Source organism: Perissodus microlepis, chromosome 14, assembly GCF_051167445.1.
Source record: "Perissodus microlepis isolate ML-2025 ecotype Zambia chromosome 14, ASM5116744v1, whole genome shotgun sequence".
In the NCBI taxonomy this organism is placed as follows: domain Eukaryota; kingdom Metazoa; phylum Chordata; class Actinopteri; order Cichliformes; family Cichlidae; genus Perissodus; species Perissodus microlepis.
This window is the reverse complement of record NC_140474.1, coordinates 17,125,002-17,246,897: the sequence shown is the minus strand read 5'-3', so window position 1 is coordinate 17,246,897 and position 121,896 is coordinate 17,125,002. Positions and strand designations below refer to the sequence as shown.

The window sequence follows — 121,896 nt, the reverse complement described above, 5'->3', positions numbered from 1 at the left end:
TGCTAATTTTCTTTCTTGTTCCCTTTTAGGTGTCGGAGTTTCTGTCAGCAATCAAGGCTTTTATAGAGAACATGAAGCAGAAAGAATAGGTTGTCCTCACCCCTGAGGCTAAATAAAAACTTGCTACACACGTCTTCACAGCATGTTGCAAGGGATACATTTGTGCGTGCAAAGTGTGCACATGCGAAGTGAGTGTGGAGCCAGACACAATAAAGGAGAATACATGGGAGGGGGCACTTCTTTTTCTGAGGATTTGAGGGAGATAGGTTATGTAGGTCCCTTTTACTCTCTCCCTCTTTCTGTCACTCTCGCTCAGACTGAGTGAGAAACACCATCTCTCTGCCTGACTCTTCATACCAGTGTGGGCTTCTGTGTAGGCTGCAATACGACATTTGTTACTAGAGATTTAAGAGCTGTGGCAAGAAAGAAAAGGCGTGAAGCAGGGGGGGGGGGAAAGGGTAACGGTGATAGCTAGAAAATAACCTAATTTGCTCAAGTGAAGAGATACCACACAGGGATTTTCTAAGTGCCTCCAATTTGCACAGGTAAGATGCTTTATCTCTATCTACTCTCTTGTTGCATGCACTGACATTTACAAATACAGATTCACACAAGTAAAGAAACGGATAAAAACATATAGTGTTTTTTTTACTAATGTTTATAGAAATGTTTATTTTTTATTAGATTTATTTTTGATTGTTTTTAATTAAGGAGTGCGTATAAATATAAGGTGTCTTAGTCTTATTTGCTAAAAATCAGAACTTCTAATTCTAATAGTTGTTTGCTGTCATTTAAAAAAATTTTTAGATTTTATTAGCATATATATTTTATAAATATCTTCATGAAGCAGTCATCACAGAGGGAACATACTGGACAAAGTCATTGGAACTCTCTGTGAAAAGGGGCTCAAATGCTGTACTAACGTAGTCACTTAATAACGCTGTCATTAAAGTGGGTCTCTTTAGGATGATCGGCAATTAAGACCATTGGTCAGGTTTGAAAGAAGTCTGGCAAACAGTGTTTATAGGGGAGAATGAGGCAAATTGCAAGGCATAGAGGGAAGGCATCTGTGGCAAGGCGCATCAGTGCTTATTAGTCCTGAAAGCCAGCCATCAAATCTGAATCATTATTGTATAATCTGGTATATTTTTCATCACGCGCACTATTTCTGCAGGCTGTGGGGTACTTGGTGTATTTCATACTTCTGACTGCATACACATGTTAGAACAAAGTGTCTGTGCTCTATTTAGTAATCATTTAAGGGTGTTCAGGTGCAAACTAGAAATGTTTCCATTTTATAAAATACAGTAGTTTTGATGACATTTCTATGAATTTACTTATGACGTTATTTACTTATTGATTTTACATCAAGGGATTTTTACAAAACAAAGATAGAAATTATCCACATAACACAAAAACACACAGTCCAGGGTCTCATATTGAATGTACTCGTGCAAAACACCAATAAAGATTTAGAGCCAACTATAATTTTGAACTGCTATGGAATCAAACTCATTTCTCTTGGGCATGACAAATTTACAATGATGATAACTTGCAGAAATACAATTACAAACTTTCTGGATAAAACACACAAAAAATAGGTATGTGTATATCTTTAACCATAGAATACAAGATATGTCATTTATGGTCAATCAAAGTAAAAAACTGAAGGTATTAAATTAGAGATGCACCTACTTACCAAACATCGACATCTTCCAATACATGCTGATTGCTGTGCAGCAAGTGTCATCGTCGTGGGTGAAGAGGTAAAAAATGTACTGTACTGAATTTTTCAGTGATGTGACTTCATTTTTGTGTTGCTTATTTTGGGAATCCAGCTCACACTACTGAATTTGTATTCATTCAAGTTTGCATAATGCTCGTATGTATCCAGAGCAAAACAGAGGAATTAATTTTTTGCAACAAAAAAACTAAATAAATAATAAAAATTAGATGAAAAAAAACCCATCATCAGCACTGGCGTTCTCTAAACATGAGTGTAGGCACATAAATTCACAATCTGTGGAAAAAAAAATCTGGTACTCCATGGCATCTGCAGCACTTTGCATCTCTGTGCATGTCTAATTGAATAGAGATGCAGAGTGGTTGGTGCACACTGCCACAATTACCTAGCCAAATACTGAACAGTACTAGATTTTTAAGTTAAAACACACGCATGTGCGCGCAAATACACGAAGACCACAAAATCAGGAACTAAAATTCTTCTTGCGTGAATGTGGAAACAGCCAATATGAGCCTGGATAAAGAATTTCACAATGTGTGGATTTTGGAAAAATAAAAAATGCTGAGCTAAACACTACTACGTGATCGCAAACAAGACCACAAAATTGGGAAATTAAACTGATGAAAGTCCTTGCATGAATGTGGCAATAGAATAGCCAGATAGGAAGAATCTGTTTTGTTGGCTATAACATGCTCTAAATGCTTTCTTCTAAAAAGATCTTCTTAACTGGAAAGAAATGGTTACGTCTTTTAGTTTTAATTCATCTTACCATTAGGTATAAGTGTTAATTTTTCTGCCCCTTGCAATCACTGAATGTTTATGTGTGTGTGTCTGGACAAGTCTTAAGTTGTTCCTAGACAGAGCCAATACTATTAGACAGGCTCTGACCTCTCTTAATTAAAGGGTCAGAAGGTCATAAACATTTAGGAGTCAATCATTAGCCCTGCAGACTAAGAAAGACAGTAATGCTGCTGTTTATAATTCCACTGTTACTGTCTTGAGGATGTTTTAAGATAGGATCTAGCTTAGACTTTCACAACAGCACCAGTTCACACAGAACGTCTTGTGTGTAGAGACAAAAATATGCCATCCAAAGTTGTTAGTCCAGCAGTCGCTGAGGTGTCTGCACTGGAATCATCAGCAGGCAATAATGTCGTCCAGGAGCAAGCTTACATTCTCAATTCAAATAATGAGGGACACCATTAAGCTACCTCATCAGAATTTCATAGACTGAACCTTGACCTCATTTGTGTCTCATATTTGTCCAACCTCTGCCTCTTTTTCTCTCAGGATGCCTCAGCAGCCTCAGAATGACAGAAATACAAGAGTTTTATCAGTTTTGCCGGGTCAGGAAATGTCAGTAGAGTCAGAGAGGCCACAAAAAGGTCAACGTAAAGAAAAATAAGGACAAGAGAGCAGACAAACTGGGGTGCGAGAGAGTCTAAAGGAGTTGCTCTTCCTGTTTTGCATTTTGAGGGTTCTCAATTCCCATCACGCTTCACAAATTAGCTGCAGGGTCTGGATGGCTTCCACAAAGGCCATGGCAACAGTGTTACTAGGCAAGGGTAGATTTCTTTCAAGCTGTCAGATAAGGTAGATAGAGTGAGGCCAGATGGGATGAGAAAACATATTCCTGCTCTTGATTATTGGCACGTGCAGAACAAATTTGTAAATGTAACACAGAGCGGTCTGCCAGCGAGTCTAGCAAGCTCCAAAGTGGCGAATGCTGCTAAGCAAGTGATGGTACTAACAGGTTCTGAATTTAACATGGAAAATTGTCAAACATACTGAGTGAACTGACTGATTCACTAGAGTGGATCTTTCTACTAACGATTGTATCAACAGTCTGAAACATTTGTTCTCTGTGGGAAGGGACAGATAGCTCAGATGTGCTCCCACCTTTCAGAGCTCGGCCTTAATTAAAATACTGATATTTTATTGTGTTCTTTATTCTTTATACAAAAGCCTGAGAGGCAGATTCCATCTTGAGGATCTTAGCATTCTACAGCAGCTTCGCCATGGGCTTAATTTCAGCCTGACTGGGATCATGGCCCTTTGAAAAATTGTCAGACAGGATTTAATATCAGTGGCAAAAAGTGACTCATAAACTGTGATTTCTTTTGGCTGTGATGGTGAATCTTTTACTTATGGGTGTGTGTGCACTGCAGAAATAAGAATTTTTGCAAAATTTTTTAAAGCTGGTACAAGTAATACATGCTCTGGAAAGGTCACACATGTCAGCCTATAATCTTCTGCTCATATTGAATTGGTCTGACACCTATTGACTGGAAAGCATCAACCCATTCAGCTGCACAAACTGCACTGCAAGAACAAGCATTTGATATGTTTGCTTCTGGGGATGTCAGTGCTACTAGTCTGGATTGCCACGAATTTTGTACTCCAATTTTAAATTTTCCTTTTGTGTTACCATCATGTTTAGGAAGTCTCTCCAAAACTATTGGATGGGCTTCCACTGAACTTGAGATGAATGCCTTTCGGTGGATGAAGTGAATTCTATTTTTAAGTTGCTCCTGATTGCATTGCTCCATTAACTTTCTCACTCACTCATCTCGCTGTGAGTGGTCAGCAAGTCTTAAGTGTTCTTTAAGTGCAAGTCCATAACATGCCTCACAAATTTGCATTACATTATGTGTGAACACAGAGTTAGGAAAGGAGCAATAGATAAAAGTATGCTAAATGTTTTACCCCCATATATACTGTTTAAATGCAGTTGCTGCAGACTACAGTAAGAATAAAAGACTGAAAAATTCATTATTCATAGATTACTGAGTAGAATTTCAATCAGCTACCAGATGTTTAAACTTCCGTCTTGTTCAGGGAAAACCTTAAGTTTATCCAGGCACCTTCCTGGAAAACAAATAAAATGTATGACACATAAATATTTGGGTTAGTGTTCTGAATGGTAATGTGTTTCCCTGTACAAAACACAGAAGGAGGCTGATGCTTTGTTTTTGTTCCTTTGTGAAAGCTCTGTCCTGACTGGTGTGCATGGTCTCCTGGAACACTTTACACTCAGTATCCACAGCAAACAATTAAGTTGGAACTGGGCATGTTGTTTTTGTTAGTAGATGAAGACCAGTCTATTACAAGTCATGATCTGCTTAAAAAAACTTAAGGGAACAATTGACTCATATGTCACATTTTAAAGAAAGAAATAGTCAAGTTGAAAATCTTTACTGATAAAGACAATGTAATTTATTGAGAGCAATAAGATGTCACTGGAAATACAAAATCATCAACCTTTTGAGAGAAAGATTCAAAATCATTCCAAAAAGCTAAAAATGAAAATCACTGGGAATTAAATCAATGAAATGATTTGCTTCATAATGTGGCTCAGTGGGGTTTGCGGCCCCCATAAACAACAGATGGTCTATGGATGCACTGATACATCCCACAGGTTCTGAGTTGGATTCGGGGCTGGGCAACGTGAGGGCCAGTCAATGGCATCAATGCCTTCATCATCCAGTAACAGCCTACACGCTCTAGCCACAAATGGCCAGCTCATGTCCTGCCAGGGCCCACATTACCAGCACATGTTCTGACAGAGGGTCTGAGGTTACCGTTGACTAACACTTCCTACATCTAGGCTATTCCCCAAGGACATCCTACCCCATATGATCATTGACCCACTGTCAAACCTAGATTAGGCTGCATGTGATATACCACTCAGATCATGACAGCATTACATAAGTAGAAGAAATTCATTTTATTACTTCACCGAGGAGACATGCAAAACAAGCAAGCTGTCAGTAGAGCATCACTGAGCACAGACTCTTCACCAACCATGCATTTGGATTATTTGCTCTTCAGTTCAATTCAGTTTAATTCAATTGCTAAATAGACTGAGTGTCAGGGGCCTGGGTCTGTGATCCACAATTGTGAGTTTATTTTGTATGTTTGATTTCTTATAATATATTGTTATAATGTTCTTGTGTTATTTTTAGTTAAATGTTAGGGTTTTGTTGAATTTTACTTTAGTTTATGTTTCATCTATGTTTCCTTGTTTATGAGTCTGTCCTGTCCTCTGTGTTTAACTTTTAGTTATGCTTGTGCTTGCGTTGCCCTTATCTGTTCTCATGTGTCTCTCCTTGTGTTTCATGTCTCCGCAGTCTGTCTTGTGTTTCATTTTTGCATGTTCCATGTTGTCAAGCTACCTTTCTGTGTATTTAAGTCCTCTGTCTCCCTCTGTTCAGAGTTGGTGTCACAGCTAACGGAGTGAGCTGTGTGGAGGAATTAAATGGGGATCCAAGCGCAGGCACTTGCTGCGATGCGAAGGTGGTTTATTGTAAAATAAAGCACAAGGTGAAAAAATGGTAAAACGGAACTAAAGCTAATCTATACTGGGACAAACTAAACTACAGAACAGCAAACCTGAACATGAAGGTGGACAGCAGGGAAAACACACAGAAAATATACAGTAGATTCACAGACAAACCAGCAACCAGTACACGAGTAGACGCGACTTAAATACACACAGAAGAACACAGGGAGATTACAAACAGGTGGGGAGCGCAGCTGGAAGTAATTGAGAAGACAAGCCAGGGGAAGCAAAACTGAATACACTCACATGAGACATGGACCTTCACAATAAAACAGGAAACAAGAAACAATTCACAAGGACGCAGACTTGACACTGAACTAAACCTACACTAAACACGAGACACAAAACCTAAGAACTAAACCCTTAACCAGAATAAACTGAAACAGACTAAATAATAATAATCATCAAAGCCCAAGAATATAACCCAAAATACAAAATCAAACCAAAACATAAAAATTTTAAAATGCTGGGTCAAAATGACCCAGAACCGTGACAGTTGGTTCATCTGGTCATCTTGCTTCATGTCACGTCAGGTCTCAGGATGTTTCCAGCTCCTGTTCAGGTCCATGTTCTCATTTCATGTTCTAGTTTTCATGTTTAGTTTGCTTTGGTTATGTCCCTGTTCGCCTTGCCTTGTTTTGTGTTCGTGTATTCAGCCTAATAAATGGCTCCCTTTGTGTTACACTTAGTTTTCCTCTCTTCTGTGTCTGCTTTTGGGTCCGCTTTGTAAACATCCCCGCTGCCCGGCCTTAACATTGAGCCTTATATAAAAGCAGATATTTGCACATAAAAAATACACCTTACAGGTCTCAGATTGCTTTGTCAGCAAAATAAATGTCCTCAACATGAGCATTGATTTAATCCTTATATACTGTTCAGGTCAAATTTGATCAAATTTGATATAAGACAGCAGCAAAAATGCATAAATTTTATCCTTTTATCCTGAAATTTGATTACTTGTTTTTGATGAAAAAAGAAAATATTTCACAATTGCATGCCTTTGTTTTGTGTATTTCTTATTCAACGCATTTTCTACCATTGCTTTGAAAGCACACACTAGTTTGCAATTAATAGAAAACAAAAATGTTTTGTGCTCTCAGTGTTAATTAATCTTGAATTAATATTGACATTTACAGATGTCAGTTATCAGGATTTTTTGTGCTACAGAAGCAGAGGAGAGTGTTTATTGGTTATAATGTAATGATACATGGTTGGGGCTGGGCACAGTATATTGCCCATATGCTGTTGCCAGTGAGTTCACATATAGTGGGTTGGTGTGTTAATGTCTCCTAAAAACATGACTCACCGTGTGTCAGGCAGTTCTGTTTCCTGTTCACCTAGCACAGCTACAGTTTGCGTTACCTACTGGATGTCATGTCCAGTTTACTCAGGCTGGTGTGCTGTTTCCTGAATTTTAGGAGTTACTGTTGGCATATGGCTGGTGGTGAAGACACCAAACCTCTGATCCTCTGCTTAGTAATGTTTCGTTTCATCTGAGCTCGCTGGATCCTCTGGTATTTAATTTAATTTGGCATAATGTGCTTTCTTTTGCTCAACATAGTACATAGTACTCTGTAATTGTTCCTCAAAAGCTCATGTTGCAATGGAGGACTCAGATTCTCTCTCTACTATGTTAAGCCTTTACTGCACATTTTCTCCCATTCGCAAGATCACAATATGCATTAGATCTCCCCAGTACAAGTGCCTTTTTGCCAAACCCACAATGCTCTGACATGAGGACTATGTCAAAAGGTGAAAGAACTGTACTCTAGCTCCTTTCATCACAGTATGAAAGTTTTACTCTTGCTGTAGACCTTTGGATATTTTTGGATGCAATGTCATAATCTGCTTTCATTTGTTGTTGCCACTTTTGAGGATATTGCAGTTGAGAGTTACACTCTTCCGCATCATTAATCGCAAAAAATAAGATCAACTGGCAGATGGTGATTTGTATCATAAAGCAAATAAAAGGGAGAGTACTCAGGCGCTTCACTGGTTGTGCAGTTATGGGTGTGTACAACTTTGTTTACATAGCCACTGTAATTTCCCTTTTTTCCTTATACAAAGTCCACGGCATTGATAGCATGATCCAATTAAATCTTTCTGTTGCGTTCCACTCTGAGTGACAAGAAGTTGTTTGTTAATTTGCAATGCTTTAATCTTTCTGCACCTGCCCGAATAGCTGGTTCTCAAATTCTTCACCATCTGGTCTTTTTTTTTAGCAGGAAAGCCAAAGGATAAAGAAAAAAAGGGAGAACATATCAATTATAAATCCTTGTATGGTTTCCACCCAGACGTCTTCAGGTGGGGGACATGGGATATGGCAGGGTCCTGAAACTGCACTTGCAAGAACTCAGTCTGTGTTATTTTTATATCTGGCTCGCTTTGTGCAGTTATCTCTTGAATGTGTAGGCTAATAGCTGTAATAGCTGAGATCAAGTCCAAGTGCTTTTGAGTCTAAACTGCACTAAGTATGGAACCTAATATTTCAGGGGAGCACTGTTCTTTACATGCACAGCCCATACTCACAGATTTACAGGACAGGAAGTCTGCATCTGTACAGAATGTCAGAGTTCTGTTAAAATCACACAGCTCAGTCAACCAGTGATGCCCTGTGACTTCAGTTTAGCTGTGCTCAACACATAAGTGACAGAGTTATTATCACTGCCTCTAAACTGTCTGTAACAGCCCATTTGAGTGCTAGAAATACCAGATGGCAATAGCTGTAATGGAAAAAAGGCTGCTGGTCCTATACAAGTTCATGGGAAAATAGCCTCCTTTCTTGACCTCTGTAATTGCACTGCTGCCAAATTCATAGTCTTAGTCTGTTTTTTTTTTCACACTGAATAAAAAATATAATTGATTTTGTAAATCTTGGTCATTCAATGCTTCAAATGGGAGAATTAGCCGTAGCATTGTCCACTAGTTCTTTGGCTAAGCCTTCAAAATCACGAGTCATTTTTCTGTTTCATTCAATATCTCCTCATAGACACTAATACTGGTCATTGTACTATGTACATACTCACTGTTACTGGAACTGGAATCTCATCAGCCCTATTATTTTAGCCTTTGGATCATAAAGTTTAAGGTTAGTCTTGATACACACTGATAAGGGGATTTCTCACCCACTGGCAGCTTTCATATCCAGCAACCCTTCTTTACAAACAAGGCATTTTCAGCTGTACCATTTGTGTTTCGTGTAAGGCTTGTATGAGTTAGACAGTCGTTCCTTTTGTTTTGTGACTGGGGATTTTTTAATACTCCTTCTCTCACTTTGTGGGGACTTACATGAGTGCTGGGGGAGCTAAGCTTTGGTTTTGGGTCATTTTGGGACTTTTTTGCTTTTTTTTTTTGAGGTCATGACATGTCCCTTATTCATAAAGTCTTTCAGCTACCCGACAGGTTCTGTATCCTTCTCTGCACCTTTTTACCTAGTGTACATCACCACCAAATATGATCACTTTGATCCTGATGACAGACCTCCTTAAAGGCACCTTAGTTTTCTTTGGATTTTCTCTCACACTGGATATTTGCAACAGTGATCTGTAAACTCCCTGACTGCAATATTACCTTCCTCTTTTTTGTAAATACCCAGTTTTATTTAGTTAGTTATCTAAACAGGTTTCATTAGAAAATTATTTTCTTTTTACTCTGTGCCATATTTTCAAACCTGCTCTATACGTAGTTCTTTGTATGTGGCTTTAATCTTTAGAGCCCTCTCACTTTCATTGTACAAAGCAACAGTAATCCAGCACTACTGCTCTCATTCTGCAGCTCCACCCTCATCTCAGCCCTGACATCATCATTTGACAAGCTTGCCGTGATGGAGTGGAGGTCCTGGCTTTGAACTAAGTCGTTAATATACTTTCAGAGCAGACTGGGCACGCTGACGTGCAAACAGAACTTTCTGACACAGATCAACCACATGGATGAGGAAGTTACACTACTTACTTGGTCCATGCACACATTAGTCAGTTGTTGTCATGTGCGCTGTTGGTAAAGCTGCACAGACTCTCTTTAACTCCCACACCTTGTGCTGTCTACTTCACTCGCTTCTTCTGCAGAATTGGCAGTAATGTGTCGTTGACAGCTTATTCTGGCCCCTCACGGCAACTAAAATAATGTGTAAACAGAATAATAAATAAATAAATAAAGCTTTATACGAAAAAGCACATTGGCAGATATTTGGGCGTAAAAGAAAACACACTTTACAGGTGCCACACATGTGGTGTAAGGTTTACCACGGTGTCTCCAGATTCTTTTATAGCTGTGTTCAGTGTGGACCTGCTCCCATCTGTGGGGCATCAGAGGTGCCAGTTCTGGTGTTCTCTGGCAAATGGCTCTGCCATTCAGACTGCATGGTGCTAGACTATCACACTAAAGGATTATGGGCCTTCATGCCACCCTAACGGAGTCTAATTTTGGTAAAAAGCATCCACAAAAGCAGCCTACTGGAGGTCATTTTGTAGGTCTCTGGCAATATTTGCTCTCTTCCTCGCTGTACAAAGAAAGAGCTATGGTTCCACTGCTGACTCAGTCCCCATGTACAATCCCTTCCAGCTCTTCTTGTGCAAAGCCTTGTCTCGTAGTTTTTTCCTGCCAGGCATGAGAGTGACCTGGGTGACAAAGAAAATGTTTGTGTTACAGCATGTATGGATGTGCCGTTCTTGGGCAACTGGGCAAAATGTGCAATCAGAATGGGCTGCAGTACCATCTTATGCTACCTTTAGTGCAATGCATACTAACAAGAAAAAAACAGACCCCGAGATGGATAAAGAGAGAGCAATGATCTGTGGCCACCACCCACTAAAATCTATATGTTTTGGGGCATTTTCTTGCTCTTACCCTCCTGTGCACCAATTCTCACATTTAATTCATCACAGCAGGTGAAATGATGAATCAGATTCCTAACTGGACAGATTGATATCCCTTTGATGATTAAGTATAATTTGTATTTTTAAACACAGATTAGTTCAAGAAAATATCTTTAAAGTCAAATGTCAGCGTTATATTGTAAATTCTCATATGTAACGCATGGATAAGTTTCCTTGATAGCCAAGGACGCAGCCAAAACAAAGCCTTTATAGATGCTGACTGAAAATGCCAATTCAAATAGCACATTAGATATGATGGTGGTTTCCACAGCTCCAGTTTAATCAGGACAAAACATGCTATACTCATCTTTCTGCTGTCCTAAGGTATTTTTTTCAGATCAATTTAAATCAGTACTTTACTTCTTACTCCAATGGCAAAAACAAGACAGTTAAATGTCAAAAGTTAAAGTTCTGGAGGAAGTGTTGAGTCTCATTCAGTGTAGCCTGATAGTCTTTTAGAGAAAAAGTAATGTAACTGATAAGACATGCTGCAATACAAGCCTGTCCAGACACGACAGTTCACTCTGCCACTGAGGAAATTACTCTGAAAAAAAATTAAACAACTTGTGAATTCACTGTATTAAGTTATATCAAGACTGGCAATATGCTAAGGAGAAAATTACAGACTATATAAGCTTATAGACATTCAGTATTTCAACTTTAAATTATTTTCAGCATTATTTTCCATATCTATTCTCACTTAGAAATCTGACTGTTCTCACAGTGCATTAGACCAGTTGATTGAGCCCAAAATATATTTACAGGCAAGAATAAATAATATTTTTAGGTTGACCATGTGCTCACGGGAAGCTGCAACTTCTGAAAGTAGCAAGTTGCCTATTTGAATTCTTGAAGTTCAGTAATGTATGGCAATGTATAGAACTCCATGTGAATTATCTATTGATTTTTTTCTTATATTAATGTGTGCTTTAGCTGCATCTGGTATTATTTGAGGGAGAAAAAAACAAAAATGTAACAAAAAAATCCTTTGGTTGAAAGGAAATCCATTTGACCGACAGTATAAATATAATGAATACTGATCTGTGGATAAAGGTCGCAATTTTGATTTCAAAAGAAAGAGAAGCTGACATTAACAGAAATTATTCACAGACATCTGAAAATTATTTCAAGTGCAGGCAGTGGTTTAGTCTGAGCTGTAGCAGCAATTTGCTGTTTTATTAACTGCCAAAGCTAAAAGGCCACACGATGATGAGGAGCAGCTATTCCAGCCTGGTACTGCATGAGAATGTGATCTGCAGGTTGTGGAGAAACTCATATTCTGAAATTGTGTTGACAGAGACAAAATAAAAACAAAATGCCAATAATCAAATTCAGGCTTCTAATTTATTTAAGTAGTCTCCAGGCTTCTTGAAGGGCATCCAAAGCTCTTCATTGGATGTTGGATACATTTTGTTGTGTTTTCTGTCAACCTGATCCCACACTGCTTCAAAAATGTTGAAGTCTCAGGGGAGGCCAATCTATGACTAATAGTGTTCACTGAGTGTTTTTCTGTCCAGGTGTGCTTTTATGGTATTGGCAATAAAAGCATACCTGGATCATTTTCAAAAGCATTTGGGATAATTTTCATGCTGAGCAATGAAGCTAGCTTTCCAAATGTTATTGCATGGTGGATCAAAAGCTGATGTTACTTTTCCACATTCATAATCCCTTTCATTTTGACAAGATCCTCAACACCACTGACTGAAATGCAGTTACAAACCATGACAGAGCCTCCACCATGCTTTACAGATGGCTGTAGACACTCACTGTTGACCTCCCCTGACCTCCTTCCTGCATACCAAAAACAATCTGAACCAATAATTTCAAATTTGTATTCAACCTATAAGACCTGTTACCACTGACTTTCAGTCTAATTCTTGTTTAATTTGGTATACTTCAGCCTTTTCTCCCTGTTTCCCTTCTTCAAGAATGGCTTCTTAAAAGCCACAGGTGCTCTGAGACCATTTCTGATGAGGCTTTGGTGAACAGTAGATGGCTCAATTTAAAGGCTAGATGCATGTCTCAAGTCCTGTGTTAGATTCTTTGATGGATTTTTCCTGTTTCTTCATGAAATAAATTTAATGTACTGTTCATTTGCTCTTTGGCAGTCTCCTTGTTTGTGCAATAATATTCTTTTACACATGTCAAACTGTGTTATTATTTCTAAAATCAAAGAAACAAAAAGAAACTGAAACAAACTGTGTTTTAGCAGTAACAAAGGGCGTAAAGATATAATTAAAAATTGGCTCTTTGATAAGTTTTCATTATGTGTAGACACAACACTAGTTCCCTTGTTTGGTTAGGCCTTTTTTATGTAATGTTTGAATCATTCAAAGATCAGTGTTAAGTGGCTTAACACACAAAATAAAAACAGTCCTCTATAAATGAACAGGTATAAGAACTGGACTGAGAAAAAAGTAGCCAATGTAAAAACAATGTTTTTTGTTTCTGAGAAAAATTTGATCCACATATGAGGACATATGTTTAAAATTTTGATAGAACGGTGGCAGCATGATGTCCTCGTAAGTGGATATCCCTCCCTTGTAGAGCAGAATTTATTATTTTGGTCTAGACATCCCAAAATGTGATGTCCACATATGTGGACGCCAGGTCCTAGGATGTTAAGATTTGTCATGAATGCATACACACATACACAGAATCCCAAGGTGAAAAGACCATTAAGCACAGTTGTAATACCCAGTATTATATATGTTATTATTACCCTGAATGATGATCATACCTTGAGTGACATATTCCTGAAACCAGTCCCGAGATGTCTGGGCATGTCCGTGCACCCTGTTGTGTAGTAAATTGTTATTAGATTAAAAACACCCTCATATTACCACTCATCTATCCATAACAATCACAGATTAATGATTTATCTAAGACATAAAATTCATGCAAAATAAAGTTTTAGAGGTGTACATAGTCATTTCTTCTTTATGATCTTTTTGGTCTGTGGATAATCCGCTTCTAATGACTGCATTTGGGCTAGCGGTGCCTAGAACTGGGAGTTGTCAGTTATTCGAAGGGAAAGGAAGGTGTATAATATTCTAGCGCATGATACATTACATTGAAAAAAAATCCAAGGTGATGGAAAAAAAAGTCCATCACCTTAGATGGCTCACTGGATAGTAAATCTTTTAAATCATTTCTCAAAAGAAGCCATTTATTCTCAAACCTCATACACAAGAAAGTAACTTAGACATTATTCATTTCTTCCTATAACAGTTTCAGAAGAATTATGCAGGTGAGTTTTTAGTATCCTGATTCATGCACAAAATAAATCAAATCTCTGCACTGGCATGAAGATCATGAACTATGAGTCTGATGACATATTTGCTAAGGTGAATCAGATCCACCATTTTTAACTGCTGTCACAGATAAGCACCTTCGTGGCACTTAGAACTAAGAGATAATATACAGGAGTACACGTTAGATCAAGATCCATCACTAACAGGTGACTTTTGGATCAAAACAACATATTAGTCAATGTGGTGAAATGAGAAGCTGAAAAGCCACAAGACATACCTCATTCACATTAAAGATTCAGTATGCAACAAGGTCATCTAGCTTACTAACATGCAGAGTATCTACATATCTACATTCTGTGTTCAGGGTTACGTGGGATTCTCCACGATTTGTTTTTAGAATTGAACAAACCTCTTGGATGAGAAGTGAAACATCTTCACAAATGTAAAGGAGTCCTGGTGCCTTTTTTCAGTCTCAATAGACTTTCAAGGAAGAGAGTGATACAACAGAGCTGTGGTTGTACAGTAAAGTTATAAAGGAACCAACGTTTGTTATGGTTTTAGTCAACTTTCCAAACATAACTGAGTTAATATGCCATTATCAGAATGGGAAGTTGCATTTTACATATGCAGCTAGCAACACTGAAAACCTGCATTGAAAAAACTCTCTATCAACACTATTTATATTACACATACTTCGCCACTGGAGAAATTGTTCCTATAAACTTGCTGCAAACATAAAGTTATTTAGGTTAATGAATTTTTACCCATTATAATTGAATTATGTCACTTCAGCGTTATTATGTTGTCAGTCTACTGGATCCCTGAAGACTACAAAAATCAATGGCTGATTTTCCATGCAGTATTTATTGGATAACTGTTGATGGTGTCTTTTTTAAGGCTGGCGTGCAGAGACATGGATGTCTTCATGGATAAGGATTTCAGTATGACTGGCAACACAAGTCATGAAACATCACGAGCAAGAATAGAAGGAAACAAAGACCAAGGACTCAACCACAGCGACCCCTTGGACATGTTCATAGGCATAGAGCTCCTTCAGCGATACAAGCCTCTCTTCCTGCCTCTGTACTGCCTTGTAGTGGTAGTAGCTGTTGTTGGAAACTCCTTCCTTTTGGCTTGCATCCTGGCTGACAAGAAACTCCACAATGCCACCAACGTTTTCATCGGTAACTTAGCAGCAGGTGACCTGTTGATGTGTTTGACTTGTGTTCCGCTGACAGTGTCTTACGCCTTCGACAGCCATGGCTGGGCTTTTGGAAGACCTTTCTGCCATTTGGTTCCCTTGCTGCAGTGTGCCACAGTCTTTGCATCAGTGCTTTCACTCACTGCTATTGCTGTGGACCGCTATATTGTTGTAGGTAAGGGACTTGACATTACCATTACTGATTAGCAGTAATTTACTGTACGTTCAAAAGTTAATCTTACTATATTCCAAAATGTGTTTTCTGTAATGCGAAATGCAAATTGACCACTCAGATTTAGTCTCCTGATAATGAGATGACCGAGCTAAAATAATTAGAGACTTCTCTAATTTTTACACACTTCTATACATGGCCACTTTAATTTCGGTATGAAATAACATCCTTATTGTTTTTACCTAATATATACTATATCTGTATTTTTTCCTTGTCTCAGCTCATCCAGTACGGAGGAGGATTTCTGTGTGGGGTTGTGGTGCAGTGACTTTGGGTGTCTGGCTTTTATCTTTGGCCCTGGCCGCACCTCCATCTTACTACACAGACTACCTGGACCTGCGGCCCACGGGCATTGACCTGGTAGTGTGTGAAGAATTCTGGCCAAATAGTGGCAATCTGCGGCTTCTCTACTCTTGCTTCATTTTAATAACCTCATATATGATCCCACTGCTGTCAGTTAGCGTATCCTACTGTGCCATTACTATCAGTTTGAAGCGCTATTCAGTGCCTGGGGAGCCATCAAACAGTCAGCAGCGCTGGAGCCAAAGGAGGAAGAAGACTTTCTCTCTGCTGGTGGCCTCAGTGCTGGCCTTTGCCCTGTGTTGGCTGCCTCTCCAGGTGATTCAAGACATTGATGAATTCTAACCATTACACCATTAATCCTTATCTATAGGCATTAGACAAAGAAAGTAACATTTTTCTATATGTATCTGTTCTAAACTCATAACCTCAATAGCAGCAAAATGATGCAAAACTGCAGGTTTAACTACTATTAGGATTAGGGATGGGTACCGGTATCCGGTGCCATGATGGCACCGGTTCTGACATAAACGGTAGTAACCAGACCGAAAAGCAGCGCACATTTCGGTGCTTTATTTCGGTGCTTTTTTTTCCTGAGCTGTGATACACTTTAGATTCTAGCCAATCATTTTACGTTTCCGAGGATAGTAGGCGGGTCCAGGTACGTACGTTCTTTTAGAGCAGAGCTACAGATTAAAAATGCCCAAGGCGAAGAGGTCAAAAGTCTGGCTGTACTTCACAGCAAAAGATGCAAACTCAGCAGCAACAAGTGCTTTAAGCTGATACTGTGATACTGTCAAAGGAGGTAACACCTCAAATCCGATGAAACACCTGGCGACGCATAGCGTTTTTTTTAAAAGCCGAGAAATGCGCCGTATTTGATAGCTTGCTGCGAGACCTCACACCGAGCACATCTACTGCGGGTGGGTTGCCAGTTATCGGACCCGGAGCAACATCCCCCAAGAACCCGAAAAATAGAGTCCTGGCCCCTAGCCCTGCCAGTGTAGCAGAAATGATGACGGATGATGATGGCAGCAGCAGCCGTTCTTCTCTGCGTGAGTAGCTTAATGTTGTTCGTGTGTAATTTACGTTGAGTAGGCTCACCACGTTATTACATTAATGCATGTAAGGTGAACTAGCAAACATCATCATAGCTACATGCGGCTGTCTTCTTGTTTGATGGCAGATGCTCCCTTCACCCTGGCCAAAAAGGCTAAAATGACCAAAGAAAAAGTGGAAAACAGTTAAACATGAGAGGTTTTTGGACAAAGTTTGTGTTTTTTCCATTGTTTAAGCACTGCTTCCAGCCAAGAGTGATACCATATATGCCCCATAGCTGCAGAAAAGGCTAACATTGTTATCTTTTTACAAAAAAACAGCTGAACATGAGAGGTTTTTGGACCAATTTTGTGTTCTCCATTCTTTAAGCACCGGCACCGTTTCAAAAGTACCGGTTTGGCACCGGTATCGGATAAAAACCTAAACGATACCCATCCCTAATTAGGATGATTCAATTTTATGCATCATTAACTATGGAAACCCAACATCAGATATTTGTGTCCACAAAGCCAATATTATGTCCACAATGAGCCATGTAAAAGGCTAACAGATTAGGATTTCATTGTCACATTATTGAACTGGAAGGAAAAGTTGACACTGCAATACGGCTGCAAACACTCAGAGCCTTGTTTCACTAAAAGCACTTTGCATGCACTGCTTAAATGCAGATCGTAAGTGTTGGTAGAGTCGCATTTCTAAAGCCAATGTTGCATGCAAATTGCAGATAAATTCGTGGCTTCTGCAAGGCTCCTTCATGACTTAGGAGAAGGGTATTTGTCATGGCTAGTGAAACGTGTCCAAATGAGTCAAAAGTGAAATGATCTGGTTTTATAAATTGCAGTTGGCATGTTGCAAATCCTGCTGCTAAACACCAAAACTTAACTTGTGACGTGGAATGATTTAGTATTAGCGTTCAACCAAATCTAATTATGCTGGCAAATTTCACATTTCTGAAATCCATTACCACAGTTCAAGCTGCCTTCTAATTTGTGATTTTCTAGGCAGAAAGAGAGGAGCAGCTTGGTCAGATTTTTCAAAAATGTTCCTAATAGTTTAAGAAGTCAGTGCTGATTCGATGCAATAACAACTATTTCCATTGTGTTTTGTAGGTGCTGAACCTGTTGCTGGACTTGGACCCGGACTTCCATATTATGGGCAAGCGCTACATAAATGTCTTACAAGTATGTTGCCACTTAGTGGCTATGAGTTCTGCATGTTACAACCCTTTCATTTATGCCTCACTGCACAGCAAGGTGCGAATGCACCTCAAAGGTTATCTCTGTCCTTGCCACAACCACCAGAGAAGGATGGTGGAGAGATCCAGGAGTTGAACCCAAAATGCGACTGTAGCAGCTCTTGATATGCAGAGCCCATTCTTATCCGCACCTGCACCCTGCACCCCAGCATGAGCGTTAATGTCTGAGACATCCAGGAGAATACAATGAGGCTGTTCAAAATTTATTTAAACCATTTTCTTCATGCTTTACCAGCATGTTGTGACGTCATGGCATTTAGTCCTTTCTTGTAGCATCTCCAAAGGCAGTGCTAAAAAAAAAACAACTAAAAAAAACACTGCTTACAAAAAAATCCAATGATGGTAAAGAAAAAGAAGACCAGTGAAGAGTCCACTGGGATCCCTGTGTTGTGCTTAGATGGCAGTGCTGCAGAGGCTAAGCAGACGCTGCAGCTTTGAAAAGGCCAGCGGGGGTATAAACAGTATTCAGCTGTAGCAGACTTGTGCTTGAGGCTGAGATCATGGGTGTTAACTCTGGTTACATGGACCGGTTTGCTTAAACATTAAACACTTGACTTCAGGGAGCTGACCGTACAGTGAACTCCTCAAACCAGACATGGATCAGGAAAATACATGTGATGGTTTTATGTTGTCCACAGAACTGAATGTCATTCAATTATTTACATATATTATTGGATAACAAATTGCTGGCTATTTTTAGGTTTATAAAACGTAATTAGGTGGTACAGTCTAAGTGTGTTGTATGTGTAATTAAATATATATTTGTGTTTTTGCATACATGCTGTATGCAGTCTCTTCATTTTCTGCAGGTCAAAACCACAGTATATGCAATAATGATAAAAATGCATCTTACTGTATATGACACCTTGCAGCAGTATTGGAAATCGTCTTCAATTACATCTTATCAATACCAAATTAATAAAGGATTTACTTGAGTGAGAGCTCATAGTTAAATGTTAAGTGCTCTGGCTCTACCTGACAAAAGAGACTGGCACAATAATTAATTATTAGATAATTAAAGCACAGACAAAAACAATAACTGTAAAGCATTACTCTGCTGATGCCGTTCTCATTGACTTGCCGTCAAGTATGATTAATGCTTTCATAGGCTGGGTATGAAGACTCACCAGAGGACATGCTAATGTGCTCTAAATTGCAAGCAAGCAGAATTAATTTGGTTCATTCGGTTAATTAGAAAGCTAAAATTTTCATTGATGCTAATTTCTGTCTATGTAGATCTGTCTAGAGCTCTCTATTTGGACAGATAAATGAATAAACAGACAGATAGATAGATAGATAGATAGATAGATAGATAGATAGATAGATAGAGTGCATCAAATGCAACAAAAAGGGTAAAATGTCCATCAACAAATCTAATCAGCCCATTCAAAAATAGCAAACACCATTTGCTCAAACATATCCAGTGAACCTTTAGTGCAAACTAATGAGCCACAGCTCCCCAGCTAATGCTCGCTGATGCCAACTGTCACCTTTTAACAATCAAATTACTTTGCTGTCTGTTGCTTGGCAGCTTGGTTGGCTTTTGTCTCTAAGTAAACCTTGAGACTGCATTCACCCCTACTCAATTGGATTTTTGTCCTGATGCTTTTTTCTGAAAGGGTTTAAAATAGTTATTGTTGTTAAAAGTGATTTTGTTTGTTTGTTTGCTTGTTTGTATTTTTTTAACTGAATTTCATCTCTTTCCGCCAAATGCCCTACCGCTACACATAATAGACACTTGCAGATCCCACCCCCACTCTGTGTGTTGATGGCAGCAATGTTCCTTTCCTGAATGTATTTACGTCATTGTCAATGTAAACTTTGGTTATATAGATGATAAGACAGTACTTCATCAGATGTGGACATGGGTTTCCCCACTAAAAATCTATTATTTTAATGAGTGTTCCACAACAAAAGAATATTAAAAAATATACCCTTGCCAACCATAAAGATACCTTCATAACGTATCAGTGTGAAAGTGTGAATAGTATGAGTCATTTCAAGTATTCTCTTGTAAACTGTAAATTATGCTGGTAAGCTATGAGTGTGCAAAAGCTGCTAACATTTCCACTTTATTTATCTGTGACTAAGTCAATGAAGAAAAAAAGACACTGAACTGTGGCTTTATATGTTAATTTCATTTACTGAACAACCATGCATGTGCAAGCAGAGTAATGGGTGGAAAACCAGGTCTTATGTATTTAAGCCAATTTCAAAAATTCCATGTTTTGGTTGTTGTTTTTTGCTATTGTTGAATTAAAAAAAAAGACCATTTCTGTGCCATTTCTCACAACTATGTACTTCAACATGTTGTACATTATAAAATAACAGCCTGAAATGCGGTGAAGTGAACTATGGTAAGGCTCATTGGATGATGTTTGTTTGTTCATAGAATCAATACATTAGAACTGACAGTAATATTAACACACACACACACACACACTTGACCATATTTTTCAGACCCTAAGGCGCACCGAGTTAAAAGGCGCATTAAGCAAAACAAAACAGTCAGATAAGTCAAACTTTACTCAACTCATTCTTCTTGTTTCCTCCACTTCCGTACCATTAATTCATTAATCTTGAATTCTCTCGCAGCTGCTCTATTCCTATGTTGTTGCAGTATATTAATGACTAACCTTGTCTTGTGGATGGGTTATCTCAGTTGTTCTCCTGACTGAAATTTGGTCCGTTTACAGCATCCTGCCATGCGATTGCATTTGTCTATAACCATCGGGAACCCTCACGTTAACTTTTATCGAGTGGAAAAAAGTTAGCGTTCATCCTCCAGTTTCACTGTTTATGTTATGCTAACATAGCTGTGTTGCTATCAATCACGTAGCACATCATTATATACCAACTAACCCAACTTCAGTAACCCTACAAACGTCACTGCTGTTTAGTTTTCTGTCGTCATTTATGTTGGAAGTGATAGCAGAGCTGTACGTTTAAATTTTTTCAGAAATCTCTCAGTCAGAACATGGCATATCATGTTTAGGTGGAAACTAGCGAGCTAACTTCCTGCTAACTTCTAACGCCGTTAAATTAATAAAATTCTGTTTTCATGAAGGCCTGGATGTTAAACTTAATTGTTACACCTGGTAAAGCAGCAACGCTGATCATTTTATTAAAGATGAAAGAATTTAGACAGTTTGTAACTCTCAGTGATGCCGCAGTGTTCGTTTGACTTTGGGACCTGAAAAGGACGGAGTTTTGGACCCAGATTACTCCGCGAGGCTCCTGACTACTGCAGCCGTAATGCTCCAAGAATCCATTAGCAGTGTGGCTTCATAGCTTACCAAAGTCGTACTAAAACATTTTTTGACAGATTTTTGAGCATTTTTTGACAGATTGTATCACATAAAATCAGTTCGAGGTCAATAAGCACAACCAGAATTCATACATAAGGTGCACCAGATTATAAGGCACACTGTCGATTTTTGAGAAAATTAAAGGATTTTAAGAGCGCCTTACAGTGCGGAAAATATGGTAAAAGTGTGTATTTTTTAGTAAGTATAGTTAGTCATTAACAAATTTGCATTTTTTGTATGACTATTTTTGTACTTACTGCAAAAGACTCCTGTGAAAAACTAAGTATACCCCATGATTCAATATCTTGCAGAACCTCATTTGCAGCAACTTGAAGTAAAGTTTAATGAATGTCTTAAATTTGCATGTGCTTTCTCCTGTCCCTTTTTCACATGATCGTACACGCTTGATGTTTTCTTAGGTACACATACAACAAGCTCATGGGCACCAGTCCTAGACCTCTGCCATGTACTCTACCTTTACACAAATTTCTACTTTTTGTCTTTTCATCCACTGACACTGCTACTAGAGTGTTCTTTTGTGAATACTTTTGCTAATTGACATCACGTATTGTTTTCTTTCGTAAGTTCTCTGTATGTGACCAAGTTGTTTTTCTGTGTCTCAGTGAACAAAACTTTGTGTATTGATCTTCTGTTGCTGTGGTCATTTTTGTTGTGCATCACTGTGGTTGGACATAATTAATCCAGTTTCTGCAAAACATTTTAGCATGCCGTGTAGTGACACTTGGGAAACTTTCAGTCTAGCCATGATGTGATTTAGAGAAAGTCCCTTTTCCTTCAGAATGACAATTGGACACTTGAAACTTTCACTGAGTTCTAATGTTTCTCCATTACCGCACTGCCACTTAGACATTGCTGTTGTTTCCTCTTTTACTTATACATCTCTTACGCCATGTATCCACAGTTGTTGACTTGCTGATTTGGGCTATTTTTCTCAGCACTGTCTCATAACATCTGTGTCACATTAGTCAATCAGTAGATTAGACAGACAGATAAATTGTAGTTAAATACTTCACAATTCCTCTTTTCGGTCTTTCTGTTTCATGAGGCATAGATAATTCTAAGTTCAATGCACATCCTAATTGGCTACAACATAGTGCACATAGTATTAGTGCACTAAAAACCGTTACTGGGCTTTGCTAAATTATACAGCTACAGTTAACTTATACATCACCACTGCTCTGTTGCGTTGCTCTGCTGCACTAATGTTTAGACTGGACAAAAGCCACAGAGCATGCGTTTAAGGTTATCAAACATGGATTTTGCCCTTCTGTCATCCTCAAATCTTCCTAAGCAATTACGCAACACGGTCGATGCTTGAATGTGTGGGTTGGGGTAGTGCTACCCCAGTGTTTTAATGCTGACAACAAGATTAATCTGTTAGCTTTATTTGCAGAAAACTGGCACCCACAGAGAGTAACTGTGACTTTAGGAAATGGAAGCTGTTAGCTATCGTGCTGGCTTTGGAAGATTGAAAGCACTGGAGGGTGCAAGGCAACCTTTTTTGGTCTGAGGAGTCTGGAATATATCTACTGTGTCAAGAGACCCAGCTCCCAGGCAGCCAAGTGGACATTATTTATGTGACTGTATTAAGCCAGAGAAATTCTCTTGTGCACACTCACATGTGGCTAACCCTACAACTGCCTCCTGGTGTCAAAGAAGAATTCTTTCCACCTCTCACTTTTCGCAGCACGACTTTCATCTTCCATCTAAGATCTATGTAGTCATCTGTTATGTTTTGTTTTTCTAAATCATTTACCGTAGGCCGCAGTCGCACAGGGTAAAGAGAAGTTGTAGGGTAATTCTGGTTCTAACTGTGTAGTCCCCAACCAGCTCATCACCTTGTTAAACTGGTTGCCAAGAAGGAAGTGCAGTAAATCCTTCTTGTGATTGCTTTTGTTGTTAGCAGCACATAGTTTGCATGGAAGAGGCCAACTTATCTGCAAGCTCTTGCCAGCTTCTCTCTGAACGTCAGTGAAACTGAAACATGTGGTTTAAACTGAAAAACGAGGTTGCTCGCCTCAACATTTTAAAAAAGAAAAATGCTATTGTTTCACTGCTGCTCAGTGAGAAGTTGGTGTATCTTCCATGTAATTACAGGGATTTTATGGCAACCCACTAGAAACCAAACAATTTCAAGGACTTTTTTGTTGCAGTATCCTGTACCTCTTTGCGATTAATTTTATCTAGTGACAACCATTAGCAACCATTTGCCAACAGGTCAGGGAATTCACATTTTTCCATTGCAACTGTGGTAACACACCATTTCTAGGCCTGTGTGACTGGAAAAATATGTATGTAGGATCTTTTAACTGCTTTTATTCTGTTAATTGTGTCTTATCAACCAGTATCAGTCTGCTGTGTATACAATGTGTGACCAAAAAGTTATTCGAATGAGCCCTTAAAGATCATCTTCAGTGGTATGCCCAGACAGCTTCTGGCATGGCTGTGTTTTCAGATTCTTCCACTCAACTTCCAAACTTTTCCTTGTTCCTTGTGTATAAAATGATGCCGGTGTTATGTATAACTAGCCTTTGTGGGCATTTTTGCCTCTTCTCTTGTGTAAATTGCTCTTCTGACTAATACCCATGTAAGATGTTTTTGCCTGCATGTAAAAATTTGGATGCTTGGCTTTTGTCTGATTTCCTGTATGATCTCTGGATGTGCTTCAATTTTTCGGACCCTTGTTGTTACAGTTAAGATATGGACAATGGCTTCACACAAATATACATGAACAAGTCTCTGATGAGACAAACCCTCCTAAGTGTCATTCAATTTAATATGCTTCAGTGGATGTGATGCAGCACGAGTAAATCACAAACTCTTTATTGTACAATTAATAACTTCCTTATGTAACTTCCTTTTCTAAAATATTTCAATTATGTTCTTTTTTCTTTAAGGTCCACATCAAAATATTAAGATTTCTGATCTGGCGTTTTGGAATACAGTGTGTCATTTTTAAAGTGGATAATGGCCGATGTTGTATAGATAGGTGTGAGAAATTCTTTAATAAGCAGAAATAGTTTTTAAAAAATAAAACAAAAACACAAAGACAGTACACTGTAAAAAAAAAAAAAGTTTCATTATGAGAGCTTCTTTCTTATGAAATACAAAACATAACTAGCAGGACGTCTGCTGCGTTTCAGTAGAAATATTAATTATTAATCAGCTCATTAGGGTAAAAGGAAATGAAAAACTTCATTCTATTGAGTGCTCCGTTGTATATGTCCAAAGACTCCAAATGCTTAAAATAAGATCTAAGTATAGCTTGTTGGTATAGTCCATTAAGACCAAGCCTGCATTACAATGCTATGAGTCATAACAGCTAATCAATGGAGTCGCATTGATTTTCCTATGAGTCTGGCTACAACCTGAGTTAGCTCATTAAAAGCTGAGTCTGGAGAAAATGGATCTTTAAGATGTTGGAGCTAATGCCACAAGATGATTGACTGCAACATTAATTTCTTTAAACCTGATTAATTTACTAACACTTCTTCAAAATGCTGCAGGCTTTAAAACTGTGGTGAAAAGAACATGGGTTTTTCTTTCTTTTCCATCTGAAAAGAAGTTGATGGGGCAGCTTCAGCATCACCAGTTGTGACTTCCATTCAAAAATTAGATACATGCTTTCTTTTTTGCCAACAGAGCTTTTCAAGCATCTAAACATGATGTATATGAGGGTTTAAAAGTAAGGTTTAGAAACCAGAACATTTCTGTACTTCAGAGGAATAAAGCCTGGCTTTATCTTTATCCTTTTATTTAAAAAAAAACAAAACAAAAAAACACTTTGCTAGATGCAAAGCAGCAATATCTAAAGGAGTCATTCTGTATTCATTTATTATTCTCTGACATTATTGTGGAAGAATTTTGGTGAACTCTTCTCCATAAAATTGACTAAGTTGATTGAGGTTTGTGGCCATTCTTTTATGCACAGCTATTTGTGTTCCTGTCGCAGCATTTCAGTTGACTTGAGGTCTGGACATTGGGCTATTGTAACACTTGTGTCCTTCCCTTTTTTGGCCAATTTGTCATAGGTTAACTGAGACCTGTAGAGTCTGAAATGTAGCTCTTGGGGTTTTTGTAGTTTCTATGAGCATAGCTCCATGGTAGGGTGAATTTGATGGGAAGATTATGGCATCATATGAACAGATACCAGAATTCTCCAGAGTAGCAAACCTCCAAAACTGCTTCTTATGGAAGGATATACATGATTGTACAATTCAGGAAATCAGCAGTATAGACCTTTAATTAAACAAAACTGGTTTTATTCAGGGTTTTTACTATGCAGTCAATGTTCATCTTGGATTGTAATGATGTGTACTAAAAAAAAGCTCTGCTGACGCATGAGGAAGCTGCTGTATAAATTATGAACCAAGTAACAGTTTGTTGATTCAAACGCTTCCTCTTTCAGTCTTTTTGCTGTCTTTCTTTCACTTTATTATTCTTTTTCTCCATTTCTGTCTCACACCCCTGACACACACTTATATACATCCATCATTATTGCCTTCCTTTTCAACTTGACACTTGTGAAGCACACAGCTATGTTGCATTTATAATTATCTATATGTTTAATGGCGAAGACTAAGAGACTGGGTGTATGGGTTAATTGTTGCATACTGTCTGCGTGAAAAAAAACTCTGAGCACCTGGACATAATACTGATTTATTTCTTGTTAAATATGTCAGACACTGGGCACACAAAGTTATGCTAACAAAGGCTTTGTATGGCATGCATTGGAGGTAATGCATATTTAAATATATCAGGGTTGCTCAGTCACGCTATGATTGCATAGATTGAACAAAAAAAAATACAAGGGCTCTTCAGTTGCGGCAACAGTGTCTAACAACAAAACCAGAAGTGGCTTACACTGAAGAACTCGTGGGAGAGCAGAACCCGAGACTAATATCACATTAACCAGGACTGAGATGCATACATTATTCAGCTTCCTCCTTACACTGTGCACGATATAACATACAAATGTAACCACAAAGATTGCCTTTTATACATACACAAAACAACATACACAAGTTGGATGGAAATAATCCTGTTACTTAACTCATGAGAGGAAGACTTTACTTGAAAAAGCTGCCATGCAAAATCCTATAATATGTCAATACACACTCACACACATACAATTGTACACATGTCTATCACATATAGCTTATTATTCATATTAAATTAGTAGTGGCAGTAGTGGCAGCTTTTCCTCCTTTGTAAGCAGTTAGTGCACAGTCTTCTTGTTCTGTCCGTCTGCGGCATCTCCAGGTTAGTTTCATCTGCTCCCAGACTCCATTACTCACCAGCACATACAGCACTGGGTCCACCACAGCATTCAAACTGGACAGTGCAAGCGTACAGGAGAAGAAGAAGTGCATTTGTTCTTCAAACTTGCAGTAACTCCCATTGTGACTCTTATCAAAATTGTTATTATAAAATACTAGTGAGCGTATGAGCAAAAGAATATGATATGGAGCAAAGCAAACTGAGAAGATCCCAATGACTCCAAAGGAGAGAAGACGGACCTTCCTCTTAACCTGGGCGCTCAGGCCGGGACTTCGGCCCACAGTGGCTAACACCCTCCAGTAGCTCACTGCCAGCACTAGCAGGGGTAGCAGGAAGCCCAGGCCTACTCTGAGCAAGTTGAATAGAGCAATAGGCTTCTCCATGGGGTAGGTCTCATAACAACGGTCATTATTGTTGTTCTCATCATGGGCATCTGTGAGATTATCATAGACCAGCATTATGATGTGTATCACCACCACTACCACATAAACTACGATACACTGCATCCAGGCGTAGCAAGAAGTTCGGTGTGTCTTGAAGCGGAGTGGGTAGCTGACCACCAGACAGCGGTCTACAGAGATACAGCAAAGCAGGTAGATGCTGATATACATATTAGAGTAGTAGACAAAGCCAGCTACACTGCAGGACCCAGAACCTAGCATCCAACGGTGGTTAAACCGGTAATAATTTATCCAAAGGGGCATAGTGATGATGAAAAGGAAGTCAGAGATAGACAGGTTGAGCAGGAAGATTCCCAGGACATTTTTTTGCCTCACTTGTTGAATGATGGGGCCCAGGGTCAGTACATTGAAGATCAAACCAAAAACAAAGGCCAGTATGTAAACAAACATCAGCAAGTCACTGACAACACTCTCTCCAATGTTAACGCATGTTGAGTTGTTGCCTGTTTCTGGTTTAAAAGTGGAGTTCATGGTTCCTTTAGTTAGCTGTAACTCCCCTGGTTAAAAAAATCACCTGCAAGACAAAAATACATCATTAAATCCCTTAAATTAAAATAAATACAGTAACAATTTGTATGGTAACACGACTTCACCGTAATACTTTAAAAACATATAATATAGCTTAGATATTTTGTATCCCCTATTCTATTTCATGGTTGACTGAGCTCAAGAGATAAAAAATAATTTGGTTGTCCTGATGTTTCTCAATGTGAGATAGTTTGATTCTGCACACTATATGGTGTTCAGGCATAGTGTCGATGGGAGTCCTCCGCTTCCTAGTATGGGTTTAGTCATGCTGCCTGATGATAACAGTTTGCACCCACGGTTTTAATAGAAAGTGAAATTGCCAAAAGTCCCTGCCTCAGCTGCACTGTATGGAGAACACATGTCATAAGGTAAGCTGTCGTTGTTGTGGAAACAGACAGCATTAAGGAACTGATACCTTTTACATTAACTTGATGTAGAACCTTCTGCACTCGATCCCCTGAGCTGAGCACATTACTTGTTGTTAATGCTACTTTTTATTAAATTATCTATAAATTGCTGCATTTATTCTCCTGCGTGGTCTAAGTTGCAGGCGAGGATCGCACAGAATGTACAGGCAAACTGATCATTTGCATTTTACAGTAATCACAGATTAATACAGGTTACTTTTTGTTTCTCAGCACAATAACAATTGCATTCTGGGGGACAAAACAGTTGGCAGTCATATAGTGAGTTGGACCAGTTATTTCCAATTTAAATGTGACGTTACAAACAGATGTAGATGTGACGAAGGTAGTTGTTTACTGCAGCTTCAAGAATGAGTAATGTGAAATTCATGCACTCTATAAATGAATCAGTTAATTCTCTCCCTGATTTAATCTGTAGATGCACCATCACACCTGGTCCATCACAGAGCTCTGAGTGTAATTCACGCCAGATACATCTTAAAGATTAGCATAACTGCGGGGTGACCTCTCGTTTGGGGCTCTACCCAGCTCTTCCCAGGAGGGTGGCACGGTTCCCCCCCTTTGGTGGTCCTCCTCAGGTCCTTGTACTCTGGGGCCTCTGGATATCTGGGGCCTGGATCTTCTCCATACCTGCTTCATACCCTGGTGGACGGGGCTATGGCTCCCCACACTCCCTAGCAGATCGTTACATGGAGAAACCTTTGGAATACAAGCATGCTGATCCACACAGGTGTGCACACAGGTGTACACACGGGTGTTCACAGACGCGGACTACACCTTTCTTGGCTGCTGCCTCAAAGCACATTGTGCGCTGTCTATCTTGCGTGCTGCACAATATCGTTTATTATTTAGTATCTACTGTTATCTACTGCTAGCTAGTTTATTGTGATGGTGCTGTTTTTTTTTTTTATTATGTTGCTCTTTGTTGTTTGCTTTCTCTTCTGTTTTTTTTCTCCATACAGGTGATCCAGGTGTTTTTTTTTGTTTTGTTTTTTTTTCTTTCCTCCCCCCCCTTCTCACCGTCTCTTCTCCCCTTTGGTTTTCTTTCTCTCCCTCTCTTTCTTTCATTCTTTCTCCCTGTCCTATCCCCCAGTCATGTCTGTCCCGTTTGTAGCAACCGAAAATAAAATAAATTCATAATTATAATCAAGGTCAATCAAATGGACCAATATGGCAAGGCCATGATGATCCACTTGGTAAAATAAATCCGCTTGGCATCTTTCTTGGCCTTAAGACAACAATTCTGATGGCTAAAGATCCAAACAGGACACAAAAAAAAAAAAAAAAAAAAAAGATTAGCGTAACTCAGCAGAGACAAGAATTTCAAAATGAATTTAATAATAATCCAGTAATACTTTCTGTTTCAAAAAGATAAAAGACAAAGAGCAGGTCAAATAATCCGCTGTGAGACTGATTTTGTTATTTTGACATGAACCTTTCCTCTCTGAAGAAGTCTTCTTTTCCATGAGAGTAAAGCTAGCAGTGCAGTTTCAGAGAGGATACGAAACTATTCGACTGAACTTGGACATTTAAAAGGTGAGAGATTTGTGGTTAAAGTATAACGACAAGGTCAGTGGACAAGGCATCTGAGAGAACCTCTGCGCTCTTTGTTGGGTATTCTTTGTAATACACTGATGAGTGAGGTTTTTTGGCCAAGCTAGCATAACTGCAAACAATCTGTTGTAGCTTACTGTAACTTGTAACATGTGAGCTGCATTTTATTTCCCATAATATGCATTATCACATAATTTCTTTTATTTATTTGCTTTATGTTTTATCCTTATAAATTTGTAAATTGTTATGTTTGTTGTTGTTATTGCTTGTCTCTATTCTGCTGTGTACAGTGTCCTTGAGTGTTTTGAAAGGCGCTTTCCTAAATAAAATGTATTATTATTATTATTATTATTATTATTATTATTATTATTATTATTATTATTATTATTATAATGCTAATGCTGGCTCACTAACTAGCTTGGTAAAGAAGAAGCATAATTCAATGCAAAGGCCATGAACAGATTCCAGTTCTTACTGAAGGCCATGTAAGCTACCTCCTGGGGAAAAAAAATAAAAGGCTCTATGACTGAAAATATAATTGAAATGATGATGGAACATATTTGCATTTCCTGCTCTTTCAGTTTTTTATGTCCAGAAAAGATAACAAAAAAGCTACGATACTGATAGGTCTACCTATTATTGCAGACTGAGACAAGTATGGGGTGCAAACAATGCCTTTTGAACTTTTTTGAAATACAGATTTTCTAGATTTAAAAAAATATATATTATTTGGAGCACACATGTAGATGATCACTTGACACTAATTGTCTTTCTTCAAGTCAATATGTGATGTATGAAGTTGTCAACTTTGTTTGAAAAATTAGGTAGTGTCCATAACAGTGCATAACTTAGCAAAACATTATTATTAACATTTAATAAAGTTAATTATTTATGACGTTTATATATCCCATACATGTTATCCTGCAGGCATAACGATCAGTTACATTACAGGCGTGTCACATGAGTTTTAATCTACTCTGTTTAATGTAAAAGTTAAAGAGTGACATGCTTAACTGTTACAGAAGAATGCTATTCACGCGTTCTTGTTAATGTTTTAAATTCTGACACATTGATAAATAATATGAAACCTAAAAATGGTTTGAAATATATAGTCATAATTGACGACTAATGCATTAAAAATACAAAAGATGCTGCACAGTTAAAACAGTTTAGTGGTTTATTCGGGGTAAATTTGGATTTCCTACAGCATGACTACAGATGCTAACAGTGCTGTTAAACAGACATGTTTAGATTCTGACTGAGAAGGATATTTCTGGGCAGACCGAGCATGAGTTCAGCTTAGTTCAAAACTAATTCAACCAAACTATGACAGGCTAACTAAGGCCAGAACCTGCTTGTACAAAAGAACTCACACATGAATGCTACATAATTAGGAACGTTGTTTCAGAGGAACTGTTACAAAGTTCAACTGGTTGTGTTATGGCTTTCCTTTCAGACTGTTTATAGGCTTTCTATTGGTCTGTGAAACTGTGTCATCAGCCTTGAACATTTTTTAAAATTTTAGTTTATCACAACAGAATTTTTTGAAAATGTCCTTTGGTTTCAGTTAATAACCGAAGTATTTATTTATATTTACACCATCAGTACAAACTTATACACCGATTCATTGTGACGATTAAGGGGTTAATGTTTAGTTTGTGTTCCACTGGAAAAAAACCCACATTAATTATTTTACCAGGTAATGGGAACCAATGGTTATCACACTCTTCTTAATGTAGACCACAAGACTAAAATATTTTTGTACAGATATTTTATTCTTTCCATTTGCTGTATAAAATTTAAGATCAAACTTTGCTCGTTATTTCTGTGGCTTTCGCTGATATTTGTTTCCTCTCTTTGTTTTGTTCCCTCTCTCTCTTCCAGGCTTGATCCTGGTGTGTTTATAGGCTCAGGAAGCATCTAATGCTATTAATGTCCAGAAAACTCAATAATAGAGAAGCCATTTGGAGACAGACCATCTTCAGAGAACGATAATGTGTGTCTGCACATGTGCCTGTGTGCAGGTGTGTTTGAAATGGGTTTGATTTAATGGATTATTCATAAAATTTTAAAAATGGGAGACTTATCATGACTGCATTATAGGAAAGTTTTCCTCATAAATCAAAACTTTTCTAAAATATTTCAGTTGTTAGTCATCACTTAGGATACTATGACTAACGACAAACAGGTATTCCCCTATTACAAAGATAGAGTTTACCTCTAATGCCTGTAATGGTTCATTTGTCCTGTTCAGGTCCTTCTTAAAAACAATATTTTTTTCTTTTTTCCTCTTGCATACATCTTTTTGTTCTTTTGCTGTATCTATCAGTACATTTCAAATCCAAACAAACGACTACTTTGCACAGCTGGCCAGGGCTTGTTTCACTCATTTCTTCCATCTGAGCCAACTATGTGTTTGTTAGCATTATGTGCTGAAGTAAATCTGGTTGTCATTATGAATTGTTAAGAGAGCAGCATTTTAGCCTTATCTCTAAAGAGGGGGAATGTGGTGATTGCCAGATCCCCCCCTTTTAAAACAAAAAGAAGAAATATGCGTTTTAACTTGCCTCCCTCATACCAAAGTGGTGTTTCAAAGGTAAAGCAGTCCACAGTTTCTTCTTGCAGAGCAGTTTTCTGTTGCCCTCTCCAGCGTGCTGTGGTGACCACCGCTGGGAGAATCACAGAAAACATTCAACCCTCCAGAGAATCAACATTTCAAACCTAATTATTTTTGCAATGGTTACTCACATCACCTCAAGCATTCCATCTTTCCCTTGACAACAGTCCACTGGGGACAAAAAGAAACCCAGCATATGAAGTGCGGTTTCAAAATAAATGAATACCTTTACTACATTTAAGAACTTGGCAAACATAATAAAAGTTACCTTTGAACTTGTCCTTTTCTAGGGCAGTTTATAAAAAGTTTTACATAAATTCCCGCATCTGGTTTCCAGAACTCCAGTCAGTAATGAATGACCTCACCTGTTGTTTGTTGATAGAAAGTTGTATCTTGTAGAAAGCTGTCCAGTGGGTGAAGAGTGTTAGACGCATTCCAGACCTGCTTCAGGTTCAGCAGAGTTCAGTCCAGGAAGATCAGAAAAAAAGCTTCAGAAGAGACTTTTCAGAGCTGCTGACATGCAGCCAAGCCACTGCAGTTCCTCATAATCTCAAATGAATGCTGAGCCAGATCATTAACAGCCAATTCAATAGCTACAGATGCAAGAGGTTGTTTTTCTCTGTACTGTTTAGTTTGCTCTCGTTGCTAGTTCCCGTTGACAGCCACAGCTGAAATGTCAGTAAGAAGTGTGGAAGGGCGAAGCACAGAAAGGGGAAGACACACGTAGGAGGAGGGAGGTTTGCTTCTGCACACGTGCGTGCAGGAAGTGTTCAGGGCTGGGCAAAAATTAAACGGTTATAGAAAAGATATGAATCATGCGTTAATGCTCTTATGAAGCCAGAAAAAAGTCCCCTCCCCCCCCACTCCCATTTAAGGGAAATTTGTAACTTATGGGTCGAGAGCTGCATAGCGTGCGTCCTGTCTTCCCCTTTTACATCACAGTGAGTGTTTAAATAGCATCATTGTAGTTGTAGTTCGTAATGGGTGGGTCATTCACTCCTTTTTTTGGTCTAAATGTCTTTTTCAGTTTGGCTGATCACTTTCAGTCTGGTTCAGTACGAGAAAACCAAAATGTGCCAATCACGTCACTGTAAAACACGAAGAAGATAAAGAACGTTGCTCTGTTTCAGATGATGTGAACACTGGGTCTCAGTACTGTGTGGGTTTCAGTCCAGGCTGTTCACATGTTTATAAATGGAATCTGTGACGAAACCTTGAGGTTGCTCTGGTTATGCGTTGAGTAACCATCAGTGTACAGATGTGAATGTTGACAGCAAGAACACATTCCTTAGATGACGTTAAGAAAAAGGAAAGGGAAAGTAGATGATTATTGAAAAGGAAACGATAAATGTATGGAAATAAAATACTCAAAAAGGGAATTTCCAGATACTCTGATTTTCCACCACCTGAAGCATTGATTCTTCTTTCCTCTGTAATGCTTTGATGTCACACACTTGTTCAATAAGTTCAGCTTTTTATCACTGCATTTCAGCAGAATATGAGTAAGAATGAGTAATTTTCTTTTTATTGGTATTCTTTCTTTTTCTTTTCTTCTCTAATAAACAAATGATTAAGTAACATTACATGAATGTATACATTTTCCTGTTGAATTTGTCAACTTCCCTTTTTCATTCCTTAGTATGACACTGATATATGGAAAATTCTTTGCTATTTTGGCAAAAGAGAACAAGACAAGGCAGTAAGCATATGTTTGGTGCATTTCAGTTTCTTGTAACTGTTTCCTCGCATGATAGTGTGCTTCACCTCCATCACCTTAAAATAAATAATTTTGTTGGTTTACCTGCCTGTTTTTTGGTAACAAGCATCCAACTTGCGGTCACATGAAGCAGAGTCAGAGGGCACTAATGAGACAGAGCAGTAGGCATACAGTGAATTTTGCCATCATAAATTTTCCATAAAAACTATTTAAAAGATTATTTATGGAGATGTATCTCTTAAATTCCTGTCATTTCCTGTCTTGTGTAATGTAATATAAATACAGATATTGACATTTTATGATAATGGTAGGATTGCAAGTATTTCACACCTCCCAGTGGTTTTTAAGCTTAGGGTTTAGCTTTTTTGCATCGCACAGTGGTGTGATATAGAAAAAGATTTAGTACCTTTTCGGTCATGCATCTACATGACAACCGGAAATGCTCTGCAATTTTCTGTAATTTTGCAAATTGCTTTACACAGTTGATCTATTGCCTTTCAAAATGCATTACGCCTAAGTGCAGGGGCAAACTCAGCAGCTGGTATAGCCGTTTAATGTACTTGATGGCCAAGCTGGAGGTCATCGGTTGTGCAGTCATACCAAGTGGAGGAAAGTGCAATCAGAATTTGTGATCATGTTACACAATCACAAACAAAACATTTCCAGAGCTAATGATGGTTTGTGGGCTTTGTACATCAGTTCTTATTTTGGTTGGGTAGCATTATCTAGAAATTCCACATGCGTGCACTACTTTCTTTTGTATTTAATGAAAAGCTGATGTGTTTTCCAGATGAGGTGCAGCTATAAACTGAGAGTGCAAATTGCAATTGTTCTAGGAGTAGTTGCAGTATAAATAAGATGACACTCTTTGAGTTATGAACACTCCTGGTAACCTTTTGAGCACACATCCAATTGCATTTTGTGGAAAAACAGCACTTTCTCCCACAGACTTCATTAATACAGATAACTTCTGAACAAGCCCGAGAGAAAATGGAATTGCACCCACTGGCTAAAATCAATTGGCATGCGTGTGCGTGCACCCCAAGCAGAGCTGCAGAACAAAACAGACTCCACTAAAGCTGACAAGAAATGAGCACTGGGAGGTCTCAGAGGTTTAGATGACAAAACGTGCTATGGAAATAAGTAATCAGTAGCTCTTTCCGTATGGAAGTCACACTAATATAATACAAGTTCAAAGATCACATTACACTTCTGAGTACTTTATTAAAGTATCAAGTTGCGATTATTGTTAATATTTAAAAAAAAAACAAAGAGAACTATGTGGTGAGGCGTGGTCGGTGGTGCCAGGCGGACGCACCAGCACAGCATCCGCAATCACGCCCGCCATGTTTAAAAACACGGGGAAGCAGGGGTAGAGAAGAGTTGTGGTGTGATGAGTGTGTATTTAAAGATGGCTTCTTTATTACGCCACTCTCTGGACCCTCCGTGTCTCCATCGCAACAAAAACTAATTCTAAAGAAAACTGTCTGTGGTAAAGACAAAAGAGCACACTAATGAGAACAAGGTTACACGTTAATTCACAACCAAAACATGGACAGACAATTTTGTGTTATATTAATCTACAGCAGAAAAAAAAATCCCTCCTGAATGTACTGTTTACAACAGTCACATACCCTCATTGAGCTTATTAGGTACATTTTCTAGCACTGCACTGGCCCCCCTTTTGCCTTCGAAGCCCCCATAAAAGATTTAACACGGTGCTAGAATTTTTCCTCCGAAATTCCGAGCCATACAGACATGATAGCATCAAACAATGATGTGAATCTCCTGTTCCACCACATTCCAAAGATGCTCTGCTGGATGCAAATCTGGTGATTGTAGAGGCCATTTGAGTACAGAGAACCCATCATGAGAACCCAGTTTGAGATTATTTGAGTTTTATGACAGTTTGTTATCCTGCTGGAGGCAGCCATCAGTTGGTGGGAAATATACATTCCTAAATGATACACTGTGGTCATATATGAATGAGCATGGTGGACAATAGCACTCAGGTAGTTTTTTAAAAAAATGCGAATTTGGTACTGAGGGACCTAAAGTGAGCAAAGAAAATATCCTCACCACCACCAGCAATCTGACCAATTTATAAAAGGAGGGCTGGATCCATGCTTTCATGCCATTTATACCCAATTCAGAATGTTGCTGCAGAAAGTCTCATAAGCAGGCACATTTTCCAATCTTTTATTATTCAGTTTTGGTAAGAAGTGTGAATTGTAGCATCAGTTTACTGTTCTTAGCTAATAGGAGTGGTACTCGGTGTGGTCTTCTGTTTTAAGTTTCATAAGGTGCATTTAAGGTGCATGTCAGATTCTGTTCGGCATACCTTTTCTACAATGAGCAGTCATATGAGTTACTGTATTGACAATGCTCCTGTGACGTCAACAAGCTATTTTCACGCAGAGAACTGACACTCACTGAATATGTTCTCGTTTTCAGACCATCCTCTGTAACAACTAGAGATAATTGTGCGGGAAAACTGCAGCAGACCAGCAGTTTCTAAAATACTCAGGCTAGACATCAGCAACTATGTCACATTCTTTCCCATTTTTATGTTCCTTTTGACAGGTTGTCCTGACCATGTCTATGGGCCAAAATGCACTGGATTGCTGCCATCTGATTATTAACTCTGTTAAATAATAAGCCAATCAATTATTCCAGTGAGACTGTGTGTGTGTGTGTGTGTGTGTGTGTGTGTGTGTGTGTATGTGTGTATAGACTGCTAAACCTAGTGCTTGCAGGTGAAAAGAACACTTTCATTTAAGAAGCACAAGCTCATTAATCTGGATGTCCGACTGCTTTTTTGCTTTCAGTGGAAACCTTGAGTGAAAACAGAAATATTTTTAAGCCGTCTTCCACCTACTCTAACAAACTAGACTGATATTGCTCGTCGCAGATAAAACTCAATAGAAATGTAATTTCTGGTGCCAGGTACGTCTCTCTGGAGGTTTGGGCCTGTCTCTTTTGCTTACTAAGTGGAGGGCTCTACATGACAGTGCAAAAACAATGGGCTGGAAGATTGGAGCTGATGAGATAGAATGAAAGTTACTGACACTTGAAAGAAATAAAAGGAGGGGAGGAAAAAGGAAAAGAGTCTATCATCTAGCATTGTTTGACAATGACAACGGGTGTAGGGTAGGAGCAACAAGGGTGCACTTCTACCAGTATAACTGACTGAAGAGTACTCATTTCACAATGGAAAAAAATGCAGCGTCTTTGCCTCCATTGCCACAGGGTCCTCTTGAGTGCCACTCAGACTGTGGGGTGTTAAGAAGAAGAAAAAAAAAAAACACTGTCTGTGCTTTGAGAGCTGGGAGTACTTTTTTGTGTGTCTCTGGTTCCAATTGCATCATAATTTTTTAGTCCATGTTGCCTACGTCTGTACGAAAATACCCAGCAGCATATTTGGGGGGGAAAAAATCTGCTCTTCTTTTGAGAGTAAAAGAAATAACAGCCTGTCAGGCTGTGAGTAGAAAGCTAGTGGTGCAGAACAAGTCGTCCTTATTCTTTTGTTATGCTTTAAATGAAGCACGTCTTTTTCCATAGAGACTCTAAGGCACAGTAATGGCCCTTGTTTTATAAATATATTTATAGGGAAAAAGCAAATAATCTGTATATTACTGACAAATATTTTAGGACTAAATCCGTATCTGCTCAGGCCTGTGTGCAATTTCTCAGGAAGCAGGTGAAAATGAGCAGGTTCCAGTTAAGCATGCATGGACGTCACGTTAAATAAAACTTCCAAGACAAATACAATGCTGTAGAAGGTTTGTATTATCTAAAAGCCAGGATCATCCTTCAAACATGTCATACACAGTCTACACATATTTGACAGCTATATAAACTTCAGGTTATACATTCATAAAACAGTAACTACAGTATGTTCAATGATGAATCTAGATAATGCTACTTCACAGAAACATGTAACACATCGACATGAAAGGTAGTCAATACTTGTACAAGATAAGTTGTCCAAACTAGTTTAGTGACCCACACTGTCCACCCATACACTTACATCACAGGGGAATGTCTGCGTTTGCTGAAAGATGCGTTCATTTATCTGCTCATTATTAACGGTACAAATCATTTCAGTGACCTGCTTGACCTCAGACGGCTCACAACGAATGATAACACAATAAAAAGCAATTTTCAGCAGTAGCTACAGAGAGTTGTCACCGATATACGAAATCTCACGACTGAAAATTGTCCGGTGAGTGCAAGTATTAAACTGCCCCCACGCTAGTTCATTTAAACTCATAATGGCATCTTTAATTACATATAATTTTCTAAAAGGCCATTGTGGCCACAAACCTGTGGTAATTACTGGAGGATTTGCTGTCGCCAGATTGATACCTTTGGTTTCCACTATAGAACATGAATTTATGGGAATGCATTTGTGAATATGGATGGCTTCTCTCAGTGGACTCACTTCAGTAATTACCAGCACAGAGGAAGTCTTTTGTTGCTGTAAAGAGCTCCATCACTGAAAAGAGATTGAACTGAATTTTCTGTAATTCCAGTCAGTCCCATTAAAATAATATATTAAAGAAAAAAAAGAAGCATCGCGTTGCTTTTAATTTCGTAACGTTTCGGCTGGGTTTTACTACTGTTTGTATAGCAAAATGTTTGATTCTTTGATTCTTATCTGCACCTGTGATAAAATGCCATTTCCTTGTTTGCTCTGATGCACACTACACTGACAGGGGGAAAGAACATGCTGTTTTTCATTCCTCTGACAAATTCGGATTTACGGTTCACTCCGCAACTTTTATCTGTAAAGGCACCCTGAACAGATGAACAGGGAATGTGAAATAGAGTTGAGCAGTCTTTATCATAAAAGAAATTCAACAATTCAAAAGATGGAAGAGGACCAAGACGAGCAGAGTAAATGCTTTAAAGGTTTTCTTCGGGCTGGAGGAGAGAAATTGGATTTATAGCTGTAAAACTGAGTGCTCTCACGCAGCTCTAATCAGTCAGACACTTTATTTTATAAAAACCACATGATTCTTCGCAAGTGTGTCTTTTTAGAGTACAAGGCCACCATCCCCTTCTCCTTCTCCCCGCTTCTTTCATCCTTCCCAAATGAGCGTGAGTCCTCCACCTCTCTGTGGTCAGAGTATGCTGACCCTCTCTGTGAGACCTTGCATATCTGCATCCTCCCCGCCGTCCTCGTCATCGGAAGCCTGCGCCGGAGGAGGCGGCACAAAGTGAGCAGGGTATGGCAGAGTGTGTTCACGGGCGTACATTTGCCAGCGGCTGTCATCGCTCTCGTGGGTAATGTAACGTTCCCCGAGCTTAGTCTCCAGTTCCCGCAGGTCGAGCCACGTCTGATAGTCCTGGGAAATGACAAACAGGAATAAACACGGTGATGAAATCTGAGTGTTGGGAATCGCAAAGATTTGATCGATACATGTGCAAATGCATTTGTTTGCGCGGGCACATGTGCATGTGTGTACATAAGAACTAGAATGACACTGAAATGATAAATTATGCTTTCAACCCACTCGTGGCTACCGTGACAATGAATATTAATTAATCCGCTGACATTCTGGAAACAAAAAAACAACAGCAATAGCAGCCTGCTTTTCCACCGCTAAACATTTTGTTTTGAAGCAGACATTTAAGAGCTGTGCAGTCAAAGAAAACACAATTTCTTTAACTAATCCCCTTTCTGTTATGTTTTCAATAAAGTTAAAAACCTCCGGCCTTGAGCTGACCTTTCAACGCTCGGATTTGTGTGCATAGACCTCGGCTTTATTGTTGCAATTTTCTTTAAAAGCAACAAATTTTATTGAAGCAATTTTAAGGTCTTAAATTGCTGCTCAGAAACTACAGTTACTAGCATTTACCACAGAAAAGGGGGCCTTTTCTTGTATGTTTAATAGCCAATAATAACGGATAAAAAAAATTGTAGGAACGATAGAGTGGAACATTCATTCTAATGTGTGCCTGTGAGCAGTTCATTAATATAGTACCTGTAAGTATGCGTGGCTGAGACTTTTATCTACACTGTAGCGTTTCCTCATCTTAACTTGCAGCAGGTTGTTGATCAGGTCAATAGCTGGAAACACAAACACATGTTTTTCAATAAAAATCAAACCACCTCTCACACACACACGCACACAGAAACCATCAGAGTTGTCATCTCTTTATCATACCTTCTTTGTCTAGACACTAAACCCGACTTTAGTTGTTGTAAAACTGAAGTACAACTTATCACACATCAGATTGGTTGCATTCTGAAAACAACCTTCAGTACTAGTCACTCTTTGCTGCCCTTTCTCATATGCACTCATACGTTTTATTTTTTTCTCCACTACTAGGCAAAGGTGATGTTTAATAACACTTTTATATATTGATTACAAAAACCAATCCAATAGCTTTTGCAGGTATTGTAAGTGTACATCAACGTCCATCTCACGGTTGTGTTTAATAGGAGAAATCTCCTCTAGCTGATTCCCACTCTGAGATTACCATCACTGGAGATCTGCTTCCAGGGATTAGGAGGATACATAAAGGCTGCGTTGTGGATCTGGTCATTGATATCTTCGTCTTCATTGAATGGGAATGTCCCGCTGAGGCTGACATACATAATGACGCCGACTGACCACATGTCTAGTGAGCGGTTATAGCCCTGGTTTAACAGAACTTCTGGAGCCAGATAGGCAGGTGTGCCAACCACTGAACGGCGGAATGACTTCTCTCCAATGATACGGGCAAAGCCAAAATCACACAACTTCACCTGAGAGAAGAAAACAGTCAAGAACAGAGACGCATGACTGCGAGGCATCTGGTAAAATAACAAAATGGCAGGAAATGAATATGAGCAAGTGCAGAAACCACATGTGTTGCAAACGAGCTGGTTGGGCAAGTGCGTGTGTGTGTGTGTGTTCCTGTCTAGCTATCTTTGTGAGAAAATCAGCATTCTACTATACCTGTGAGAACCAAAAGTCATTTGTGAGGACACAAAAACCGGTCCTCACAAGTGAAGCCTTTTTGAGGCTCAAAATGTAGTTTTAGTGTCAGGGTTACAATTAGGTTATGGTTAGGTATAGGGTAAGGGTTAGGCATTCATTTTTAATGGTTAGGGTAAGGGTAAGGGGCTAGGGAAACCATTATGTCAATGAAGGTCCTCACTAAGATAGCTGAACGGGCTTGTGTGTGTGTGTGTGTGTGTGTGTGTGTGTGTGTGTGTGTGTGTGTGTGTGTGCGCGCGCGTGTGTGTGCGTGTGTGTTTTTACCTGTGGGGAGGGATCGGCAGAGGCAAGTAGCACATTTTCAGGTTTTAGGTCACAGTGAACAATGTTCTTAAAGTGCAGGTGCCTCAGAGCTGCAAGAATCTGCATGCACACCAACGTCATGTGCATACCCAAAACCACGGGAGCAAGATGATCCGAAACAAAATCAAACACAGCAAAGCTTCGTTTTAGAATATGCAGAAATGTAAGGTTCAGTAAATGGTCATCATTACAGCAGAGGAAGCATGCAGCGAAACACTGCAGCATCACAATGCCATTTTAGGCTTGTGGGCCTCTACTACCCACTCTCTACCGCTATGGGACTTTTTTGAAAATGCATACACACCTGCGTGATGAGGAACTTTGTGAGCCTCTCGGGCAATCTGCCTTTTTCGCTGGAGAGAATCATCTCCAGCATGTCACCGTGTAGTTTCTCCATGACCACAAACACTTTCTCTGGGGTTTCAAACATACACTCCAGGTTCACAATGCCCAGGTGACGTAAACTCTGAGAGATACAACAGAAGGGTGAGGGGAGTGTGGGGAGAAGGCGGACGATAAGAAAAAAATATGTACCAGAAATAAACTGTGATAGAGTGTGAATCTAAGAAGCAAATATAAATTGGGCAAAACAGGAAGAACGTCACAGGAGGGGATAAACAGAAGCAACCAGACCGTGACAACCAGACAGTAAACCACAGGAGAAGGAAGCAGAGAATAGAAAATTTATAAACTCGGTTTTGTCGTTTTTGGCAAACAATATAAATATTCCACAGAAGTCACACATATGACATATGTTCCATAAATAATAATGACTGCATAACTGCATTTGTGTAAAATGCCGAGCTGAAGGGGGAAGTTCAGACTGACTAGTGCACCACTACCTCCATCTGCTGGGGAAAAAATCCAAGTTTGCCGCCCAAGAAGGTGAAATCAAACATACGTTGTTATTTTTCAAAAAATATATATTTTAAACAGACGTTGTTAATGTGAAGTCTTTCCCTGTCACATATCTGGCATGAATGAAAATGTTAAATGGTTTTATACAGTCGTGTCATTTAGTTGAATTCTATATGCAAACTTTCATTTTTGCTCGTTTCAGTTCAGTTCAGATTAAGTTGCGATCACATAAGGAAAGGAAAAACAGTACTACTTATTTAAATACTGTCAATGACTGCGAGGTAAAATAATTGGAAATTAATCATTTAAATAAGCAAAACTGACCTTTTCTAATAGTGTAGATTAAAATCTGGTTATTGTGATACTACAAAGCACAGATTACTATTACATTATTACTGTCTCACTGTGTTTAATGGTAGTTTTTAATATTACAAATGGTTTTTTACTTTCTTTCAGACATAATGAGCTTGGAAAGAAAGCATTTGGATTAAGTTTTGTGGAGACATTTCACCTTTCATCCAAAATGCTTCTTCAGTTCTAAAACCAAACGGTGGAGAGTCCCAGGTATTTAAACCCTAGTGGGGGTCGTCCCTTAAGAGAGTCTTTGACCCACTTTTAATCGTGTGAGTCATCACATGAGCCGAGGTGTAAAAAAAGATAAAGTAAAAAAGGCATGGGTCATTGCCACCAGATGTTTCAGGTAAAACCACCGTATCACGTGACCTGTTGAGATCACCTAACGCAGGTTGTGAGTGCGGGCTGAGGTGCTTGGGAAAGAATGTCAAGACTGTATTTTAGGTGGCTGACTGTGACCTCAATAGGACATATGACCTCTTGGCAAGGTCTCACAGTGGGTTTACCCGAAACCTCTGCTAGCAATGACCTCTTCCTTTTTTTCCACACCTTGGCTTATTTAATGACTCACATGATTAATAGTGGTTTTAGCACAAAATGCTTCTTGGATGAGAAGTGCAGTCGCTTTCTTTTCAAGCTTCTTAGACGACCATGATCTGAATGATTGAGAACCTACACAGACACTTTTAGACGTAATCATTAACATGATTTCTTCTGAGAGAAAGTCCAGTGAAATGCGTGCGTTTACCTGCAGGATGGCCACCTCATTCCTCAGTTGGCTCTCTTGCTTGGTTGGAAAACGAAGCTTGTCGATGACTTTGACGGCCACGTCTCTCCCCGTCTTCCTGTGCTTTCCTGAAGGGAGTTTGTGCAAGTAACAGATTGTTTACATTGTGACAGTAAACTGAATATACATACATATATACTCCATGCACATCATTGTGGCAATTTGTTGCCGTGTTTGGTTATCGCCAAACATGGTGCTGAGCATTATGGCCAAACATCTTCTCTTTGGCTTTGTCCGTCTAATGGACATTGTTCCAGATTTCTTGTGGTTTGCTTAGATGCAACTTTGCAAACCTAAGCGGCGGTGCTTTGTTCTTTTTTTTATACAGTTTTCCCCTGGCATCCCTTCCTAGCACATCATACTTGTTCAATCTTTTCTAACTATATTGACATGAACTTTAACATTTAAAATGCTAACTTGTGATACATATACATCTATCTCTACACACCCAGATTTTTATTCCATTTTCTAACACTTACTCTGGACTAATGCTGGCATGAGAAACATCACTTGTGAAAAATGACTAAAACACTCCTTAAAACCTGTAAACAGCCTATTATGTGTCAAATCAGGTCAACTTTAAAAACACATTTTAGCACAGTGCATGATATGCAGAGGTTGTGAAATACAATCTTGCTTCTTGTTAGCTTCAAACTTTAGACACCACTGCTTTCAGCAAAGCACTTTAACCATCAAATCAATGGACTGATCAATTCCATTGTCGGATGTAGGTCTCCATACCTCCATACACTACTCCAAATTGCCCAGATCCAAGCACTTCATCAGCAAAAATCTGGTACACTGTGCCAATATCCTGTAGGGATGCAATATTTCATGCATAATGCTTAATGTATAATTGATGTCAATATTGACAGAAATTACTTAATTTGACCACAAGTCATACCACATTCTCTTGGATTTGACTGTTGGACACAGATATGCTGATAGAAGCTTGTCCTGGAAAAGAAAAACAGTGATAGGAACAAAGCATAGGTTATGCAGTGTAATAGTTCTAAATTATGTCTTTTCATCTTGGCAATACAATCTTCCACAAAACAATTTCATCAACCTGTTTCTCAACTTACTGTGAGGCATGTTCCCCTCAGCTGGCGGTGCGTCCTGAAAGATGACTGGCATAAGGGCCTGTCGAATGGCGCTCTCCCATGCTTTTGCCACCTCACGTCCAATGCCACTGTTGGGCGCCACCTGGCTTGGGGAGGGAGGTGTCTGTGGGACAGTCTGGGGGTGGCTTTGGGTCACAGAGGGGAGGGTGTTGGGATCCTCCCCTACAAAGTAGCACATAGTGGCTGTGATAAGCTCAAAGCAGTGGGGATTGGTGCCTTGGGAGACGAGACTGAAGTTAGAAGCAGGACGCAACTCCAGGATCTCAGAAAGAGGGATCTCCTGCAGGTGGATGAATGAACGGGTTAAGCAAACGAAAAGGGCTGCACACTTTAAATAAATCTTAGCTTGTTAAGACAAAAGCTGTCGTTACCTTGTAGTATTTGTTGGAGGTGTTATTCTGGAAAAGGATGATGCACTTACAGTCCAGACGCCAGTAGTGCCTCTTTCTCTGTTGGGGGTTGGAGTAGGGTGAGATGTTGGGATGGGACAACAAAAATGAGCGTGGTGTGGCGAGGACAGAGTATAAAGGATGGGGCATGGAGCAGGGGGTAAATTTCAGGAATTAAAGGGGATGTCACCAAATGCCAAAGGAGAAGAAGGATGAAAAGGAATTTAAGCTACCAGATGAACAGGTGGGAATCGAGAGAAAGAAAAAGTGAACGAAGAGTGTTAGTTCAGCCAGTGAGGGGAAAAAAACAAGGAAAAAAAACAAAACAAGTAATGAAAAGGTAAATAAATTGCCCTAGAAAGTCAAATATAGATTTTAGATCTTAAGAGAAAGAAGGCAGGAAATGGATTTTAGGTTGAAATTATTATATCTGCTGAGTGCTTCAGCCTCATACACAGAAATATTACGGAAAAGAAAGCAATAAAGTGCATGAAAGCGGGGACCTCATCAAGGTGGAAATGGCTGCACAACAAGCTGCTAGACAGAAAAAAATAGATGTCTAGAAGGAATTTACTGCCATAAATCATAGAAGAGAAAGTGAAGAAAGTGAGTTTATGCATCTACAATAAATTAATTTAAGTCTCCAAGTGTTCCACTACTAGCAGAATTTCAGAGTGGTTCATGTATAGTTTTTAGAAAGAAGGCAGTACAGGAATCATGGGTAGTGTTTAAGGATGGGTACCGGTATCCGGTGCCATGATGGCACCGGTTCTGACATAAACGGTAGTAACCAGACCGAAAAGCAGCGCACATTCCGGTGCTTTTTTTTCCTGAGCTGTGATACACTTTAGATTCTAGCCAATCATTTTACGTTTCCGAGGATAGTAGGCGGGCCCAGGTACGTACGTTCTTTTAGAGCAGAGCTACAGATTAAAAATGCCCAAGGCGAAGAGGTCAAAAGTCTGGCTGTACTTCACAGCAAAAGATGCAAACTCAGCAGCAACAAGTGCTTTAAGCTGATACTGTGATACTGTCAAAGGAGGTAACACCTCAAATCCGATGAAACACCTGGCGACGCATAGCGTTTTTTTTAAAAGCCGAGAAATGCGCCGTATTTGATAGCTTGCTGTGAGACCTCACACCGTGCACATCTACTGCGGGTGGGTTGCCTGTTATCGGTCCCGGAGTTAGCAACATCCCCCAAGAACCCGAAAAATAGGGTCCTGGCCCCTAGCCCTGCCAGTGTAGCAGAAATGATGACGGATGATGATGGCAGCAGCAGCAGCCGTTCTTCTCTGCGTGAGTAGCTTAATGTTGTTCGTGTGTAATTTACGTTGAGTACGCTAACCACGTTATTACATTAATGCATGTAAGGTGAACTAGCAAACACTGTCGTAGTTACATGCAGCTGTCTTCTTGTTTGATGGCAGATGCTCCCTTCACCCTGGCCAAAAAGGCTAAAATGACCAAAGAAAAAGTGGAAAACAGTTAAACATGAGAGGTTTTTGGATAAAGTTTGTGTTTTTTCCATTGTTTAAGCACTGCTTCCAGCCAAGAGTGATACCATATATGCCCCATAGCTGCAGAAAAGGCTAATATTGTTATCTTTTTACAAAAAAAACAGCTGAACATGAGAGCTTTTTGGACCAATTTTGTGTTCTCCATTCTTTAAGCACCGGTTTGAGCACCGGTTTGAGCACCGTTTAAGCACCGGCACCGTTTCAAAAGTACCGGTTTGGCACCGGTATCGGATAAAACCTAAACGATACCCATCCCTAGTAGTGTTTTTACCAGTGTGTCTTTATTGCTGTAGTGAACCATCCACCCTTCCTTTATAGCTGTGCTGGATCGACGGGTTGTTTGTCTCACAGACTGTACCACCCTCATTAAAGGGATGTAAACACTAGAAGGAAAAGGACAGCATTAAGGTAGTCAGCAGGTAAAATATGAGTTTAATTACATTTCTATCAGTCTGTCTATAATATTCTTATCCAAAACGTCTCACACCTTTGATCTCCACTAGTTCCGTCCTGATTGTTGTCAGGTGAAAAGGAACCAGGGATGCTGCAGGCCTCGTCCGAGTCATCTATTGAAGACTTGTCAGAGCCGTCATACTCGCTGCTAAAGTCCATTGGAACCTCGGGGTCCGCAGTGGGACTCAACATGTCTGAGCCAAAAAACAAACAAGAGAAGGGTTTAAGTGCAGCTTAGCCTTAAATATACTATGAAACAAATGCTATTACCATTCGTCTAATTCTAAAATGCTACAGAAGCTAGTTCACTTTGTTGCAAACCAACACCAAGAATACTTACCAGAGTTACTTCTGTTTTCTGAGAAGATAAAAAGATTAGTATAGTGAGTTTCAGAGCTGTTAGATAAAGTGTTATACTCTCAAGTAATCTAATTCTGACAATGGAAACACGTGCTATCAAATCCATGCAGGGTTAACAGAGTAATACACACACACACACACACACACACACACACACACACACACACACACACACACACACACACACACACACACACACACACACACACACACACACACACACACACACCACAAAAGCTAATACATTCATCTTTACTCACCTCCAATGGTCTCACCAAGGCAGTCATTAGGAACTTTGTATGCACATCGTTTGTGGCAGTTGAACTTACAATCTGAGAAGATTGCAGAAACAGTTCAGGTAAACCAGAAAGACCAGTGAGCATTCTGCATCCCACTGAAGGTCATACAAAGAAGACACTCTCTTCAGCTGCGCTCACCTTTGCACTGTAGCCCTTGTCGGAAAAGTCCTCTAAGAAGCCTCTTGCAGTACTGGCACACCGTCGGTCGAGTGTATGAGTGAACAGCGAACGTGTGGGGCACCTTTACCTTGCTCATCAGCATCTTGTCGAGATGAACTGGTCGCCCCGTGTAAAAACGCCGGGCGTCGCTAGCTGTCCGTGGCTGGCAGAATAAATAGGAAACAAGTTTTTAGTGACAGTCACAATTGTTGAAAAACCTTTGGAAGCTATTCACCCTGTAGCCAAAGTAATGAATTACTTCATTTTTGCTTTATAGCCTCCTAACCTTAATTAATAACTGTTGATTTGATCAGTGAATTTATCAGCAAACAGCTGAGTCACTCTATGGAACATCAGCAAGTGCTTGCCATCTACCCTCCTACAGCCCACATTATTTATGTAAACAGTAGAAGCAGTATTAAAGTGGCCATGAAGTAAAATGTGTGTTAGGGTTACTAGATTTGGACACTTGAAGCTGTGCTGTAAAACGGATTTGTTTGCAGTTTTAAGAGGTCCTCAATGAGCTTTCAGTCATTTCATATAGATAGCTAGGGGGGAAAAAAGGCAACTTAACAAGTGCCAAATGTCAGGCCACAACTAATTACTTTGAGGACCTGTAATCACTAATTTAATGACAAAGAAAAAAGAAAAAAAAAAAAACAACCCCAAAAAGAAAATAAATCAGCAGATGCTGCAGGTGTATATGGAATGACTCAGCTACTCACATCTAGAAATTACAGAGCCACACTGTCCCTATTCACAAAAGTCCCTTATAATGAGTTTCTTTTTGCTCTGTTTTTGTTTTCAAACAACACCCAAGGGAAATATGTGACTCCTTAGCTGTTGAATGCAAAACTTTGTTCACCCTCAAGTCGCTGTGTATCTGTCTGTTCTTTGTTGTTGGATGGAGTGTTTACACTGTTTTCAGTTCCTTCTCTGAAAACATCTTCCTATTGTAACTAAATTTCCAGCTGAAAATGGCTTAAAAAACACAGGAAGCTGTAGTTTTGGGTGATAATTAACTCGTCATATGTTTATGATTTTATCTGGTACATCATATATATGCGTGCCCGTGCCAGCATGTACGTGTGTGCATGTGTGGTCTCTCCAATTAGATGCCTTTCCTACTTCTTTTTAAATTGGGAGCCAATAACCAGGGGAAATCAGTCAGTAATAAGTGTTACTGCCCATCTAATTAAATGTTTTTTCTACATCTTCTTTGCAAATAGAGTTGCTGAACAGGGGAAATCAGCAGCAGTAAGTATTATAGCCTCAACGGACCTAATCTGTTTACTTAAAGTTCACTGAAATTGCAGTGCAATGCCCCTTTAGCGGAATGCAGTCAGACAGGAAGAGTTTCAGATGAATATCTCAAAAGCGACAACACTGCTTGCGTACACAGAGAAGGAAAAAAATATTGCTTAATGAAGTTTAATGAAAAGTGTTTGGGAATTAGGAATGTCTGAGGAATCTACTCAGTGTTTCAGAAAATGTGGCACTTGAAAGAATTCTAAAAGTGACTTCAGCATTATGTGGATAAATGAGGCAGTACCATTTGAGTGTGTGAGCGAATAAGACTCGCTTCTTCTGCGCAGGTGGAGGCTGTCCCAATGCTGTACACTGACTCAGTGGTCGAAAGGCGCAGGGACTGGCTGCTGCTCAGTGATGTGGTGGACAGACGCCGTTTGCGAGCCCCACTACAGTTGTTTGGGATGCTGAATGCACAGCGTTTGTGGTAGTTTAGCCCGCAACCTGCAGGGGGCAGCATGCATCCAAGAACGAGGGAGCAAAGAGATGGACCATATTTACTGAGTGTTCAAATTTGTTTCACCATATGAGCGTCTAGTGCTATTCACACTTCTTCTCACTATTTTCCTCACCATCACATTTCAGTCCTTGTCTAACCAGCCCAAACAGCATTTCTCCACAGTGATCACAGAAAGCCGGGGCCCGGTACGAGTGCACATTGAGCGCGTGGGGCCGAATCTGGAAATCTTCAAACGTAGCTGCCGCTAAAATAGATAACACGTCACATTAGGACAAGATACAATCACGGTATTGTAAGGGAGCAAAATGGAAAACGATTAGATGAATGAGATACAAACGGGATGGAAAAATAGATCAAGTTTCTGACTGTGGACACGAGGGAAATTACAGCTTGAAACAATGAAAGAACAGATTAGGGTAGTGTACAGTAGGATCTGTAGTAAAATAAGCAGATAAGGATGAAAGCAGTGAAGTAATTAAAGATAGATAAGACAAATGGAAAGATGATTTTGTTTTTGATATGGTTATCTTATGAAGAGAAGAGAAGAGAAGAGAAGAGAAGAGAAGAGAAGAGAAGAGAAGAGAAGAACTTACCAGAGAGCACTACCTCCACCAGATCTCCCTCCTGGATGTCGCTGGCAGCTTTAACTAGTTGTAGTATGTTGTTGGTAGATGTGTCATGCTTGAACAGCAATATCTTGTCATAAATGCCATAAAAGCCGCACTCTGGGAACTAGAAAATACAAAAACAGAGGTTAGGAGAATCAACTGCAGCCAAGGCAGAACCCCGATTAAGTCATATTTCATTCAAAATAATGAATGACAAATAAATGACTCAGCTCCTGAAACTAGAAAGATGATGAATGAACATTTACTGTAGGACAAGACAAACTTTATTTAGTCATTCCATTTTTTTAAATTTTAAATATAATATACAAGGATAGCATTTTTATGACCCTTCAAGGAAAACAAATCTTGAACATTGTGTCCACTTTGATCCCCTTTAAAGACAGACGACTGAATTTCAAGCAAGGCCTCATTGTTGCCAACACAGACCACTCAACACACCAGCCTATTTTTAATGCTACTAAAGAAAGTATCTAAGGGTTGGCTGTTAGAGTTTCTGCTAGCAATGCAAATTTAGTCCATTATGTACTTAAAACTACAACTTAAGTCACCTCATTCCAGTTGCCATTAACAGCAACAAGATCTGTTATAAGAATCTCCCGCTATTATAAAGTGTGAACATGTCTATGCATGTTCTCAAGCATAACTTCTACTGTATGTCTCCAACTAATTCTCGCATGCTCTGCTATGTAACGCTGCAGGGATATATAACCGCCAACATGCAAACACATGCTGATGCTATCGCTGTTAAACAAGAAACACAAGCTGATTTCCACAAATCAAGCAAGTCGGTCGGCATGGAAGGCAAGACAAAGGAGAAACTTTATCCCCTTTTCCTGTCAGTCGCACAATGGCACACACAAGCGCGCATAGGTGTTTCCATGAAGTTCTTTCAGAGATATGAGGGATGAGCGTGTCAATCAGAAGTCAGCAGAGCGAGGGAGGCTGTCATAGGGAAACCCTGCTCTCTTGAATAGTTAATGCAGTCTGGCTCACTTCAGTGGCCACACCACACAGGACACCAAAGAAAGAGAGGGAGCAGGACCTTTGTGTGCTTTTATAATAATTTGCTTTTTAAGTAAGCATAAATGAAACCAGAAAGATGAAGAGAAACAAATATATAAAAAATAAACACACAGACACACTCTTTGCCGCTTCTGGCTAAGTTCTAATCGCTTACAGAAAAGGGAACCCAGGTCTCCAACTTGAAACAACACAATGACACACACACAACCACCACCAGACACACCCTCTCTTCTCCCCCTCATTTCCCTTTTTTCCCCTCCTCTGCACATAGACAGTCTGCCTCTGTTTCCCCAACAGCCACTCCACATCACCACATCTGAAATCCAGGCCTGGCCTGTACTGCTGCCAAGCTACACAGAGAGTTCACCACGCCCCGACATTGGCCTGCTGCTGCTGACCACACAGTCAACAAAAAGTCACAAAAAGCACATATAGTGGCATTTACTTAAAGGTCTCCAGCATCCACTGCAACCAGAAAAGTCACAGGTATAAGGGCTTGAACATTAGAAATGAACACACACCCTCGATTAAAAAAAACAAAAAAAAAACAAAAACATAGTTGGTAATTCTGTCTGGCTTTTCATGTTAGGCAAGGAGCTTTTAAGATTTTGTTTGTGATAAGAGTGGTGAAAGTGAAGTAAAACAAAAAAGCCACAAGCCTTAAATACAGAATAAAGTTCAAGATAGTACAGTTAGAACAAAACTGAACAAGTATGGCTTTTTTTGAAGGGTTACCAATCAGAAAACATCTTCTCTCTATTAAGAACAAGGCAGCACAGCTTAGCTTTGCAAAGGTGCATCTGAACCTTCCAGAGCAATGTCCCCTGGATAGATGAGACCAAAGTGGAGCTGTGTTGCCGTGATGCACGTGTGCCACCAAACACGGCATATCCGCACAAACAACTGTTGAGCACGGAGGTGGGGGAGTGATGATTTTGGCTTGTTTTGCAGCCAAAGGATCTGGACAGCTTGCAGACCATGAACTTCTCTGATACCAAAGTATTATAAAGCTTGAAACAATGGAGTGGCTGCAGAAAAATACAAAAACAATTCACATGGCTGTCATTTTGGTTTTTATGGGGCATCCTTTTCTAAAGTTTCAGTGTTGATGTATACACTGAAACGGTGGATTTAAAAAAAAAAAAAAAAAACCTACACCAGAATTTTGAGAGATGTCCACCCCAGGAGACGATTTTCACAGGCAGTGAAGCGGCTTCGTCACTCACAAATGTAGCTTTTACCAGGGACCGTATTAAAGGTCCTTCTTTTTAGTCAACTAACCAAGTGGATGCTGGCGTGAGGGTAGGACCCTATTTGAACAACAACAATAGTGGTGAAAGCAGGAAGCTTTCTGCATAGCTTTATGTGAGGTTCAGTAAAAAGAGTGAGGCATAGCATTCTCATTATCACTACTACTAGTACATCTCATGTCTGTTCAGTTACTATGAGAAAGAAAAACAGTGGAGACGCAGTCTTTAATATTAGTTGCTGTGAAAACACTTCTATTAATCGTGCAGATTACAAACGGAATGTTGCAATTTGTTGGTTTCAATTTTGCAACAATTGCAATTCAATTGCAATTGTTGTAATTGAAACCATCTTAATGTTCTTAATGTTTTTATGGTTCGGTTTTTGTTTGTTCAGTTTTCTATTTTGAGTTAAATGACCCTTTAATCCCAACACTCTGGCACAGCAGTTTTTGGCTTTGAGTCAAGCAGACGTTGCAGATACAAATGAGCAGAGGCTCCAACCTTTCCCCAAGTACAGACTTAAAAACCCGCAATCACACACAGATTGATGTCTGATGGGAGTGAATCATGTAATAGCTACATGCATCGGTACCAGGGATTGCCACAACTAAGACCAACTGCAGCCATTAGTAATTACAAAACACCCACAGAGCCCAGATCAGAGGAGACTCCAAGCTCTTTCCAAATCCACAGACAGCCGTCTTCTATGAGCCCCGTGACGCTATTTGATGCCAGCCTCTCTGCGATTAACCTCACACTGTTGATGTCACAGCTCGCCTCTTAGCAGGCAAATCAAGGCAGCTAGTCATATTATTCTGCACATTGTACCGTCCAAAACATACACAATGCAATAATCATAACTTCAGCTACCACGTCTCTGCACACCACACGTCTTTACAGATAGGCTGAAAAGCACAAAATCCAAGCTCCGTAAAACCACTGCTACCTCATAAAAGAAAAAAACTCATTTTCTTTTTTTTGTAATGGTGGAATAAGAATAAAGTACCACAAATAATTTTCATCTATGTCAGCATGCTGAGAAATTGAAACATTTGTCTTACAATCATACACTGTATATTTTGCTGTGAGGTTAAAAGCTATATTCTTACAAGATGTGGAGTCTGAATATATCTGTTTGTGTACATTGTGTGCACAAAGACCTGATGGTATTGTAGTATATGTTGTAACTTTATTGCAGTTTATTGTTTGATAACAGCATTTTGGTTATTTTGTAAGTGATTTAAGTGTTAGTCACATGTTTAGTGAGAGCTGTTAATTATAGATTAAATGTTTTGCTAAAGGGGAGCATTTAACAGGTATTTCATTAGAAAACTGCGTTTCCCAGAATCCTTTGTGGTAGACGAAAGTTACTCTGGGTTTTTTTTTGCTAGCAAGAAGAAAGTTTTCGGGAAGCCATTATATGTTGCTCTGATGTCGAGCAGTTTATTTGTTGTACATTCCCCTTTTTGAAGCCTTATATAAAAACTATCGTTTCTACAATTGATGTCCGATCCATTTTTTTGGCTAGTGGATTCGCCACAACATTTTTTGGTGCCGAAACCCGGGAGAAATGAGTGAACAGGACTTACGTGGAGCCGCGGCCGCCGAAGCTGCAGGAGTGGCAGATGACGAGCATCAGAGAGAAATGGAAAGAACAAAACGGAAACGTGGGACGATAAGAGGTGCTACCACACGACTTGTGCATCAAATTGACTCCGAAATGGCTAAACCAGATCCGGACACTGACCATCTGAGCGCATTACTGGAAATGCTGTCGGCAAAGGAGCTCAGCTTGTATGCCTTAGATAGTGAAATAGAACGTAAAACAGCTCTGGATGACCTGGAAATGGAGATCGAAAGCGCAGAGGAATATAAGGAGCGCATCATCCTGTCCAAGAGCCGTGCACGGCGCATAATTAAGAGAAATGAGGATTGCCGCGAACGAGCCGCGCATCAAAGGGTGAGTGACGCTAGCTCTGCTCATTCATTGGCACAGAGAGCATCGGTAAAGCTTCCTAAGCTGATTATTCACAAATATGATGGAGATGCCAGTTTGTGGCAGGAGTTTTGGAGTCAATATGAAGCTGTTATTCACCACAATGATGCACTATGCAAAAGAGAGAAGTTTACCTATTTGAAAACCTATCTCACTGGCCAAGCAGCAAAAGCAGTTGCAGGACTGATGTTGACAGATGAAAATTATGACAACGCAATTGAGTTACTGCAAAACCGATTTGGAAGAAAGGATGTAGTAATTAGTGCGCACATGTCAAAACTGCTGAACCTCACCCCTGTTAAAAAATCCTCTTATGTGCATGCTTTGAGGCAGCTGTATGATGAATGTGAAATTCAGATCAGAAGTTTAGAGTCATTGGGTGTAGTGTCAGAAAGCTACGGAAGCTTGTTATGCCCAATATTGCTAAAGATGATTCCAGATGATATAGCGCTTGAATACAGCCGTCAGAGAAATGGAGATGAAGAGTGGAAAGTGTCAGAAATGGTCACATTCCTACAGAAGGAGGTTCAGAGCAGGGAAAGAGCGCTGCAAATGACAAAGTCGTACAACCCACAGAGAACTGAAAATAAACTGTACAAGCCACCGTTCAGTGATGTGAGGTTTAAAAGGCCTAGCATACAATCTACTGCTGCCCTGTACACAGCTAGCCAGAAACAAAACACCTGTATATTCTGTGAGTGTGACGATCACAAATCGGAAAACTGCCCAAATAATGACACGCTTCAAAGAAAGGACAAGTTAAAGAGAATGGGGAGATGTTTTGTGTGTTTGGGACAGAAACACATTGCAAGATTCTGTAAGACCAAGAATGTGTCCTGTGAGAAATGTGGACGGAGACATCACGTTGCTGTGTGCGGTGGTGAAAGGGTGGATGTACAGGCCCCATCCCAACCAGAAGAAGCAGTGGTCTCCTCCGTGCTCCCTCATTCAGTAAGAGTGAAACCAAGTGAACAGAACACTGTGTTGCTACAGACTGCAAAGGTGTGGATTGAAGGCCCGTCAGGCAGAAGGATAGCTCGTTGCTTATTAGATGGAGGCAGCCAAAGAAGCTTCATACATGAAACGTTGGTGAAGAGCCTAAATTTACCAGTAATAAGGCAAGAGACATTGACACTACACACATTTGGGTCCTCCTTTCCCACAAGATCACAGCGCGGCATAGTGAAGGTTATGCTACAAAATATCTGGGATCCTAGCCAGAGTATAGTAATAGAAGCTGTGGAGACCCCACAAGTGTGCTCGGCAATAATGAAGGTTCCTGGTGAACAGATCCAGCATGAGCTTAAGAAAAGAGGACTACAACTGGCTGACTTCCCAGGATCCAGTGAGGAACCAGAGCTTGCTGTCCTCATAGGAGCTGACTACTATTGGCAGATCGTGACAGGAAGGGTGGAGAGACTTACAGAAACATTGGTGGCACTGGAGAGCACCTTCGGATGGTCTGTTCAGGGGCCAGTCTCTACATCAAGTGTTACAGAGGCAGCCTGCATGTTCATTCCGTGTGAGGAAGAGAAACTCCTCTCCAAGCAACTGAAAGCATTCTGGGAAATAGAGTCTCTGGGTATTACAAATGAGACAACAAAGAACCCAGAAGATGATGAGGCTCTGCAGATGTTTGAGAGAACGACTATGTTTAAAGATGGACGATATCAGGTGGAGTTGCCATGGAAGCCAGAAAGGGTAGAGCTCTCAGACAACTACAGAGTTGCCAAAAAACGGCTGGAAGGTCTGAGTAAAAGATTTAAGAAGGATGTCACACTCTTCAGCAGGTATAATCAAGTGGTGGAGGACTACTTGGACCAGAACATTGCAGAGGAAGTGACACCAAACAGCAGCACAGATTCTGTAATGTATTATATGCCTCACCATGCAGTGCTGAGAGAGGACAAAGCAACTACAAAATTGAGAGTGGTCTTTGATGCATCGTCCCATGAAGAAGGCTGTCTGTCACTGAATGACTGCTTATTTACGGGGCCAAATTTGAATCCAGATCTGCTCAGTGCTCCTTAGATTTAGGGAACACGAAGTCGCCTTTCTGGCAGACATAAAACAAGCATTCCTGCAAATACGTCTTGCAGAAAGGGACAGGGATGCAGTCAGGTTCCTGTGGTTCTCAGGTGCACCGAATGGAGAAGTGAATGATCACCTGCGCATTCTGAGGATGACGAGAGTGGTGTTTGGAGTTACACCAAGCCCGTTTCTGCTTGCAGCGACAATTCAAAGACATCTAAAACAATATGAAACAAGCCAACCACAAGTGGTGAATACAATAAGGGAGTCACTTTACGTAGATGACTTCATTTCAAGTACACGCTCAGTGGAAGAGGCGTATCACATAACGACGAATGCCAAAGAAATACTGGCGACTGCTGGTATGGAGCTTTGCAAATGGATGACAAACTCAGCTGAACTGAGGCAGAAATGGGAGAAGAGCTCCACAAACTACATGATGGCACCTGAGACGAATGGAGTAGCATTAAAGGTGCTTGGATTAGTGTGGAGGCCAGAGCCTGATGATTTCACCTTTGACCTTAGTTCACTAGTGAGGCTTCTAACAGAGAAGAAAGGAACCAAACGAAGCGTGCTGCAGTCCTCAGCACGAATTTATGACCCACTTGGGTTTCTGAACCCCTTCACCATTAGGGTCAAGTGCATGTTCCAAGCAATGTGGGAGAGGGGGCTCTCCTGGGATGAAGAATTGCCACCAGATCTGGCACAAGAATGGCAACAGTGGTGTTCAGAGCTTACTCAGTTACACCAGCTCGCCATACCAAGGTGGTACCAAATCAGTATGCAACAAGAAAGCAAAGAGGGCTTGGAATTACATGTGTTTTGTGATGCCAGTGAAAGGGCATACAGTGCTGTGGCCTATCTGCAAGGCAAAACACGAGAAGGAGAAACGACAATGAGCTTGGTCGCATCTAAAGCCAGGGTGGCTCCCCTAAAGAAAATGACGCTGCCACGTCTGGAACTCATGGGAGCCGTGATTGGGGCCAGATTGGCGAACAACTTGATCATCTCGCTGAAGATGGAGCAAGCCCAAATAAAAATGTGGACTGACTCCATGATCACTTTGCAATGGATTTGCAGTTCGGCACAAAGGTGGAAACCGTTTGTTGCAAACCGAGTGACTGAGATCCAGACTCTTACGAGTCCATCTTCATGGTCACACATCCCAGGGAAGGCTAATCCCGCTGACCTGCCCACAAGAGGACAATCAGTGGAGGCCCTACTACAAAACCAGCTATGGTGGAATGGCCCTAGTTTTCTTGTATCAGAAGATCGGATACATGAGTCTGAAGATGAAAACATTTCAGACGAAATGAATGTAGAACTTAAATCCAGTTATCAAATAGCCATGCAGTTTGCTGCTAATGACATTGACATCTGTGAACCAATACTGAAGCTTGAGAGTTACAGCAAACTGAAGAGAGTGCTCAGAGTGACAGCATGGATTAGGAGATTCATAGCTAATGCAAAAACAACGATGCAACCAAAGATGCGAGGTGAGCTGACAGCAAATGAGCTTCTTGATGCTGAGAAGTACTGGATTAAGGTTGCACAACATCACAGTTTTCACCAGGAGGTCCAGAGACTGAAGGTAGGAAAACCTATGATGAATGACAGTAAGATTCAGGAACTGAAACCATTCCTTGATGAAGATGAGCTCCTTAGTGTTGGAGGCAGGCTGCAGCAGTCGGACTTCACATTCAGAGAGCAGCATCCTTGGATTCTGCCAAACAAACACAGATTTTCAGAACTGCTGATACAGGACTGTCACAAAAGGGTGATGCATTCAGGAGTGAGGGACACTCTTGTACAAGTAAGAGAGAGATATTGGATCATCCGGGCTCGGCAGCTGGTTAAGAGCATTGTGACCAGATGCACTGTGTGTAAGAGGTTTAAGGCAAAGGCTGGGCATCAGCTAACTGCACCTTTGCCTAGGGACAGAATATCCGAGTCACCGCCATTCGAAGTTACAGGTGTGGATTTTGCTGGGCCACTCTATGTGAAAACAGAGGATTCTGTGAAAAGATCCTACATTGCCCTATTTACCTGTGCTGTGACACGAGCGGTCCATTTAGAGCTTGTGTCAGATCAGTCAACTGAGACATTTTTGCTAGCGTTGAAGAGATTCATTGCCAGGAGAGGGCTATGCAGAGTTATCTATTCTGACAATGCCAGAACATTTAAGAGAGCAGACCAAGATTTGAAGGAGCTGTGGAAGACAATTAAAGACCCACATTTGCTGGAGTTTTTCTCGGAAAGAGGAATTACTTGGAAGTTCATTGCAGAAAGAGCAGCCTGGTGGGGTGGATTCTGGGAACGTCTTGTCAGATCAGTGAAAATCTGCCTCAAGAAGGTGTTAGGTAGAGCTTCACTCCACTTTGAAGAAATGTGTACTGTGTTGGCGGAAGTCGAAGCGACTCTGAACTCTAGGCCTCTCACCTTTGTGCACAACGAGGTAAATGAACCGCAACCACTTACTCCAGCCCACTTTTTGGTGGGCAAACGACTGACATCTCTACCACCCAAGTCAATCCCGAAGGACGCACACCATCCAACACCTAACAAAGAGGACATTACTTGGAGATGGAGATACCGGCAGAAACTCATGACCAACTTCTGGAACACCTGGAGAAGGGACTATCTGTTGGAGCTGAAGTCAGCTCATTGCTGTGACGCTTCAAAGCCTACACCCCTAAAACTAGGGGATGTTGTGCTCATTGGGCATGACAACCTCCCCAGACAAGTGTGGAAACTTGGAAGAATTGAAGAAATGTTTCCTGGTCGAGACGGTCTTGTTAGATCTTGCTTAGTTCGCACGACAACGAGGACTCTGTTAAGAAGACCGATTCAGTTGTTGTATAACCTGGAGCTTTAGATGAACAGATTGTTCATCGGGGGGGAGGATGTTGTAACTTTATTGCAGTTTATTGTTTGATAACAGCATTTTGGTTATTTTGTAAGTGATTTAAGTGTTAGTCACATGTTTAGTGAGAGCTGTTAATTATAGATTAAATGTTTTGCTAAAGGGGAGCATTTAACAGGTATTTCATTAGAAAACTGCGTTTCCCAGAATCCTTTGTGGTAGACGAAAGTTACTCTGGGTTTTTTTTTGCTAGCAAGAAGAAAGTTTTCGGGAAGCCATTATATGTTGCTCTGATGTCGAGCAGTTTATTTGTTGTACATTCCCCTTTTTGAAGCCTTATATAAAAACTATCGTTTCTACAATTGATGTCCGATCCATTTTTTTGGCTAGTGGATTCGCCACAACAGTATATAGTTAGGTGTAGTATAGTGTGATGAGGTTTGCCTGCAGAAGGGGTGGATCTGTAGCTGCTTCCTCTGAGGTACCAGGGATCAGGTTGCCTAGTGTTCCCTCTACTATTCAGGTCAATGAAGCCATTATGAGTGAAATGAATTATGAACTAGGATTTCTTTATGTCCCCTGCCTTTGTTTTCCCGTCACCTTTAATTTCCTCTTCAATACTAACTGTCCTTTAATGGCCTCTTTTATTGATTAGTCTTCCTTCCTCCTTTTTTTCTGTCTACACACTGATGAGAAACAGGACAGCAACTGCCTTATAAAGTAAACTAATGAAGGCCGACATTGTCTTTAGTGTGGTTCACACCCTCTCACTCAAGGTGATGTCATGGTAAAGTTGAAAGATAGATCTCTCACTTCATCACTGACTTGACTAACACACTTTGTTCAGAAGGTTTGATTCATGATCTAATCGGGACATTATTAAATAACAGGCTATATGATAGCACACAGTTACGGTAAAAAATAAATAACTTTTCAATACTAAGATTTTATGGACACAATAAAAATAATCTGGACCTTAACAGGTCTTAAAAGTTAGTAAAAAACAACCTGAAATAAACGACAAAAAAATTAATAAAATCACATATTAGATCATATCTTTATTTATTTACCAAAAACAAAGCCAAAAATGCAGAAGCAGTGTGTGAAAATCTAACTATACCCTACAGTTCAATAGCTTGTAGAACACTTTTAACAGAAGTAACTCGAAGTAATAAATTTTCTGTTTATTTTAATCAGTTTCTCACATCACTGTGGAGGGAATTTGGCCCACTCTTCTTTATGGCATCATTTCAATTCAGGCATTTGTTGACTCACAGCTCTCTTAATGTCCCACCAGAGGACTTTGATCAGGTTGAGGTCTGGACCTTGACTGGGCGATTATAACACCATTACTTCTGTTTCAGCCATTCTCTTGTAGATTTGATGTCATACTTGGCTTCATTGTCTTGTTTTGTCACCCAATCTAGGCCAAGCTTTACCTGTCAGACAGATTGCCCCACATCTGATCATAGAATACTTCGGTATACAAAGAAGTTCAAGATCAAATCCATGACCGCAGGTCCCCAGGTCCTGTGGCTGCCAAACAAGTCCAAATCATCATCATCTTTTCCGCGCTGTGCTTGACAGTTGGTGTGGGATGTTTGTGCTGATGTGCTGTGTTTAGGTTTTTCCAAACATGGCTATGGCCAAATATCTCCAATTTGGCTTCCTCAGGTCAAAGACTTCATTGTTCCAGAAGTCTTGTGGTTTTTTCAAATGCAATTTTGCAAACTGAAACTATGCTGTAATATTCTCTTGGAAACCTTTCCAAACAAACCAAATCTGGTCAGTGTTGTTATAATTGTACTTTCATGAGCCCTGTAGAATCTGAGGATTTTTGCCAATTCCTCTGCATGTAAATGCATGGTCTAACCTTGAAATGAATTTCCTGCGATGTCCACTCCTGGGAAGAGTTCGCTACAGTGAATATTATTCCTAGAGCAGCAGAAATATGGAGTAGCAGTCCACTGGAAAGATTGGCAACCATTCTGAATGCTCTCCGCTCTTAACGGCATTCGTTCTCACTATAAAACGATGGAGTTATAACCCTTCCCAGACTGATGTGCAACAACAAATGCTTCGTCGCTGACGTCTTTCCCCATCTGCTTTTATAGAGCTGCTCACATTAATGGATGGTCGGTCAATCAAGAGCATTTGATTAGCAGGACCTGGCGACTACTTATTCCCTTAATGAAATGAATATAGGTTTACTTACAACTGAATAAGGGTGTACTTTCCTTTTTACCCTGAAGGCAAAACCCTTGTTCCATTACACAATGGTAACAATTAAATGAACAAATAACAATTTAAAGTTTCTCAATACAGGCTTCAGAGAAAGAGAACATGCGTAATGATGACAAAAAACAAATAACGACCATCAAGCCTTGTTGTTCAAGCGATGTTCAAGCCTTCAGCACACATGCATAACTCAACCCTATGGAGGCACCATTAATAATGAGCAACAAGGACTATTGAGTAATAAACGGTGTCACGACAGCGGTTTCTTTCTGCAAGAAAATGCCAAATCATATTCTGCATGTTTGAAAAACAAAACAAAACAAAAAAAACATGGCTTCGTGGTAAGTCTGGTGCTAAGCTGCCTTGCAGTCCAACACTGTCACTGACTGAAAACATCTAAAACTACAGATACAGCTACTGATACACATCTGTAGATTGCTATAACAACCTGTAATAACAAATAGTGTCTTAAGAAACAAATAGTTTTCATTTTTTCAATCAAAGACTAACTCACAGCAAGCAGCCTCACACGGATCAATTGCTGCTCTCGTGTAAGCGGTGGCAATACATGAACAGATGTGGTTGACAGGAAGCCGTTCAAGTACTTTAAAGTTTCAGAAGGCAATCGTGAACAGCCATGTATCTAAATTCATAACCCAAGCAAACGTCACCATTGTCACCCTAAACCATAACAAGTGCCACTTTTTTGTTGATGTGGGCCTTTGTGTGCTGTTGCAACTTTCAACTTTAATGAGAGCAAGATATATATATATTTTTTTTAAACCAGATTACACAGGAAGACCAACTCACACACAAAATGATCCAAACACAACAAGTGATGTGCTCTTTATACACAAAACATCATCTCAGTTTGTGCCCTCACACAGATACCATCAAAGTATTGGCTTTTGGGAAATTTTAGCTTGGGGAGAAAAAAAGAAAAAGAAAAACCCAGACACATGCACACTTGAGGTCACATCAATGCTTGCCATTTCCTCTCTTACTTTATTTCCTTGTCAATCACCTCAGGTTTTGGTCATATAAAGCAGGTCACATGCACAGTGGTAAAGAGAGCGATTTTTATCTGACATCAAACACGTGCAGGCAGTTTAGATCATTTTTTCAAATATTCTACAAGTTTTTCAAACTCTAGAAGGGATGAAAAACTTTATTTTGCTTAACTTAATACTCCTCGTACACATCGGCTACTTTAGCCTTCTCTGATGATGAGTTGTTCTGAGGAATGAATGAAAGACGAGCCAAAATTTATTCTGCTAAAACAGCAGCAGGAGCAGCAGCATGTAGATTTTATTTCATGTTTTATTTGAGTAAGCACATCGGCTACAGGTCATTACAATCTAACCAAAGCATCACTGCGTACGTGTAAAGCATTACCACTGATGTCCAGTTCAGTCAGCGCCATTTCAAAGTTGAGGTTATGTCAAACAGCTACAGAACAGTGCTTCTAAATATAGACCCTCTTTATATAAAAGGCACTGCATGTGTGAAGAACAGAGACTTTTATGTCCTTCTGAGTTCGCTAGTTGCTTCTGCTTTTCATCTTCCCCATCACTTCCCCTCCCTGAAGCTCTGCACCAGCCATCATTGACCACCAAGCCGCGCAAGAATGTATGCTCGGGCATGCACAATGAATGCAGCCGCTTCTTCGGTGCCAGCTAGCCATAGCTATGCAGCTTACAAACAGCAAATTTCGATCTTTATCCTCCTCACTTTTAATGCATTTGACAAAGCTTAGATGTTGTGAATTTACTGAAGGTGCATGATGCTTCGGATGTAACTTGTACTCTGTCGGCTGCTTGGCGAGAAATGATGATTGTTAATTTTGTTTCAGACAATACAGGGAAACTGCAAAACCTCAGACAAACAAACAAAGAAAAAAAAAAACCTATTCTGACTACCTTACGGCAGGGAGCTCTGCATCAATCATTTTACATTACTATTGCAGACTTTTATTAACTAAGCTTAACTTGGTGGATTAAACGAATTAGAGGCGGCCATGTTTTAGGATTAATAAGAGAAATATTATCCCTTTATTTCAATTTGTTGTTATCGCCACAACAGGAAATTGCAAACTTGGCATGAGCATATGGTTTATAGCTTTTTGAAGGTGTAAAGGATGTATAAACATAAAATATAGGCCTGGGGAAGAAGAGTAAGACATGTTCAAATAAGGCACTTAGAATTGTCACTGAATACACAAGCACATACACACGCACAAATGAAAGTATTAAGTCAAAGACAAAAAAGGTTTCCAATTTTATTTAAAAAACTAACCATGTAGTTTAGACATCCAGTTCATAAAAGCCACTGAATTTCCCTAGCAGCGTATGCAAAGAACACCAGTTGTGACCTTTTGGCAACACGGCTGAATAATTTTCAAAACAGCATTAAGAGCAACACACACAACATAAAAAAAACACCGCAGCTCTTCAGAATCAGCTGGGCCAATCTCCAGTGACAAGAACTTGGACGTCAGCGTCGCTGTGTACACCGCATGCTGAGCTCTGTAAACAGTGTGACCTCCATAGCCTTACATGGTCCTCCACAGTGATGTGTTTCTGCAGCAGAAGCTGGCTATCACAACAGGAACCCGATCCAGGCGTTTAATAGCAGACAGGAAACATGTTGTATCCCTTCAAACAACACACATTGTTTGAGCATCCACATCTTGCTGTGTAACCTCCCCCCGCCAAAAAAAAGTGCACGTGTGCGTGGACGCCACACTCTTGAGAATGAGGGTGATAATGGGTGGAGGTACACCTGTAATTCACTTTCTGCTTTTTATCTCAGTCAGACACACCCCTGAGGCTGCACCATAAATCCCACCATCCTTGTTAACATGTCAGGCACGGGACTCTGTAAGGACCCCACCTTTTTGAAAATGATGAGGTGTTTAATGAGGGGCTGCCATGGTAACGGGCACGTAAAGACGTCAACGTTTCTGCCCTCATTAGATCCTAACAACAAGTTGGTGTAGCGCAGGAATTTTTCCTTTTGTGCTGACAGCGTTCGTGATGGAACAAACGCGTTACTGTGCTGGTTGTTTATTTTTAACCCCAGTGAGGTCACATGCTGGTGAAAAGATGGAGTCCACAAAAAAATATATAAATATGATAATCATCCCTGCTCTTTACAGTGCACCATGCTGGATTTAAAGAAAAGAAAGCTGTTGTCTCTGAAACACAAACGTCACATAATGAATTGCAGGAGTGACTGACAGCTCTGTGCCAGGACTACAAGGAATTAAGCAAAACCCATGACGTCAGCTAACCGCTGGGCTTGGCAGACATAAAGAAAGAAAGCAAAACAAGGATGAGTAAAAGAAGCACAAATGAAATGTAAATAACGCAGTAAAGTAAACTATGCCCTCATGCCGTCACTAGAATTACGTCCAAGTAAATCACTTGTGAACAGTGGAGAATTATCTGAAATTTCTGGCTTCTTCTAGAGAGTCTCGTCTGTTTAACTGTTAAAGTGTGAATGTGACTGTATACACACATGTCGTAAAAGATTCAAAGCAAGTCGAGAGATTTTGCATCAAGATTATCAGTGGAAATAATGGAAATCGTTTTACTATCATGATCTCTGCAAAAGGCACACTGAAGGTCAGATGCAAAAGCTTCTTTCTTCCTGGATTTGATGAGCTTCCTGTTTGAAACGTGATACTAGGAAAGCCTTTTGAGCATCGAGTAACCTAATATGAATAAACATCTACTGGCAAACAAAGGTTGCTTTATTTATTGCATGAGCCTGAACACTGAAGACAGGCAAAATGCAGTGAATCTGTGCCAGTCTGAGTGGCTGCTTAAACAAGTAGGGCGAGATTTGCCAAACAAATGATTGAAGAAATCTCTTCCAAGTAACATGCTCTGCACAGATGCCCATATACTTTTCTTACTTTTACTGGCTTAACTTTTAAAAACTAAGAAAACTAAGTCATCTGTGAGATTTCTACAGTATTGGATTTTTCAGTAGTCTGTAGTAGTCTTCACGCAGTCTTTTTGGTCAGCTATGACTTACTGCTGATTAATTGTAAAATTACTGGTGATTGGTTAGATGCTGATTCCCAGCATGGATTTTGAACAAAAACTTAATGTAAGCCTCTGAATTAGTACAGCTTCGGTGGTACTGCCTGACTCATGCTTTTCTGGTAAAGTGCTCTTGTGTACCCGTGTAGTCCTGGAGAGCAAAGCCATCAAGTTTACATTCCCGGCGTGCTGGTTTCTAAATACCACAGATTTCTGTGTAAACCAGAGAAACTGGAAGGGGAGGGAGTGCAAATCATCACATTCACACATCAAGCACATAGATTATGACATACACGCAATAAAGTTGGAAAACACTTAATCGTAAAGATTCATCACAGAAAAATCATTAAGCTAATGACACATAAAAAACTGTTGTTAGGCACTCTTGTGCATAATATTAAAAGTGCATGCAGCACATAGATCAAGCTAAAATAAACAAAAATGGTAAAAGGTTATGTGTAATGTGTGTGTCTGTGTGTGTGTACTTAGTAGGTAAATGGAAGAAGCCTAGTCCCGAGCAGGAGCGCAGGGACAAAGCATCTCATTCTGCTCCAAGCATCACGGAGGATGGAGAGGTAATTTGAGAGCCGCAACCAGGCATGAGAGAGGGGTCTGGGGATAAAGGAGGTGCACACTACTCTTTCTGAACCAGTCTTTTGTTGGTAGCAGCTCCTGTCTGCATCAACCACCACCCTTCTCCTCCTCCTCTCCCGTTCCTTGGCACAGGTCTGGGAAGGTAAGCCGACTGAAACACCGGACCCAATCCACTCTGCGTGCAACTTACTGATTCATGACAAGAAGCCGGGGTGGGGGGGGGACAGGGCTTTGTCTGACTCAAATAGCCAATTGTAACTCATTAAGGAAGAGCCCCAAAAAATATGTTTCAAAATAGATAAATAAATAAAAATGAAAATACAAACAAATGTTTGTTTGTATTTTAACTCCATGCTGATGAAGATCACTGGACTGAAAGTAGACGGAGCTGAAGATTCCTCTCTGATTGCATCATGAAAAACTAGCTTAGCTAGCTCTTGTATATACCTTAAGTAACATATTGTCTCCACATAACTGACAGAAATGACTCATTCACAGTGATGATTATGTCAGAATAGGAGGAAAGCTGAGAATTTCTCTGCATGACTGCTTCTGAATTACAGTGTGACGTTCCAGGATCTCCCTGCGTGCTACAATCCCCCAAAGTTCTGGAAAAGATAACTCCTTTAAATCCAACTGTACTATAACACCAACAGCAAACGTGTGAATCATAATTGACAGAAACGATGCATTCTTCCTCCAGTGTGTCAAACAGAACCGTCACTGAGACACGCACAAGGTGGGTTGGGTTTCTTTTGCTTTTTGCTTTGTCACAATGGCTGTAGCAGCGCTGGACAGCGAGACGTAACAGTTCATATTTAATGTGGGTCAAAGTCCGCATTTGGAGATTAGAGGCGTAGCGGTATAATAAGTCATAAGTTCCATAACCAACGCTTGGACCTGTGTTTAATTTATTTTACACTCACCGACTTCTTTTTTCTGTCACCCTTTTTACTTTCATTTCTCGTTCGGTTTAAGCACCAAAAACTACTTGGTTAGGTTAAGAAAAAGATCGTGGTTTGGGTTTAACCAGCCCCTTTGCATCACTAACCCTGTATGCTAGGGGTCCTTTACAACCGTCCCTATGTCGGGAATGAGACCCAACCCAGTATTATGTAAAATCAGGGTGCATCACAGAACTGATGCAGAACACCACCTTGTGCCTGTCCTTGATACACCAGCGATTCTCTATTCTCCTTTTCTTTCCTCTTTACAATCAGTTTCCCTAATCATCATTACTCAACTTGCTCTGAATACACCATAAGAAGTTCTCCAGAGAAAAAGCACACATGCATGTGGGGACTGTTTGTACATCCCCATGTGCCAAGAGTGCCATGGGGACACAAACACACAAAGCTGCATGCTGAGGGCCACAATGGGCCACATTACTGCGCTCTGAGTCATCCCCCTCCTCTTTTTTTGTCTGTCCCCTCTCCTCACTTCTTTTCCCATTTTCCTCTCCCCATGTGTTGCCTGGCTTTAGCACTGAAGTGAAAGAGCAGAAGAAAGAAAAACCCAGAGGCTAAACACTGAACTCCAGTCATATGATAAAAGTGTAGCCACACATTTATAGAGATGAGTTGGTGTTGCTTCTGCTCTTACAAAGCCTGTTTTTGATAGAAAATGAATAAAACAAATCAAGAATCCACCTAAACATACTAAACCTTATTTGCTCTGCCCACATGCCTGTATGCACACTCTTGTCACATGACACGTGCAATGGGTCAGTCAGCTATTCTGCATCCTACATGACAGCAATGACATCTATGATACTCAAATTCATAAATCTATGATTATCCTGATTATTATTATTTCAAACAGTTCTTATACCACTATAGTACTCGTGTGTGTGCGTGAAAAGGACAAAGGCCTGTAACTGATCATTAATGTTTGCTACGGTCGGTAAAATATCCATTTAATGATTGAGGTGTGATCATTATACAAGGCACAGATAAAGCATTTGGTGTAGATATTCTCTATATATCTCATGTTGAGAGCTGTGTGCTTCTTACACTGACACTAACCCCAAATTCCCGTCAGTACTGATGTCATGTGTTTACCAACTGAGGCAGGACTTAACCCAAACATCATGGTTGGGTTAAATTAGACTCTTCCATAAGGTAAACCATGTTAAAGGCTTCTCTTTCATTTTCAGGGTTACCAGAAGGCCATTTAATATATGATTTGTTACCTGAAATTGAATTGCAACAGAAAAGGAAGAACATGTGTTTGTGAAACTTCACAAATTCATGTTCCAGTAGACAGGAAGTTTTCTTTTGAAACAGCACTGGCAGTAGAACTTTGTGTTTTATTGCTTTACAATGACATGATATGTTAACCTTTTATATATCTTCTTGTGTTTTATTGTGAAGCACTTTGTGATTGTTATACAAATGCATTTTATTTACTTTTAGAGACAGGGCTCATTACTGAGAACAAAAAGAAACTATATTCCTAATAATCAGAAAATTGTTTCCCTTATTCTTAAGAGGGTTGTAGGGGTGCTGGTGTCCATCACCCTGGACAGGTCCCTAATCTGACCGAGGGCTAACATCAGAGAGACAGAAAACCATTTGCACTCACAATCACACCAACACATTTTAAATTGTTGTCTCACACGCCAAGAGATTCAAGGGATTTGATTTGGTCATTATCTATTCTTTCATGTGAACAATCTCAGCAGCAAATCAGGTTTCAAACACACGAAAGAAAAAAAAATTCTCCATCTTTCATCCCACCTCTCATCTTCTCTCTCTGATAACTATCCTCCTCACTGCACTGCAGGCAGAAGTGTGTGCTTTGAATAATCAAATGCTCCTGTGCAGGCTAAGCTTCCCCTACACCAGCAACAGCTAGGAGACACCAGGCACAGTCAGTCATGCAAAGCTGTTCCGCTATTACGCAAATTAAGGGGGGTGAGAGCGATGGGTTTAGGTAAGGTGAATTGACATATATACACACACACACACACACACACACGTGCAGGTAAACCCCTTTGAAAACACTAGCTCCTTTATAGTAATAAAGGTTTAGCTGATGTTGGTCACAGTGAGATCAGAGCATTTGGCTAAGGCTGCTTAAACTGGTGAGCTGCTGCATTATTTTCACTCAATCATTAAATGTCGTAAGGCAGGGTTTGTTCTTTCACCTGCACGTCCACCTGCCAGTGTCTTGCTAATTGACAGGCATTTATTCACAGACCAACAAAGGTTTGTTCTGATAAGCAGAGTGTATTTGCCCAGGAGCTCAGACACATACGGGAGGCTTTTTAATAATCTAAGCAGCAAGCTAAAACCCACACAACATTAGATCACTACAGTGAATGAAAGTGTAACTGTAGGGTGGCCACTGCTTTCACCTTCAGCAACGCTCAACAAGGAACTGTGCCATTTCATATGAGTATTATGGCCTTGTTTGTCACACTGGGCCTTTATCTGGAAAATCAGGGCCAGCTGTTGAGTTACTTTACACTGGTGTGTGTTTGTGTGTGCGTGTGTGTGTGTCTCTGTGTGTTATACTTGTATAAGTAAGTGAGGTAAACAGGAGGTGGTGTGTATGATCCCATTCCCAGGGCCAAACTTCTTCTCCAGGGAGGGAGATAAAGCAGCAGCCCCTTCCAAAACGGAGATGGAAACAATGGCCAGGGCTGGGGCTCTCAGTCGCAGCTGTATGCGTGTATATTTTTTTGTGTGTGACACACAAAGCGTGCATGTGTGTGGCTCCATATACTTCTGTTTTTAAGGAATGGACTGGTACTTCAATGGCAGTTTTCTACTCAGTTTAAGCACTCAAAGCCATTTCTACTACAAGTCTCATTCAACCAATCTCAAACACATTCATGCACTGCTTTTATATATAGCACTTTAACAGTAAACAGTAATTCCTACAAATCTAAAAGATTTCACAGCAGCGCGATTCCTTGCAAACACTGCTGGATCCCACATTGTTCAGTGCGTGTTAAGTGTGTCACCGCGGATTAGATCACAGACGTGTTTAACAATCCGGTAATGTGACACAGTCGACACTGACGGGGCTCGACAGGTTCTCGCTTGTGTTCGCATGCTGACTCTCACACACTGTTACACACCCAGTGACGTCAAGCCAGATTGTACTGCATCTACTTAATGACGAAATTCAACAAATTGTTTTCGTTGGAAGAAAAGACACGTTTAACTACTGCGGCACGCCTTTTGTCAAACTAGCTGAATGAGGGAGTCATGGCGGGGGGTAACAAGGACATTTGACTTATTATTTCCTAGAAAGTATTAATGTTCAAACCACTATTCTCCTATTGCAGACAAAGCAGAATGTTTCGTCTGCAACAGAGAAAACAAAAAAACATGACAAAACAAAAACCCTGATACAAAGATCAGCCTGCAGGTAGAGGTAGTGGCAGAAGGTAGACCCAAAGAGATTACAGTGAATGAATGGTGGATGGGATGCAGTGGGAAAGAGGAGGCTGAACGTGACAGGAAGCTGAAGATAAGGCAGGGAGTGAAGATGAGTGGATAAGAGAGGAAATACAAGATCAAAAGGCAAAGAGGGAAGAAGTCCAGGAGGTTGGTACCCTGAAGACAGTTAGCAGAAACAGCTGTTGTTACGAAAGGAAAGGAGTTCTGTCTATAATTTTAAAAAGATGGCAGAAACATGCACGGAAAAGGGAAAGTAAATCATGAAAGATCAGAAAGGAAAGTGGTTGAGGCCTGTCCAACAAGACCAAATGCATGAGTGCCGCCACAGCGTATGGCTGAATGAAGACAGACTTCTGATTTCCAGGCCACATTATCAGGTCGTCCTCCATCAGGAGTAGAGGGGTTGCACTACATAGGATTTTAGATTCATAGCACTGTTTGGAAAAGTTTAGAAACAACATAGTGCTTGTGACTAAAGGCAGAAATGTGTTGCTGGCTGAGGTTAATGCTCCGATCTGGAGACTCGAAAAAGCAACAGAATTGTAATTAAGATGGGGTGTTGTGTTGGAAGCGCAGCGTGCTTCTCCAGTCAGAAGTGAATGGAAAAATGTGTCAATGGAACACAAGGAGGGATCCTGTGAATAAACAGAGTCTATGACTCACCCTTTCTGGGATGGGAGAGATGACCGTAGGTGGGGGTGGCGGTGTGGATACCAAACTACCTTCACTACCTCCCAAATCACACCACTGTAGGCATTCATGCAGTCCACCTCATGTGTTGCACTGGTGGTGTTGGCCAAGCCAAGACAAACCACCCATTGTCCAACTTTCCCACCTAAAGCTGCAGCTCCAAACGGGACAGGAATTTTTTTGCTTAGGGGATTTCAGGGATTTCTAAGCGTGTGCGCATGCGTGTGTGTGTGTGTGTGTGTGCGTGCGTGCGTGCGTGCGCGTGCGTGCGTGCGTGCGTGTGTGTGTGTGTGCGCGCGCGCGCATGTAAGAGAGAGAAAGACGCAGCTAATAAGGTCTGACAAAGATCAGGCTACATGACCCTTTTGTTTCGGTTACATTTGCACATTTTTCCCTCTCTTTTATATAAAAATAAACAGTAAACATCACGCACAGATGAGAAATAACACATTACAATGCACACACCATCTAATCCCCCTCGATCAGAGATTCGTATTGATTTTCATATAAACTTGAGGCTGAAACAGCAGCAGTTACTGTACAACACGCTGTCCCTTACGCTGACATTTGAACAGCAGCGTTTCTTTCACGGCTACTACATCTTTACAACTTTTACAAGAAAGGAGCAGCTTGCTGAGGTTGGAGCCTTGGTCAAAACGAAAGGCGGGAACATCCTCATGCATTACCTTTTATCTTTTAAGGAGTAAACTGAGGAAGAAATGGACAATCCAGCGGAAACGCAGGAAAGCCCCACGCAGGACAACAATCTAAGCAGAGGTGCAGTTATATTACAATTGACATGACACATCACTACCATATGTAAATAAAGCAAACCATGCTTATCAAGCTTGGGTTATAAGCTCGAAATCAACCAATGCCCTGTTGAAAGAATTATATGTCCCATTTACAGCAGGGAAAATATTTAAAGTATGACACCTTCTAGGGCTGCACCTTTTTACCAAATCATTTGGAGGATGCTTGGAAGCTTGTGCATCTTCCCAACATTTGGCATCTTTCAGCCAAGACAGCCTGACCAAAGATGTTGAAAACAACAAGACTGAAGCAAAGCAAAAAATAAAGCCAAGTTGTTTCTTTTTTTTTTCTAAAGTTTATGCTGTGGCGCAAGAACCACAAAGTGGTACCCAAAATGTGTATTTATCATTCTGCTGTGGAAAGAACATTCCTCTCTCTGTCAGAAAAAGCAGACACGATTCCTTTTTGCCAGTCGCCATATTAGAAAAGCTCTCTGGAAATGTAGCTCTGATAAATTATTTTCATAATTTATTTATTTCACACAGGCCCTGCAGAACACCTCATTTGCAGCTCCTCTGCCTTGCTAGCCTCTTCAGTAATTCAGTTTTATTTATGTAGCACCAAATCACAACAGCAGTCACCTCAAAGCGCTTTATATTGTAAGGTCAAGGCCCTACAATAATACGGAGAAAAGCCCAACAATGAAAAACCCAACAATAAAACCCCCTTGGAACGAGAACTGGGTGACAGTGGGATGGAAAAACTCCCTTTTAACAGGAAGAAACCTCCAGCAGAACCAGGCTCAGTTAAGGGCAATTAACTTAATCGACCAAATATACCATATAAGCAAATTATGCTCGTGACTCCCACCTCACTACTTCCTGTCTCACATCTGGCTGCTTCCCCAGCTTGTCATTGTGGAGTTAGAGAAAAAGTACATGCAAGGGGAAACACGCATGAAGAATCCCATAGAAATGGACACAGGTGCCACCTAGTTCACACAGAAAAATAAATGATGTTTCACCCTTGCTACAAGCACGCTTGAAATGACAAACTCTCAGCTTGCAGTACGTTCTTTCCTTGCAGTACGTTCTTTTACTGGCATTCTGTTCTGAACTCATTTTAACTGTCCTACACCAAGATAATCTGTGCAACTGACTAATTAGCTAGAGGAGCAACTAAACAGGTTTAACAACAGAAAACTGTTAATGACTCCAAGGAAAGATGTACCGTGAAACAGCTGCAGGGGGGTTTTAAAATTACGTAACCTGGAAACAGTTTGGAAATTGGAAAAAGCAGGACAAAGAAGAAGAAATACCTGAGGGCTACACTTAGTGTGAAAACAGCAAATAGCAGAGTAAAGGAAACAGCCTCTCTTTACATTACTCAACACATCTTTTGCCATCAAATGGCTCTTTAGTTGGACTAACACTGTGTCTGATACAAATAAAGCATCAGATGCAGATGCACTGCTGAATTATCTGTGTCTCCGAATTATACCAAGAGCATGGCGGTGAGCCACTCATATGACCAGGGAGAACAAAGACTGTTGTGCACAGGAACAGATTAGCAAAGAGGGTAAACTGGCTGGAGAGAGTTACCACTGCTTCCTGGAACATTTTCAGTAATGGAGAGTTTTACAGAACGGCTCTGAGCAGGCTGTGGAAATCTGCTAATCACCCAACAGCCTAGCTGGCAAATAAAAAAACACATAAACTGCTCAAACTGCCACCTTAAGTGAATGGATAATGTTATTTCCTGTATGCGTGTGGATACACACTAAAATGTAAACAGTTCTCTGGAACTACAGAATAAATCAGCACAATTCAGCACAGTTCTCAATTTTTAAAAAAAGATGTAATATCTCCCATAACACTTGTTGCTTCCTGTTATAAAGAGGATGTCACTGCCCCCCCCCCCCCCCCCCCAAAAAAAAGTCATTTCTCTGCACGTGTGTTTTTTGAGGTTTTCTCTTTCAGTTAAAAGGGTGTTTTGGGTGTTTTGTGCAAGAAATCTACACTTTTCCCACTGAACATGTAAAACCTGAGAAGGCTACAAGTCCTTTAAAAGATGTGCTTTAAAAAAAAACCCACATTAAGGTCATTAAGGTGAAAACAGTGCGTGCAAAGTAAGACAAAAACAAGTGTTAATGATCACTGACAGCAGAAGATAAAAAAGATCACTGAAGCGTATGGCACAGAACTAAAATTGGCCAAATGTGTTCGTATGCCATGACATGCAAAACTTGCGATGCTGCGCCAAGGGGAAGTGAAAGCAACGTTGACCATTACAACCCTAGGTCACAGTAAATGGGCGAAGCTCGTCTAATTATATATGTATAAATGTAGATGACACTAACCTGCACTAAATCAGCCTTTTTACGCAAAGGGAAAGAAACTAATTGATAAAAGTGACAAATATCAACCTCTTTGTATTCGCATACACGCTGAATAAGGGAAGACTAAACAGGGAAAACAGGGAAAGGGAAACAGGGAAAAATGCTAATCGCTGTCCTCGGACCTGTTTATTCTAGAAACTTCTGCCACTTTCATTACGCTTTGATAACAATGGAGTGCGCGCAAAGAGTTTGTTGCAAGACCAGCACACACACAGGCTGAAAGTGAAAGGTGTAACAAAAACTGTTCACCTGACAGGTATGAAAACTACACATGCCACGAAGGGCTCGCACCTAAAACGGTTTCCATCTGGAGAAAACACAAACACCCACCCGCTTCTTACCTTGGTGTCAACAATGGAGCAGGCCATTTGTTTCACGTAGGCCAGGTCAGCAGCCTGGGGCATGAGGACAGATTCTCTGGTCAGACCAATCTGGATGATGAAGGACACCCCTGCTGGAGTTTGGGGCATCGTGGGCATTACGGGGATCACGGGCATCACAGCCCCAGCACCACCACCATGCCCTGGAGTCAGCTCCATCACAGGAAAGCCACCCGGTGTGGGCAAAGAGTGTACGGCGATGGGGGTCCCCTGCTGGATCAAAGCTGAGCTTGGTGGTAAGGTGCCACCTGGGGGGAAGAAGACCTGAGCCATCGCCGCCCCCGAGGGCATACAAGGGCTAGCATTAGCCATTCAGAGTCCGCTGGCTCTCACAAACACGCAGGTGCAGTCTGAAGTTTTCGGAAAAGCAACACTCATTCAAGCGGAGGGCTACACACGCTGAAACATGGATACACACGCACACGCACGCACGCTGAGTGGACGGCTCCGCTTTCCTCCGAGTCCCGCGTCAAACCCGCTTCCTTCCAGCGGCTCAAGGAAGAAAATCCTTATCCAGGAAGGAGCACTTCTTTTCCTCAGGCTTCGCTTATTGTTCAGGCATGGCAGGCGTGAGCGGTGTGTGCCTGTGTGTGTGAGAGAGAGAAACACTCACAAAGTAAAGAGTCAGAACACGACACCTCCAGCCTTCTCTCCTCCACCCCTCCTTCACTTCTCGCATCCAAAAGGCGCTGCTCTGCAGGGGAGAAAGTCCAAACTTGGTTGTGAAACTCTCCGCCGCGGGCAGAGAGAGAGAGAGAGAAAGAAAACAACAACAATGCCCAAACTTTGTTGTGCTCTTCTCCAGGCTCACTTACAAAATGGCCTCCTTTAAACAGGAAACAGTGAGAATGAAGGGGAGCTAGAGACCGCACTCCTTTTTACGAGACCTTGCCCTGTTTCAGTTTCAACCCCTGTTCGGTCTTTTTTGTGAAAAAGAAGAGAGCGAGAGAGCGAAAAGCGCTGTCTGAGGGTACCTCCCTCTACCCTCCCCTCCCTCCTGCCTTCGCATCTTACGCTAAACAAGGAGGAAGTGAAATGACGGACACATCTTGAAGCCAATAGGCATTCAGAAAGTCCTGACTCCCAAACTTCCCCCTCCCCCCTTTCCTCTTCTGGCTCCCTTCCTTAGTTTAGGGACATTTGTCTTGTTTGGTCCCTCCTGTAGCCGGAGACAGCATAGATACATGGCCCAGGGCGCTGCTTCACGCATAAAACCCTCCCACCGCTTCCTCGTCCTTCCTTTAAGTTCACAAGCCACCTTCTGTCTCTCCTAAAATTGCCTTATTTTTCCTCTGTATTTTTTTTTGGGGGGGAGACACGCCTCTAATAAACTGCAGAAAAAAGGACCGCACCTATGGAAGGTTCTTTCCATGCTCCAGGTTTCATGAAAATTGAGAAGTTTCATGGACTGAGAGTGGTGACTTGGGTGGGTTTGGACAATGACACTCTGTATGCAGCAGATTAAAAGGAAAAAAAAATGTTTGGTTAATGAAGTCATCAGCGTGACTGTGACTCCTCACTGGTAATCTAATCATTTAACACAGTAAGAATGCTTGTGAAATTTGTGGTTTCCTACTTGAAGTTATAATAAACCGCTCTGATTGGTTATGCAAAAAAAAAGTGTGTGCAGTTTATCTCAGTGCCACTGTCGCGCTTATATCTGTGAAGGCATCTCCCGATGTTCATTTCATACAAATTAAATAAGGCGAGTTAGACTTGAATGAAACAAGATAGAAAACAAAACGCTTGAATTGATTCGATTTGCCACCACAAGGGGGCAGTGTTGGATAAAATCGGATCTTACAGACCCTGTGTGATTTGGATATAAATGTTTGATTCCCAAGCTTTAGTTAAGCTGCAGGTTACATCTTAGGTTACAAATGACATGGGGACAGGAGGGGAAATTGATAATCAGGTGTTTGATGATGTTAAATGATGTTCCTTAAAAGGCAATTGCTCCCCAGTGAGTTGCCGCCTCCTCTCTGATGAGGGGAACTGCGATGTTGTTTAAATCCTCTTTTTTTTCCACTTCGTAAAGGATTATTTTAAACATATGGGACAGGAAGTGTGAACTGCGAGAACAAGTTTTAGAACCACTGAATGAAGGCATGAAACTAAACCACCATGTACCAGAACATGCTATAGCCCACAGTGAGTATGCATTAAATACATATGTGCATGTTTGCACGTTAGCCAAACAATAAATACTTTCTATTTATTTTATACACACCATCCACTTCATTACATACATGCACACCTGCTCAAATACTTTTAAGCAAATAACCAGCAAAATCACAAGACAACAACTCAGTACACTTAGGGTTATGGTTCACATCAAGACAAGTTCAATCTAAGCATCGGATTGGGGAAGAAAAGCGATTTAAGTGACTTTGAAGTGGCATCATTGCTGGGATCTTTCCCCACAACCATCTCTATGGTTTACAGATAATGGTCCAAAGAGAAAAAGAGAAAATATCCAGAGAGTGGCAGTTCCCTATGTTAAAAAGCTTTTGCCAGAGGTCAAAGGACAATGGCCAGGCTGCTTCAAGCTGATAGGAAGGCAGTAACACAAATAATCACTTGTTACAACCAGAAGAGCATCTCTGAATGCTAAACACGATCATAACTTGAAGAAGATGGGCTACAGCAGCAGAGCAGCACACTGGGTATCGCTCCTGTCAGCTGACAACTGAGCCTACAACGTGCAGGGGTTCACTAAAACTGGACAAAAGAACATTCAAATAGTAGGGTCAGGATTTAGTGAGAACAATATGAAAGCTTGGGTCCATCCTGCCTTGTGTGGAGGACATTTTCTTGGCACACCTTGGGCCCCTTAGTATCAAATGATTATTCTTTTAAACACCACAGTCTAGCTGAGTATTGTTGCTAGCCACATCATGGATGTGCAGCAACTGTGTTTTGCTATCATGTCAATATGAACCAAAATATCTGAGGAATAATTCCAGCACCTTGTTGAATCTGTGTCATGATGAATTAAGGCCGTTCTGGGGTCCAACCCAGCACTAGCGAGGTGCATCTAATGAAGTGGTGAGTGTGTACATCCTGTTGTGTGGTTATGTTGGAAAGTCCCAGCAGATCAGTGATCTGTGAAATACTTAATGTTCAAAGTCACTTAAACCCCTTTTATTCCCCCCTTCTGCTGACACGAGGCCATCTTCACCATGTTTGTATACCTAAATGCTGTAAATTGCTGCCACGTGATTGGCTGCTTAGCTATTTGTGTTACTATGCAGTTGAACAAGTAATAATGAACACACTCACTCAGTGAAAATTAGTGCATTTGTAACTGCAAGATTTGACGACTAAAACCTAACTTCTTTTATACACTAGTTTCAAGAATAGTTAACTCATTATGAGGTTACACTGTATGAACAATGTATGCAGAGTTTGACACCAAAAGACTGTCATGAAATTTACCAGACACGGAGAGTCCATGAAAGACGACATCAAGCCATGTTATAGGACATGTGGAGTTTGTATACATAAGGCCTGAAAGTCAGGAAAGTCTCTGATGTAAATCTTCAGACCAATCTTTAACTTTACTGTGTGAAAGCTGGAAAATAAATTCCTAGTGAATAGCCTTAAAGTAGTAATCCATCACCCTACTTCTATACCGGATCATCATAAGTAAGTATTACAGTGTAAGTGATCACACCTTCATGTATCTTCATGTATTTCCAAGTACGGCATCCTTTAGTAGAAAGAAAGACAGACAGACAAGAAAAAACTCAACTCTCAATTCACTGTACAAAATTTTCATTTTTTTGTCTTTTCTTCCTTAATGACATACAACAGGGGACCCGTAAACAAAAAGAGAAAAGTCATTTGATACAAGCTAAAATGCAGTTCAAAAATATATAATAAAACAAAATTAATAAAAAGCAGGTCTCTTATCCCTTGTAGTTGGAGGAAATTGTTTGAATACAGCTTAATATGATGTACAAAATATCACACAGTGATAAATTGCTAATAAAAAAATAAAAACACAAAGAAATGAGAGTTCTTTACCTTGGCCTCCGACTGGTAACAGATTTTTGTTTTTTTTTAAATCTTCTTTTCGTCTGTTTTTCGTGTTTTTTAATAGTTTTGCTTTTTTACAAGTTTTACATTGCCATTATCAATCACAAGCAAGTTCTATGCCTAGCAAGGAAGAATGATTCACTTATGATACTACAGTATTCTTACATCTTAATAATCATATTCATAACCAAAGGAGAGAGAAAAAAAAAAAGAAAGAAAACAAAGAAATGATGGACATTTACAGCACATAATGGCAACTCTAACCATCATTTACAACCTCTGCTTCGAGTTCCTCTTGTTTTCCTCTTATTGATGTGTCACACTGATTTGTCGTCATTCTCAGACAGGGGACATAGTAGCTCAGAGCGAGAAGAAAGTGTCAGTAACGCCCGCTGTCATATAACCGTGAACGGCAACAGTTCCACGTTTGTAGTATTCGCTTCAGATCGAATACATCGTTTCTGCACCCTGTCTATCCTCTTGTAATGTAAAGCATTCACTTTTAGATATAGTGCAACAAGGGGTCAAATAGTTAATACGTGACAATAGGACGTCATGCCCAGCAGCAGTATAATAATGTAGTTGCCCCGTGTTGTTTTCTTTGACAGACTTGTGTCAAAGGAACAGCAGTGTGACATCTTGTCTAATTTCACACAACAGTCTACCACTCTGTTTGGAGAGAAGAAAAAATCTCTCACTACATATATATATATAAATGAACTATGAATGCTAGTGTCACCAGTGATTAAAAGTGTTTAGCTCCAGCCAACTTTAACTCTTTCCCCCATAAAGACAACATCTGACGACCTCCCCTGTATTCTTAATAAGAAGCTTTGCCGCCTCAGTACATATGGATGCAGGTGTGGTTTGATGACCTTTAGAATAGTTCTGGGTTTTTCCAAGGGTAGCTGAATAGGCAGAGACCACCCTCATAAACTTCTGATGCAAACTCAGTCATTTTGTTCTATAAGCAGGCCGCTCAGTCAGGAAAGCGCTTCAAGGGTTACCTCTAGTAGGCTTTCAAGGGGTAAAGAGTTAAGCTGTCATCTGACCAACAGTGTGACACACAGTGTGTAATCTTGAAGAGCTGATGCCTAACCGAGTGCAGATTTTAGAGGTTTTCTAAAGGTAATGAAAAAATAATCTGGGACGAGGTCAGCTGTGAAGAGGCAACTTAAAGCAAACAAACTGTCCTGTAGTCAACAGCACAAATGCAGGACATCAACAAACATGGGTCTCAAAATAACGATGCTTCCAGCTGAGCCAAAAGTTGCTCAAAATAGCAGAACTATAACATATTAGCAGGACAGTTTACCTCCTAAACTGAGTCAGACGTCTTAAATCAACACTTTTTTTGTATGGCTGAATTTAAAATGGAGTATTTTTTTATTTTTTTTAACCCGTCCAGCATCCCTCTTCAGGAAGAGGACACACGCTTCACTAGATTAGTTCTGCGGCTAATGTGCTACCTGTGTTCATCATTCAAGAAGAAATCCTCACCTCATCACTCGAGTAAAGGTGATGTCAGGCTTTTGTGAAAGCCCGAATAAATAAAAACAATCACGAGACGCGAGCAGCCTGCAAAAAAACTGGCACCGACTTCAAAGAGACAATCTCTCATCCGAGCTCCTCCACTGTAAAATAATTACCAGCTCGATGCACTGCTCGAGCCGGAGACACTCAAAGCCGACCATATGCACATCCCTCTAATGAAAAACATAACTAGGATGGACTGTCAATTCTGAAATTTGACCACATTTAATGAAATGATCCAACAGCGAAATGTCACGCTAATGATGATTTTACTGAACGTACACGTGTGGACCAGTGAGAGAGAAACACTCACAAAACATGTCCCTGATTCTGACTCAAGACTGATAAAGTCTTTCATAGCACCGTGGTTGAACTAGTGCATATACAAACAAACATACACACACACTCACATACACTCCTCTGTACAGTAAAAAGCACCAGACCAGCCTCGCACCTCTCTAGTCTACAGACTTTAACTATGCTCAGTCATATCCATCCTAAGCTGGTTCATGCGGTGTGAGAGACTCTATACGCACTGTACATCTGTAGAAATAAGTTTGTGAGAGTTATCTAAGTTACATCACACACACGTAGAGGCAGAATCATGGGGACGCTATAGCAATCAGACATACAATGAAACTAGGTTGTTCAATCAACACTATTCAGCTTTCTAGTGCCTCCTCACAGCACACACGACTAACTCAAACATCCTCCAACACCACACACACATCCTCCTCACCGAGTCTTTGGAATGCAACACATTGATTCCCAATGCAGAGGTCAGGTCGAGAACTGTTATTCCTTTAAGTCAAGCCTACGTATGTGTGTTAGCCACAAGCAATGTTTCAACTGTTAAAAAATTAAAATAAAAAATTTAAAATCAAGTGTTTCCCCCTCGGCTCTCAGTGAAATACAAGCAATGTGCAAGCACTTGAAGCGCACAAGCGTACACACATAGTACTTTGTGAAAAGGAAAGGGAAAAAAAGAACAGAATATTGTAGTGTAGAAAAGTGTTACTCCAAATATGATTACTTGAAAACAGAGCAGCCAGAGTTTGAAAGTTATAAAAAAGCATTACAAGATGTGATTAGTATTACAAGAAGTCACTGAGGCATTAGAGAACTGTGAGGAGTTTTCGGAGCGGAGGGGGAGGAAGTTGATGGTTGACGTCCTGTGGCGATGACCCAGCCAGTGGGGTGCAGGACTAATTGTGTGTGTGTATGTATGAGCAGGTGAAATGTATCCACTGTAGTCTTCAGTCTCTTTTGGCCCAGTTATTGATGTAGGACTCTAAAAGTAGAAAGGGGGGGAAAGAAAGCAGCTTTTCAGAACTACTCGAAACACCAATAAAAAAAGGGGACAACAGAAGCTCAATTTGGTATTTAAAGGGATTTTAAAAATCCAACAATATATAAAGGGATGTTTTCTTGTTAGTAAATAACAAGAGGACATTGCCATCTGTTTTTCACTATTTATGGCTCCTCACAAAAAACTCTTAAAAAAACCGCTCCCTGTTCGCCCCACACTGCTTCTTTCCTGGCACCCTCCATCTCACCAGAACGACGACAGTGATGTCAGACAAAGATTTTGGCAAGTGCATCTGCGCCGGCGCTGGCAATGAAGGGCTGGGAAGAGTGGAAGGCCACGTCATGAATGGCCTCATCATGCTTCTTCCTGTGGGCAGTGATCTCCTGCACGCACGTCCTGTTGTCCAGCATCCATAAGCGCACCGAGCAGTCGTGGCCTGTAGGAGGTGAGGAGTGGGAGGAAGCAAAGACAGCAGTGTTACGAGGGGCAGGGATGACTGTGCAGAACAATGTAAAGGAATCCTTTTACAGCCTAGATTTAACACACGCCTCTTCTACAGTGTGATATGTTATATTTTGCGGTTACTACAGACTTTACAGGATTTCTTAAGGTACTTTTTGCTCATAAGCCATAAATAATCTCCTACTTCTTCAAAAAAACTAAACAAAAAACTCATTTAATTCCCCTGTTTAGAATTTGCTATTACTATCAATTAATTTGTGATTTAAAAAGCTACTTGTATACAGATTGCAGGTGATATTAAACAGATGTTTCTCAGTGTGCAGAGGAGCATTTTAAAAATTAAGCCTAGGATACTTAGCTAAGTAAGCACACAGTAAAGCCGAATACTCACTGCCAGAGATGAGGTAAGTGCCTTTAGGGTCTGTAGTAAGACAGGTGACCGCATCCAAGTGCGCTACCATCGAGTGGACAACTTTACCTGCACAAAAAAAGTTTATTCAGATGCATGTGAGAATACACATTTCAGTAATCATCAGTACACCTCCTGCACATACCTGTCTTGTTGTCTAGGAAGCGGATGGTGCGGTTCTCGTGTGCAGTGATGGAGATGGGCTCAGATGGGTGACTGACGACACGGTTGATCAGCTCACTGCCTGCAAAGGAAGACATCACATTCAGTCTAATAGAAGAATTTAATGATTTTTCACCAAATTATTACTTGTGGCAACAAAAAAAAAAAAAGTGTTGCACATTATGTTGGAGACTGCGTCCAGAACATACCATCTTTGGTCTGTGTATCTAGCATAGTGACGCTCTGCTCTGTGTTGAGGTCATACAGGAGGGTCTCACCGCCATCAAATGACACCACCACCTGGTTGGGATCAGTGGCCACAAACGCCACTGAGGTGGGTGTTCCGTGCTCTAGGAAAAATAAATAAATAAATAAAATACACACACACACACACAAAACCAAACAAACAATGGAACGTGATGAGGATGTGGGATCTGAATAGAAAAAGCGCCAAAGCAAACCCACAAAGTCAAGACAAATGTCTACCTCTCTCCTTATTGAAGACAGACATGCAGGGGGATGAGTTCTGAGGATCCCAGATACGAATGGTGCCATCTGCTGAGCATGAGGCAAGACGATGGTGAACTGCAGAGTAAGTCAGACCCCACACGCTGTCCTCGTGGCCTGCTAGAACACTGCTTTCAATACCAGGATCTGGATAAAGAATCACATAATTTTAAAAAAAAGAAAAAAGAAAAACTAAACTTTGTGATTCTGCTATATAATTAGCAGTTAAGAATGACTCACCATAGTTATCATAGGGATCCACATTCAGGTCCGGCATCTTCCAACACCTGATGGATCCATCTAGACCTCCACTGTAGCAGGACTCTCCATCCTCACCCATCGTCAGTGAAAGAACAGCTCCACTAGAGCAAGACCAAGAGAGAAGCAGGTATAAATGACATCACCCTTTCCCCCCAAGAAAACAAAAAGCAAAAACCTCGTGTTCATCCCTTTTCTTTTTTTTTTGTATTCACAGCATTTAATTTGAAAATGATTGCATTAATCATTCATTTTTAGAAAAAAAATTGCAGCATTTTTATTGTTCTCAGGCTGAACTCACCTGTGTGCTCTAAATGTGTAGATGGGCTCAACGTCCAAAGCCGCATTCCTGTGGAGAGACACCGTTAAAATGAGATCTGGAGTTTATATTTGTGTGGCAGAGAATAACACGTCTTCATTTAAAAACCTCGTCACCAGTAGGGTTCTTACTTTTTAGAGTGCATTGCCTTGTTGAGGTTCCAGAGTTTTAGTGTGCCATCCTCAGAGGCTGTGAGCAGCACTGCTTGGCTCGGGTGAAAGGTCAAAGCGCGGATGGCGTCAAAGTGGCTGCGCAGTGTGAATCGGGGGTTCCATGTCTTTTTAAACTCTTCTCTGTTATCCTGCAACTGACGGGACACATGTTTGAAAAGAGGGAACATTCAAATGTTTTCATTGTACGTATGTAGCTTGTATTGCATAGTTTGTATTGATCAGAACAAAATATGCAATTACATCCATGGAAAGATCATTGTCATTGGCAACAGTGAGATCAGCCAGCTCTCCCAGGTTCATGTCACCTCCGCCAACAGCATCCATGATGAAGACATCAGAGGAGAAACCCAGGGCACCACCTGGAGGTTGTACATGGAAAAGCACAAGAGATATGATTTCATCTTGACAAATGTCAGGGATCTAGAAAAGGATGGTGAGATCACTTTGAAATATCGTGATAAGTCCTAGATAGTTGTAGAACAGTGTCATTTATTCCACTTCCCTACTCCCACACTGTGTACCACAGGAAATATTTATAGTTGCAGGAGAAACCTTGCAAGCATACCCCTACGCAAACATCTAAATTTGAGATTCAGCAACTAAGCTACAACTGCACGGGGGAAGACTAAAAAGGCAATGCTCGGCAGAGAATAATTGATGTTTTTATTGGCATATTTTGTAGGGAAGTCTTACCTTCCCCGGAGCGAGCCTGTCCGGATACAGAAGGGGGCGGGGTAGGTTTAGGGGGGAAATCTGACATCATTCCTTGTAACTTGTTCCTGCGGTTTTCTGAACCCAGCAAGAGGAGAGAGACACAATACCGTCATGCGGAGAGGTCGAGGAAGGCCGGGGAGGTCAGCAGTTGGACAGATAAGAGACAAAGGCAGAAAGAAGCTAAAAGGCAAACTTCATTCTTTACGTGTAATGACAACATACACTTGTACAATTTTATTTACAAAAGCACATCTACAGTGCAAATATGATTCTAAGTATGAAATGTAAACACATAAAAAAAAAAAGGCAGCATGCATGGTAACCTCTGAAATGGCCCTGGACCACAGAAAGTACATCTAGAGACAAAGATGACAGCTACACAGCTCTGAGGAGTCACAGACCGACAGCTTGTGAAACAGGACAGAGAGACAGGTGGTTGGGAAAAGAGGTTGGTTTTATTGACAAGAAGAGATGTCAAGACACAATGAGAAGTAAAGGAAAAAAAGGTGAGCAAGGACAGGGGCAATAAAGACAGATACATTTATGGCAGTGATCCTGGCAGTGCTTGTGCTCATGATGTTGCTAAGGCAACAGCGTACCTAACTCCCGTCCATCCCCTGAGATCCGGGCCTCTCCCGCCCCCTCCCCATCCTCCCCTGAGCCCAGGAAGTCAAACTCATTGAGGGCGTCTTCCGAGTCGTCCTCGTCCTCTTCGTCTTCAGGGTCCATATCTGTGGTCATAGGTTCCGAACCCATCTGAGAACACAGCAGAAAGCAAGGTTGTTGTTTATTTATTCATTTTTTTGTGAAAACATTTCTTGGTCATTCTTTATTTAGCCTGCCGTACCTTCACGCGAGACTTTTTGTTCTTGCGCGGGCCATCGATGCAATCGGTGGCCATGCCTTGGAATTCATCTTCCTCGTCACTGTCGTCTTCGTCATCGTCCTCACAGCCATGCAGGAAGGGGATCTTATCCAGCACTGAACCCCCCACACGTTCCTTAGAGCTTTCTTTGCCCGCATTCCTACAAAGAGATGCACAGCTGAGTATCTTGACTGCATGTTTCACTCAAAGATCAACAGAAGGACTGCTTATTTATATATTTATTGTTTACATTGTTTTACTGTTTTTAAATTATTTCAAAACCCATAGTTGCAACAGCTGTGAGCTACCTGTGAATTATGGGTAGCACAGTAGCCTCTGGACAACACCATCAGAGTATTTCAACGGAAGACCGTTTGATCTGTTGTTTCCTTCTGTTGGTTTTCTCTGTTCAAAGCCTGCTCTTTTGTGCTTGTGTGTTCCCACTGGTTTGCATCTTGTGGTAAACCCTTTTGTGGTGTTTCTAGATTTGAAAACGACCTTCTCCACAGACTTGGCTGGAAATATTTCTGCAATCACCCACTTTAGTTGTTTTCAGTGGGCTATTTTATGCTGCATTCTTTCTTAAGAATGTACCAGTTTGTTGATTTGGTTAGTGCTAAAATCTCTGCTATTTGGTATGGTTTATTTCCAGCTGAATGGAGGCCTCCTTAACTCAAAGTGGAGGTTGAGAGTCCCATGAACAGCTATCAAATGCAAATTTAATACTTAGAATCAACCCCAGACCTTTTAACTCCCTATTTATCATGAATTAAAAATGAAACATGCCACATTTAGCTATAAAATTTACTTCTGAGCCTCTCTGCACACTTCAGTGACATCTATCTCAATTTTACCTCCAGTGCTCATTAAAAATCCTGACTTGCATGATGAGGAATCCCCTCACTTTTAGACCTCTTCTGTCATGTGTTATTTTGCCAGTTTGGGAGTTTAAGCTGTGCTTTTGTTTCACCGTCTTCACATTTCTGCTTGTGCAGAAAGATTCCACACGAATCTTGTTCACTAAGCAGTCTCATGATACAGTGACAGTTATCTCATACACCAACCCATTGCTTAATTAATTTTTAAGAGGCAAATGGATTTATAATTTGGATATTGTCCACTGTTTATAAAAGGATACCATGAACTACTACCATACTGGAAAATAGTCAGACAGGTCAAATCCTGATATATGAGGTCAAACGCAGATACACTTTATGTAAGAAGTGTTTGTCGGAAGGTTAAGGGATGGCTTCATATGCAAGTCTGCCATGTTAGTGAACTAGTTTGATTATGAAGTGATGTAAAAATCGCACTTTGTCTGTAAAGTTTGGCACGAGACTGCAAGTAAATGCTTTCTGTGAAAGACACAAATTTTTACAAGTTGCAGCCTTTCACAAGCAGCAGTGAAAAGTTCAGTTTTTAAGGAGTAGCTTTACATCAAGTACATCTATTTAAAAAAAGGAGAAGAAGAAGAAGAAGAAGAAGAAAAGAAAAAGGCTTTTGTGCTGCAAAAAACAAATGTTTACTCTGTCATCAATGTTCACATTGGAGCTCTTCTGTGGTGTAAGATCAAAGAGGGGCGTGTGTTTCCACTGTCTCACCTTTTTATCTGTTCCTCTATTTGTCTGACCAACAAGGACTCTCCACCTGCTCGTGGCTCAGGCTCAGGACAGCTTTCACTGGGTGGGGGCCCGTTAGCTTCAGGGCTGCTCCGCCCAAGAAGGGAGCGCACGCGCTTAGAACGCATGTCCAGAATGGTGTCTGAATAACCCACTTCCTCGAGATATCTACATCCACATACACACATGGTCATATAAATGAATCATTTAAGCCTAGATCAGAATTGTAATGTCAACGATGAAGTTGTGATGGAACACATTAATATGGCACTGAGATAAAAAGGAACGGATGATGATGAAGCCTTACTTGCGTAGTAGCTGACGTCCCTCCTTCCAGGACATCTGATTGGCTGGCTCTGAATCTGACTCAGCCGGCCCATTGGGAACTACAGAAAATAGATTGTTCAATAGTGATGCAACAGCAGGGCATGAGAAGAAAAGAAGAAAAAGAGAGAAGCAGAAACTTCGAACTGCGCTCAACGCTCAACAGGAATCTAAATGTAACAGAAGCAGACAACATAATGGGTCCAAATTACAGAGCACATAAGGACTTGGTCAAACATACATTGATCTGCCTCTGTCTCTGGTTTCTTGTCCCCAGGACTCTGGTCATTTCCTGTCTTCAGCTTTTGGTGCTTAGCCCTGTAATGCAACAAAGGAACACTTGAGGGCAACGTTTTGAGCTTCCACAAATACATCTTTCACTAGAAGAATCATTATGCCTGGAGCATGCAAACTCCCAGGACAGACTGAAAGAGTAACAGACATAAGGAGACTAGGACAGAAAGGGGGGGCTTTCCAGGCATTCGTTTTACCTCTCTTGTTTGAGGGCGTACTCCAGCATTTTGATTCGCCTCACCAGGTCCTGTTTCATATTCTCCTGCCCTTTCCTCTCACCCTGAAGAAACGCAACCTGAGCCTGAAACACACATATACACAGCATGGTGAGGAACACACACACGCACACCACATCTGTCCATATAAGCATAAACAAAAGTAAGATAAATTGGGACCTGGAAAAGAATTAGTTACAAAATGCATGCACCGTCTCGGTTTGGGGTGAAAAGTAAATCATTCAACATCAACAAAACATCGCAATGAGAGACTGAACAAAAAGGTTTGATGTGACTAGCTGTGCAAAAAAAAGAAAAGAAAAAAAGACTTCTGAAAGCCAAGAGCAATAAGTAGAGGGTTGTGGAATAGGGCTCTTATTTTAACTTTCCTAACCGAGGCCTCACTGCGCATCTGCAAAGGAGGAAAAACAAGACATGGAGCAGCCAAATTCAAACACCCTCTTTCAAGACCCATCCTTTGCTGTGTTTCCTCTCTCATTTCCTGTCCATTTCCTTCCTCACTGCTGATAAAATTCTTACCTTGAGGAAAGAAATGTTCTGCCTGTTCTGACTTTTCCCCAGTGAGTTCTGAGAGATAGAAAGGTAATAAGAGACTACAGAGTGATGACACGGCTTCCAAGCACTACACCGAGACAGGGTTTCCCTTGAGTAAGCCATCATAATGCAAGAATTGACAAAAATGTGAAATATTTGCCAGACTTAATGACAAAGATTGCTAATGCAGGTTTCAACCCGGCTGTGCCTGCTCACAGTATGCAACTTTTGTGCAAAACCCATTTAACATCAGGCAACAAACATCCTGCCTGCTTTTAGAAGGAGAAAAAAAATGCCCAAGTGAGGAGAAACAATACAAACAAACAACTAACAAACTAACTAACTAAACAGTGATCCCTGTCAGAAGTAGGTTAAAAAGCCCTAACCCTGTCTCTACTCCAAGGATGGTGACTGCAAGCACAACAGGCATTTTCTCTCTCTGTGCCAAGTGGTGCTGAAGCATTAATACAGCTTGTTTTACAGCCCATTTCTCCTCTGCACGCCCCTGTCTGTGTCCACGAGTCTGCTCCCACACACATACGCAATTCTATAAAACTAGAACAATCTAAAAACGCTGTCTCATGGGGCAGACACTTGGTCAATCTCTGGGTAGTCAATCTCTGAGAAAAAGCGCACATATATATCCAGACACACACACACAGACACACATACACACAGAGTCATGTAATCAGCTAGGAGGGCTAGTGGAACACAGGATAATCTGCCAAGCAAACCTTCCTACTGCTGCTACTGCTGCTGAGTAATCCTGATTAATGCAACGTGAATTTATATGCTTATCTGAGAGTTTTGGAGAGAACTCTCAAAGCTAGTACATTAACACTGTAGACATGGGCTAATAGGGGCATGAAATACAGAGACTTTGTGGGGTTATTCTTGGCCTAAACTAAGAGGAGCAGGTCAGTACATGTACATTATCTAAAGTCTTTTTTCACAAGTAGAATAACTAATGAATTAACTGAAATAACATCTAAGCCATTAACTGAGATGAAATGAAAAACAGTTTAGCTTAGCCATCCATAAGACACAGTCTAACGCATTTGCTCTATTTCTGTGGCTTGCATTCCCACACATGCATGCAGTAATTGTGCAGTTGGGTTCTGTAATAGAAGATGCAGAAGATGTATTTTGCACATTACATGCAAGCAAAAACACTTGTTTTAGAGCGACATAATCAGATGTAAATGTGCATAAACTTACTAAACTACCACATAGGCAAAGCTGGGCGATGTCATGGTGTGGGCACAGCATGTACACTGTATACTGTGTACTGTAAATGGCTGAGCACAGATGGAATGCAGTCCGAGCTTGGAAAAAAACCTACTTCAAATCTAAATGCTATAATTGTTTTACATCAGCAGTTCTGTGTGCTATGATTTAAGTAGAGGTCAGTATTTGAGGAATTTTCAGGAAGGTTTTGTGTATGCAAACAAGTTTTTCAGACAGATTTTTTAGTGTACTGACAGCCTTGACACAAGTCCTGCTTAAAAGCTTACTAAAAGACTGTGACTAAAAGTTATGTAGATAACACCAGATGCAGAAAGGTGATTTTTGTGAACTTAATTATAAGCCAGACTTGTACTTCAGTGAACAAAAGTGCTTAAATCAGCAGCAGCCTCCTGTAGACAGACACAGTAACAGTAAATCTCTTCTTGAATAATGACTTAACTCTTTTAATGGCGTAAATTTCATCAGTTGTGTAAAAGAATAAGGCATCAAATCAATGTGTTTACTTCACCCTCGCGGGGCAAAGACACACATTTCTACTCTTACTCACACACAGACAAGCTACAGCTTGCCTTTGGACACGGATAACCATCACACCCCTGTGTACCAGTCTCGCCCTGTGCTCCTAGAAGGACAGGTTCATGCCTCAAAGCCTTGACACTGTCCTGTTGGCGAAGTTGGAGACAAGGCTGCATTTGTGCACATACACCCCAAGTACAATGCAAGAGCAACCTTTCTCTGATACATAAAGGTAACCAAAACACAGGTTCAAAGGGTTTATTGTTATATGGAAGTGTTTATGCAGGACTTACCAACAGCTCTTCCTTTCTACAGTTTCACTTTAAAAATAGAACAAATGCTGCTTTCTATGTCTGACTTTGTGAGTAAAATAAGGTCCTAAAACTAAAAATTTCTACACGGACAAGAAAAAAAAAAGCTGCACCATGGGACTGCTACAGCAGACTGTGTAATTACACAAGGGGATGTAATAACCGCACTGTTTTTCACTTTCATTTGTCTCTGTCATTCTGCCCTTTGCCTGCTTCAAATTCTTGTTTTCACTCATGTGAGGGATCCAGGCCAGGAGCTTTAAGACAAGGCCGTCCATTCATCCACTAGTCAAGGTGCTCTTATTGCAAGACTGTCACTTAACGTCAGAACAGAAGCTGTTGAGACAATCACAACAGATGTGGGGCAGCAGATAGAAACCTATCACTGCTTTTAATATCAAAAGCAAAAGAACTATCTGCTTCCATCTGATAAACAGGTCAAAGAGTAATAAAACCACTAGGGTGTCATTTATCATAGCCCAGCTAACAATGACACTGTGGTTACTTTCTTCATAATATGTTGGTAAACTAACAAAGGCTAAAGTACAAAGAGCCTACGGGGCAAGCAAACCTGTTGCGCCACCTGATCTAGCCTTCCTGTGGGTGGGTTTTCCTTCATGAAGCCCGCTGCCGCTGACCTTTCCACAGTTTGCTGTTGCATGGAGCGCATCCACATTTAGCCTATTCTGTCAGTCCTTCTCTACTAGCTGCAGAATAGGGTCAAGGGCAGCTTTCCTCCTCCACTGGCTATCCTCCATCTTTTTATCCCTTCGCCCCCCGTGAGAGAATGCATGAGCAAACAAGTAGAGCAAAAAAACTTTTCTGGGACAGTGTGCTTGGAGTGTGCTAGTGACACTGTGTGTGCAGTCCAAGAGTGGTAGCTAGATAGATAGATAATGACATCCCAATTAGTTGGATTTTATGACTAAGGTTACAACATGCTTGACTGACAAACAGTATATAATTTTTTCTTTTTTTTTAAAGAGAAAGGGAATGGAAATTTTTAAATAAGGAAAATAAAGGATGAACGCTGCATGTTGAAGACTGCAATTGCAAGAGCAGTGCTGTGAAACAACACAATACACATGGACATCATATGTGTGTCACTGCTGAGTACACAGAGCTATTAATTAGAGATACGCACCCAGGGACTGCAAGACTCACACCAAACAGGACGTGATGTAATTTGGGTCACCAGTAATCTATTCTACATGTCTACTAACATCCTTAATAAAAATGAAATGGCTGAAAATGAGAACACTTTAAAGAGGAACAGGTTGAGGTCATCCCTTTTCCCTGTAGAATAAATGACTATCTGAGGAATACCCTGTAGATTTAATTAGGATTGTTCTCATGCAAAAACAATGCCTAGTTAGAAACAAGACTGCTACTGTGTGTGTTTTCACAGAGCAGATTCTTAAGTAATTGAATTATAGACAGGCAAAAGCCACAGCCACCTGTCAGTGAAGACACAGCGCCACAGGTGGCTTTACACACCAACACATTAGCGGCGCACGTGTCGTGATCTCGCAGAGACATGCTAAGCCACACATGAAGAGATCTACTCTGTTGCACACAAAGTCACACAGATTTCAAATGATTGTGAGTTAATTTTGCATGTGACTCAGTAAAGCCTTTGAAATTAAAGTGTGGAAAATACCATGTGCAGACAACATGTGAGCAAACTACACTATGGAAACATTTACAGCATGTTAACTGTGCAGGTTATGACCAGGGGGCACACTAACTGGCTCAGTGAGAGGAGAGCTGCAAGCATGTTGGCAACAAAAGCCAGAGGCCTTTGGCCCGTGGGTGTTAAACTGTAAGCTAGGTCAGTTTTTCAGCGTGGCACTCCAGTTATCTTCTCTTTCTCTCAGCACAAGCGTGGTGCTAATTGTACCCGTGAAGCCAGACCATGTGCAGCCAATGTGCACATACAAAGTTCCATAACAAGCACTTAATGGCATGTCGGACACAGCAATCGGCTGTTTCTGCTTTCTATTCCCTGCTCTTCCCTCGTTTTTATAAAAGCAGCAAGGACTGCCCGTTTGTTATTGTTCATTCATATTTTATCAAGCCACTATTTATAACTATGTATGTTTGAGTTAGGGGCAATGTGAGAAGCGCAGTGACAGAGGAGTGGGAAATGATATGGTTTTGGGGGGGGGGGGTTCTGTGGTTTTGTCGAACTCATGAACTCCAGAGTTCATTCTTATTACAAAAAAAAAACCTGTAGTTACTTGAGGGATAACCACAAAAGATGAACTGTCCAAATGCAGAGGTAAAATATGTTTGTATGTTTTCCTAACCTTTCTTAATCCTGGAAAAATCTGATGAGTATGCACAATCTTGTCCAGTAATGCTCTCTGCCTTTTAATTTTATGCATACAGCTGAGGTGAATAGTACAACGTCTGTCTTTTGCTGTTGCCATCTGAATAACTGTGACAGGTATTGCTCATGGGGTTTCCTATGGCACCGAGTCACAAGCTCACATTCGTTTTCTTGGAGGGCGGGTATTTTACAGCTTTAAACCATTTACCTTTAAGAATGAAAGTCAACTTCTCTAGCCTATAGGCAGATGCATTGTTTTTAAGGTCAATCTACACTAATCACACACTATTCATAGTAAAGATAATATATACAAACACAAGTACAAACACAAGTTTGGCTGCAGATAGACTACTACAAATTTTCATCCTAACACTTGTTATTCATCAATACTCATGTATTAAGCATTGCTAATGAAAATACAACTTTACTCCATACATAGACACAGATACACCACACAACTGACTGACTGTGTGTGTGTGTGTGTGTGTGTGTGTGTGTGTGTGTGTGTGTGTGTGTGTGTGTGTGTGTAACTGGTCCTAGCTCAAAATGCTGATTTGTGTGTGTGCCATGGGTACGGAGCCATTGATACTACAGATCACAATGCATTATCCCTTCATGAACTTCATCTCTGTGTTGTGCGCCTAAGTTCAAAGGTCAAACTGATCAATTGTGCAAATTATTTTATGAATACATATCACAGCCATCAAATTACTGTTTTTAGGGAGACTTGTCTTAAGTAAGAGCAGTTTAGGAATGCTTACACATTTATTATTTTGAATGCAGCAACTGCAAAGGGAAATCAAAGCTGGTTAACACTGTTATCATTTTTTAACCACAACAACAGACTCACAGATCACTTGAGTTGTCTGTGTGGGGTACAAAAAAATCAGATAAGTGTCTCCTTACAAACTAACGTGTATTTGCACATCCTAGTAAAATGCCAGAAATCTTAAAATAACGTGTGACCCAAGCGTGAGTTCCATGTCAACCTGCATGAAATAATATGGAAAGACAAGGTAGCCACACCTAAACTGTTTGCCTACCTTTTTATTTGCACCACAGCCTGCTTGCTATTCCGGGCAGACATAAAAGTCTATTATCTAATCTTGTGGTGTGTATCTGTATTGACTGTATCGACCTTAGAAGCCCAGAAGGCATATATAAATATATATATAATTATTATTATTATTATTTACACAAAAAATATTTTATGTTTAAAAGAGTACTGGTGGCTGTTTCTTCTTCCAACTGGAGGTCAAACAGCTCCCACATTGTCATCTACTGTATAGTAATAACGCATCCTGGTCAACTGTAATGCTAGCCCTATTAGCATTTTGTCATCCTCTAACTGACCGATAGCAGGGCATGTGTACATCCGCGAACCAACACCGGAGGAGCTCCGGTGACATCCTTCCAGGCCTTTCCTTGGCGTTACAGCTACATAAACGCGGGGTTAGTGATGAATACGTTTACCCTGAGTTCGTCTCTCTCAGCCTCCCAGCGGTATTTCTCGGCCTGGAAGCGTCCCCACTCGTACTGGATGAAGTGCAGGATCCCAGGAAGCGTCATCCCCGACTCCCCGTCCTGCGGCTCCCGTGACTGCTGCAACGGTACGGGGACGGCCCCGGCGGCTGCTGCTGCGGCCGCTGCCATTGCCCCGGTCCCACCAGCTGATGTCGCCTGGCCCGGTCCTGCTTTAGGCCCGTTTGGGTTGCGCCCCGCTCCACTGCTGCCGCCGCCGCCTCCGGAGTTCGGGTTAGATCCTCCGCCGGTTCTGTCCGCCTCCATTTTAACTGTTCAACCTTTCGCCAGGATAATGAGATGGGAACGGGCAGAATGGACGAATATAAATATAAAAAAAGTACCCCGTGCCCTTTTCCAAACCCAGCTCCACTTCACTATAAGCTACCCTCCTTTCTTCCTTTCTCACACGCACAGAGAAAAATTACTATTCTGTTGGTAAAATAATACACTTCCGCTTCCAAGCCTTCAGCGCAAAACACAATCTAACCGCAGTGTAACATCGTGGCCCCATTGATTTCGTAACAAATCCCTTTTCACAAAACGTCTTACGTGCAGTCTTAAAACTAACATCAAAATAAAGTAACACCAGACAGCGTTTATTAAATGTAATGCACCTGAAAATAAACGTTAACCTTTTTTGGTTTTTTTTGCTGCTCTTATTTTGTATATCCCGGATCCCAGCTCAGTTTCCTCCTCGTGAAATGCCCAGTGCGGGTGACAAATAAAGGGCCATGTTTTCTATAATAGACAATGAACATGTCGCTAGGGGAATGAATTTCCTGCCATTTTGTGAGCAGGAATGGTTTCGGGAACGAAAAAGTTAGCTGCAGTGATCAACAATGCTATTTCCGGTCGAGATTTTATCTTTGATTTTTATTTTTTATTTTTGGAAAATAAATTGTGAAACGAAGACAGCCATAGCCAAAAACAGCAATAAAAAAGCCTTTAGGACACATTTGTAATATATAACATGTTAACGTGAATTATAGTTTTTCTCCATATCATCTTTATATTTATATTTTTTTGTATTGCTTATATCCTTATAACCTCTGCAATAACATTTGCAGTTATATCTCATATTTTATATTATAGCAATATGTTTTTCTTCTTTTAAAACGTAAGAGATTAGGTATAGACGCCAGGTAACTGGGATAACTCTGAAGCGGTTATTGCGTAAAATATGTGCCTTTCATTAAATAGATTCATAGATTGGTCCAGATTTGGACACCCCCTACAATGGCTTTATTCTGAAGGATTTCAACCGGAAGTTGTCCTGTTGCTGCGGGCAACAATGTGATAGCTTAATGCTAAATTCGTGCAGCTGGGTTTCTTGTTTGGGATCGTGTTAAGCCTTGCGCTTTTGATATATTCTTTTGATCATTAAGTGTGAGATTCTTCCAAAAAATATTGGAGACTATTTCTTCCACAGCCGTACAAATATGAGCTAAACTCAAGTTAATATCTGTGTTTGCTGCTGCCGATTCAACCTCGGTAGCTACTACGCTACCAGCTCAAAAAGATCATCACGAAATCCACATATAGCGAGCATAACGGGCATAATTGGCTTAACGTTGGTAAAGCCTCTTTTAACTTCTGAATGATATGATGGCCCTGCAAACGATTGTCTTATATGAAATAAAACAGATACATTCAGATGAAGGTGAGTTGCTACTATCCTATTTTCATTCATTTCTAATGCAACTAGCAACATTTTATTTATAAAAGAAAACCTGTCATGGAGCAATCATGTCCTAGTTCCACAAGAATGCGATTATGGCTTGGGTCATTCACTGACTACTTTGCTTAAATTAAATATCCTGTGTGCAAATTGTGATGTACATATGCAGGTCAATACATTATATTTATACGTAAGCCTGTGGTATTGGAACCAAAACACAACATTTTTCTGTCATTTACAGGTTGTATGCGACTCTCTGTTACACTGATGGGGGTCCGAGACCAGCCACTGGATTTCTTGATTCAAACTTAAGTTATTCTCCTGAAATAAACTGCAAAGGAAATATTAGTTGCCATGCGGATCAGTTTCTGTCAGGGCTTGTTAACTATTGCCATCATCCTCAACCTCCTCATTCTCTATTATGTGTCCCGAGCCCAGCAGCAAATGATGGAGAAGAGGAAAGAACTTGGCAGGGGCACAAGAAGGGCTGCCCTACCAGCCTCTGGTCTCGGAGGGTTACTTGCAGGAGCTGGAGGTGAGCCTGGAGTGGTTGGAGTGGAGGGACACAGTCGAGGCCCACGTGTAACTGTTCTACTTCGGGAATTTGAACATTTTGAAAACTATGTTGGGGATGTGGCTAATTCCTTCCTTCACCAGAGGCCAGAGCTTCCCTTCCTGGCTGTAGCTGACACATCACCGTACCCTCCACTGGTGCTTCCGGAGGGTGCTCGGCTTCTTATCCTCTCCCCCAGCCCAGACCAACCACCACAAGCTCACAGGCCTGAGTTTCATGTGCAAACAGAGTTTGTGCTGCTAGTGCCTGATGGAGTGGAGCTGGAGCAACCAAGGGCTATTGAGAGGTTAATTAGAGAGTTGGAAGGAGAGGGTGGAGGGCCTGTGAGGTTAGTAGCTGCACCCGTATTGGCTCGATCTGCTGTGCAGTGTCTCCACTTGCGGGTGAACCTCAGAGAGTGGACAGCTATCTATTCAACAGCTGCATCAGGGAGCAGTGGGAGTGTATGTACAGCTTTACAGGGAGATGCAGTCGTACTCGTTCGGACTGAGGATCTTTTTAACCTCTCTGTCCCTCTTGGACGGCCTCTCTTCTCTTCACTCTTTATCCAGACTTCTTTGAGAGGCTGGAAGGTCAAACTCCTGGAAGGCCCCTGTTTCTCTGCAAACCATCGGCCTCTCTTCAGCTCTGCTCACAACCAGTGGAAGGCTGACACTCGACTGAAGGAGGCCACGGGGAAGCTAATGAGGAGCTTCGGTCTGAAGCGTCTTCTGCTGCCTGATGGGAGGGAACAGTGGTACGGCTGCAGCAAAGAGACACCACGCTGCTTTGGCACTGTGCAGGATGACACTCCAGACTATCTTTATCTGGACCGCTGGACACCTCCCTGCTGTCTGCGAGCACTCAGGGAAACCACCAAGTATGTCGTCAATATCTTGGAGCGCTCAGGTGTGCGCTACTGGCTAGAGGGAGGTACTCTGTTGGGCGCCGTTCGCCATCAAGATATCATCCCATGGGACTATGATGTAGACCTTGGTATCTATCTGGAGGATGTACCCAACTGCGATCATTTAAAGAACCTGGACTCGGGCTCTCTGGTGGATGCTAATGGCTACGTGTGGGAGCGTGCGGTGGAAGGAGACTTTTACAGGGTCCAGTACAGTGAGGCTAACCACCTGCACGTTGACCTGTGGCCGTTCTATCCACGTAATGGCGTCATGACCAAAGATACGTGGACTGAACATAAACAAGATGTTGAGTTCCCAGAACACTTCTTGCAGCCACTGGTACCCATGCCTTTTGCTGGCATCACTGCCTATGGCCCTAACAACCACAGAGCCTTTTTGGAACTTAAATTTGGAGAGGGGGCGATTGAGAACCCCCAGTATCCCAACCCTGCAAAAAAGAGACTGGACAGAAGCAAATTATGAGTCGTAGCGGAGGGCTACAGACCCATTTAGGTTTACCTACATACAAAGAAAATCTTGCCTCAAATAATTGTCTGTGAAAGATAATGCCTGGAAAGTAAAGCCTTTTACACACATGCACTGCAGCCCTGAATGCTTTGAGACATTACCAAACTGAGATTCACGTGAGAGCACAAATGTCCGACACAGTCTTATCTGACCGTAAATGGTCGAGTACCTCTTGTCTGTGTGACATCCACATCTAATCATCTCAACATTTTCTGGAGGTCACGTGTGAAAAAAGATTTAATATGGTGCCAAAACAACTGCATTTACTGTTACCTTCACCACATGTGTATCAGAAGACTGTGTATTGCATGCTTAGATTGTTCTTCCTGTGGTTCGGATGTAAAGTCTAATGTTGAACACACGTTATTTATTTGCCTGAGCGGTAGCGTTTTGTTTGAAAGGCACACTTGAAAAGTTTAAATCCATACACTAGTGTACTGACATAAGGCTGTGGTGTGTATGTGTTGTACAGAAACATTGAACTACTACTGCTGTAATTTAAAAAAAAAAAAAGTAGATAATTGGAAAAAAAAAACGATTTTTTAAAAACTAAAATGTATTTTATCTTAAGCAGGATTTAAGGTATTATACAGACGTATGTGTGTTAAATAAGCGGCTTTAGCCTAACAGGTATTTTATGATTTTTGAACTCTGTTGCCTTGTTTTGCACGTCTCAGTTTATGAGTGAATGTTAGTTTGTGGTAGAGCCAGCTGGTAACTGCAGCTGAGCAGACTTCCATCGAATGAAATGAGAAGCACACCTGTGTTATTCATGCTGTTATGGACGATTGCTCTACCAGGCCTTAGAATTCAAGTAAATAATTACATATTTATAAATATTATGAAAAGGAAATTTAATTCAGTATACTACTCAGTTCCCCTGGTTGCCACATGATTCCTGTAGTTTTTCCTGTATCTAATGTACTAGGGTGTCACATCATTTCATGTACTTCTACAATAAAAGAATAACAGTTTCATGTATTTTGTAAATAGCTGTTGCCACTAGATGGCGCAACACAACTAATTAACGCCAAGTGCTGTTGTTGTGACGACCAAAGGGGTGGAGTGTTTCACAAGAGGCAGGAATGCAACTCTACAGGAACACGGCTCACGTGTTCATCACAAACCCAACGTGTGATGCAAACTAGCATTACAATCAAGCCTCTCCCATGTTGTTGCTCTACATATTGTGTCCCTAGAGGTGTGTTTATATTGTTTTTTTGCTTCTAGTATTCATATATGGCCTGGTTAATGTGCCCAGACTTATGTATCAGTGGGAGGCTGCATTATTTTACCGTCTCTAAACATAAAGACAAAGTATTTTGTGTCTTTTCTGATTTGTTTTACTGTGTGCTTCTGATTAGTCTCTGCAGTAAGAGTTAAAAACAGGGTTTGTCCACAAAAAGCCACATCCTCTTATTTATATATATAAAAAAAACATTTATTGCTGAAAATTTGCTGACAGTACATTCAGACAATAAGTTATTTTACAACCATAGCCCACTTTAAACAAACAAACCAAACCATGATCAAGCCACATAATGGAAGAGTTCAGGAAGTAATCTTGCACCACAAAAGGAACAGAAAAAAATAAAGAATTTTCTTATGACATAAGAAATGCTAAGACCTCAAGGTTGCAGTTAAATGATTGTCATGTAAAATTCTGTAAAGCTAATGTAATGAGAAGGCTAAGAAAGCGGGTTTAAAAAATATCTGGTTTTGGATTTAACAGTATTTGCCCTACTCATGTCTATATAAGATATTGATTAACAATTGATATGGATGCAAAAGATATACTATTGTGCTATATTACTTTCATCCATTTAAAAAGTGTCTGGGTACTTCAATAGCCAAGCGTTTATTAGGGAAGAGGTTCAGTTCCCGGCCAGCCGGACTTGCATTGTTCTCTTGGATACATCGCCATACCCCAACCCCAGACAGTATCTCTTTAGTATCTATGATCTAACAACTTCTCTCCAGAGCCTTAAGTCTACCCCACTGATATAAACATTTGTTTTTTTTTTGTTTTTTAAAGAAGCATCTCATAAAATATATTTAAAACTGTAGCTCACACCAAATAGAAGAGATTGTGATAAATAAAAATATCCAAATCCAACAAGTTGCCAAGAGTTGAATCTGGAAAAAGAAAGTTTGGAATTACTAGCATTTACAAAGTTAAATACTACAAATGTCTTTGGAGCTTAAAGAAATACATTTACAAATGCCTACCAGAAATTCTTGGTTGGGTGGAGGCCACCCGGCTATTACTCCACATTTACGCCCATGATAGCCAAGACAGATTATGAGATTCTCCCTTTACCAAAGTTATTTAGGTGTGTACACATCTCATTCTCATAAAATAGAGACATCCTTGTAGTGTAAGGAAGTTAGTTGCTCATATATGACATATAACATCAAACAGTCACTGTTGCATAGTGTGTGTTAAACCACTTGTACCTGCACAAGAGCAAAGCAGACCAAAGCAAGAGTGTGACTAGAATTCTGTTGCAGAGTCTATTTAACTTTTGGTCCTGGAGTATTTTAAGGCGCACGCAGAGGAAAGTCTTGTAGCCAAAGTCAAAACCTGAGGATGTGTTGGTGATGGCAGCATTTTTCTCCACATGCGCCCATTTTATTACATATTGCAGGTCCATGAGCAAAGAGGCCTTCATTCAACTTTGGGTGATTACTGAGGACGTGTTTTCATTTGGTGTGTTTCAGAAGACGAACTGAGGCTCTAGGACAGATTCATTGCCGTTTCATCCCCTCACGGTGAGAAGGTCATTTCACATAATAACCGTAAACACACTAAAAGACTAACAGATGCTTCCACCAAAACAAATTTTTAAAAAATATGTATAAATAAAAACAAAACAAACAAAAAAAACAACAACTGCATTTTGTCACAGCTACTTCCATGCAGAGTATAAAGAATGCACTTAAACTCAAATACAAAGTACTTGCAGTTTAAAACATCACTGGATGAATTCTGCATGAAAGTAGCCAAAACATGTTTAAAGTTGACAACTTCCAATAATTACACAGTGAACAGTATGGAGGTCCTCTACTGATAAAGTCAGAGGCTTTTTCTGTTGTCCCGTGGAGTGTTTGCTAAGACGCAGGTTCAATAACACAAATTAAATGGGGCAAAACTTTAGTGACAGACCAGTGCATTCATGTAACTTAAGCTCCGCCATTATATTATATATTTAACATGCCTATTAGGTCTTGAAATTCATTGGTCCAGCTTTTGTGGGTTTTTACTCGCTAGTAACACACACACACACACACACACACACACACACACACACACACACACACACACACACACACACACACACACACACACACACACACACACACACACACACACACACACACACACACAGGAGTTAAAGCAGCCGGTCTAGTGTACAATACAGTCTCACCCACAAACAAAACAAAAATCTTGAAAAGGTCACTAAATGCGCCCCATGTGTGTTTTCAGCTACCCCTCCAGAAAAGTGTTGAAGTCAAAGACATTGTCCAGTCTCTCTCTATACTCTTTTCTTCAGAGCAGACAACGGAAATGAGGGGCTTGATGCTCAGTTTTCTTTTTTCCCCCCCACAATATCAAACACGTATCAGAACTGAGCCAGGAGTCCTTGAAAATGTCAACAGTCGCATTACATACTTGACTCTTTTTCACCAGACCCTGATTTCTGAGCATCGCTTCGTTTACTAATGAGCGGCGAGCTCTCGGGGGCGGACTCCAGCCGGACCTCGCTCAGCTCTGCTCCGTTTCGTTTGGCATCTCTGTCCACAAAGAACTGCAAGATCCCCGCGCCGAAAGCGTCACCCTCCACATTGAGCACCGTGCAGGTACGATCACTGAAGGAAGACAAAACAGATGGCACGCCATTTTAATGTCAGGGTATTTACAGCCAGCTGTGTGCCCTACATTATTGTAAATCGAGGGCATCACGGTAAACATCGTCCAAAGTTTGTATACTCACACAAGCCAGTCAACAGCCAGGATAAGAGAGATGTCGCTGGTGGGGAGTCCTACTGCCTCCAGGATAATAGCTAAAGTCAAAACACCGCCTGCAGGAATTCCCGCTGCTCCAACGCTGGATGCTGTAGCTGTAACACTAAAGTACAAAAAGCATGGACAGTAGCAGTTAGACACAAATCTATTGTCATGATTATAAAAGACACTGTGAAATCGCCTCTATTATTAGGCAACTGTTTGATAAGTAAGCCAGTGGTACAATTGATTTAGTATTACATGTCACTGTCTAACTGAAGGTGTGTTTTGGTGGCTTTGGGACTTACAGGATGGTAATGACTTGGATGAAGTTAAGGGAAACGTCGTTCAGCTGTGCAATGAAAACTGCGGCCACGCACTGAAAGAGAGCTGCACCGTCCATGTTGACCGTCGCTCCAATGGGCAGGATGAAGCGGCTGATGTGCTTGGATACGCCATTCTTTTCCTCCACGCACTTCATCATGAGAGGCAGCGTGGCAGAGCTAAGAAGCAAGAAACGATGGCCGTGAGCGTGCAGAAAGGATGTATAGATACACTGTTGCTTTAGAAGAGAGAAATCGAAGTCATTCAGTATTTAACAACCGGAGAGTCACGTTTATTACCTGGAGCTTGTTCCAAAGGCTGTGGCTAAAGCCGTGAATATCCCCCAGAGGAAGGTGTAAGGGTTCTTCCTTGTAATGATAAAGTAGATGCCTGGCAACACAAGTGCTCCATGGATAGCATGTCCAATGAGGCAGCAGGCTATATATTTTCCCAAACTGGCAAACAGGCTTGCAACATCTTCCATTTCCACAATCTTCCCAGCTACAAGGAACATGATACCGATTGGGGCATACCTGCAAGGGAAGAGACGAGTTTAAGTTTCTGATACAGAGCACTTCTGGATAAAAGCACACTTAAAGATTAAAAGATCAGTATTCCTCTCATATCTGTCCATTAAATACACAACTCCAGCCAGAAATGTAACAAAATGTTTTTTAATATTTTGCGAATCAAGCCTTTAATAAAGCCATAATGTTATGCAACTGCACATGCACAGTAGTTGCAGGATGCAGATGCTTCTATTCATTCAAATAGCAGGTTCAAAACAGCAGCGTGGTCCTCTTTAAAAAAAAAACACTTTGCTGTAGCTGAATATTTTGCCCTTCACACGTGAACATTTTCTGTTCTTTTATTCCTTCCCAACCCAAAAAGCATCCAGGTGTCCTTACCACATGATCCAGGACACCAGCACCATGGTGGCCTCGTTGAAGGCGTTAAAGAACTTGATCAGGATCTCTCCTTCCTCTCCGAGCTTCCGCAAAGCCACCCCAAACACGATGGCAAACACTACGAGACCAAGAATATTCATGCCATCCTGGTCTGTTCCAAAAGGCACCTGAAAAGCACACATGTTAAAAACAAAAAACTGAGTAAGAAAACACATTTATTCAGCCCTCAGTTTAAGAATACAGTCAAGTAGTTTTGGAGTGTATTTATATTTCATTTTCCAGCCAGTCACTCTGCTCACATTCTCCACCGTGATATTGGTGATTCCATCGGTGCCATTCTTTTTCATCAGCTTGTAGGAGGTCGCATACTGTACAGGAGGCAAGAAATTGCTAGTTTAGTAGACTAATTAGGACATAATCAGCTTATCGTCATAGTTCTGTTACACAATTCAGTGGAATGACTATGTAAAAAAAAACAACCCAAAAAATTCAAATCCAATACTTACAGACTGAAAAGCAGCAGACACGAGGTTGGAGGGAAAGATGTTTCTGTGGATAAAAAAATAATAATAATAAAATACAACACATTCAAATCCTTGTGCTCAGTGTGAAGTGGATTACTGGCTGTGATAGAGAGCAGAGAAATGACAGGTTTGGGAACTAAAGTGCAGAAAACAGGTTTGGTTGTTTGGGTTTGTTCTCAAAATACATTTTATTTCTTTTTTAAAAAGCACAGAATAGTAACACTGAGTAATGTCACATGTGCTGCTTGGAAATTTAATTTAAAAACCACAGGCTGACCTGCTTTGACTCATTACTGAGTTTCAGCTAACTATAGAGCAATACTGCTACTGATCCTGTGACATAGAAAGCACAAATGCTATCTCTTCAAATTATCAGTGCTCAAACAGAGAGAAGCCCGAGGCTCGCCATGTAAAAAACAGCTCAGAGAATTTAACTGTTAATCTCGGTTTTTCCCCCCGTGTTGCTGTGACCTTATCCATCACCTGCTAACGAGTGCATGCATACACACTGGCTTCCACAGAGTAGGTACAGCTGCGTATTAAATTTCCCAAGAACACACGAAAAACCCAAAGTGCACCTGTTACCCCTGTGCTCAGCTGTCTGCAACAGATTTAGAGTAATAAGGCATTAACTCCTCAACCGCTTTCCGGTCATTCAGTCCCTTCCACTGGCGCTGCAGTGCTTCAAGCTTAAGGATCATGTGACTGCATGACGTGGCAGAACTAGAAAACCGGCTGCGTCACAAACAGCCGTGAAAAGAGACTAAACGGCTGCTAAGCTTTCACACCATTTGGATATTCAAATGGATTGGCTAGTCTGAGTGTAGTAAGATGACGAGAGGAAAGAGGCTTAAGTATTTAATGTTTCATCAGCACAAAAGTGATCAGCATAATAATCTGTGTGTAGAATCTAAAGAGAATCCAGACTTCAAGCATTGTTAGAATTCACATGCCATCACATCCTTGTATAGTATTAATGGGAGGCAGGACTCCTGACTATATGTACGCGTACACTAAATTTGCACAGAGATGGCAATCCCGAGTACAAGCGTGACTCACTTGTACACTTCCACTTCCTTGTTCTCTGCTGTGGTTACTTATTGGTAAATGGCCTGTATTTATATAGCGCTTTACTAGTCCCTAAGGACCCCAAAGCGCTTTACATATCCAGTCATCCACCCATTCACACACTGGTGATGGCAAGCTACATTGTAGCCACAGCCACCCTGGGGCGCACTGACAGAGGCGAGGCTGCCGGACACTGGCGCCACCGGGCCCTCTGACCACCACCAGTAGGCAACGGGTGAAGTGTCTTGCCCAAGGACACAACGACCGAGACTGTCCAAGCCGGGGCTCGAACCGGCAACCTTCCGATTACAAGGCGAACTCCCAACTCTTGAGCCACGATCGCCCCTATTCTTGGCACAGGTACAAACCGCAGTGCTAATGAAATTTAAAACAAAAAGAACACAATGTTTCGTTTTTTCCGCCTTATCCTAATCAAGTCTACATGTGGATGCCATGCTCATTCGAAACTGTTCACTCTGAGGTGAACTCGCGACTTGAATGTAAATAAACTTGATTTTATTGTTTAACTGGAATGTTGGTATGAAAACAATGGGCCATCACATGCCTATTAGGCAGGTGGGTCTCTTATGTCAAACGGACAATTGTTTGTGCTCAGATCTTCTGACGTCTTGACACCATCCTGTTACACCATCCCTCAGCTGCTTTGGGAAAATGGTACACGTTTAGTATCAAACCCAACAACAGAAACTTCGGGTGCTTAATAAGGTGGACAAACGGATGAAACACTTAAAAGCTGAAAAATAGATTATGGTTCTAAAGAATGGGAATGAAACCCAGCATCTCAAAGGCCTGTTGAGCTCTTGACAGCTAAGGACAGGGTGACAAAGATAGCAAACTTAGTTATATGAAGATCTTCTAAGAAAAAAAACAAAACAAAAACGTGTTCTAGCTTCACAGAATGATAGCCATCACCCGCAGGTTTTGTAGGTCAAAAGGAAAAAAAAATTGCAACTGATAAGATATGTCAACAAGGATGTGTAGGAGTGGCTGCAACCATATTTGTTCTCAGGCTGGTGTGTTGTCTTTTTTTCCCCTGCTCTGTTTCGTATGAGTGTGCGTCTGCAAACAATGACCAGGCCATTATTGCGCTTTAATAAACAGCTCTTCAGTCAGTTCCACCCAGTAAGTTCCATGCTGCCTTTGTTGTCAAAAGTAACCAGGACACCGGCTGACCAGGCTCGCGCTAATGAGAGGCACGGGTCGTCTATTGGGATAATGTGCGTGCACGTGGAACGGTGGCATGTGTCCAATACAAGACAAACATTACCCTTGTTTCATATTTATCATCTCTTGTCTTTACCTCCCACCCCCACGTTATGTAACGTCCTAATTAACGTCAGGTAAAAATGTTAATCTCCATCAGGGCACAAGGACTGTTTTATGGATGTGTTGCCAAGGCTAAGTCACGATGCAAGGGGTGGGTGGCGAGTGGAATATTCTGGTTTTCATAGCGCACAATTCCATGATTCACCGAGCGCCAGACTGAGCAAACCATGAACAGACCAGTCAAACTAACCAGGAATAATGATGCAATAGTTGCAAGCATTATTAAGACTGGATGTAAACAGACTCTTACAGGTGTGTTAATACTGTCTGTGTTCCATCTCATCTATTTGAGGCAACCCAAATAAGCTTAACATGATTCGTGGTTCAGATTACAGATCCAAACAGTAATCCCAAAGTCTTCTTGTTTATACTCTAAACACGTTTTTAACCTCTGTGATGGGAAACACTGACACTGTACTTTATTTCAAACTATGCTGTTGCATCATGCTGTGTAGTTATGTCTTTAGAATAAAAAAAAAAAAAAATAGAAAAACTAAGCTTCTACTGAATTGCTGTTGACATGTAAGAAAAGCCCTCACCCCCAATTAGTGTCAGACGAAAACACAGCAGGTACAGGGGAAGCGTGCACAGTGGACCAACATCAATAGGAACATGTAATAGTTATTTAGATGACGTGGAACATTTCCTTCTGACGCAGTTGTTTGTGTACAATGGTCATAGATGCTTCCTGGTGTCCCCTCACCCACACCATAGAGGTGACACATGCTTCATGAATGCCCTGTGAATATGACGCATTGATTTAAAAAATAAAAATGTCGGGCGGGTGGGGGCGCATGGGTACCTACAGACGGAAGTCATTTTTACTTAACAAGTTCAACAAGTTTAAACGGCATTGCGCCATGTTCGGTGGTATGTGTTTCAAAGTAAACTTTGACAAAAGTTGCGAACAGAAAACCTGTGAGCGTAAGCGTAAATCGAGTCAGACTAAAGATAAAACACGTGTAGCAGCAGTACAAACGTGAGCCCCCAGCAGGAAGTGTTTGAACCACAGTTGCGATTAGGGACAAGTTTCACGCACGTCTTCTGATTCCACGTGTAAACGTCACACTGGACAAGATGTGGAATATTACCAAATAAGTCAGTGTATGGGTTTAGTTGTCCTGGAAAGAAAAAAAAAAAAAAAAAAACTCTAACACAAAATAAACTCTTTTCATTTTTTTTATAAAGCGCCCGAAAAGGGACAACAGGACTGTGCCGGGGAGTTAACCCTCAGCGAGGACACAGCTGATGCAACCATTTGTTGGCATTACAGCACTGCATTGTCCGGCTGTAGTGGACAACTAATAAGACATGTGCCCGATCTGGTTCTTACAAGTAGTGCTACACGTACAACAGGTTACTCTGTAACTTGGCTACTATTATTAGATCTTTGGAGCGTCCTACGCGCGTCATTACATACAGGCCTAATAACATGTGAAGGTTTAACGACTTTTTTTGAAAGTATGTAGACTGACTGTGTGTGAGCAAGAGTTAGGGTTTCGCTTACCTTATCAAATCTAAGAAGGAGTCTATAATTTCTTTATGCGCAGGCACGTCTTCTTCCAAGTAGGCCGGCTTGTTGACGGACACAGACCCCGGCGATATGATGAAAGCCATCACGACCCCAATCGAGGACGCAATCAAGGTGGTGATCAGGAAAAAGAGCATAGCCAAGCCGCCGAGTTTGCCCAGGGCTTTGGGGTCGATGCTGGCCGCTCCAGACACCAGGCTGCAGACCACTAGAGGAATAATGATCATCTTCAGCAACCGGATGAGAATCTCACCTGGGAAGCCGATGTAAATCACCTGGGTTCTCGTTAGTGTTACATTACGCACACCAAGTCCAATAAAAACACCAACGATAACCCCGGCCACGGTGAGAATCACCAGCAGGTTGGCCTTGACGATCCTCAGCACGCGCTGAGACAACGTCTCCGGGGTGCTCTTCTTGGGGATGTCCAGCCCGTTGGGCATGGGCTCGTCGAGGTGAGCCTCACCGTTGGATTCCTTCCTGCTCTCTATCATGTCTACCGTCGAGGCCATGACGCGCGTTTAAACTTCCCCTAAAACTTAACGAAGGAAAACGTGTCTGAAAACTAGCAGCAACGTGGCAGGAGACCTTTCTAAAATTAAGGCAACAGCATACAAATTTCCTCCTGCGATTAGTGAATGTCGCTTGAGGTCCGCGTGGGTTCTTATCTACCGGGAAGTATTCCACGCCCACCTCTTAGCAATCTGGGCGTGTCTAACCAAGGCTGCAAAATTCATTATAAAAAGGAAATACCGAATTTTCGTATTTTTTCTCGCATTTTATTCACATCAAAATGCTTTTCTTTTAAGCCTTTAGGTCACAGAGTGCAGATATTATATGAGATTAATTTATACTACATTTGCTGCCTCAAAGACCTCTACTACCACGTGGAGTGTGTAGACTGCTCAAATCTATATCCATATAGAGCTTCACCGTACAGCTTTAATTTAATTTACTTTTCTTTCATGTAATTATTGGCAATTTTTGATTGTTATTTTTTAAAATACTGTTAATAATGACCAAAATGAAACATGTGTTTGCCAACAGTTATAAAGATGTAAGGGCAAATCTTTCTTCACTGTGATGACTTCTGGTTGAACGGTTGAGAAAAACAGCGTTTTTGGATGGAAACATATAAAAAAAAAAAAAGTCACTGATGTAGCAGCAATGCCCTTTATGCTTGATGTCTTCACTACCCTGAAACAAGAGGCGATCATTGCGTCACGCGTTGTTAAAAGCAAGACAGCATAAAAATTTCCCCTAACCACCTGAACTGAAAGTTACAACCACGTGCAAAAGACGTTGAAAAGTCTTTGAAAAGTGTCCAACTTTTATCAAATAAATAAAAAAGGTCTAAATTAACTTTATAATGGGTTTCTTAATTAAAGGTGTGGTACACTCAAAATGATGCAGTGCTACAGGAATATTTGCCAGCTCTCTTCCTAGATTACTACCTTTCATCAGTTAAACAACTAGATCACATGAGCTGACGAGAGGTACAGGGTGTGGAGCCTGCTGCATTCATCAAGTCACACATCAACAAAGAAAATGTTCTTGCTTTTTTATATTGACGTAGATTTTGGCATGTTTTAACAGGGACATGTTCCATGACATTAATAAAAGAAAGAAAGAATAAAGAATATACTTAGGGCGCCCCCCACCCCACACCGAAGTCAACATGCAATGCTGATTGTTGTCATAGTGTATGGTGTCTATATGTATATAAACCTTCAACCTACACCTTTTATGTTTTACTCAGAATTTCCTTCATAAGGATATAATGAGATGCTTTTATGATGTGTGGTGGTCACTAGATTGAAACAAGCAACATATATTGCATCATGCAGTGACATCACAACACTTCCATTGAGTGCATGGCTGAAAGTGGCAACCACGTGTGACGATACAGTTTCAAGTCTCCAACTTTCAGTGAATACAACTATTTACATTTACTTTGTATTGGGGCTCTTAAATAAGGGTGTGGCACATTTAAAAATGATGCAGAGCCACTGGAATATCTGTCAGCTTTAATCCCTTCCCAGATTACCTCTTTTCATTAGAACAGCAGTTAAACTAGGGCACATTAGCGGAGGAGAGGTACAGGGTTCGTCTCTACAGCTGTGGAGGAAGCCACCAGGGTTCGTCTCTACAGCTGTGGAGGAAGCCACTGGGGCTTTGATGTGACCTCCCTCCTCTGCGGGTTTATTTGCTTTCTCCCCAAGTCACAAATCAACGAAGAAGAAACCTCTTAGATCATGAACGGGTAACGCACGTGGAACGACAAGTACAGTAATAACATTAATCTGACATCTGGCGTGTCTGGATGGCAAAGAATGGCCACTGAGGAGCAGTATGTTCTTTGCAAACTGTTTCTCACCCAGTTGTAGTGATGAGAGAATGACTGTGAAGCAACGGGCCGTGTGTTTTTCTTGGAAATGTGTTGACAGCAGTTAAGAATGAAAGTGAGTAATACAGTGTTGAGTAAGAAAGCAACTAAAATAAAGGCTTAAAACATCCATGAAATGTTAGTATCCTGACTTCCAATCATTGGCTAAGTGTGCACAAAGATGTAATAAGAGACAGACTCATTGTCTGGGCCACAGAGGCCTACAGTCTGATTGCTTATAATTTATGTGTCAGTGTTCAGGACATACTGAGGATAGCTTACAGTCAAACTACAATTCAAGTGCTTTTTTTTAAAGACTCCCACTGGCTGAAATTTGTGGGAAAAACACCTTTAACACCAAATAATGCCCACAGGACCAGATCTCAGACTGGCAGGAAGCTGTGCTCTACAAGCCAAGTTTGTTATCTAAAGCTTAGGCTTTGTTCCCCCTGACTGTGTGAATGATTGAAGGAATTCAATCATTCACACCGTGATTCTGTGAAAAGTGCATTACCCTGTGAGAAAGGACAACTTCAATGGCTAAGCCAGCTAGTGCACAAGAGCTGAGAAGGCCCCATCTATAATAACACACAATGCACACGCTGTGAAGATGAGTTTCTGCTGTTATTTAATATATTAAAACTTAAGTGTCTGACTTCTAAATGCACATATTTCAGAGCAAAAACAACAGCAATGCTATGATAACACATGTATGGGTGAGAGTTATTAGTTCAACTTTGGAGTTTTTAACTGACTCACTACCCTCCGACCACATAAAGAAAGTAGAGAAAGTCTTCAAAGAAGACCGAAATTTGATGGGTGGATGTAGCATTTTGTCGTACAGCTGTGTGTCAGTAAAGTTGTACTTGAGAGTTGTTCGAACAGGTTCAATAACACCGATGTCCTTGGCTCGTTGTTATAAGTCTTATATAAGACTTTTATTAGGCAGCACTTAAGTTAGTAAATATTTGTTGGAGAGGGTTTTTTTTTATAGATCTCAGTCAGTCTTGTGATAAGGATAAGGCTTCCTTTGGCATTTTAAAATTGCACTAAGTGTTTTTTTTTTATATTCATTGAGCCCAAGAGTGTTTACTTTGCCCTTTTTGTAGTTGTAACTGACTTAACTTGGAGATGAGGTTTTATTTATTTTTTTAAAGAAATTGGAATAAATATGTTATGATATGTCCAGAAAACCTGAATCTAAATGTCTTTAACACTGACACGTTAAACCAAGGCAGTGAACATGGCAAATTCAGCACCACCTCAGCTGTAAACATTAGCATTTATCATCACGTGGCATCTGGCCCGAGGTTTAGTTCCCTCTTTTTCTACAGTTTGATGCTTGATAATCAAGCCTGAATAAGGACACGGCGCACAAACGGGGGCAATTCATGTGACCTATGAAATGGGGACGTGAACAACAAAACGTTGCTGTCTCAAGTATCGTGAGAAGAGCAAGTGAGAGACTGGGAGAAAAGAAATGAGAAAGGCTGAAAGGAAACTTGATACCCCTCCACCTGAATGTGTCAGTGCAGCAATGCCCTATCTTTTATCCTGGTCTGCTGCAGTCAGGATCAGGGTGAAGTATGAAAACACTTCCACTCATTCCACGCTGTTTTTCAAACAAGAAAAATAAATAAATACAAAATTAAGAGTAGTTGTCCACAAACTAAATAATCGACAAAGTGTTGACTCATGGTGAAAGGTACTGAGTTATGATAAGGTGCAGAGTCATGATTCCAGGATGTTTCTCTAGAAGGAATGTTGGACAGAGGAAAAGTCTGGAAATAATATCTTTTTTTTTCCCCCACTAAGACCCCTTGAGGGGAAATTTCATGACTGAATATTCAAAGAGGCTGAGGAATGATACTCATGCAAACTATGGTAAACTTGAAAAAAGGAACCAAGAAGAGAGTGAGATGGGGAAAGCCATGCCATTAGGCCATTAGGCTCGAACTCAGTTTGCTAGAACATAACGTTTATGAAGCAAACATTTACGCTTCTTGCTTTGTGATAAGTGATGTGTGCTGTTCAATCATACACTGTGTGTGCGCAGCGATACAAAACACTCTTGAAATGGCACTTTGATCCTGACTCCTGAACAGTTCTACATTTAGTATTATGTGAGAAAAAAAGTGAAGTGTGCATTTTATACCCAAATGTCAAAGAAAACTGAAGTTGTGGTTTTTAGTGAAACATTATCTCGACTGTCACCCTCAGGATTGTACACTTTCAACAGCGTGCATGTTCTACATTAGATTTTGGCTCAAAGCACTGCTTTCACAAAGCCCAGCCTCACAGTACTGCAAAGCAAACTTTCTTTACAAAAAAGCTCCTTATCCATGTGCCATGTGTAGATTCGCTGTCACTACTGTCCCTGCAGCCCAAAAGTGATGAGAGGGCCCCCTAAAGCCTGTCTGATCTCTTAAAGCCTTCTGTGATCAGAAGGGGCCTCCCAAACTTATTTACAGATTTGTGCTGCGCAGTCAGACTCACATGCCGTGCCTAGAGCCATCCTCCATGTATGACAAATGAACTTCCATTTGAATGTGAAATACTTTCAATTATTCAACAAGAGTGTACTGCTTAACATTTAATCCTAAATGATGTACTTGAAAAGCATTCAGGACAAAAGCCTTGCGGTAGATCGGTGAACGGTTCAGGGTGTATCCTACCTCTCGGCTTTGGATGGTTGGATAAGTTGAAGAAAATGAATGAATGGTTGAATGGATTCAGCATAAGAGAGGATTTATTTCGATATTGCCAAATCACAATGACAGTCATTAAAGTGCCTCGACTTTATACTGTAAGGTAAAGACCATATTGTATTTTGGAGAAAACCTCAGCAATCAAGCGACCCCTGTGAGCAAACACGTCGCAACAGTGGGAAAGTGCTTGCTTTTACAGGAAGAAGCCTACGGCAGAACCAGGCTCGAGGGGGGCAGCCATCTGCTGTGAACAGTAGGGGGGTGAGGGGAAAGGAAAAAGAAAAGAAAGGTAGCAGGACAAAACACAGACAAAGGGAGCCAGTTAGTCATTACGAATGAAAAGAGAACTCAAAGAGCTCATCAGCTCTTTAACATCAAATAAAGAACTCGTCTTTTTCCTGTTTTAGCCTTTTGTGGTTTCACGCTCTAGACCGACAGTTAGTCTATGACATTTCCTGAGGGACAAAAATAATCTTTCATAAAAATATTATTATCTTGGTGTAATTTTGGAAATATTGTGCTGTTAAATAATTTAACCTTTTAACATTACCTGGTTTATCAATAAAGAATTTTTGATTAAAAGGTGTGTGATTAAAATCTGCTGCTTTTCTACTTTCACCGTGATCGGGTTTCTGTGGACAGCTGGTCACTGCAGACATTTGTTGTCGCTGCTGCAAAATGAATGTGAGAACAGTCCAACGAGAATTTCTGAGGGATTTTTATGATTTAAAAGTTCTTTGGTCCTCACAGATGCATTGATGAAAAGTTGCTTATCTTTGATGTTAAAGGGACAACAAATATTTCTAACAGTAGAAGTCCAATCACTTTCTTTTAACATTAGTAGTTTCAGAGGTCAAGTTTGTCCTCAGTGAGTAAACTATGTTTGACTTTCTGTCACCTGTGAAAAAAATACGCTGCACCAGATTTTCCTTTTAACGTTTCTTTTTTTTACAAAGCTGAATGGCCAAGGTGCTCTTTCATCACATCTGCATTTCATTACATAGCCGTGCTTGTATTTTGTTGTTCCTCTATATAAGATAAAGCTACATTCTGAGTTAATTACCCACACAGTGTGTGCATCCACACATGGGCTGTACTTAAATGCACCATGTGTTGGAAAGCTGTTGTCTTACTCCATGTGTTTTAGCTTTAAGTGTTTAACCACGAACTCCTCTTCCCTTGGCTCTTTTCCCCTTTTGCCTGCCTTAGTCTCAGGATAAACTAAGACTTGTTTTGAAGAATAAGCAGACTTTGAATTGCTGTTAGCAAGTGAGGTATTTTAGCTGAGTCTGACAGGTTTTGCTGAGTTAATTGATGATGTATTTTTAAAACTCTAGATTGTGGCAGCCAACAAGGAGATTTCAACACTGTGCTAGTGCAAGTTCTTGTTAACCATTGCTTACATAAATACCTTTGGACAACCTGTGCTTCTTCAAACTTGCGTGCTTTTTTATCATCTGATAAGAATACAGTAGCACGCTTTCTGGCACTGTCTCTCTTCACAGATTGGTAATCTAATCTATCTGCATGCCCTGTCTCTCTCCCTGCGTCTGTCAGTTGGTTTTAGGTGCACTGAGTTACCTGAGGAAGGTCATAGTTGTTTGTTCACACCCACACCCACAAACATTCCTTTTAGCCAATGTTCAAGAACAAATTATACTACATAGGTCATGTGCACACATAGTATAACCACATTGTGCCCATTTAAGTTTGTTTCACCATGAGTATTTAAATAAATGACCCACATTGAGCTGAGATCAATCAATATCGCACAGAGAACAGTGCAGCTGTTTTTGCCACTGCAGCAGTGCTCCTCTACTGCAGTGGTTCTCAAACTGTGGTACGCGTACCACTAGTAGTACTTGGGCTCTCTCTGGTGGTACGCGGGAAATCTCCAATTTTTTTTACGATTAAATAATATACTACTATACTATATACTATCATGGAAGTATGCAAAGATGACACGAGAGTTCCCGAGGCTCTTCTGGGAACCGGAGTCAACCAGAAAACGTCTCCCCGAGCGTGAGTCCTCTATGAAGAGCAGCCTTTCCTTATCGCCGCTACAGAGCATTGGCGGGCTCGTTTCCCTGGGCCTTAAAACTGCAAAGGTGGCACGGCACTGTCACACTGATGGTAAAAACACAGCCCTTTTTCCGCGGTGCCGCTGTGCCATGATCCCAGCCACCATCGATGAGTCGAAGGCCCCCGGGAGAATCGGTGGAGGTGTGGGAGATGCCGTCGGTGAGTCGGGAACTGTCGCCTGGATGCCAGTACAGTTGTTATTATTATCACTCGTTACATCCTGTTTATGACAGTTAAAATAAATAACATTCAAATAAGAAATACTACTGTACTACTCATAAGGGTGGTACTTCAAGAGCCATATATTTTATGAGGTGGTACTCACTGTGAAAAGTTTGAGAACCACTGCTCTACTGCAACAAAGACAATGCAGCTTGTAGTCTTTTCAGTCTTTAATCGTTCTGAGAACTCTTTAGAGGCAATTATGATGTTTTCGAACAGAAAAAAAGATAAATGAAGACACATTAAGACTATTTACACAATGCTTACCCTTACAGATGGCTGCACTGAAGGTCACCCCCAGGGATCAGACCTCACACATATCAGAATAAGGCACAGAAAACAGCAGATCAAGTCGAGCTCCCGTATCATTTTTCCTGTGCCGGACATCATGAGCAGGAAAGCTCTGAAGGAACATTCTTCTCATACATAAACAAGGCTATGTCTGTAAATGAATAAGTCAAGTTAATTCATTTAGAGACACATAAGGTTATACAAAGTCATTTAGATCAGCCAGTTAGAATGTCCTGACTGGCGGTTGATGTCATAGAATATTTCTGACCTTGTACAGCTTATTAAAATGTAACCGTTATAAGCAAATTTCTTTCTTATGTACATTTAAAAAAAATCAGGGCTTTAATAGGTCTGTTGTGTCTTATATTTTTAAAAAGAACAAGTATAAATAGATGATTTTCCTCTGCAGCACTCCATTTAGGGGACAGAGTCTCTCTAACCATTGGTCAGAATGTCACAGTGGGGTTCAAGTTAGAGAGCTGGATGAGATACGAGGTCCTAGAAGGGCAGCCAACCTGTAGACTAAAAACATAGGCAGAATCCAATCTTCCCACAGGACATTTGCAGGGAACATCCAGGTCTGGGCAGTACAAACCAGACTGAACAAGTGAGAGGTCTGATTTGCTGAGATCAACACTCCCTTCTTGTAACGCCTCCCTTTCCCAGCTCCTTTGCACAGTCTTGCTTTAGAAGTCATACGATACTGTATGGCACAGTGTTCAGAATTTTCTCTTTCACCAGCCCACCCTCTCTCCGTGTCTCGTTTTCTACCTCCTACTCTGTGCTTGTTCACTAGCTCTTTTGTGTAGATAATGACATGGGCCTAAAGAATAAACAGCTGTGTGACTGATCTGTTTTCTAATCCCGCTTTCTCCATCTTCTTTTCAGTAGGAAATGTCAAAAGGGTCTCATAAAGTAAGTTTTATTGCTGTGGGTAGGTTGTGCCTTTACCCCTGATGCATTTTATCTTTTTGAAACATGCAATGTCACTACATATTGCTGAGTCATTATTACACATATATGTGTGTGTGTGTATGTATGTATATATATATATATATATATATATATATATATATATACTCTGTCTGGGAAAAAGGGGTCAAACCGGCTGCAATTTAGATTCATGTCGCATATTAAACTGATTTACCTAATGCAGTTTAGTCATTTAAGTCTTTAAGTGACAATGACTGTTCACCAGTAGTAATACAGATCAGTTCAAATACTGAAATCAATCTGAAGATCAGGGTTAACTGCGTCAGAGAAAAATAGTTCTGCACAATATTGTAATAAGTGATTATCTAATCACAGTTTTGTCGAGGTTGTTGCCACATAGTTTACTCAGAAAACATGGGAACATAAAACTAGACAACACATGTACAGCTGTTGGACATACATGTATGTATGTGTGCTGTATGAAAGCTCTCTATCTATATATAAGTGCATTATGTAAGCAAGATGTGTATATTAATAGTCCTGTTTACATGCTGGCTCTAACTGCTCTGCACCAGAGCAGAGGTCACTCAGACCTGTAAGTAAGTTTACATTAGATATGAAAGGTAGTTGGAGGTGTGACCACCTTGTTTATTGTTCCCTTCTCAAGGGCCTGCCTTGTTTGGCTAGGTATGTCCTTCACACGGCCTTGAAAAACAGACTGTTCAAATACTTCGCAGACAAAAACACCGACGACAGTGCAAGCCCAGTAGATTTAATCAACGTAATTAGCAATGCACGAACAAAGTAAAATGAAGACCTTTGCTTGGAGACCTGCCTAACCCCAGGGCAATAGCAGCAGTGCTTCCACAGTGATAATGATGCCATCTACTCATGGGAAAATGCTAGTGGCAAGGAAGATGTTCAATACAGTCAGAAAGACTAAGGCTGCTAGGTGTGTTGATTACATTAGCCTGGAAATCTGTTTTGTTCTCTTTGACTGGATTGCATCTGGTAAACACATAGGCAATAAAAGATGGACATAGCCATGGTGACATCTCTCACTGATTAGTGAAGTCTCATTGTAACTCGTGTTCTGAAACCTAATGTGACCAGTGAGAGGTTAATCTGACTGAGACAAGAACTAACACATTAGGTGAGTCACAAAGTAGGCCCATCCCAAATCATTATCTGTGGGATGGGCCTGCCTTATTACTCTTTCTGACGCTAATGGGGGCCATTATATACAAAATAAGCATCATGTTCTAATCACTGACAACTGAAACTGATGATTAAGGCATAATTTCATCAGGGAAGGGCTAAGGTTACAGATCAAGATGTTAATGTTCTAATAAAACTTCTATACAAATGGACCTCTTTTTGAAACCAGATGAGTTGCCCCCTGCTGACTATAAAAGTTTCAAGGGACTTCAACACTGGCATAATTTTTTAGACCCAGAAGCTAGCGCCGTCTTTTATGCACAGTCTATGGGTAAGGTATGGTAGAGGCTCGTCAGCTCCTCTCCTCCTGAACGCTAATAAATTGAATATTTTCATATCCATGACTGTTTCTTTCATAACCCTTCAGTATATCCACAGAGATACATTTCTCATAAAGAGCAACGCTATCTTAATCCTACAAAATTGAAAAGGGGGGGCTGTAAATTCGTGATGGCAAATGTTGAGTCAGTTTAATATAAATTCAGTAGTCAGCACTATTAAAAAGATTGTGCTCTAAATTAAAACACAGCTGGAGGTCACTTCATGCTTGTTTTTGCTGGCAGTTCACTGTGTGGTGTGAGCACGTAAAATGTAAAAACATGAATGAAAAAGAAAATCTCTTAATCTCTACAATCCCAATCTCCAGATCCACCAGCAATTCACCCACCCCTTCGTGCTTTTCCTTACCCTTTCTCCCCCCTCAGTGTGTGTGAACCAACATGGCAGCCTAATCCCCTTACTGTAGCCGATAATGCCTCTTGGACTGAGCTATTAGCTGCAGTAGTAGACTGGATGAAAATCACTGCCATGAGGGTTAATAAACTGCTCCTGCTCCCACTAACATGATTTCCTTGTCTTGCCTCACAAAATGTATTTTTGCTTGATTTGAAAAGCTGCCCCCCCAGAAAAAAAAAAGAAAATTTGGTAAATGAGTAGGGTGCAGTCAAAAAAAAAAGAAAAGGTCTAAAGGCATGATAGCAAGACTTTAGTAATCCACCACCAAGCTTTGACCTACATGCTAATGTTAGCTTGTAGACAGTGCTAACATGCGGATGCTAAGCTGGACATGTTTACCATGTTTATTTTGTCTTTTTGTTTCATAGGTAGAACATCAGTTATGTGGCACGCCCAGAGTTATTGTGAGTTTACAGGTCATGATGTGCGGAGCCGTGTCTTACATCTGTCTTAGACTACACCCATTTGGATTTAGCTTGGACTATTCGGATAGCTTTACTGTATTGTTTGGCTAATATTGCAATCTTACAGAGGTTTGTGTACATGTGACATAACTATCTCCCACGGCTTTTTTATAAACCAGACCTGAAAGAATCTTGCTCAGGGGCTTATATTCAGACGCCAGCAGACAGGAGGTTTGTGGGGCCCGGTGGAAGACCATTCAGAGGTCAGACAGAGGGGTCAGACAGGCTAAATCTCCCTCAGTGTCGGAGATGTCCCTGAGATAGGTGCTTGGGCACACCCCATCCCGTGTGAACAATCACACGGCATGGATCCCTTGGGACATGCAAACACATCAGAGTATATTGCCTTGGTCAGCCAACCATTCTTAACTATATCTGTCGTTCTATAGACATACATTTTTGTATGCACACACTATTCCCCCCCTTTTTTTAAATCTTATACTGGGCTTTGGTGCAGCCCCATCAGTTTATCGAGCTGTCTGAAACAAACTGTTTCAGCTTCTCTCCCTCATAATCCATTTTTCCCTTTAAGCTGGCTTTCTTTTGACTGGCTGCACTTTAGAAATAGTAGGTAGGTAGGTAATAGAAGGTAACATGACCAAATTAAGGATATCTGCCCTCTCTGACATCATACAGATCCAAGAATAAAGAGAAGTCTTAGAAACCATGTGTTTAATAGACTAATTTACTTTTTCTTTCATCTGGTTAGAAGATCATCTAACACAAATGTGTTAGAGGTTTTCCAATCTGGTTTTAAACCCTTTCATTGCACTGAATCAGCCCTTTTAAAAGTTTTTAATGACATATTTTTAGCGACTGATGTTGGGGACTGTGTTGTTCTTGTGCTTGATACCGTGGATTGTGTCATTTTACTCTCTCGTTTGGAAGACTGGGTGGGTATTAGGGGCACAGCACTGGAGTGGTTCAGGTCCTACTTGGCGGGGCAAACTTTTTGTGTCAGTCTCGGTGACTATGTGTCGTCCTCCGCTCCCCTTTTGTGTGGTGTCCCACAGGGCTCAGTTCTAGGCCCCCTCCTCTTCTCTTTATATCTGCTTCCTCTTGGTTCTGTACTGAGAAAGCACGGCATTGCTTTCCACTTTTATGCTGATGACTGTCAGATCTATGTCCCTCTAAAGAAAAAAGGCAGATACCTTACACAGCCATTACTTCAGGGTCTCGATGACATTAAGGCTTGGATGTCTGTTAACTTTTTAAAATTCAATGATAAAAAGACAGAGGTGATGGTTTTTGAGACCCCCAATGTGCATGTAGATTTCCTGGCCCAGTATGTTAAGCCAACTGTCACAAACCTGGGGGTCAAAGTGGACTGTGATCTGAAGTTTAATAATAAAATTAAGGCAGTGGTAAAATCTAGCTTCTTTCACCTCAGGCAGCTGGGAAAAATAAAGCCAATTCTTTCACGGCACTTTGAGACAGTGATCCACGCCTTTGTTAGCACTCGGCTAGATTACTGTAATGCACTTTATATTGGGGTCAGCACATCATATATTAGTCATCTACAGAGGTTGCAAAATGCAGCTCATCTTTTAACTGGCACTCGAAAGTTTGAGCCCATTTCCCCTGTTTTAGCTTCACTTCACTGGCTGCCCATTTCTTTTAGGATTAGTTTTAAAATTCTTTCTTCTTAAAATGCTTTTAAAGCTCTCCATGGCCTTGCCCCATCTTATCTCTCTGAGCTGCTACAGCCTGACACACCCACCCGCTCTCTCAGGTCAGCTGATCAGCTGCTCCTGAATGTACCCAGGACTGGGCGTAAACTTAGAGGAGATCGTGTTTTTGCTGTAGCAGCTCCAAAACTGTGGCACGAGCTTCCTTTAGAGATTAGACAGGCCAGTTCGTTATCTGTTTTTAAGTCACTCTTGAAAATCCACCTCTTTACCCTGGCCTTTGACACCACGTGAGATGTTGGTTTTTGTTTTTATTTCAGTTGTTTTTAGGTGATTCGATGCTGTTTTATCTTTTTTTTGTTTTAATATAGGGCTGTTTTAATTTTATGTATTATGTGTTTTATTTATTTATTTTTGCTGTTTTCTGTTATTCTATTGTTTTAACTTATTTTCTGTACAGCACTTTGTTCGTGTGCTGGGTATTTTAAAGTGCTTTATAAATAAAATTGGATTGGATTGGATCATTATTCACAACTTGGCTCTTCACTCTTTTTGAGAGTTGTTTCTGTGTATCCCAGATACTGAAGCTGAGAGATGAGGAAACTGTCAGGCATCTCAAACCCCATTCTGATACATCTGTCCTGTTGCTCAATTGTCCACCAATCCTCCCACTTGTGTTTCCAGTCTTGTTAGATCAGTTTGTACTGTTGCAAACTGCATGAAATCTTTAGCGTTTCTTTGTCAATTTCCTGTATGGATTAGACTTTCTTCCGAAGAACATGATTACGCTGACAAATGTCAGATAAAAACAGGCACAACCAAGATGGCTGATGCACTGTTACTCAATTAGCCAAATCTAACAACACAGCAGTTTTTGGCTGTGCAAACATAATTAGAAAATGTTGTGCCCAATGAACAATCAGTCTTTTTGTGTTATAAACTTACTTTAATACCAACAACAGTTTTTGAAAAGAAATAGAAAAAAAACTATAAGTCCTTCAAACTTAAAGACGTTTTTGGTACACAGCCTGAAAACGATACTAACAACCACAAGAAATCCCTTATTCATTTTTAGTTGGATGGTAATATCCATTGCTACTGGAACTTTATTAGGTATACCCTTCTAGTACTCTAGCGTTTCATCCCACATTGGACTGGTTCTTATATAGCGCTTTTCTAGTTTACCTGATCACAAAAAGGGCTTTATACAATTGCCTCATTCACACCCATTTAGGCAACCACTTTCTATGTAACTGCTTTCTATCTGACATTCACACACTTCATATCTCCTGAGCTACAGCCACACTACAGACAGTTCTG

The 121,896-nt window shown here is 40.8% G+C and overlaps 6 protein-coding genes across 8 annotated transcripts; 2 read left to right on the top strand and 4 right to left on the bottom strand.

The window, feature by feature from the left end:
• The first annotated feature begins 218 nt into the window (after positions 1-218).
• LOC146373763 (prolactin-releasing peptide receptor) lies at positions 219-31,935 on the top strand. 2 transcript variants are annotated; one of them, XM_084950834.1, is made up of 5 exons: positions 219-545; positions 15,112-15,590; positions 15,868-16,265; positions 18,116-18,187; positions 31,723-31,935. In XM_084950834.1, exons 2-5 carry the CDS (start codon positions 15,128-15,130, stop codon positions 31,726-31,728), a joined length of 939 nt encoding a protein of 312 aa, XP_084806960.1. In that variant the 5' UTR covers positions 219-545; positions 15,112-15,127; the 3' UTR covers positions 31,729-31,935. The 2 variants fall into 2 exon arrangements, with proteins under 2 accessions (XP_084806960.1, XP_084806959.1); XM_084950833.1 differs by lacking the exon at positions 31,723-31,935 and having other exon boundaries at positions 221-545; positions 18,116-21,931.
• On the bottom strand, positions 23,734-33,267 carry gpr184 (G protein-coupled receptor 184). Its single transcript, XM_084950835.1, has 2 exons — positions 32,821-33,267; positions 23,734-27,845 (listed from the first exon to the last, which is right to left on the bottom strand). Exon 2 carries the CDS (start codon positions 27,800-27,802, stop codon positions 26,756-26,758), a length of 1,047 nt encoding a protein of 348 aa, XP_084806961.1. The 5' UTR covers positions 27,803-27,845; positions 32,821-33,267; the 3' UTR covers positions 23,734-26,755.
• A 4,676-nt stretch (positions 33,268-37,943) lies between these two features.
• Positions 37,944-75,832, bottom strand: prkd2 (protein kinase D2). Of its 2 annotated transcripts, XM_084951801.1 has the most exons (19): positions 74,806-75,832; positions 50,132-50,270; positions 49,651-49,782; positions 49,323-49,522; positions 47,750-47,933; positions 47,573-47,644; positions 47,293-47,310; positions 46,987-47,146; positions 46,771-46,882; positions 44,962-45,039; positions 44,552-44,870; positions 44,371-44,423; positions 44,208-44,280; positions 43,428-43,534; positions 41,772-41,933; positions 41,429-41,527; positions 40,662-40,929; positions 40,163-40,248; positions 37,944-39,523 (listed from the first exon to the last, which is right to left on the bottom strand). In XM_084951801.1, the coding sequence occupies exons 1-19, from the start codon at positions 75,154-75,156 to the stop codon at positions 39,299-39,301; spliced, it is 2,838 nt and encodes a 945-aa protein (XP_084807927.1). In that variant the 5' UTR covers positions 75,157-75,832; the 3' UTR covers positions 37,944-39,298. The 2 variants fall into 2 exon arrangements, with proteins under 2 accessions (XP_084807927.1, XP_084807928.1); XM_084951802.1 differs by lacking the exon at positions 47,293-47,310.
• A 2,772-nt stretch (positions 75,833-78,604) lies between these two features.
• strn4 (striatin, calmodulin binding protein 4) lies at positions 78,605-94,981 on the bottom strand. Its single transcript, XM_084951803.1, has 18 exons — positions 94,484-94,981; positions 88,031-88,134; positions 87,781-87,857; positions 87,523-87,601; positions 87,198-87,383; positions 85,579-85,756; positions 85,331-85,487; positions 84,711-84,806; positions 84,258-84,376; positions 83,976-84,151; positions 83,827-83,874; positions 83,508-83,629; positions 83,247-83,414; positions 82,970-83,110; positions 82,744-82,842; positions 82,581-82,667; positions 81,975-82,163; positions 78,605-81,709 (listed from the first exon to the last, which is right to left on the bottom strand). The coding sequence occupies exons 1-17, from the start codon at positions 94,796-94,798 to the stop codon at positions 81,994-81,996; spliced, it is 2,322 nt and encodes a 773-aa protein (XP_084807929.1). The 5' UTR covers positions 94,799-94,981; the 3' UTR covers positions 78,605-81,709; positions 81,975-81,993.
• An 814-nt stretch (positions 94,982-95,795) lies between these two features.
• Positions 95,796-99,538, top strand: fkrp (fukutin related protein). Its single transcript, XM_084950738.1, has 2 exons — positions 95,796-96,194; positions 96,454-99,538. Exon 2 carries the CDS (start codon positions 96,567-96,569, stop codon positions 98,154-98,156), a length of 1,590 nt encoding a protein of 529 aa, XP_084806864.1. The 5' UTR covers positions 95,796-96,194; positions 96,454-96,566; the 3' UTR covers positions 98,157-99,538.
• Positions 99,539-100,170: 632 nt separating this feature from the next.
• Positions 100,171-108,567, bottom strand: slc1a5 (solute carrier family 1 member 5). Its single transcript, XM_084950739.1, has 8 exons — positions 107,886-108,567; positions 103,946-103,988; positions 103,739-103,807; positions 103,440-103,606; positions 102,831-103,064; positions 102,516-102,710; positions 102,197-102,331; positions 100,171-102,071 (listed from the first exon to the last, which is right to left on the bottom strand). Exons 1-8 carry the CDS (start codon positions 108,419-108,421, stop codon positions 101,867-101,869), a joined length of 1,584 nt encoding a protein of 527 aa, XP_084806865.1. The 5' UTR covers positions 108,422-108,567; the 3' UTR covers positions 100,171-101,866.
• Positions 108,568-121,896: the final 13,329 nt, after the last annotated feature.

Excerpts from the sequence above, each read along its gene's own strand:
- strn4 (XM_084951803.1), bottom strand. The coding sequence starts at position 94,798 with ATGGAGGCGGACAGAACCGGCGGAGGATCTAACCCGAACTCCGGAGGC. Across the intron at positions 87,384-87,522 it reads GGACGTCAGCTACTACGCAA|ATATCTCGAGGAAGTGGGTT; the intron begins GTAAGGCTTCAT and ends ATGTGGATGTAG. Across the intron at positions 82,164-82,580 it reads CACTTACCTCATCTCTGGCA|GCCACGACTGCTCGGTGCGC; the intron begins GTGAGTATTCGG and ends CACCTCCTACAG.
- slc1a5 (XM_084950739.1), bottom strand. The coding sequence starts at position 108,421 with ATGGCCTCGACGGTAGACATGATAGAGAGCAGGAAGGAATCCAACGGT. Across the intron at positions 103,808-103,945 it reads TGTCTGCTGCTTTTCAGTCT|TATGCGACCTCCTACAAGCT; the intron begins GTAAGTATTGGA and ends CCTCCTGTACAG. Across the intron at positions 103,065-103,439 it reads CTGGTGTCCTGGATCATGTG|GTATGCCCCAATCGGTATCA; the intron begins GTAAGGACACCT and ends CTTCCCTTGCAG.
- LOC146373763 (XM_084950833.1), top strand. The coding sequence starts at position 15,128 with ATGGATGTCTTCATGGATAAGGATTTCAGTATGACTGGCAACACAAGT. Across the intron at positions 15,591-15,867 it reads GGACCGCTATATTGTTGTAG|CTCATCCAGTACGGAGGAGG; the intron begins GTAAGGGACTTG and ends TCCTTGTCTCAG. Across the intron at positions 16,266-18,115 it reads TGTGTTGGCTGCCTCTCCAG|GTGCTGAACCTGTTGCTGGA; the intron begins GTGATTCAAGAC and ends TGTGTTTTGTAG.
- prkd2 (XM_084951801.1), bottom strand. The coding sequence starts at position 75,156 with ATGGCTAATGCTAGCCCTTGTATGCCCTCGGGGGCGGCGATGGCTCAG. Across the intron at positions 44,871-44,961 it reads CCTCCAACAAATACTACAAG|GAGATCCCTCTTTCTGAGAT; the intron begins GTAACGACAGCT and ends ATCCACCTGCAG. Across the intron at positions 44,424-44,551 it reads TGAGGGGAACATGCCTCACA|GACAAGCTTCTATCAGCATA; the intron begins GTAAGTTGAGAA and ends TTTCTTTTCCAG.
- gpr184 (XM_084950835.1), bottom strand. The coding sequence starts at position 27,802 with ATGAACTCCACTTTTAAACCAGAAACAGGCAACAACTCAACATGCGTT.
- fkrp (XM_084950738.1), top strand. The coding sequence starts at position 96,567 with ATGCGGATCAGTTTCTGTCAGGGCTTGTTAACTATTGCCATCATCCTC.